Below are 127,246 nucleotides of genomic sequence, written 5' to 3' on the forward strand. Positions count from 1 at the left end.
GCGGTTATGTAGAATTACTATTTTAGCACATGCACTCACTCCCACTTTTTCAACCACTTCATTGAGGACTCTGGCTGTAGTAGAACATAGCCGTACTACATTGTGTAAAGATAGTGCTTCAAAGCGCAAGACATGCTGAGATCGAGAACAATAATGGCAAAATAATATTATACGATTACTTGGATGGCCATGTGGCCCATGTCCAGCAGTAAGAATGGAGTGGAAATACATTAGCAAGAAAACAATCGTAGTGTAGGGTCCGGCGGATTCTGCTCGAAAAGGTGGCAGATTCTGCTCGAAAAGCAGTGAAATTGGCAGAACCATACAAACCTTATGGCGGACAATTCCTCGAATTCTGCTCCATTTCTTTATCCACATACATATACCAAACATGCATGAAACTTACCAGAAAAAGTACCGAATTCTGCCAATTTTTCTGCCGGAAGAATCCACTGGATCCTATCGTAGTGTGAGCATTGGGTTCGGTTTCAGCATTTATACACAAGCATAATTATAATTATGCCCACACACAGGCTACAGCAAATATTGGCATGTAACGTGTTCTGTACAACCATGTGACACAAGTCAGAATGAACGAACAGCCAATACGGAGGATTAGCAAGACGAAATTCGCGTTCGCGTTCGCTCTCCAAGGAAAGTCGAACTCAGCGACGGAATTCGCGTTATGAGAAGGATTAGCAGACAGAATTCGCACATGCATGACGTTGACACGACGTACATTGTGTACAGACAGTACAGCGTGGTAAATTTATGACTGCCCTGACACGAATCCGCGATTCGTGTTCCGACTACTTTTCCGAACGAAAAATGCGAAAGTACGCAATCCAGTTCGCGAACTGAAAAATGTTTGCGAACGCGAACGCGAATTTCGTCTTGCTAATCCTCCGTAATAAAGCAACTATGTTACTTCGCTGCGTAGCAGTGCCACCAGCCACATTCGTGACAGTCACAACGCGCTTAACGTCGTCTTCTGCGATAGTTTCAGCAGGTAAATGCTGACTCGCGTCACTACTACTGACAGTCCCACCATCGTCGTCAGAATCTACTTCGGATTCCATTTGGGGAATATATATTTATTATTTAAAGGATTTCCCAAAGGCAAAGGGAGGTCAAGGTCAAGGTGTGTGTGTGTGTGTGTGTGTGTGTGTGTGTGTGTGTGTGTGTGTGTGTGTGTGTGTGTGTGTGTGTGCGTGCCTGAGTGTCTCTGTGTGATACATTTAGCATTCAATGCTGGTGTACTTTGTCGCGCTCGGCGTAGTTCTTTCCACATTGTGTTCTGTATGGTACATGTATAACGCATACAGTGTAGGTCCACCTTGCCAGTCTCCTCAATCCTCATGATGGCTCCTGGCCCAAAAAATGATTGAACTTGTGCAGGTTTGCAGCGAAGAGACCACTTGCCAACAGTAGTCTGCTTTTCGATGGACACCATGCGTCTCAGAGACGCCTTTTAGGAAGCAAGAGCACTCCACTCCCACTGTTGGCAGTAATATAACTGGCCAGGGGTGTCAGTAACTGAGATCGGATTTCTTTGCGCCGTGTGATGGTCGCTGAATGCCCATTACCGGTATTTTTGACTGTACATCATGACATGATGCATGATTGTATTCTCAAAGTCAAACATCCAGAAGTACCAGTGCATGTCTAGTGTACATGGATAACGTTACTGCAACTTTGTAAGTACATGTACTCGTACAGTGGACTAAGCATCTTCTACAGTTTGTAGGGCTAGAATACGGACACCCTCGGGTACTAAACATGCCATGGGAAAATGAAACGGAATGAGGCAAGGCAACCGGGTCCGAGGGCTACATGTAGTGTATGTTACTATGTAGGTGATTCTTTGCGTAATGTTTAGGTGTATGGCGTACATGTACATGGGCAGGGTGGGGCCGGGCCCAGGCCTACAACAGGCAATGCTCCTGTAGTTTAACCGTTCAACATAATGGTGTGCATACAGAACAACACGGACAATTAAGGCTTGTTTGCTGCTCCTTCAAGTTTCATGCTCTCGCAATCATCAGGCAACATGAGCATGGGGTGTGTGCATACATGTTACGTTGTTATGTTGAGGCAATTCACGTATGCCATGGCCGGCGTTGTAGATGCTAACAGGAACTTGCGATCGGGGGCAGAGCGCAGACTGTAACAGTATCCTGTATCTGCGGAGTGCTGGACGTATACCGGTAGTTGACTGGTTCTATGCCGGCTTGCGACTGTGCTACTCGGTCTTGGGTGCCAGGGACTGCGGAGATTGCCATGGCTTCCTCTGCCGCCGCTGCTGTTCTAGCTTGCCTTGGCGCGACAAAAGACGCTGCTCGTCTGGTTTGAACCAGATTGTAGATTGGTCTTGGCGAAAGGCGTACTTACTTGTACACGGCGCGGAGCGACTCAGTCAGTTGTGGTATTCGAGTGCTGAGCTTCTTGCTGGAAGAGTACTACCGTCAGGTATGGACATGTATTATTATGTGCTGATTGTGGTTGAATTCTGTGTGCAATGTACGTGTGTTTGGCTCGAGGTGCATCCTCCGTGATGTGATTCCGTTGGTACTAGTTGTGCAGCTATAGTCAATGCATTGAAGTTGCTCGCCATGTCTTTTCTTTGGTGAAAGTTGACGTTCACCATGGATCGTTCACTGCATTGTAGTCACGGTCAGATCGTGTTGATTGCCTTTTGCGGCAAGAGCCTGTTGTGCATCCGTGCAGCCATGCCTCCGAGATTCACAGTAGTCATGGTTAGCAATTTACCGTTCACGCTATTATCGACGGACCACGTGTACCGTTTTCTGTGTGTGTAACACACACAGAAAACGGTACAGGCGACGTAGGGCCGAAGTTAGCGTGAACGGTAAAATGTAACCATGTCTAGTTACTACCAGGGAGTACATGTAGTACAATACCTTATATGGTATTGTACTACTCCCTGGTTACTACTACTAGTATCTGCGAGCAACTAATTACTTAACTGTAGCGCGGAATTGCACCTTTCTCACTTGTTGTTGTTGTATAATACATGTATATTGATAGTGATAGCAATAAAGAGAACAAATTCTGCTGTCATCGCCACACTACAACAAAGTCTTTATTGCTATTATAAAATTGTTGTCTCCGCGTCGATTATTTACATATTGATAGTGGGAATCCAAAACACTTTTCAGTGTATCCTTTCACAATGTCTAAAGGCGAGTAAAGCTTCTCTTGCATTGCACTGCATGCGTCCGGATTGATTTGACCATAGTGCCCCAAACTCATGTAGTAATGAGAACCCATGGAGAAGACTGGATCAGAAAGTAAAATCCGGTAGTACTTGTCCTCGATTATGTCTTATAGTTACAGGCCACATGAATTCAATGGAGACTTCCCGTCCTAACCCATTACTGCCCTGCAGTGCACTGGTGTTGTCCTGCTTGCTCCACATGTACTGTGCATGAAGGTGCCATGAAGAAGTATGGTCGAAAAATTCCAGTTTCGCTGAGGGGAAAAACGTCTTGTTCATGGCACTTGCAGTTGATATGTGCTCAGTCTAGTGAGCCGCGATAATCGTATACTGGTTAGACCTATACGATGTATAGTGTTGCCCTGCAACATAAGGCATCCCCCTCTCTTCCCAGGCGCACCACCCTTGCCTCGATTGGAGATCTCTTGTTTGCAATGGCTGGGATTTACTTTGAAAGTCTTTCTCAGACCGCTTACGGGAGGAAGCCTGGGATCAGAGTCTGAGCAGACCTCGATCTCAGGATCTTCGCTGTGATCCGAATTCTCCTCCGAAGACTCGACTGAGCAGCTGACTGAGCAGCTGACGAAGCGCAAGTTCGCTTCGCGAAAAATCCGTGGAGAGTTTGTTGGCTGCCTGCCCGCTTGGGTGGGCGGTGCGCCATTCCCTTCACCGACTTAGCTACACAAGTTCGTCAACTGAACACTAATTTCAAAACTAAAAGTCAACCAAAGTCTAAGAGAACAACTATTCCGTGTTCAGAAGAACTTTCTTACCTGACACTAGAAACTACTTGTCACAGCATGTGCAAACACTTGCGCAACTACCCACGTGCATGCACTAAAAAAAAGAATCGAAATATTTGAGGGGAGGGCGCGCGCCCACCGCGCCCTCCCCTAGATCCGCCTCTGGGCCAGACGGTGCCACAGAGTGCCTGCCTGAAACAAAAACATAGAAGATAGTATGCGGCCATGACTATGGAAGACTAGTTTGTTCGGACGGCGTGTGAAGAAGAGATTGGTGCGGCTTCGGCGATACTTGGGGAATTGGGTGTTACTCCCTTCATGGGAGCTCGGTCCTCAGCGTTTGTTCAGCACCTCAGGTGACCTCCATGACTCGCGGCGACACTGACTCACGCTGCTATCTGGTGTTCACAAGGTGTTTGTCGCGCTGGAAACAGAGCATCTCTGTGAGTTTGTATCCCTGGTGATCATCGGGTTAGGTCTGGAGAGCAATATAACTATAAGCGGTGCTCTTCAGACTCAATCTTCCTCAGCCTACTCAAGCTCAACTCACGAGGGATGAATCTCCCGAAACACTGACTGTGTACTGAGCAGGGAGTGGTGCTTTCTTGCAGGTTTGGCGAGTGGAAGGTTCGATGTACTTCTGGTGCGCTCTGGATGGCAGCCGTGAGTTAGTCAAGAGAGAATTCAAGTCGGGCAGGAAAAGCGCGAGCTCCCATGTAGGGAGCAACACACAATTCTCGAAGTATCGCCGAAGTCGCGCCAACCTCTTCATATCCAGTCAAGTCGGTATTTTCGTGGTCTCCAGGTATCCTTCTGAGTGAATGTCTTCTCTGGAATGTGCAGGTCACAGTAGTTTGATCATCTTGAGTCTGGGTATGATGCTACTGTAGTGTAGAAGCAGGGGTGTCTGTGTGGTGCGTGTTGGTGTTGTGCACGAGGTGTGCGTTGGTGCTGTGAGGTGTGTGTTGGGTGGATGTTAGTGCCATGGCGGCAATCGGAGGATGCAGTGATGTACACGTGCAAGCCAAATAATTGCTGCTGAAATTTAGAAAGTGCATGATCAGGTTTCCTGAACGGCTTATACTTGCCCGTTTCGAGGTTGCATGTTACATCTAGGTAATTAACGACCTTCAGGTTCACCGCTATCGTCACCTTCAGTCCGAAGGACTGAAACACAGCGGTTATGTCCTTCTGCACACGTTCCGCAGATGATCCCGGGGTATTCCTTAGCACGGCGAGTCCACCGTCGCGGTATAGACCCATATTGCTCTTCAACTTCGGTCTTGTCTACGTGCTGAGCTAGTTTAAAGAGGATAAGGATGCCAACCAGTTCATAAACCTCTGCTCCGTCGAAAGAACCCATGATAGTTACGTCGAAGAGGCTGTCGCTGCGTTTCTTGGCCCATGTCCTTTCACCCTGGAATAGGAGAGATTTTCTTGCATATGATATTATTCCTCTGTCCTGGACTGTGACGGCTGTATACTGGCTGGCGAACTTGAGTCAAGCGCTTTCTCGAGGAGCTCTTCGGAGATCGACGGGTAAAACTCCACGACGTCGAACACGACGAAGGTGCATTCATCTTTCCCGTCAATGCCATCAAACCAATCTATGACCGCTGTTGAGCTCCTCCACAAGTTTACGGTTGTAGCGGTGCGGACATCCTTTGTTATACTCTCTAGAATAACCTTGCTGACTTTCCCTACCTCAGACTTTGCCGGATTGATGAGGCGGCACGGGCGGTCGTTCATGCGTCTATCCTTGTGGTCTTTCAATGTGATAACAGCTTCGGCTTGGGCCATGACTTCTGTTCTATCGGCGATACCCAAGTCTCGCGCAATCTTCTTAGGCTTCCAAGTTAACCTCTTCATAGGCTTTATCAGGAGCGGTTTTGTAGTTCCTCGTGACATTATCGTGCATCGCGGCTTGCCATACTGGTCTTTGGTCACTCTGTGTCGGATTCTTCGTCTTGTCCGCCTTCACGATGATGTCGTCGCTGGCTCACATGGTCTGTACGTCTTTTCTCCGCCTTTCTTGAAATTCGTCTGCCACTCTACGGAATTTGATGTTAGTGATTAGGCTGGCCGTTATGTCGTCTTCGAAGTCTCGGCTCCTGATCTAAGCTAAGTATCTGGGGTGGCGCTTTCCTACTTCTAAACCCGAAGTGCTCTCCCTTGGTTTCGTTTCCGTCTAAACTATAGAGAGTGCTAAACTATCAAAGGAGCTGCTCTAAGTCTAAACAAAAGCGGGTAGCGATCCACTGCATACAAGTGCTCAAGTTGTTGTTGCTGAGGCGGCTATCCCCTGTTGAGGTCGATAGCCCTGCTCATTTATATCATGTTCTCATATTTTCTGCTTTTCTTGTCATTCTTGCTTCTTGTGTTTGTTTGTTTTCCTCTAGTTTTCAACTTTTCTTGTGTTTGCAGAGAAGGCGGAGAGCCGGAACGCAGAACCCTTTTTTATATTTTTTTCACGGAGAAGGTGGAGAGCCCGAACGTGCGTGCCTAGCGCCTGCCTTTGTAACTTTTCGGGCCATACGTGGCATGTGTAGCACTCTGCTCTCTGATTGCTTCTGCCTTCGTTCTGCCACAACACGCACAGCTGCCCGTACACGTTCCCAGTCCATAGATTCACTTGCTCTGCCTAAAGCACGCACTCGTTATGGCTTATTCGCTTTGAGCTTTCTGGCTTCTGACCGCTGGAATTCTCTTCCAGCTGACATTCGCTCTTGCTCCTCGCTTTCACTATTCCGCAAATCTATACGTGACCACATAGGGTACCCTGTAAAAAGGCCTTAGGCCTGTGGGGATTGCCCTATTCAAAATTTAAATAATAAATAATAACTTGTTTATCCTCATGACTACCGTCTGAAGCACATCAGATAGATGCATAATAATAATGATAATGACCTTCCGGAATTCCACACCTAAACAATTAATAATATTGGTGCGATTTTGCATGACCGGGATTGAGGACAAAGTGCTCAATTCCAAAAAAAAAAAAAAATTCATGTACAGTGCATGCTGGCAACTGAAATCCGACCCCTGGGCGGATTTCAGTTGCCAGTACTGTATGTACGTGCGTAGATCTGTACGAACTCGTACTACTTTGTAGTACTGTATCTAAAAAATCATCATGCGCCATCGCGGCTTCGGATCGTGTCACTGAGCTGACGCGAATTCGAACAGCTAATTTTGAAAATAATTGATGCGACCGTGGTCACAAGTCACTGGTAGGTCTACGTGGTGGTTGCAGAGGGGCTGGACATTAGATTGGACACTGCTGTTCCGTAGAATACAGCCAGCTTGGTAGCCTTGTCAGCTGGAGAAGTGAAGCCGTTCGGGAATTACTAGCACCCACATCAAGTAAGATACGAACAACTGACTGGAAATTTGACGTGCAAATACTGTAAGTCAACAAAATTAATTATTCGGCGCATGTTTATTTTCGGCCATTTCCGGCCTGGGCATTTTTGGCCTAAAATTTGTTCTCGCCGAAATTTCACTCATAACCTGTCCCTGCGGGAATTATTTGCGGAAAAATTCTCGAGAACTCGCGCAAGAAATTGCGGCATAAAACAAGAAAAAATGCGGCAAAAAGTGCGGAAAGATGCAGAATTTGCCGGGAATTCGCGGAATTAGTTGCAGAAAATTGCAGATTTGGGCCAAATCACGAAATTTGTTGCATCCGTAGAATCGCTATTTGCGCTGTAGATCTACTCGGGAGTACAGGTGGAATCCTGATAATTCTAAAGCTCGGGTGCGCAGGCGATGTGTGCCTCCCAACTCTTGGGGAAGCCCCTGGGTAGAAATTGTGACACCTCAGAATGTGCCGATATAATTATTACGACTTTTCAGATTCCTGGAGATGCTTTCACTTGTATAAAGAACAAGAGTTAATTTAGTCCAAACTCCCCAACATGCACTCTCCAGCCGACCTCATGAACCATACCAGCTAGCAACACGACTCCAAGATGTAGGTAGTGGCATAAACTCCGAATCAGGTCAATTCCGCACCGCTCTCTTACCCCACCTGAAAAATTCACTGACTTACGTTGCTCACTGATCAAATAATTATGCAATCTTTCCTCTGCTGTCTTAAATCCTACTCTATTTTTCTTTTTTTCTTTTAATCTTTTCCTTTAATACATTTGTGTGCCTGTAACTTTAGTCGATCTCATGTAATAAGGCAACACTGCCTGTTTGTTATTCGACGTTAAATAAACCAATCCAATCCTATCCAAATGTGCTGTGCGCTGTGCATGTGTGTACATGTAGATCAAGCAGGGACTGTCTGGTTGGGCTTGGGTGCTCTGGACTAGCGTATTGAGCAGTGAGAATGGCGTTGTGTCACTGTCAACACAATGGAGTACATGCACATCCTGTGCTGTGGACATAGAGGGCCTTGTTTGCAATTTCGCAATTCCGGGAAAAGTTGCACTTGGTACCTTTCTGAGTCGAATTCTGACATTGTCCTGAGCGATCATGATGCGGCATGATCTTGATCCAGAGTGGCCGGGATACTACCGGAAACGACCCAGATGCAGGTTCCACCTGTCAGTGTTTGTGGTAGGGGAAATTTGAACTATCTTTGGGCCGTTTCCTAAGAACTCTCCAACTCCACTGCAGCGTTTCCGTTCCATTTGTAAACATTTCTATTCCCCGAACAGGCTCTCAGCTGCACTAAATGAATGGAAGGATTGCCAATATTTCACCCATTGGGCAGCATCAGGGTATTCATATCTTTGCGCTACCGTATTTCACCGGTTATCGACCTTTTAATGACCTAAAACCGACGTAAACAGGGGAAGTCGACTAACAACCGGCATATAACTGCCCTTTAAACCGGTAAATCGAGGCCCCAGATTTGGAGGTCGACTTACAACCGGTAAAATACGGTATACTATGTTGTTGTTGTTTGCTGCAGCAATAGCATTACTGTGCTGGCAACGACGACGTCATTAGCGGCAGGGTCAGGATGTCGTCGGTGCGAGCCCTGTGTGATGAGTTCTGGTCATGGCGCATGTCCGAATACCCGGAGCTGGGCACGGCCGTTGGCCACCACGACAACGACCACCGGTGGGATGACATGTCGCAAGAGACTGTTGGCAAACGCAAGGTGAGGCTCGTAGGTAGTGCAACGACCAGCAGTCTTGGAGGGTTATCTCGGCATAGCCACTATTCCACTGGCATAGCTTCTGAATTCAAGCAATACTGTGATGAATAAGCGGGTGATTGGAAAACAACAATAACAAGGACTGCATAGCGCAGAACAACACATGCTACCAGCACAGCCTGCTTGCGGACTTTCCAGGATGTTGTCTCTCTGCCGTTTTGGTCCCTCCAGGAATTTTGCCTTGGATTTCTACCGCGGTTGAAGCAGGCAGCAGAATCAGCCCAAACCAAGGTATGGTGGTCAGTTACTGGTGTTTTTCAAGTGAGCGTTTGGCTTATCAATGTAGTGGCTGAAAAGAATTCATATGACGTTAAAAACGATTTCTGGAGAATGAAAATCAAGACTCCACTGCAGCTGTACTTACTGAACTATCGAAACTAGAGCCAACGAACGAACGAATATTCTTAAAAATTCTAGTACTTGTTGAGATGAGCTGCAGTAATGGCGGTTAAAACCGGCCCGGGACTTGAAGCAGCGATTGCAGCATTGATACTGGTGAAAGCAGCAACTAGAGAGAGAGACACACACCATCAGTGCTGTGTCCATATGTTCAGACCACTTCTTCATAACGTTGCACACATATCGACGAAGTGTCCAGTGTAGGTAGCGTAAGAAACGCTCGCGCTTGATGACCGAATATCGGTTGTGATCACGAGTTCATCGGGAGTGTGCAGCACCGCCATCAGTTGCTGGTGAAGCTGCTCGTAAATATACCAATCCAATCCAATCCCATCCATGGACTCTGCAGATAGCTGCCGTGTTGTCTTCAGATGCTACGGCTGGTGCTATCCAGTGTACCCAGTGCCCATGTTACACAGTCCTGTACAGTTGTGCAAGCTGAAATTTGATCCAAATTGCACTCTTGGCGCCCGGTACTTGCGCGGCATTTGACACCCTGAAAGTGATACGAACGCCACTGGATGTATGAGACACCCTGAAAGTTATACGAACGCCACTGGATGTATGAGACACCCTGAAAGTGATACGAACGCCACTGGATGTATGAGACACCCTGAAAGTGATACGAACGCCACTGGATGTATGAGACACCCTGAAAGTGATACGAACGCCACTGGATGTATGAGACACCCTGAAAGTGATACGAACGCCACTGGATGTATGAGACACCCTGAAAGTGATACGAACGCCACTGGATGTATGAGACACCCTGAAAGTGATACGAACGCCACTGGATGTATGAGACACCCTGAAAGTGATACGAACGCCACTGGATGTATGCGTGCATGAGCACAGTCATGTAAAGGTCTACTCTCGTTAGTACAATATCGCTAACCTCATTAGTAGACGACGATCCGAAATTCCCCGGCACCTGAAAGTCGTACATGCAAGTCCGGATAGTAGATAATACTCGTTACAAGACAAGCATTTTGAAGCCCCGAGGTTGTCTACTAACAAGGGTAGACCTGTACTGGGAATTGGTCAAGGGCACTAGCTTGCCACTTTGGGTCAGATGTGCATTCAGCAGTACCGCCAGAAGCAGTTTTTGATTGGTCCGGTAGTATCATGGCCGTTCATACAGTTTGTGTATCGATATGGCGGGTACACATGACCTCCACAGTAGGTAACACGTGTCGGTGGCCGGAAAGTTGGTCCGGTGATAACCTGACCAACCGGACCAGTTCCGACGGGCCTGCGTTGCGTGTGCATTGTAATGACGCTGATTGGGATTTGCAACGTCCTGTCAAATGGCCGTGGCCACCAAACTCTTCTTCTTCTCCTGATTTTCTTTTCTTTGCTGACCAGGCAGAGAAAGACCTTGGCTTGCTTCTTACAAGTGAGATTGAAGTGTTCGTAGCTGGCCTGGTGCATAAAACGTAAGCAGCACCATTCTCGCGGTTCTCAATGATGTAACCAGTGCAATCATGTACAGTCGAATGTCACTTATCCGACCACTTCGGGAATCAGGCATGTTGGATAACCGAATATGTTGGATAACTGATATCATTTTTTGTGTGCATATATGGCTGGATTTCACTGATTTATGTACACAATACCCAAATATATTCATGCATATTCATGAATTGCTCCATGTACACATACATGTACATGTACATGTACATGTTAGCATACTTGACCACATCTACATGTACTTCAAGTAAATGCATATCACACCGTAGAATATACAAACAAACAATTAAAAAAAAAGCTTTACTGTTGAGAGTAATAAAATTACCACTCCCGGGCTTGTCGGATAACCGACGTGCTCGGATAACTGGCGACCGGATAAGTGACATTCGACTGTACTACTAGTACTGTGCATATTGCCTGTGTTATGTTATGTTTCTGTTCAACCGAAACCATTTGAGGTGGGCTCTAGGGCAACGTTAGTGAGGTTCTGGAAAACGAAAAATGTGCAGAAAGTTTCGCGACTACTTCCAGGTGTAGTGAGAGTATTTTGTTAGTTTGTCAACACACTTTCTCATTTGTCTTGTACCCTGGGCGCATATGACTGCTTTGTTCCAATTGTGCAGGTATTTATTCGCCATAAACGGCATGGAAGGCCCGCACATCGACCACGTCCGCACATTCTCCTGGATGAAGTTTGAGACGGCAGCGGACTACGAGAAAGCTCTGTCGCGACTCGACTCGTTGCCAGCTAACCTGCAGCAAGTTGAAGCGCTGCTGACGACCAGCATTGCGGAGAGTCGTCTACCCTCTGTTGTTTCAATGGTAAGTATGGGCAAACTGATCTTTAAAAAGGCGGTTGTGAGCAGGGGCATCGGAAGGTATTCGACATTGGTGCGGCCATGCATGGATGGATGGAGGGTCCGGGGTCCTCCGCCGGGAATGTTTTTAGAGAAATCGGGCCCGAAAAGCCCATATTCCATTGCTTCAAAAATCCCAAGATGAAATTGCTGGTGCGGCTTTGGCCGCACCTGCCGCACCGGTTCCGACGCCCTGATGAGGTGACTACAGTACCTGACCATACCGTATTTCCACAAATAGTAGGCCGGTCTACTATTTTTTCAACCTCGTCCTAACCCGGCCTTATAATCGAGGACGGTCTTGTATTCGAGGACGGTCTTTTATTCTTTCAACCCAGTTTGGCCCCCGGTCTTCTATTTCTCGCCACACAGTTTTACCCCCGTTCTTCCATTTTCTTCTACACAGTTTGAGCACGGTCTTCTATTTTTTCCCACAGTTTGAGCACGGTCTTCTATTTTTAACACAAGAACAAATACCGTAAAAGTCCGTAAATAAGTACGTATTTACTTTCGAATTTAGTGACCACACCCGTACTAACTTTCGGGCGGGTACTGACTTTCGGGCACGAACAAACTTTCGGACCTGACATGTGTGTAGTGGAGAAGTCATTTTCATGTCGATGTACATGCTACGTGCTGCATCTGCGCACCGTACCGGTACTTATTTCGGGCAGTATGTTTATCGGGCTTGACTTGACTTCAACAGACAGAGCCAAAAGAATGAAGGGGGTATTTCTTTCGGGCAGGTACTTATTTACGGACTTTTACGGTACTCATTTAGTAGGCCCGGTCTTCTAATCGGAGACGGTCTTTTATTTTTTCAATCGCCCCCTGCCCCGGCTTTGTATACGAGGAAGGCGTTGTATACGAGGACGGCCTTTTATTTGCGGAAATACGGTATCTCTCGTTAGAACATACTGAACTGTGCTAGGCACAGTCATCCTGCATGCTCTTAGGGATGAAGTATGAATCTGGATGGGGGAGGTGGCTTCTCTGGGGGTTCTGAAATAGTACTGTAAGTACACTGGTGGCAAAAATGAAATCCAACCCACTGAGTTCAGGAGACTCTGATTCACTGCATGGCCCTATTGCTTGCAGTGCTAGGGCTGCGCAGCGCACCCAGCTGTTAGACCAACTGGGTTGGATTTCAGCTGCCACCCGTGTGTAGTTCTGATGTGGACACCGTCACAAGCACAGTTTTGGAGGATACATGGTGTCACCTCTCCAGTCCAGACCTGGCGGTAGATTGTTGTGCTCTTGGACCTCTGTCTCTATGTATGTATGTAGCGCCTTGCAGTCCTCTAGCATTCTCCTGGCTAGGACAGATCACTTGCCTGGGAAGACCTGTTCCACGGCTGCCCCTGCTGTACACGGCTGTTAAACAAGACGCTATTGTCAAATACAGTCTGGCCACTGAAGTCTCTTGCTGGCCGAGATAGATAGGAGATGTACTGGGAGTAGTTTGTGTATGCATTGCCTGCCGGTATGGTTAGCTACCTGCACTGCTCATTTCAAGTACAACACGGCAAATAGATGTTTGTGCGTATTAAACCCCTTGCCTGGTGCTCTGTACTTTGATGTACTAGTACATGTACAATGTCTTGCTTATTGGTGTGTGAATCTGCTGTTTGGACGCTGTTTGTTTTATGCAATGCTGGTTGCTTTCTCTGCAGAAGGGAATAATCGATCAGATTAATGAGCTGACTAGTTCAGTTGACAGCAGTGGGTTTTATAAGCCATTCACAGCAGTTCCATCCTCCATCGAGGAATCAGATAGGTATGTCCAATGAAGTAGTCTGTGTGCTTGGTTGCCATGGTGTGTGTGTGTGTGTGTGTGTGTGTTTGTGTGTGTGTTTGTGTGTGTGTTCGTGTGTGTGTTCGTGTGTGTGTGTGTGTGTTCGTGTGTGCGTGCGTGCGTGCATGCGTGTGTGTGGTGTGTGTGTGGTGTGTGTGTGTGTGTGTGCATGTGTGTGGTGTGTGTGGTGTGTGTGTGTGTGTGTGTGTGTGTGTGTGTGTGTGTGTGTGTGTGTGTGTGTGTGTGTGTGTGTGTGTGTGTGTGTGTGTGTGTGTGTGTGTGTGTGTGTGTGTGTGTGTGTGTGTGTGATTCCCAGTTTGGGGGGGGGGGGGATTTTAGGGGGTGTCACCGTTTTGCCGGTACGATAGCTAATTGAGTCATCTTTGCAAGATTCCTTTTGAATCTCTCTCCCGTCTCCCGAGCAGGCCCATAGCCATGGTCAACGGTGGACAGCGTTGTTGGTGTACTGTGTATACTGACACTTGACGATGCTCGTCGGATAGCATCTACACTGATCATAGCTGGAGACTCGTTCTGGTCTCTAGAATCTTCTTCCAGCTGCACTGCTGTTTGTTGATGCGCCTCCTCGTCAACTACTGGTATGTCCTCAGTGGCACTGGCACTATTGGCGGTGGCATCCACTGAAGTCACTGAGGCTTTCTGCTGCTGTTGCTGAGCAGCCAGAATGGCGGATTGGGACTGACGCTTTACTTTCTCTTCTTCAAATACGACTTGGTCGACAGCTATCTGCGCATCCTTAAAAATGCGCCATGACACATTAAATTCACGCTCCCACTTTTCTTCTTCGTCGTGGGACGTCACATCTTTCTAAGTCGTCCGGGACATCGAAAATCTCATCCTGGATGAGGAGGATTTCCCGTTTCAACAGTACGGCATCGTCAATCTGGGACTGAAGCCTCTTTGGACCAACCCTTACGTCCAAATAGCTTTCTGTTGTTTTTTCTAAAATGTACGCAGTACATGTACATGCCTTGATGCGCTCGTACCTTCGCATTCCCCAACATCGACGCTTCTGGGCGTCCTTGATGGCCTGCAGGCCTTTCTGGAAGTCATCTTCCTGACTTTTGGCTGTAGCACAACCTCTACTAGTGCTACTCGAGTCTTCACTTGACATCCTGGTCACAGCACCATGTCACGAATGGACAAAACGAGGAAAAAGGGTGTCTAACATACTACTGCACTCCAAGGCAGTTGTGGCTGCGATCACAGTACTGTACATCGTCTCCATCGTGAGAACAAATTGATCATAACCTGTACCTATCAAGTGCTATTATCGAAAGACATTAAAAATAACACTGTAACGTAAAGAAGGTCTAACCAGACACAACTTGAAAACTAGAAAAACTAAAAAACCAGGCGAAGAAAAAAAAACGTTCTCTAAAACACGGTAATAGGCCATTTACACGATGTGTAAAGACTTGCACGTGTGTGACCAAGATAACACTGGCAAACCGTGATCCAGTTCACACGATGCTGGGCAAGATTTGCAACCGTCAGTGTATCCATAGTGACCTCATGAAAATGCCGGGAAATGTTAAATTTTGAATTTTCCTTTGTTCAAGCACTGCATTTGCAGTACGCACTTTCAATAATCGACACTTTTGCTGGCGTGCAAAGATAATCGTGAGCAAAAGGGCCTAGTCCAAGATAAAAATCAGTTGCACGCGTGTGTCCAAGTTTATCGTATCCGAGTAAATAAAATATCCTTGGAAACGGTACGATAAAAGTGAGTTTGCATGTCGTGTGAATGGCCTATAAACGGTTATGACGTCAGGCGTCCAAAAGGAGCGAACGTTTGAACTCCCGTACCAACTTCCAACAGATATGGCAGCTGGGGTCAAAGCATGCATACGCGAAATGTGTACAATAATGCACGAAGTGGGAAAAGCGGGTCACATGTAGAGCTAGGAGAGATTCACTACACAGTTCACTCATGCCAAATTAGGGCCTAGAAGAAAACAGCAAAGCACCCTGTTACAAATACAATGCCGGCCGTGTGCCGTAAAACACATATCAAAGCAAATTCAATAGTTCATGACTGTGCAGTCATGACAACGTGACCAGTTTATTGAGGTTATGCGATAACGTCAAATCCACCACATATAGGAGCCAGTTGGGGTGGCAAAATGCCCAACGCGGGTACAGAAACCCCTTATATAGAAAAAATTGGGGTGGCAAACGTACTGTATGACGTGTATCGCATAACCTCTATAGCAGTGGGCAAGTACAAATGGTGTTCGCTTGTATGTGCGCATACGTGTGTGTGTGTGTGTGTGTGTGTGTGTGTGTGTGTGTGTGTGTGTGCGTGCGTGCGTGCGTGTGTGTGTGTGTGTATTTGAAGGCAGTCTCTGCAAGACCGGGCCCGGGCAACCATCGAGACGGGTGTGTTCCCGGCATTCAACCAGTTGGCTAAGTTCCTGGAAGAGGTAAGTGGATTGTAGACTGGGACATGTATGTAGATGGCACTTCTCATTCCTTTTCCGTTCTGTCCAGTTTGCTTCGCTTGTACACATTCATGGATGCTGGTCGTATTGTTGTGTTGAATGGCTGAAGTGTTGTCAACGGAGAATAGAGTCTTATGCCATGTCATATGACATATCACATGATAATCACGATGGTGGAAGCCAATCATGATGCATTGAGCAGGGCACGTATAGCTGGTTCTTTGCCCTGAGAAGCGCTCGACCGGGCAGATATTTGTGATATCTACCCTCCTAGGCAGGCGGGTAGGTATTGACGATACGTGCCCCCCTAGGAGAGCAGATATTGATGATATCTACCCGTTTATTTTATTTTTTAGAGCAAGCTCTTTGCCTCTCTTGGACTGTGCCAAGCATAGCGAGGAAACCTCATTAGTGCAATGAACACCCAGACGGTTGCAGTTTACACGCAGTGTGATTGACTGTCGCCATAGATTGACTCATGTGACCGATTAGAGTGGCGCGGAAGCTGCGAATGTGATTGGTTTTGTCCGCTGGATGCATGTCATCAACGCAATCAAAACATTCGTGCTAGGGCTCGACCAGCGAATACATGCCCTCTGAGCTTCGCTGGTCGGGTTTGTATTCGCTGGTCTTGCCTTCGTTCGTACTCATGATTGATTCCATTCATATCTGCAATGCCCTTGAATAGAGTTTGCTGCACCCTGGGAATGTCCTGGCTACGAACGACCTACTCGAAATCCTAAGTCAGCCCAAGACCACGCACATGTAACGCCAATGTGATAGGTATGCCGTGTACTACGCTCAGTCATGTATTTACTAAGCAATACCGCCGTGTTGCTGGCTAGGGCTTCGTTGCAGTTTGACAGTCTGAGCTGATGACGATTCCTGCCTGTGACATTCCTGCTTGTATTCTCTGTTTCTCTAGGTGTACATACCGGCCTGTCGCAAGGACACGATTGGATGCCATGCGCTTCCTAATGGTGCACAGCTCTATCAAGATGTACGTCGGTACCACTGGCATATACCATTGTAGGCTTTCCGTTTGGCGTGCATGACTTTGTAGACCATACCGTTAGGTGCGTACCGTTAAGTGCGGCTTATACTCTGATGATCAAATTAACGGTGATATATGTAAATAGGATGGATGTCTGTATTTCGTTGGAAAAAATGGGGGGGGGGGGTGCGGCTTATACTCCAGGGCGGCTTATATTCCGGAAAATACGGTAAAAATCCTCTGACTCCCCACCGTGCTTGACATCGCCTTCAGGGCACGTCCTGCAAGGTACGGCGAGGCTCGCAAGCCAACCGCCAGGCGTAAGAACTCGAATACCACCACTGGTTCGGTGGGCGAGGCTCTCCACAGAAACCGGTGGAACTTGCAATCTCCAGGTCGAAGGCGAACTTGCAAGACCATCTTGGAGATACAGTCGTCCCTCTCTAATCCGGCAATCCGGCACCTTTTGCTACGGCGTTTTCTGCTGGATTAACGAGGGTGCTGGATTAAGAAATCCTGCCCTCTGACCCAGCCCTACCCAATTGCATGCATGCATCATACGTCAAAACGCAGGGTTTTTCCGTGTCAACCCAAGTATTTGGTGCACGGCTTTATACTCTCAACTGTTCTCCAGGAATATACACAGTGATAAAGTAAAACAGAGAACATGTTCACATGTACTCTTGCACACACACGCACACACACACACACCTGAAAATTGGCAGCACACTTCTCCTTGCTGTCAGCGAATTGTGAAAATATAGCAGTCAGGTCTGCAGCAGTGATTGTGGCACCGCAACTCCAGTCAACTGAACTGAACTCTGAACTGACTGAAGTGGCCCCGCGCGCGCGTTACTGGTTACTGGCCAGACTGGCCTAGCCTGGCCTGGCAAGGAGTGCACCTGTACGGTACGCGATTTATGACCGCCGGATTATGAAATCAAACTACGTGCAGTTTGAGCGATTCGTTTCAAAAAGTCACTGCCGGAGGCGGAATTCAAGTGCCGGATTAAGATGTAGGAATCGAACGAAAAAAATCGGTTTCGTCAGAAAGTGCGCCGGTTGGCAAGGGTTCCGGATAAACAAGTGCCGGATTAGAGAGGGACGACTGTATCACCAGCAATTGCTACAGGATAGGCACAGAAACGTAGCAGGACTTTTACCAAGTCATTTAGTAGCTTTTGGGCCGGTGCACATCTTTAAAAGACAGTCTGGAGTGGGCCGGAAGCAACCAAATTTGGCCATCTTCATCCTCCCCACTGAATCTTCATCTTTGGCTTTCTTGATGGGCGGATAGTCTTCGTTCACTGAGCGTACATAGAATGGATATTTTGGCGACAATAATGTTTGTGATAGTTGTCCATCAAGCACTCTGTCTGCGTGGTGGCGACATGCACACCGACATTCCCTTTGTCACCTTCCTTATCGGAGCAGCCAGTAGCCAGTAGCTTCTCTCCTGTCGAGCACACTGCTTTCTGTTTTCCATCCATCTCATGTTCGCTTTTTCCGCGCATTCTTCTATCTCTTTCCGTCCACTGTGTGCAGAGCACTACCCCTCACCATGTCTGTGGTTGCTTTCTTTATCAGAGTGGAAGGTGGCTTCGCTTTTTCCGCGCATTCTTCTATCTGTTTTCCGTCCACTGTGTGCTGTGCACTGCCCGTTGCTGTTGTGTCAGAAAGGCTATCGCCTTTGCTCCTTCCGGGCTTACTGTTTTAGTTTCCTGTCCATCACATTCAAATAACTGGCTGTGTCTCATCGGTAGGACCTATGTCGGCAGTGCAAGGTGCTGTGGGTTCCCCTTCTCTTGGCCCGGGTGAGGCGCTACAGTTCGGAAAGGGTTCGGGTGGTTCTGTGCGCGTTTGCCTCTCTGTTTCCTGCGCAAGCCGATACGGTCTCATCCGTGCAGCGTGACGCAGCAACGCAAGATGACACACTCACATCCTTGTTGCGTGGAGCGGCAGCGCAATCTAGGGAACCTGGCTTCAGCCTGGGTTCAGGGAGGGAAAGAGAGAGGGGGAGAGGGAGACACATAACATACACGTCCTGAGCTCTGTTCACAAGCAAGGTCGCTTACTATTCCCAGGTGATGCACTGAACGCTGCGTTTGTGTTGTGAACATGTTGTTGTTGCTGCCACCAGAGCTTGTCTTTCCACACGTCAACGTCGCTGACAGCGCAGGAAGTGCACGATATTGGCCTGGCCGAGGTCAAGCGCATCCGTACTAGCATGGAGCAGGTATGATCATGATTCAAACTGAAATTCCACGGTCACCTTCTAGTACCCTACTGCCTCTGTAGTGTGAAGTGTGCAATGTACGGTTAAAACAAACTGGAATATAGCATTTTTTGTCTTCATTGGGCAGTGGGTATTGTACGCCGGTGTGACGTTGACACCAGAGAACACAGTATACAGTTCAGGGTGGCAGTATCCTTGTTTTGTTTCCTTTCCTTTGTGGGAGTACCAGCAGTGCTGCAATGTTGTATTGTGTTTAGCCTGCGCCTGTTTCACAATGAATCAGGAGGGAGACCGGGAGAAATTCTTGTCCTTTGAATGTCCCGGTGTACACGTATAGTTACTCTTTTGGTTTCGGACTCACTTTCCAGGACTAAGTTCTGTTCAGACAAGCAGTAGCTGTATGCTGGGGTGCGTTTTTCTCCGTAACATGTCGACATTGTGGGTTCATTATGCATTCCTGCTTCTTTGTAGGTACTCCAGGAGGTCAACTTTGCCGGGACATTCCCAGAGTTCCTCAACCACCTGAGGACAAATGACAAGTTCCACTTCAAATCCAAGGTCAGTCTCTTTTTATAATTTATTTTTTGACTTACATGGACTCCTGGCATGGCGAACTATTATTAGTAGGAAAAGTTGCCACAATAGCATCAAGAGTGCATAAACAAGAGTATGCAACTGTGGTTATGGGCCAGTGCGCGGCGCGCTGCCTTCATTACGTAACTTGCCTCCATCACGCTCTGAAAGCATGCACTCAAACCCACAATTTCTCGTACGAGCCCATCCGTTTTTGCTCGATTCATTCCAGTACCTACGCGATCTCTAAATTTTGGCGCGTGAACTCCAGTTCCGTACGAAAATTCATTTCAAACCAGAGGGGAAGCGTAGTGTTTGATTTTCCGCAGTGCGCGGACTGCAGCTGAATGATGTAATGAAGGCAGCGCGCCGCGCATCTGGCCCATAGAAAAGAGATCACAGTTGCATACTCTTGTTTATGGACTCTTGATAGCATGTATCCAGCAGGATGGAGTGGGTAGAACCAACGAGGTATTAAGCTGTGTTCATAACTGGGGCGTGTATGAGTGAAACCATGCGTTTGTGCGCAATTCTGCAGGCGTTTGGGGAACATGCGAATGGAAACGCGCCGGAACGGAAATTCCATGTGTTTTTCTGTGCATGTCAGGCGCATACTGGCGTAAATGACGTGCATGCCAGTCACTTCCACTGGCGGGGTCAAATAATTAGTACTCAAAGGCGTAGCAGGACCTTGAACATGATGTTTTCTGTGAAAGCCTGAACGCTCGTTCGGGCACGCATGAACGGAAAACGTACTGCACACATGAGCCATTCCGGCATTATCGACATTTTTCATAAAACGAAAAAGTTTAGTTTTGACCCTAACCCCACCCACCCACCCCTCTGAGCGAAAATATATTGACTTGACAGCTAGAACGAAACTTATTTCGTTTTGTGTATAAAGGTTGATACTTATGGACGGCCCCGTATGACAGGTTTAGTGTTAAACTTATACATAGCCACATTTCCTAGCGCTCACGAATCTGAGAAAGAACCTAGTTCATGGCACCACAATGCATCTTGTTGTCAGCCCCGTACATCTTCAACCTATTACTTGCCAATTACTGTGAAACAAATGTTCATCATGTGAATCCTAATTTCTCTTGAGTGTGTCTGTACATATCACTACATACACATACATGTACATGTATACTGCAAGCAGTGGTGTTATCGTCCCGAACTCTCTTGCTATGCGTTGTCGTTTGTTGGCTTCAGGAAGAGCTGATTGATTCTTACAAGGCCGCGTGTGCCAAGATTCGTGTCCTGCTGCCCAAGATCTTCAAGACAGTGCCCCAAGTTGATTGCGAGTAAGGGCAGCCGCTGAGCTAACGTTCTCCCAGCATTGCGTCTGTTTAGAGTATGCATGTACTTTCTGATCTACAGAAAAATCTGCCCTAACCGTATGCCCTTGGTGCAGTGGAAACTGTCCTGATGCGGAATTCCGCTTGATCCAGGGACGCACGTTCGATCCACAGCACATCGGTGCATGAAATTCGTCCGGTCATTACAGGATTCCGCTTGGTACAGGGTCCGGCAAACACAGGTTTTACTGTGTTTTGGAAACCGACCGCCCAATCAGTCAGAGCAGAATACTTGGCTAGAACTGGTATTGTGATGCCCATCCACCTAGCTGTATTCTGTATGAGCAGTGGTATTTTTTTTAAGGATTTTTCGTACTTAGAGCACTCTGGCGCTAGAGCAACGCGTCATCTTATTGTCTGTGGTGCCTCCTTTGCACCATGGTCCTTTGCACCATGGCCGGTATTTCGGCTTACTTAAAGCTCGTAGCTGTACTGATGAGGCCTATATGGCAAAAAAACAGCTTGCTGTCTACAGCATTGAGTACTATTTGAGCACCAATATACATCTACATGTATGACCACTAGTTCTAGGTAAGCCAGAACGTTGGTACAGATTGATTTCTGTACATCCAGTCAATGCGAAATCTATTTCACATCCAGGAAAGCGGCAGAACCAAAGTCAAACTGGGTACATTTCTGGAAAATTTCGGCTTTCCTGTGTGTGTGTGTGTGTGTGTGTGTGTGTGTGTGTGTGTGTGTGTGTGTGTGTGTGTGTGTGTGTGTGTGTGTGCGCGCGAGTGTGTGTGTGCGCACGTGCGTGTGTGTGTGTGTGTGTGCTATTTTTTCAGTATTGTGCAAACACCTACAGGAGCTGACCGTGTAGCACCGGCTGCGTACTACCTGGCACCACCTGAGGACGGCAGTCGACCAGGAACGTTCTACCTTAACACGTATAACATTGAGACACGGTCAGTCAACAGCCAGGTTTAGATTCTCGTTAACGTGTGCATTGCTTGTGGCATGTGCCTGTTGCAAATCAGTACAAGTTGACCCACACACACACATTCTCGAACTCCGGGTAATTTGTACGAGGTACATTGTATACCTCTGGCTTGCAGTTGCATTCATTTTACTATTACAGTATCGACTATTTTGCTATTTTATTGACTACCAATATGGCAATATTGTCTTTGTTTTCTGTAATATTGTATGGGAATGTGAGAACTCTAGTTTCAATGCGAACAATCAGGGAATCTAGGTTCTCGGCCCATTGCTCATGACAAGCAAGGTTCCAGGTTCAAGCCCTGGTGTGGTTGGCATTTTTTCTTCGCTTTTCTGGCAGTTCACCTCTGTGTTAACTTATATAATGTTATTTGTTTGTTCATGCAGGGCAAATTATGAAATGATGGCTCTGTGTCTTCATGAATGTGAACCAGGACACCACTTCCAGGTACTCAATGTATAGGGGTGCTGCAATTCTCACCATGTGGTCTCTCACTCACTCTCTCCTCTCCTCTTCTCTCCTCTCCTCTCCTCCAATCCCATCTCTACTTTGCAGTTTGTCTTCAAGTTATTGTACAGGGCTGTGAAGCCTTCTTCTGATAATACACGTGCTCAGTCCAGGAAACAAAATTGCATGAGCACGAGGTGCATAGTGTGCGTACTGTTTCTACATGAGGCTACGTCTTCTCTGAGCTCCACTGTAAATCGCACTGAAGTATCTCCACGAAGTGCTAGCTCAGATTTGGGTTGGGACTGGAGGCCTAAGGAATTTTATGATTTTCCACTGTGTTCTTTTCACAGACTGTATTTGCCATGCAACAAGATGAGATGCCGAGTTTTCGCCGCCACGTTGAAGATTCGCACTACTATCAGGCACCAGGGCGGTTTGCGCTGCACACCGCTTACATGGAGGTATGGCCCGGTTCAATCGAGATCAGTAGCAGGCCCTAAGATGGCAGCACGCCTGTGCCTGCGCGTAAAACACGTGTGTGTGTGTGTGTGTGTGTGTGTGTGTGTGTGTGTGTATGCTCCATTTCCGAACAGCCACTGTGTGTGTGAGGGGGGGGGGGGGAGGGCTTGCAATTTCACTGCCATTACAATGATTGCATCATCGCTGTGTATAGTCTTTAACTTCCTTCTAGCCCAGTCTAGCTAGAATAACATGATTCGAAGCCAACAAAGCACTCCAGTACTAATACTTCTGTTTGCTGTTTTCTCTTGTCCTTCAGGGATGGGGTCTGTACTGTGAGTTCCTTGGACATGAGCTCGGTCTCTATGACGACCCGTACATGAGGTAACTGGCCCAGGCTACACGCTGTGCCTATGGTAACTGCTATATGGAGTCGCACGTTCGGTTCTTTGCACTTGGCAGTTGGATGTGGGTGAAGTGAAATCTGCTGAGGCAGCCTTGCAGCTAATCCCGTGACGTAATTATAATTGTTAGCGTGCAAAAGGCACACCGGAGGTTTAGACTACGTACATAGAACATCCAGTACAAAATCACATAAAACTTAAAAGGCAACATTTTTCCATGCCTGCATTCAGACTACACATTTTACATGCAATCATACAGGCAACCTTTGACCCTACACCTTATACGCTATTGCGCAATGGACCTGGGATGTGTGAAACGAAAGCAGCCGACAGTCGTACCCGGGTTCAAAGTTTGTACAACTACCTAGTGAGAAAGTACGATAAATGCAGGAGAGTTGCCTTCTACAAGGGTTCGCACCCTGCCTGAAAGGATTGGGCAGCTTTTTAGGCTTCCCGCCAGATTCTTGTTGTTGTCTTGGAAACTTCTATGTAAATGTGACTTTATAGGCTGTTTTGTACCTAGTCTGAAGAGGGCCTTACAGAGTTTGTCGCAACTCAGAGTTTCTTGCACAATGCAATCATCAGGCGACTCGTTAGCATGGCTGTGTTACACAGTACTCAGTAGTTGTGGCTTGCTGCTTCCCTATACTGTCACGCATAGCTCTCAGCCAGTATGTGTATTATGCATGTGTGTCTTGTCTTGATTAGATTCGGCCGATACTCGCTGGAGATTCTCCGTGCGTGTCGTCTTGTTGTCGATACTGGTATGCATGTTCTGGGGTAAGAATGCTTTATAGCTGTGTGCTGTCATAAACAACAATGTGTCCATTGTTACTTGCAGCTATGCACATGTGGCGGGGCGGGGGGCATAGCTGGTCCACCAATTAGGGGTGCATGGTCGAAGTACTGTATTCTGGAAGCAGTTAGTACTGACAATAGCAGCAGGTTTGTTATTGGACAGATGTATAGCAATGCAGCTACATCTAGCTTCAAGTACAATAATATTGGACTTTGCACAATGGCACTCGGTTCTGGGTTCACAGCAGACGCTAATTCTAAGGAGTGACTAGCTACTTTATGCTCGAACAATTATTCGGTTCGGTGGAACAAAAACACTTGAAGACAATGAGTGGATGAATGTACACTTTATACGAAAGAAACTGGCACCGCTTGAGTCTCACTCGGCGTCACCATTGCTTAGAGCTCAGTTCACCAGAATTGGCAGGTCGTAAAGTATTTTTTTTGTCTGGAGAAAGTATTAGTTTAATACTGGACTAGTAACTACCGTACAGTCAAACCTCTTTAGGACGAACACCAATGGACCGATGGCATTTATTTGCAACAGCGGGAGTTCTTCTTATCCATATTTTATACCCAGTCACAGTGAGTACACAGTTATTTATGCAATGGAGTTACGAATTCTAGATCACATCTAAAGCGAACATTTGTCTTATCAATGTTCTTCTTAGCAAAGTTTCACTGTACTAACGTTATGTACCGGGTTGCCCTTCACAGCTGGTCACGGCAGCAGGCAATTGATTTCGTGTCGGAGAACTCGGCCCTGTCTCTGCACAACGTCACGACGGAGGTCGATCGCTTCATCACATGGCCAGGCCAGGTCAGTGAATAATGGCGGGTGTGTTGTGTGTCGTGCAGTAGTGGATCAGAATGCTTTTCTGGAATTCACTTCTGATGCTTTGTGCCTGCTATGTGCCAGTGATATATTTGTTTTTAACCAAACGTGAGAACAACCCTCACTGCAATGCTGACTTGTGTGGATCTGCGGCAGTGTGTGTGCGCACGTGCGTGTGTGTGTGTGTGTGTGTGTGTGTGTGTGCATGTGTGTGTGTGTGTGTGTGCATGTGCGTGCGTGCACACGCACATGTGTGCGTAAATGTGTTGCCTGGAGCGCCTTAGTAATTTTGTTAACGTCCGACTGTGGTTTGTATTGTCCCTTAGTCTGATTTGAATGTGATGTGTGCTGTGGATGGCAAGAAGAGTCTCACTTGAATTAAGTCTTTGTCCGGTTTCTCTCACACTCACACTACAGGCCTGTGCGTACAAGATAGGTGAGCTGGAGATACAGAAGCTGCGCCGTGAGGCAGAGGAGAAATTAGGTAAGCCCCTTGACTTCCTTCGTCTACCCTGTCGTGTGGGTGTGGAACAGACTTGTTCACTGGTACAGCATGGTTGTGTGTGTGTGTTGTCACTGTGCCTTGAGATGGTGGGTTGATGCTGTACGACTGCACAGTCGACCAGCTATTTTGTGCAATCATGAATGTACATGTTTTTATCTGACCTGCGTTGTTGATATTCGTTGAGCGTGACGACGTCTTTTGTCTCACTTCATGCTGATCTTGTTCTCATTCTGTGGAGGGAATGGGAGGGGGGGAGGTAGGGGTAAGAGGTGGTGCGCACTGAATCACGTCAGGCCTCATGAGTCTGTGAGCACCCGGCACCGCGCTGCCCTGCCTTGCAAACACTTAGCTTTGTACTGGCGTCGAGCACTGGCTCGTTTACTATAGTGCGTTTCAAAAGTCCAGACCTCTGGTTTCAAAAAACCGTTAGGCCAGCATCTATATCACATAAAATCTGTGATCACTTTGTGCATAAGATTTCCGAAATTGGGCGTCTTTTATCCAATCGCTTTGGCAGGCAGGCACAGTGGGATGGTTGGTCTAAGACCATGATTGAGAAACAGAGGGTACCAGGTTCAAGTCCTGCTCGGAAGCGGAAGGATTATTTCCAATTCGTGGCCTGGCACGAGGGAAGCATGGATGCAGCGAATGGGATTTTCGGTCTTTGACCACTTTGTGGTGGGTCTGATCTACTCACCTCCCACCGCTTTAGGAGCTGCATTTGCGCCTTGATCCGCAGAGGGTGGTGGCGTCCCAGCGGATGTGGAAAATTCAGTCTCCAGCCGAGTCTCACGCAAACGGCGAACCTTTTTTTTTTAAAGGAAGTTATATGAGAAAAATTGCAGGAGCTGTGTGAGCAATATCCTGAAGAAATTTCTCAAAAAGCTCAAACTAAATTTGAATTATACGAAAAGTCTAGAGGTCTATACTTTTGAAACGCACTATAGGCCGGATTTTATCGAGCTTTGGTGTATTTGGGCTCAGGGTGTGTGGTGTTGGATTGCGATCTGCATTGCGTAGCGCCGCAACCTTCCTGTATTTGGTTGCTATTACACAATTATCCCGTAACTCCCTGTGAAAGTGTGCTGATGGTGGTGCTCTCTCTCTCTCTCTCTCTCTCTCTCTCTCTCTCTCTCTCTCTCTCTCTCTCTCTCTCTCTCTCTCTCTCTCTCTCTCTCTCTCTCTCTCTCTCTCACTCTCTCTCACTCTCTCTCTCTTCCTCTCTCTTTCTTTCCCCCACCTTTAGGCTCTAAGTTTGATGTCCGGGATTTTCACGAGGTGGTACTTGCATGCGGCCCCGTCCCTCTGGATTCTCTTCGGTCTGCCGTCGAGGACTACATTGCATCCATGGCAAGCTAGAGCGTGCTTTACCAAGTACACGACTATCACTTTGCAGTTCGACAAACTGAATTCCAACTACTTAAGTACAAATCTTGGGTAATCGGCCAGTTCTGTGTGGCCTCATCGCTACTAGTATCCAGTATCCACCTATACTCTGTCCATGAACCATGATAGTGGTGTTGTGTGACAAACTCACCGGATAATAGCGGATTCCATTTTCTTGCGAGGGCGACACGAAACGTGTGTCCACTGTGGACTTTATGCTCACAAATTCAAGCTACTGTTGTTGCAACATGCTCGATCTTTTACAATAATCGGCGCGCTGGTACAGTTATGATTTTTTAGTATACCGAATACAGGTGGCATGAACACTCATGTGTTTCTATTTTTGAGGCTTGTTTCTAATGAGACTGCACCATGCGTGTAGTCTGGAAGCAGTCCAGTCTGTCTGTGAGTATCATCGTCCAGCCGAATGGCTCACCCATGCATACGGAATCCTACTTGAAGGCTAGGCTAGGAAATCACCGTTAGTCTGGCATGCAATTGAGTTTGGACAAGATTAAGATTGTAATCGCTTGGATGATTCCTGCTGCTTGCTGGCTTCACAGCAGGGATGCGATTTGTAAAACATGTTACTACTCCCTGCTGCTTCACAGTGCTGGCTTCACAGTGTGTTGCCAAAGTGTGCAGTAAGTAAGTGCTGTGTGAAGGGTTCTATGCATGCTGTATCATGCGTTGTACTATGCTAGCCAGCTTTTTAAAACAAGACTATTTTAGTTAATATCCGAGGGATGCATGCAGTGTCGACGTAAACTATTGTTCCCTTGTACAGAATGCTGTTGACATGGGCACTAACTTCATTGCATACAATTTATGCAATTGAGCTAATATAGCGCCATCGCCTGATGCTTTCTTGCTACTTCTGACCATGATCCCCTGTTCAGCCGGGCCCTACGCACCTCACACTGATTCTCCAGGGACCCTCACGGTGGACACCTAAGACATTATCCCACTTGTGGTTGGTCACATCATTACCCCGCTCTGCTTAGTAGCTATTACCACTGCAGTTGCTAGCACACCTCCACATTCCCCATTATGTTCCTAGGCCGTGGCCCTAGTCTGTATCCACTACCGTATGTTGGCTGATGATCAGCTCGTATTGCCATGAAACTCGGAGTAGCAGCAGAGCAAAGTTTCCTGTCCGATTGTGAACTTGTGTTTCATTTCAGTGGTACAATTTTGTAAATCTAGATGCACAACGTACTATTAAATAGGTCTGTGGTAGATCTACACTATTTAGACTACACATGATGGAGGACCCACCTTGACCTGCGATAGAAGTACTTTATTAGTTCAAGATGATCATTGCTTCCACCTATGTCCTTCCAAGCCATGGATGCATGGTTCCCGTCTAGCCAAACCAGTAGATCTACCGGTGTACAACATGCATGTCAGACCCGTAGACCTACGGGCCGGCGGGTAACCCAGGCATAAGGCCATCCAGAATTAATTCGTTGTTTCGGGTCACCCGACCGACCGTCTTTTTTCACCCGACCGCAATTTTTTTTTTTAGTGCATGCAAATGTGCATGACTACAAGGACTTAGGTACCGGTAGACTATGTACACACTCGACCCAAAATATAGCAGTCCAGACATCGACCTCAGAAGCAGCCTTCTATCTCCGATTCGCAATCGCTCCTGAGGCAGCATCAGCTCCGCCACTGCGTCGCTCATTGACAGAAGTTTTCAAGGACTTCGGTGAGAGCTGCTCGTCAGAATCGTTTGCCAGCGAGGCCAAGATCTGGTCCTGGAGCGGACCTGGATCTGATGGGACAATGGCTACGCTGGATCGACTACAGTCAGATTTGATCGACTGGCTTGATGGAGAAAAGCTATTCGATATGCACAATTGTACATGTATGCACCCGGGTACCCCTGCCCGCAACTAAAATAAAAAAATAAAATAAAAAATAAACCCGACCGACCTACCCTGGTACGGATGAGTGAAGTGACCCGAAACAACTAGGTACTAGGTGGCCTAACTATGTACTTGTAGAGGGGACGGTTTCAAATAGGACACCGGTTGCAAACCGGAACGGACTCAATATTCACTTTCTCTCTTGGTATTTTGATTAGAAAACATAATATGTCACAGTGAGACTACTATGTGTTATACTCCGAGCCAAAATTTCATGGCTCTGCGATGACCAGAAGCGCCATATCAAGCAGGCGAGTTTTTGACGTGTTGCTTCGCACTGCGACTTGAGTTTTACGACTTTCGAAAAATCAACTTCTTGTCGCAGGTAAACAGCGGCTCACCTCTCGCCAATAAAGCACCGCATACCAATCAAAACTAATGGAAGCACACACAAGGCTTATTGTTACTCTGTACTGACCGTCGTGGAGCGATAGCAATTACCTAATTTCAGACCCAGAGTGAATTTGACGTGCACTCTAAAACGTGTCCGGTTTGGAGCCACCTCTGATTTGAACTTTTTTGAAGCGAAAAATTGGGCAACTTGGAGGCAATGGGTCAACACAAAGGAGTGGCTCAGTTCGATTGACTCTGGCCCCAGAGCAAACTTCAACATGCCAGTTTCCTTCCACAAACATATTTCGAGTGAAAAATCAACGTTGATAATCGGTTTGGGTCTATACAAATTTGGCTGTCAAAACGTCCCGGTATCGAGCCGTCTCCTCTACCAGGTGTTGTCAAAATATATTCATTGTGCAGCCAAACATGGCTATTTTAGTATTTACGGTCGCTAGCTGCTCCTCCCTTCTCCACTTAGCGAAGGAAAATAATTATTTTGGTTCCCTCCTTGCTGAATGAAGACATTGCGTTCACCCACAGCCGCGAAGTTGAAGGACTGACGAAGATGAGAAGCGTAGGAGGAGTATCGCTTGCCCTAGTAGTTGCTTGTTTGTTGCAGCTGGCAGGATGCGCGGCTCCAGAGCGCCCCTACAATGTTCTGTTCATAGTTGTGGACGACCTGAGGCCGGAGCTCAACGTGACTTACGGCCACGAGTACATGCACACGCCTAATCTGGACGCCTTGGCTGCCCAGTCAATGGTGTTCGACCGCGCCTATTGCCAAGAGGCCGTGTGTGCACCGTCGCGCAATTCATTCATGTCAGGCCGTCGACCTGACACGACCAAAGCCTGGAACTTCATTGACCATTTCCGAGAGCCGGGTGTCGGCGCAGACTGGGTCAGCTTGCCGCAGTATTTCAAGAACCATGGCTATTACACGTGGGGCGGGGGGAAACTGTACCACCCGAACTTGCCCCCGAAAAACGACGAACCTCTGAGTTGGTCGCAGGAGATACCATACTTCCCAGTGACTGACGAGCCTTGTCCGAAGGGGACAAAGACTCCGTTTTGCTCTATCGACGCACCGCTGGACTCCTTCTTTGATCATCGGCTCAGTGAGCACACCATTGGACTGTTGGAAGCGGCCGCACTGAACTACACCGACAAGCCGTTCTTCATCGGCGCCGGATTTCGCCGGCCGCACGTGTCCTGGCGAGCACCGCCGCGCTTCTTCGACCTGTACAATGCGTCCATGATTGCCACGGCAACACACCCGACGGCACCCAGTGGCATGCCGGACATTGCGTTCACCACCGAAGGCGCCGCGGACATTCACCATTGGCCGAGGGCGTACGGCCCGAATGATCCCGAGCCACACGACAGCCAGCAGCTGTTGAGACGGGGCTATTATGCGGCGGTGTCGTTCGTTGACGAGCAGATTGGCGCAGTTTTAAAGGCACTGGACCATTATGGACTGAGCAATAACACAATCGTGTCTCTTAACGGTGACCATGGGTAAGTAGTAAGCATACACTAGACTGACACTGTTAGTGGTGCTCAATGAAGTCCAGTCTCATTGATCATGTATGCACTCTACGCACTCTTTACTATTTCACAGCTCAATGTTTGAAGGTCTGGGGCTGCGCAGAGCACCATACAGCAGTGCACAGCCCAATGTCTGCAGTGTTTGTTGGCCGGGGCTGTACTGTTGGTGGTGGGGGGGGGGGGGGGGGGGCACTACCTGAAGGTGATTGACGTGATCGGTTTTCAATGAGCAGAATTCTATTGCTTCATGCAGAAGTCAAAACAACTTGATTAGTTTATAGTTTGATACACGATTGCAGGTCACGTCTCACCCAAACTGTGCATATTTGGCACCTCTGGCTTACACAGCCCTGGCGTGTTGATGCCCTAAAACTGTGAAAGTGATATGAGTGCTACTGAACATACACATACACCAAATGTATAATGGCAATGCAATGCAAACTGGTCCAGGTCACCAGCTTTGCTTGTCTTTGGGTCGGGCTTCACCTAGCGCTCGTGCTGTGCTACTGCATATGAGGGTGAATTCAAACAATTAGAGGACAGAGAAAGTGTTTTTACTCCGAGTTTCACGCACTAAGCGATCATCAGATGATCTGATGATCGCTTAGTGCGTGAAACTCGGAGTAAAAACACTTTCTCTGTCCTCTAATTGTTTGAACCAGCTCTACCACTCGGTATTGAGCACTCTCTTGGACAGCCTGGAACCTCTCTGTTTTATGAGGGTGAATTAGTTATTATTGTGAACGCATGCCAGCCAGCCAGCACACAGGCAGTGAGTGACTCATGCATTTCACCGGACTACACTGTGTTCGGCTGTGCAGCTCAGAGTCCTGGCCAGTTTACACATGCATGCACTGGTCCAGTGTTATCTACTCGCATGGCGTGCAAATAACTGCAGAACGTTGTGCCTTGATTGTGGTTCCATGCAGATGGCAGCTTGGCGAGCATGGAGAGTGGGCTAAACACACGGTATGCTGCAAACTTTCAGCGCGCGTACTTGTATGCACAATCATCATCCTTTGGTCTTATGCACATGCACACACACACACACACACACACACACACACACACACACACACACACACACACACACACACATACACACGCACACACACACACACACACACACACACACACACATACACACACACACATACACACACATGACAGTAGACTGGCGGTCAAGCTCAGGTGTGTGCATGCATGGCATAGGATACCGGGAAGACCGTTTACCCTCTCTTCCCCTTCTCCATAAGACCTTCATACAAGTGATCGTGAACAAGATTGGAAATATAAGAAGAGTTATCATAAACTTTGCGTTCTCCCCTGCTCCACCCTAGTAGGGTGATCCGCTATGTTCTGCAAAAGCTCACGTCATAAATGCACGGCTTTCCTAGTTTCCATATTCCTTCCTTTTCGTGCTGCACTTGTAGAACTTTGAACTGGCTGCGAGAGTGCCAATGATGGTGCGGGTTCCATCCAAGCCACAAACCGCTGGGAAGAGATCCAGTGTAAGTTCGTCTAATTGTATTTGTGTGTATGTATGCATATGTGTACTTCAAATACGGTATGTGTATGTGTGTGTTCAACATACGCTGGGACTGGGATAATTCCCGTACATCGTGTATGATCTTTGCGGCTACAACATGATTGGTTTCCAGACCAGGATGGGATGTTTAAACATTATTGGTTTCCAGACCAGGATGGAATGTTTAACATCTCTACTATAGTACATTAGCTGTCCAGTCGGTGTAGCAGAACCATAGCGTCATCAGGGCCTTTGGAGCCAGTGTCCATGTGCAAGGCACATGCTGCAGTATTATGACTGTCACGGCATCGGGCATCACAGCCTACATGCCCAAGTACGGTTGTCGACCAAATTACAGGATTTTTAGATGAATTTTCGTTGTGAAAGGACGTTCACTACTGGTTTTTGAAGTGGGTTGAATGATTAAATTTTGCTTCTTCTGTATCTGCATGCATGCGATCTGTGGGGCGTCACATGCAACCTCTCCGATTAGTTGTGCTGGAAGCATGCTGTATGGCCATGGTCACAGCTTCCCTTTCTCCCCGGGCCCTTGGTCAGAGCCCCCCCCCTCCCCTTGGTCAGAGCCTCCCCTTTCTTTCCCTCCCTCGGAGGCAGAATGTCATATTCCAGTTTCTATTTACGAAAAATGCATATCTGGGATATAACCACAGCTGGGCGATTTTGCCCAAATTCATGCATGAAAAGAGTGTGGCCCTGACAATCTATTGCTTGTGCTATTGCTTGCAGGCCATTGTGGAGCTCATAGACATGTACCCGACACTTGCAGAACTGGCTGGCCTGCCGACCCCACCGGATCTCAACGGAACGTCGTTTGCGCCCTACTTTGACAACCACACCATGCCCTCGCTGAAGGATGCCGCATTCTTTCAGTTTCCTCGCTGTCCCAAGAACCTATCACGGATGTGGGATGAAAACATCTGCCTTTCGGTATGGTTGCTGTGTATCCTCAGTAGAAGTTCTGTACTTCCTTGGGGTTGACGTTGGACATGTGTTTCAGGATACACTGGATGGTAAACTTGTGCTTGCGCTTGTGATGTGATGTTCCTTCACATGACCCTGGCTAAGCCCGAACTCAGCTTGCACGTTTGTTTAGTCGTGGATGTATTTGTCCTCATATTTACTTGGACCACATGCTAGTACACATTACTGAGCTTTAACAAAGGTGTATGATAACGCAATGTGACTTATTAGCTGTGCACGTAGCGATAGCAGCTTCAGTGGAAGTACTTTGAAGAAGTTGACTTCACCCAATGCGGAGCTTACACTTCCGACCAAAAAGTTCTTTCTCCATTAGTCGTTTGTCGTACGGCGCGCATGCCGTCTATGTGCGTCATTAGCACGGAAAGGGAAATGGTTAAGTATTACTCTCTTGTAGTCTCTACTCTGATTTGTATTCGCTGTGCACTACTGCTACTGTTGCTGCTGCTTCTGTGTAGGTGCCACGTACAGAGTTCTATTCGATGGGTTACTCTGTGCGCACCACACAGTACCGCTACACCGAGTGGCTCAAGTGGAACGGAACGCGACTGCACGGAGAGTGGAGTGACGTCGTCGGCGTTGAGCTCTACGACCACGCCGGCGACACGGGAACGGATTTCAATGCCTTTGAGAATGAGAATCTGGCAGCTGAGCCCAGTATGCAGGCGGTTGTCAAGGAGATGCATGTCCTGCTGGTGAAGAACTATGGCGAGTAGTCGGACACAGCCAACTACTTTCAAGTAATTATTTGGGAAATGTTATTTAAACTTATTTTGAAATTGAAGATAATGTTATGACATTGTGTGAACTTTTCTCATTCACTAGCACATCTGAAGCTACTGCCCTGTCAGCGATTGCTAACCGGCTGGTCAACAGTGAAGACTGGCCAGTTCAATCCTCGCCACTGCCACTGCTCAGGTGTGAAGAGTGCTGGGATGAACATTTCTGCCGTGTCTGCATGCGAGAATTGCCATGCATGCTGGTATATTCAGCAAAATGGCTGCTGACTGACAATTTTGACCTTTTGATATGCTATGCACCTCGTGTGTTTGAATCTTGTTGGCGTTGCGGCCCTTGGAAGTCAATACATTCAAGTTCCTGTATCTACTATTCATTTGTTATCTACCTCCACTGAGGACCTCTCAATGAGCGAAACAGCTGTCTGGAGGATACGGAACATCTACCCAAGAACGAATTTCCTCGCTATGGAGGATGGTGTTTTGATTGTGGACCAATAGTGCAGTGTGGAGAGGTAGAGTGGTTCAAAATTTCGAATGGCCAAGTTAGTTCGTCGCAGCTTCTACTGCACGTTGGAAAAAGATTCCAATCAGGTTCGAGTGATCAGTGGAATTCTCTGCTAACTTACTGGAATGATCCAATTTCTGCAATGTTAGGCATGGTACGCTTTCCAACGGCCAAAGAGATTTGGAAAGCTCGTGTCTTTGTGGATAACTCGAAACAATTTGCGCTAATAATAATAATAATGACAGTTCGTATATCACTCATTGCATGAGGTCAACGCATCTGTTAACAATTTCGAGCCAAGCAGCTCTATCAGAAGCAGATTGCACAGCATCCAGAAGCGACAGATTAATGCATTGTAAGTCTTTCTTGACAACGTCGATCCATCTCAGACGTGGTCGTCCTCGGGGTCGTCGTATGTCTGTTGTGTTGATTGCCATTAGGAGGGCTTGGAAAGAGTACGATTCTTCGCCTTCCCTCACTACATGGCCGAACCACAGCAGTCTCCGTTGCCTGCAGACTTGGGATAGTGGGGTCTGCTCGGTTCTGGCATACAGCACTGTGTTCGAGATTCGCTAAGACGCTGCAAAATTCGCTCCGATTTTGGATTTCATTCCACAGGATGTGGCACCTACAAGATGCGGTCCAAGCCCCCCATTCCTGTCACTTCGCAGTGGCCTTTCTTCCTTTCAGTTTGTTCCCGCCCTCCCACCCTGGACTGAAGGGTTTTTATAGACAAATGCATGTAGCTGCTTTTGTTTTTGCCTAGGGCAATTACAACTGCGGTGCTTTTCTTTGTTGGGTCTTTTTTAACATTAGGGGTGGTGTGCGCGTCGTGGGCCATTGTATGGTTACATACAGCTTCAAAGGGTAATTGTCAGGGGATGAATTGGCATGAGGCAGAATGCAAGATTGAATTGAGGGGTCGGTGGGATTTTTCAGGGGCCGTCAAGGCATTGTGTTAACTGAAGCTGGATGATGACCTGTGTGGTGTTCCAGTGTGAACATGCTGTGCAAGGGTGTTCTCTTGCGTTTCGGGACGTGTGCGCTTTTACAGTACCCCGGCTATTGTTATGCCATTGTTAGACGTGCTGTTTGCTGTTTAATTATCGGCTTTTCGATTGACTGTTGTATCGATCGTGTACATATTTGTAAACTTACAAATAATTATAGTATAACAAATAAAAGAGGAAATACTTTTAAATAAAAGCCATTGCCGAGTCACTGCGCTCTCAGAAGAGACTTCTGTGTGTGTTGGTGTTGTGAGAGTGTGTGTTGGTGTTGTGAGAGTGTGTGTTGGTGTTGTGAGAGTGTGTGTTGGTGTTGTGAGAGTGTGTGTTGGTGTTGTGAGAGTGTGTGTTGGTGTTGTGAGAGTGTGTGTTGGTGTTGTGAGAGTGTGTGTTGGTGTTGTGAGAGTGTGTTGGTTGGTGTTGTGAGAGTGTGTGTTGGTGTTGTGAGAGTGTGTGTTGGTGTTGTGAGAGTGTGTGTTGGTGTTGTGAGAGTGTGTGTTGGTGTTGTGAGAGTGTGTTGGTTGGTGTTGTGAGAGTGTGTGTTGGTGTTGTGAGAGTGTGTGTTGGTGTTGTGAGAGTGTGTGTTGGTGTTGTGAGAGTGTGTGTTGGTGTTGTGAGAGTGTGTGTTGGTGTTGTGAGAGTGTGTGTTGGTGTTGTGAGAGTGTGTGTTGGTGTTGTGAGAGTGTGTTGGTTGGTGTTGTGAGAGTGTGTGTTGGTGTTGTGAGAGTGTGTGTTGGTGTTGTGAGAGTGTGTGTTGGTGTTGTGAGAGTGTGTGTTGGTGTTGTGAGAGTGTGTTGGTTGGTGTTGTGAGAGTGTGTGTTGGTGTTGTGAGAGTGTGTGTTGGTGTTGTGAGAGTGTGTGTTGGTGTTGTGAGAGTGTGTGTTGGTGTTGTGAGAGTGTGTTGGTTGGTGTTGTGAGAGTGTACCACAAAGACATGGTCCAGTGTATTTTAAAGAGTCTGGTTAGGCGGCGAACAAGTGTACTAAATACAGAAAAAGCAACATCCTACGTGATGATTGGTATGTGTGCATGTTGGATAGTTGGGTATGAAAGAGACACACCAAAAGTGCAGACTTGAAAGATTGTACTGGTAATATTTCCGCAGTGAAATTACAGTAATCGGATCTCAAGCATCAAATATCTTAGGCATTTGTTATACTGGACTGTGCAAGGCAGCATGCACAGTGCTGTGTGGATCATCATCTGCTGTACAAGTAGTTCATGGGCTGCTTACACAAGTGTCCTGGTTCTCAGGTACTCGTGGCCATGCAGACGGTCAGTTTCTTGCGCACTGCTTGCTCGATGTGCGTATCACGCTGAAGCTGCTGCTGACTATCATTGCTGGCAAACAGTTTCTCCATCACCTTGGGCAGCACAGAGCCAAAGATCAACACCAGGGCCTTGGTGACATCTGAATATTCCGCCAGCTCGCTGTTCAATATGACGGTGGCATTGAGAGCTGCTAGGTAAATGCAGGCCCCGAGGAACATGGCGAGGGTCTTCAGAACACCGAAGCGAACTGGGTAGTGTTCACGGAGAATCTGGTCGAACACCTCCGCGGGAACTTTCAACTGTGCCACCCTACGCTTGGACGCCGTGTTTGATCGCAAGTCTGTGGCCACGGCAGAGGCAATTCTCTGCACCAGTTTCTCCTCGTTCATGGCTTTATGGAAATGTGCAATCACGGATGTCTGGATATCATTATAGCCCTCAATCAGGCGATTCCAGAAGTGGAGGAAGTACAGCAGGAAGGAGGCAACCGGAATGAGATAGTCAATGTACTTGTGAATGTTGTAGAATATGCCCACGATGATGAACTTGACGGTGGTGATGATCCACGTGCCCATGAGCAGGGTGAGCAGGATAATGGCTAACAGTGTGACACACCACGCAGCGGAGATTGCAAGTTTCAGGGCACTACGCAGCTTGGGAGTACTAGTGAGCAGTGCAACACTCGCTCCAGCTGCGATGCTCCATCTCATAACCAGATAACCCAGTGGAGTGTTATATATGCACCCCACGAGAATAATGGCGCACAGCAGGGCAAAGTCAACAATTGACAGCAGGGTGCATAGAGCGAGCCAGGGGTAGGAAGTTTTCAATGTCCGCGGCTGAATGCGATCTTGGTAGATGCGGTGTAGCAGTGAGTAACGTTTGAAAACACCCACAACGTGTTGGACAAAGCCTTGTGATTGCTTTTCAGGCAGTATTGGCTCTCCGTCGATGGCATTGCTTGAGGACTGGCTGCTTAACGGAAAACGATATCCGCTGGGAAGGACCGGAAAAAGGGCGGACTTTTGCTCCGCATTCGAGCTGGGTGCTTCTTTCAGCTTCTTGTCGAGCTCCTGCGGGTTAGCCAGTTGACAGAATGCACCGACAACAAAATACGTAACCAGCAGTATATAGTCAGTGCCGGTCAGAAACAGGAACCATGGCGTTGATGCATCCACCTTCACCATGCACTTCAGCTCTCTGTTGGTGCTGGACAAGCGATAGGCAATTGCTCTCAGCGCCACCAGCACCAGTGGAAAGCTCAGTGTGCACAGCCATCGCAGTCGCCTTGGCAGCTGATACTTACTGAACCAGTTGCGCAATGCCATGCAGCCGGGGTTCTCCACGACCAGAGCCGGTTCCTTCAAGAATGGCGAAGTGTTTGTGTTTTGAACAAAGTGCCTGCTCAGCCTGCCATGTAGGGTTGATGACAGAATCTGCCAGGTTGTAAAATTCTTCATCCCAAGAGCCGGACTCAACTCCTGGCCAAAGTCTTCGGAGAAAACGTCGTCTTCAGCCGGCTGAGCTATTAGTGGTGTGCGATCGGAAGTCATGGACGAGTTCAACGCAATACGGTGCTCAGGATCACTGGGCTGCTGGGATGCCGCACTCAGCTCAATGCCTGCCATGCTACCAACGCCTAGCCCCGTTGCTCCATTGTCAGTGGGTGTTGTGTTCTTTGCCGCCGCTGCTGCTTCTCCGCTGGGTTTGGACGCTGGTGCCAGACTAGACATGAGTGGCAATGGTGCAAGCAACATGGCCAGGAACAAACCCCAGAACGTTGCAATCGTGTTGCCGTCGTACCAACGGGAAAACGACATGGACGTCTCACACGACACCACGCCGCCCGGTGCATCGGCATAGCAGCAGGAGAATGCAAAGCCCTCGTTGCTGCTGTTGGCCTCCGTGTTGGTGTTCAGAACGGCAAAGTCTCGCTTGCTGGCGTAGCGTAGCTGACACAGCTGCGCCGTGCCATTCTGGATACCCGGTGCTGCTAAACCAGCATCCTCAGAGAGACTGAGTTCCAGAGTGATTTCCGACTGCTGCGCTTGCGAGAGGTTCCTCCAGCACGCCAGCGAGGAGACGGCGAGGGGAATGTAGACATGTTCTACGTGCAGATGTTTGTTAGACAGAAGTGTTGCCGACAGGGCCACTCTGTCTGGCGGTAGCTTCAGGATAGGGCATGGCTTGCCGCGCCGAGACCAGATCTGCTGCAGTGGGTGGAAGTAGCGGACCGCTATTGTAGCGTTGCCACGCAGCTCAGTTTTACCGGCAGTAAAGTCCCTGGACATTGTGGCATCACATTGTTCCGTGTCAGCCCTGCTCAGGCTGGTGAAGTTCTTGCACTCCTCAAGGCTACCACCCAGTACTCTGTCGACCTCGCATGGATTGCGTGGTTCATACAAGCTAAACTCTATCACAACGCCCGTGATGCTTTCGTCGTCCGTTAGTGTCCGGAATGCCTCGGCGTACTCCCAGCGATCGATTAGTGATGCATTGCACGCCAAGTCAGTTTCATACGGAGGTTCCGACCAGCCAGCACTGTCCCGCAGTGTGTAGCCATAGTCGACAGCCGAAGCGCTTCCCACACTGCTGTGTGTTCCTGGGACCTTACCGGCGCGTTCCGCGTGTGAGCCGAAAGCTCTTCCACTCGATGTGGCACCGGAGAGCCGATCATCCGGGCCAGTAGCACCGATGTCCAGTGGAGCGGCGCGCCGAGAGGCTTCCACCGTGTGGTATGCAGCACATGCCAAGAGAAACAACAGGCCAAACTTGGTGTTAGACGCTTGAGCCCGGGTAGGCGCTGAGCTACTTTGCATTGCTGATTGCAGCCAGATCAGTGCTGCGATGATAACGACATAATAATTATTATGAAGTACTTGTCCACGATGATCGGTAAAGGAGTGCGACTCAAGGAGGTTAGTGGCTTCTAGATCATGAAATTCTTTCGTTTATTCTACACAGACGTCTACATGGTCTACACGAGCCACGATATTCGATAAGTCAGCGACATCGAGTTCTTCAATCCATTCAAACTGTCATTTCTTTAGCCTAGTTTAGGGGCCAGCCTAGTACTACTAGTACTACTAGTAATCATGGTAATATTAGCGCCTGGAGCCCGGAGAATCATTAGTTTGGCTTTTATTTTGCCATGATTTTTCGCAGTGAGACATGTCGGCAGCCTGCCATCGATCACTATCGAATCCATGGTATCAGGTATCATCACACTATCGCTGACTCAGTGACCATGGTGACTGACAGGACGGTAGTCACGATGACGATAGACGGACGCTGCGTCACTCCATGCATGCACTCCGAGTCCGAGTCCGACACTGGCGACAGTCGACACTGGCGAAAGTCATTGACCCATAATAAAGGGCCATATCAGGCATATGCCATGGGCCATGGCGACTGCAAGCTGTAGCATACCGGTAGATCTTGTACACAAAATCATCGAATTATTTGTTTGCATGTATTTTCCATGTACATGTATGATGTGATCATAAAAATAATGATTTACAGTAACTGTTTTCTCTGCGACCATACCCGGCCCAGTACAGACGTTGTATACTAGTACCATAAAGTAGTATATCGGTACCTCGTATTCAGTACTAGTAGTAGTGCACAGTCTGCCTTGTTTGACGACGGCATGCAGCATGCACTGACTACTGTGGGGTGCGGTTGACAGATTGGCGGACCGATGTTGAAGTATCGGTGAATTCAGAATAGCTCTAACTGGTGTTAATGCTTCAGTTCACCTTTTCGAATATCCACGGGACCACGAATGAACAGAAAAACCCTTTGTGACCGGACCAGTGCAGGACGTTGTCGGCGCGACAAGTGGTCGCTGTCATCCCCACACTGATCACAACATAACAGACCGAACAAACTCGAACAATCATACCCAAAAACCCTGAGTATCCATATTCCAGCACATGCATGAAATCCCCAAACTCTGGGTGGACTTGCAAATGATCCTTATAGATGGGCTCACCAAATCTCAGTAAGTGGGTGAGGATAAGTTGCAGAAAACCGGATTGACGGCATCAGGGTGTCCTTCCCTGGATCCAACTGCATTTACCCCTGCGGCCCTGCCCCCAGTGAAGGTACCAAACACACATGTACCAAAGGCGTCGCCGCCTGTTGGGAATCGCCCGTCGCAAGAGAAGCACGCAAATCTGCAAATGCACTGGATGTGCACCCACAGATTTTCTGTTTATAGCAAAGATAGCGGATCTGATTCTGAATGAAACAGATCAAGACAACTGTCTAATCCACACTGGCGAAGCCATGTGAATCGCCCCCCCCCCCCATGCACACCTGGTCTACACCACGCGGAGTCCATCGGAATAACGTTATGAGTGTATATGACGGCCAAGAAAGTTCCCTATGCACACCCTAACCAGTACAGACAGCACGCTGCTTTGATAGAAGCAGACACTAGAAGAGTAGATGCACTGGTAGTAGTACCTTGAAGTGCAATTGGAGTTAGTTTACCAACCAGCCTGGTGCAACTGGGTGCTGGGAACACGAACACACACACACGCACACACACACGCACACACACACGCACACACACACGCACACACACACGCACACACACACGCACACACACGCACACACACACACACACACAGAACATGCACCGCTTCTTTGAATGAAATGGGTTCGACTGGACATTGTACGATCATGTAGAATTATTTCCCCGTAACCATGCGGGCTCCGGGTCCGTATAGCCGATCTGGTGTTCTTTAGTCGTGGTCCTGGCTTCTTCCTGAATTCCTAGTTCGGCTCCCAGATCCTTTAGCCTCAGATCATTGCAGCATAATGTTTTTAAGCGATCCTCACTCTTCGTACGTGGTGTCTGACAGGAGTTGGTTCCCGTCGCAAACCCTGGCGGTCACTCACCCAGAACTGATCTAATTCAGCGGTTCTGTCAAGTGAACGCACATGTTATTCTTCACGCTGTTAGTATGCGTCTTACCATCTGATGCCCGTGGACGTGGTTGTTCGTGTTATAACGTGCTGGCCTGATGCATACATGCTCTTGTGTTGAGGTCGGTCATGGATTCCCCTTCAGCGCTCTTCTTTCCCCTCGCAGCGCGCGAATCCGATCCTGCTGTGCTCAGGAAACAACCGATTGTGACAAAGAGCGTGATCAGGTGCAAAAAAATTCGCCATCAATCATTTCTGACCTGTCAGTTCGTTGACAGGTGGCAAGCGTGCTGGCCCTCTTGCCAACTGTCTCACGAGATCTTGACAACTGTCCTGGCGATAATCTGATACCGGCGTCTATTAGTATTAGTATCCTAGAGCATTAGGCCTCCTTTCACGAACTGCTACTGGAAAGGAGTGACTTGCAGCGAGTGTGTTTTGGCAAAGCGGAGAGGCAACAGAGGGCCTCAGAGGATTTGTCTACTATTCGGATCCACATCGAGTTTCAGAGGATTTCCGTCTACAGCTGCCGTCTTCTTCCCGCTCAGCAAACCTTGACGACACCCACGTAACACACGTCTGGCATGGTATCCAATTTGTACTTCTCGTGAATTTGTTTGTCCATTGGACATTTGGATCACTGTGGTTAATGATCTCCTGATTCTGTACACCTCCGTCTTCCTCAACTGAACAATGTGTCGCCATTCAATGACTTGTTTGGTTTATCGCAGACTTGTTTGCGTCGAAGTTGCCCCATGGCAAGACCCCACCCGATGATTGCTCCGGTTACAGCTCTAATGACACGAAGATGGGGCCTTCAATCTTCATTGATTGACAACAGACTAAATGCCCGACCATGCTCACTGCGATGCAACAGTACCCTAGGTAATCATTGTTCTGCTTGACACTGATGAGTTTGGGGCAGGAGTGTACTTGCGAGTAGTATTACAGGTCGTGTGAAAATCGTCGAGCCGAGACCTACATATCTCACTGATGAACCATTATTCAACACATTGCTGTCAAATTCTACAGAATGGAAAAGAGATGATAGTTTGGACGGGGCATCACTGAGCTTGTTCATATTTCTGACCACATCAATATTTACATGCACCATGACCTTGGTAAGGTGTGAGTCCTGTGCTGTGAGCGACCCCGAAGAAAGGCAGGGTGTTGAACTTCAGATGGCGCTGGACATTGCAATCATCGTAGAACGCTCAGCGCTTTCATCCGTTATAATTATGTGTAGCCGGAGGCCAACGTGAGAACACATCAGTGAAGTCTCCGTCCCAAACACGGTGAGCCAAGACGATTATCGTAATGCAGATCGTGGCTACTTCACAGGTTTTCTAGTGGCAGCAAGCAGGGGTTGCTGGGGACGGCTCATCGAGTACATGAGTCCCCAAGGCTTCTCCAGCTAGGGTCTGCAAAAGGTAGGCCGGATTACTGCTTGCTGATGGGCACTGCTTTGGCGCTTGGCATCCTCTGGCCGGCAGTGAGCGGGTGATGGCGCCTATGGTGGCATCCTGCGCGTGATCCTTGGATGATGGTACGTGGTGGAGAGAGTTCCACTGGCTGGCAAGCAAAGGCGGAAAACCGTAGCGCCTGGGTGCAATGGTGCTGTCTCATGACCAACCAGTCTGTAGCTGTGTGGGCCGCCGCTGACAAGCTAGCCAGAGTCCTCTGAACTCATTCTCGAAACAAGATCATTTCGCTGATTGGTGAGGCTCTGTGGTCACGCTGTGAGAACACAAGTGTTGTGACCACGTGAGGCCGACAGTATAAACACTTTGCCGTTCGCCAGGGAACGTACTGGACCGAAGAATATCCACAATTTAACTTTATGATATGCAGCACGAGTCCAGCGTTCCCTGTCATCGGGCCCCCACTCGATTCCACCCCTAGCACCTTCTAGTTCTAGGAGAATGTATATGTTTTCAACTACTCCTGTCGGCCTCCTACTGGCAAAGCGAAAGAGTAAGCCTTGCTGTGACTGGAATACATCAAGCAGGCACCCTCCTCGTGCGCGCACAACCGCAGCAGCGAAACGGCCCATTCGCCACTGCCCAGTGTGTGTTGCAGCAGCAGCAGCAGCAGCAGCAGCAGCTCAACCTCTAGTATAGGCCTATCTATGCTGTACGAAGGGAGAGCTCGCCCGCTACGCAGCTCTGCTCACAGCCGACACAGGCACGGAGTCCTGGACCGGTCCCAAATTGCCAGACTGTATCTGATACAGTCTAAAGCTAGAAGCAGCACAGCGACTCAGCCGGAGGAACCATGCTACATGTGCGGGCCACAGGGCACAGGGCACGACCAGAGCCGAGCGCTCGGAAAGAGAACCGAAACCAATGCCTTGGCCGTTGGTCAGACCATACCAGGCCTCTTGGCGACCACCGGACCAAGCGCAATAAAACCACTGGCGCTCAGTGCTCTTCCACACACCGTCGCCTTCATCTCAACTGGTAACGTTCTGTAAATACTGTCCTCGAAAGAAAACAAAGAACAGAAGAACAAGAAAGATGGGTTCGGTAAGCGACGCAGAGAAGCAAGCGATTGATGAGAGTCCTACCTCGAGGTGCCGTTCTCAGCCTTCGTGTCAAGCAAGATTCACGTTGGTGATTAGCATCTTGGCCCTCATAATCTCACTGGCAACTCTTACTACTGTACTCGTCTCCCGATACCACGACTACGACGACCATCATCACCTTCGTCCCCAGTGGCAAGGCTACAATCGCACGACCGGCGACCAACTCGCACGACAGCCACAGGAGGAAGTCCCCAGACAACTACAAGCGGTGAGTGAAATTTGATAATGCTTGTGCTGTTCGCTGTGCATGTCTGGTTTTATAACCCCGGTGCGAGAGCTTTGTTCGTGTGTCGGCTGGCCGCAGCGAGGGGAGAACAGGTGGTCGAAGGTGCAACAATGATTCGATTGAGCCTCTTGAACATTTTGTGTCGTCCGGCGAAGCTAGGGGCTTGCCCCCGGAGTTGCACCCCGTTTCCCTTCTGTCAACACGTCCTCAGCGCGTTTTTGCAACAACTGACGAGCTGTTTGCAGTGCCTAGCGTCTGGCCTTTGTTGCATGCTAAGCGTTCACTCGTTCTCCATCTCTAAGGCAACAGTCGACACGACAGACAGCACAGTTCACATCACGCCTCGACCTCCTACTACTACTACTACTCCTAGTCCTCCATCCAGTACAACCCAGTAGCATGTGATGATCACATGACAGATTTCTCCGGGTGCACACGCGCACGGCCCACGGAGGCGTCGGCGGCGCCAAACAGCCTACTTTGGTTGCAGTTCTCGCTGCAAAGTCCAGTGTCTAGTTCAGTCATTGACATCTACTCTAGGTGGCACGACTAGCGCTAGGCCGCCCAGTGGCTAATTAGCACAAGTATGGGTTAGATATGGTAGTAGGCACGTGCTTCCAGCGTGAATTACAATTCTGTGTCATGCACACCAGCCATGTTATGTTGGCGCCAGGCCAGAACTCAGACTAATTAATTAGCTGTAGACAGCTGTACCTTTCCTTCTGCCTTAAGCGGACCTTGCTGGCTACTCAGGGCCTGGCACAGGCAGTTTAGCAGTCCAGAGCTGCTCAGGGCCTGGCACAGGCAGTTTAGCAGTCCAGAGCTGCTCAGGGCCTGGCATAGGCAGTTTAGCAGTCCAGAGCTGCTGTCAGAAAGTGTCACGTTGCAGGTTGTTGTACATGATGGCACTGGTGAGGTGTTTACAACTTTGCCTACACTGAGCTAGTGTCACCGGGTCTGGCAGCTGTCTCTCCAGCAGACATCACATGCTCCTCCTTCCCAGGGCAGTAGCAGTAGCACTGGTTGTATTGTCATACAGGCCCATTGGATAGCTCCCTGCCCTGTCCAACACCACAATGGTTCTGTGCTGCTGTCCTATAGTATAGGCTAGAGTCTGCCATGCAGACTACTCATGCAATGACTATGATTGTACTGCGAGCACATGGACAGTGAGCATCAGGGAGTCGTAAACCAACGGTATTTTACGACTCCCTGGTCAGCATAATATGTACATGTATATCAGGGAGTAGAGAGATGTCATGTATTTTGTTGGAACGTTCTCCATTTGTTAGTGTTTGTCTTCGTTTAACATGTATATTACTCAGTATGTCGTAATTGGACACTGCTCGATTATTCTTACCTTGTGCGATTCACTATTTGTAACGTGGCTCCTCTGCTTCAGTTTTCGTTCTATCTCTCTGGCAGGGGCAACCACCACCCGTCTGGTGGGTGCCAGCATCCTCCGGCAGTTGCGCTGGGACTCTACGATACATTCTTGTTCTTCGATAATTAGAAATCTGCCTTTCTAGTTCTTCGCTGTTTGAATTATTATTTATTTGTGTTGTTTCTTGCGGCACTCGCTTTTGTGTAGATTTGACCTTTTTGCATGTCGGCCGCGTGAGTACAGATGACATCATGCATTATTTTCTGTCACGTGTTTTGCTTTGAGCGTGTCGTTCAAGATGTTTGAACTGCGCCCGCTGGCCGATTTTCTTTGCTTGCTGTTTTCTTTGCCAGTCAAGCGTGGGGACGCTACGGTGTCGTCCTTCTTGGCTGTGTGTCCGGTACGGGGCCGGGTACGTGCGTCCCCAGCTCTCCGTTCTTTGTTCTTTTTTGGGTTAGATTCTTCAATGGTGTTTTTGAGAACATGTTTGGTAATACAGTCTTCTAAATAGTTCGATGCTTCCAATGGTTGTGTCTGATGCAAGTGTGGATTTGCGAGGGAACCGGTGAAACATATTTACTACTCTCTGACAACAAAAGTTCACTACGACGGGGAAACTTACTTCGGTTGTACACAACCCGTCGAACATTCAGCAGTATGACATGAGTTCCCTTCTACCAGAGTAGGGCCCGGATACGGCTTGATATTCTGTTTAGGCTGTCTTTTCCTCTCTTGCCGTCTTGGTCTTGCTCTCATCTACTTATCTCTCATTTGTGATTATTCCTGCGGCTTCCATGCAATACCTGGGTCTCCATGCATAGCCTGTGTCTCCATGCAATACCTGGGTCTCCATGCAATACCTGGGTCTCCTTGCAAAGCGATGCAATACCTGGGTCTCCATGCATAGCCTGGGTCTCCATGCTATACCTGGGTCTCCATCCAAAGCCTGGGCAAAGCCTTTGTCCGCAGGAAACGCTCATTTTCAACTGACACTATCAATAATGGTATCATTATGCTGTAGTTTGAGGGGGTGCAAAGGAAAACTTGTGACTTTCAAAGAAAATTTGACAATACCCGTACCAAGTTGTTGCATACTGGGGGATGAGATCGACGGCAACACAACACATCTCAAGATACATGACATTGTATTAACCTAGCTGGCCTGTAGTGTGTACGGTTGTAACTTAGAGTTTACACGTGGCGTTCAAAAACTGATTCAGCTTGCCTTTGTGGATTTTTCTCTTGTAATATACACAGCGTGTGCTCACTAAACGGTCGCAGGCAGCGCCACAGCAGAGTACATGTAATATGAGTCGCTGGAGGGAGGTTTGCCACCGCGCACCAAGACACCACCATCACACGATCGCCACCAAGGTCACCCTAGTGCACAAACGACCCTACGTAAACGGCTTGCGTGAGTACATACATATAGACTTATGCGCAGTCATCGCTGTACGATTGTATGTTTTACAGGGGATGGGGGAGGATAGGTCTTTGAAGCAGTGTTCGGAGTATGCGTCTAAAAGCATGCGTGTATATAGAGCCGTCCATGACGAGGGAAAGACCTACACTTGAAAGTACACGCGTATAGTGTACACTAGACGCATACAGTTGTGGATAACAGAGTGCCACCAGGCCTCTGACCCCTTCCCCAAAGGTCGGATCACCCTGTCTCCTCACAGAGGAAGAAATACACATAGAAATAATGAAATGTACATGTACATATAATGACATTATAATTGTACTGTAGCTATCATGATAAACAATTCGCTGTTCGCTTGAGACTCAGTTGGACTGTGTTTCACTTTTCAGCATCCATAGGAACCCCGCTCCCATCCATATGCATAATGTATTCGTACGTAAATGTATGAACTGTCCACCATGCCTTCTGTGTTATGATGCAAGACATGTTCTTGGCTTACAGAATTTTTGTGCTGTCCATCTCTGCAGAAAATCTCATGTGGAGTTATGACCAGCAGGACTGTGTGGCCACCTGTATGGGGATAAGCCGCGACGACAGCAGCAGTGTCGTCATTCCGAAAGATGGCGTATACATGATCCGAGTCGACCTGCGAGCGAACGAACCCTTCGCCAATGAAATGATAGTAGATGTCCGAGTGGACAATTCCAGGAGCCTGGGTATTGTGCGGTTTCCAAACACTGCTCTATCCAATGCTTCTGGTAACATTGAACATGCCAAGATGACGATGAAGGAACCGCCGGCACATGGCCGAAACAACAACATTGAGCCGCCAAGAGCCGCTGGTCTCTCCGAGCATCAAACACGCTCCCTGTACGTACCTCTCTACTATGAGAAGCTTGAGTACTTGAAGGCTGGCAATCGCATTTCGGTGCGAGCGCGGTGGTTTCAGGTGCTGTACAATCGGCACGAGGTACGACCAATCCATCTGGACCAGACGACAGGGAACACTAGGAGCAACACACTGCAGATATTCCGCGTCTAGATCCCAGTTGGAAATGTGGTCGACGAGCAGACCCACTCACATGCCCTACACCTTGCCAGTTTAGTGTCAGCAGTGCCAGTGGTAGTGAGCTCAGATGCCAGCCAACAATCATATCCGACCTCTGACTAAAACAAATTCCATTTACGATGCATCGAGGATTCGAGATAGATGACGACCGCATTGAACATGAACTTGGGAACCCTTTGCTTGCCAGCTACAATTACTGGCCTTATTTGAGCTCACGGAACCGCACTTTTCTATTTTGTTTTTGTACTATCTTACTTAGATTTGTCCGCTTTCCTTGTCAAACACAAAATATGTCTCCATGCTGCGATTGTTCAGTAATCAAACACGTTCAAGTAAAGTGAATATCAGGTGGTCTGGCTAGGAAGCATTCTATTTTTAAAGTAGGTGAATGCATTTTGGAATGCAGTCTTGAGAGTGACATTCCAGCTGGCTTGAGCAACCCCTAACCATACGACATGCATGTACATGTACCTGGCGTTGATTAACCTTGATCAGCTGATGATATCTGTTATTCACTAGTTTTGGCTGCATCGCAGAAGTCCTTGACATTTCTCTCTACATAAACTTGCGTCTTCTCGTCATGCGCCTGCTGTATTTATGATGAGGATTTTATTTTAAACTCGGTTGGTGAACCACTATAGTTAGGATAAAGAAAGGTAAAGGACAACAATGTTACGAATGAATGTCTCAGTACTCCTTGTCAGTTTTGTGCCATTTTGTCGCACTTGCTGACTGTATAAGATCTAGTTCGCTCCTGCTCTTGTAGCAGTTGAGCACTCTTGCGTGGGGTAGTGCCTTTGCTGTTTGCGTTATGCAGAGCTCACTGACTTGTCAGTTTGAGCACTCTGGCAAGGTACGTTCGGGCCTGATTGGAAATTTTTATTTCCATTGCTATCAGGTTCGGCCTCATTTCCTCTGTGCTGCGCTGATGAGTTCAAAAAGAACGAAACAGTATGCTGTCCGCAGATTGAGTATTTCGCTCCTGCTCTTGTAGCAGTTGAGCACTCTTGCGTGGGGTAGTGCCTTTGCTGTTTGCGTTATGCAGAGCTCACTGACTTGTCAGTTTGAGCACTCTGGCAAGGTACGTTCGGGCCTGATTGGAAATTTTTATTTCCATTGCTATCAGGTTCGGCCTCATTTCCTCTGTGCTGCGCTGATGAGTTCAAAAAGAACGAAACAGTATGCTGTCCGCAGATTGAGTAAGATCTAGTTACGTTGGTGGACAGTTTATCATAACTCGTAACATTTTTGTCCTTTACCTTTCTTTATTTTATTTTAACCACATACTTTAATAGTGGCAGTTGTGCTATTGACCGTCATCTGTGCATTTGTATCTGCACAACTCCGCAGCTTTGTCAATACTGCTCTTGGCCAGCGGCTGACTGGTTGCATGCGCTGCAGCAGTGCAATCCCTTTTTACCATGCCCTGATGTTCGCCGTCAGGCAAGAGAGTGTAGTGAAGTTTTCTTGCGGGTGAAATGTAGTGATTCAGTATCGGGAGAGTGTTTTGCAACATGAGGCCATGAGGTGGGGGGTCAGATTAACCCAAATGTACACTTCGTGAACATGTGGGGTCATGAAAACCATCTGAAAAATGCCGTTTTCCTAGGAAACTTACGCCCGCTTCAATATGAATAAATTATTTGTCTAGTTTGGGCATATTATTGTATTCTACAGTGTACCCGATGCTGTACATGTGTATGTGAATCGTTTTTAAAGATACACGGCGTTAAAATGCTGATGTGTACTGAATCTACAGATAGCTATTAAACTCCTTATATTATTGGGTTTGCGTCGTTCTTGCATTTTGTCGGTATTTCCTCTGATGGATTCTTTCTTTTTCGCTGTTTCTGTGAACCCTTGCGCGTTTGGCCAATTGATAGAATAGAAACTCTTATTGTGGCGGACGCACTGTGTTTGGGAACCGTGCTCCTTACTAAAATCTCCATTGTTGGTAGAACCCTTGTCCGGGCCCAACATTTTTCAACAAATAGTTGCTTTGTCGACTGAACTGTGCTCATTTCTGCTGGAAGTTCGTTGTGAAGGGATCAGAAAATTATCTTCCGCAGAACAGCTGGTAAGTTCAGCACCTGACTCCAAATCCTCTTGTCTCAGTATTCAGCATTGCGATTAATTTTCCTTCCTTGCTCTTCAACTGCTTGTTCTTCAACTGCAAAAATGAGACAGCCCGATGTACAACGGATCCAGTGATACGAGAGCCGTATGATTCAAATGGTCGCAAGACAAGGGTTCTACCAACAATGGAGATTTTAGTGAGGAGCACGGTTCCCAAACACAGTACGTCCGCCACAATGTAAATCTGTACGTTCTCCTAGGAGTTGGCTGAGGCCAGGGCTGGCAGGGTATAACAAGGTTTAACTTCGCCAGTTGACATCGGAGGTAAGAAGTAACCACAGCTTGTTAAACTTTAAGGTCAAAAGTATTACACCGGAGGATGTACCCAGTCAAAAGTATTATACAGACATAGCTAGGAACCATGTGTGATGAAATTGAGGCAAAAATTATAGAATTGAAGATTAAAAAGCAGTAGAATATCAAGAGTTTGTTGAAAACTACTAGATTATGGCATAATCTAGTACTTTTCAACAAACTCTTGATCTTTTGTTTCGTTATTGTTGATGTTATTGCTGTTGTTACATTGTAACAACAAAACAAATTCTCAGCTGTACTATTAAAAACTACAGCCAACGTCTAGCAGGGGTGTTCCGACGTGGTGATGGCCTACCCATGGCCGCGCCGGGACATCACCAACCTCGTCTACAGAGAGCACGTTCTCACGACAGTGTCATGGTGGTGACAGTAACTGTTGTCAGTTGACGAGCTGAGAGATGGACACCATAGGCAGAAGTTGGAAAAAGAAAGATAAAGAGTATAATACTCATAAAAAGGACACACTTCAGAATAAAAGAGTATAAAAGAGAATAGTAAAGTCGGCGGAATAGCGCGAGCTCCGGTGTGGGGAGCAAACCTTTCTTACAAATCATCGCCGAAGTCGCAACCACTACTTCGTACTGTTGTGCCCAGCGCGGGCTTGCGACTAGTTGGTTTGGAGGTGACAGCGTTGCGAATGACCGAGGGTCCTCGACGTCTGTCTCACCGTCCAGGAGCGACACTGACTCACGCTGCTATCTGGTGTTCACGAGGTGTTTATCGCGCTGGAAGCGGAGCGTCTCTGTAAGTTTGTATCCCTGGTGATGTTTGTGCCTGGAGAGCACTATATAAGTGGTGCTCTTCAGGCACAATCTTCCTCAGCCTACTCAAGCTCAACTGATGAGGGGTGAATTCCCCGAAACACTGTGTATTGAGCAGGGAGTGGTGCTTTCTTGCAGGTTTGCCGAGTCGAAGGTTCGATGGACTTCTCGTGTGCTCTGGATGGCAGTCGTGAGTCAGTCAAGTGTCAAGTAAAGTCGGCGGAATAGCGCGAGCTCCGGTGTGGGGAGCAAACCTTTCTTACAAATCATCGCCGAAGTCGCAACCACTACTTCGTACTGTTGTGCCCAGCGCGGGCTTGCGACTAGTTGGTTTGGAGGTGACAGCGTTGCGAATGACCGAGGGTCCTCGACGTCTGTCTCACCGTCCAGGAGCGACACTGACTCACGCTGCTATCTGGTGTTCACGAGGTGTTTATCGCGCTGGAAGCGGAGCGTCTCTGTAAGTTTGTATCCCTGGTGATGTTTGTGCCTGGAGAGCACTATATAAGTGGTGCTCTTCAGGCACAATCTTCCTCAGCCTACTCAAGCTCAACTGATGAGGGGTGAATTCCCCGAAACACTGTGTATTGAGCAGGGAGTGGTGCTTTCTTGCAGGTTTGCCGAGTCGAAGGTTCGATGGACTTCTCGTGTGCTCTGGATGGCAGTCGTGAGTCAGTCAAGTGTCAAGTAAAGTCGGCGGAATAGCGCGAGCTCCGGTGTGGGGAGCAAACCTTTCTTACAAATCATCGCCGAAGTCGCAACCACTACTTCGTACTGTTGTGCCCAGCGCGGGCTTGCGACTAGTTGGTTTGGAGGTGACAGCGTTGCGAATGACCGAGGGTCCTCGACGTCTGTCTCACCGTCCAGGAGCGACACTGACTCACGCTGCTATCTGGTGTTCACGAGGTGTTTATCGCGCTGGAAGCGGAGCGTCTCTGTAAGTTTGTATCCCTGGTGATGTTTGTGCCTGGAGAGCACTATATAAGTGGTGCTCTTCAGGCACAATCTTCCTCAGCCTACTCAAGCTCAACTGATGAGGGGTGAATTCCCCGAAACACTGTGTATTGAGCAGGGAGTGGTGCTTTCTTGCAGGTTTGCCGAGTCGAAGGTTCGATGGACTTCTCGTGTGCTCTGGATGGCAGTCGTGAGTCAGTCAAGTGTCAAGTAAAGTCGGCGGAATAGCGCGAGCTCCGGTGTGGGGAGCAAACCTTTCTTACAAATCATCGCCGAAGTCGCAACCACTACTTCGTATAAAAGAGAATAAAAAGAAAAATTCAGAACAAAAGCTATTACTGCAAGTGTACGAGGACTGAGAATCAAGAAGACATCCAGGAGTGAACAAAGAATACACGACTGACGGTGCAACAACAAGAAGTCTTAGGCAACTCCCCTAGAATACAGAGGGTCAGAACCGGGTCCAACGTTTTAAATACCTTTCCAGATCCTGCCATCGCTGCTACATCCGCAACCTCCGCGCCACGATATCTCCCACAAACCCTCGCCTCCCATCCCTCCCTGTGCTCATTCGTCAACAACGAAACCCTATAGCAGCGCCCGGGTCATACCTTCGAAGATAATGGGCCCCACTGGTCGGACAAGCACCTCTCCGGCATCTATTGGTAACGTCTTGAACCACCACTTCGGCAGTGCAGGCGTACAGGTTGACCCTGATGCTCCCATTCCCACTATTTCCCCCCTACCTCCACCAGCAACTACATTGCACTCCCTGATCATTACCTCATCGACTGTTTACAAGTATATCGCAAGGCTGCCTCTGAACAAATTCCCCGAAGCTGATAGGATCACCAATGAGATTATCAGAAAACTGAGGTACTCAAATGCCCGCCCACTCTCTATTCTTTTTAACCTATCCCTCTCCTCTGCCACATTCCCGTCACGATGGAAGTCAGCCACTGTCATTCCAGTGTACAAAAATAAAGGCGACAAGAACAACCGACCAATCTCCCTCCTGTCCTGTGTCTCTAAACTGCTAGAGAGAATAGTGTACGACCACTTGTAACGTTATGACCATATCTCCCCTCTTCTTCACCTCTGACAATCTGGCTTTCGTCGTAAGGACAACACATCCCTGCAATTGTCCCGCGTAATTCAAGACCTCGGCTCTCTAAAAGACCAGCGACAGGTCTCCTGCATCTGTTTCTTTGACCTACCCAAGGCCTTTGACACTAGGGGTGTGCGGATAATGCTCGAAAAGGTGGCAGATTCTGCTCGAAAAGCAGTGAAATTGGCAGAACCATAAAAACCTTATGGCGGGCAATTCCTCGAATTCTGCTCCATTTCTTTATCTACATTAGTACATACCAAACATGCATGAAACTTATCAGAAAAAGTACCGAATTCTGCCAATTTTTCTGCCGGCAGTATCCACATATGCCTATTTGACACCGTGTGGCACAAGGGCCTCATCGCCAAACTTCGTGCTCACGGTGCTTACGGTGCTCCCCACTGGCCTGGATAACTAGTTACCTCTTCCACCGAAATCAGCGCGCCACAGTGAATCGAACTTTATCTTACTTCGAATCTGTGACGTCCGGAGTGCCCCAGCCGCCCAGGGCTCCGTTTTAGGTCCCCTGCTCTTCCTCACATACATGTACATGTCCGTTAAATGACCTTTCCTTATGCAATTCCCAATATTTAATATTGGGAATTGCATAAGGAAAGGTCATTTTCTTTGTTTGCAGATGATACCACTGTCCTTGCGTCCTCCCCATCTCGCACCACACTGTACCCCAAAGTTCAGACCCGCATCAACAACATTGTCCACTGGATGAGCACTTGGTAACTCAAGCCAAATGTGACAAAAACCGAGCTCCTCCTTTTCCCCATCCCACAGATCCAGTGCCCATCTTCCACTTTCCCGACGATCCCGGTCACGCTATTTCTGTAGCGCCCCATCATAAACACCTTGGCATTGTCATAGATTCCGCCCTCTCCTGGTCTTACAATACTGACCATGTGTCCTCCCGAGTATGCCGATCTGTCGGTATAATGGCAAGTCACTTCTCCCATTTGCCTCACAATTGCCGGATTAATTTTTATAAATCATACATTGATAAGAGAAAAGGACCAAAGAGCTACAAGTTACGCTATAAGTATCCACTAACACCACCAGTTACTTTACAATCAGCTCATGCGATAACATTGCACGACACTGACCAACGGTACTGACGTTCTTCATCTGACTGGCAATCAGCTCTAGCACATCTAGGATGCGCACTCCAGCAGCCTTCCAGCTTGGAAGGTTCTAAGTTATAGAAATAACATAAGGAGGTCCCCTCTAATCGATCTTCGTATCTCTATAGCCACACAGGTTGTGTGGTATGTTGCCATGCGTCCTTGAATCGTGGTTTGACCGTTTTGTCTGATGGTCTTGCCAGGATCCTCCTCGATATACATGTACATGTACATCCGCCAGCGTCCTTCACAGCTGAGGCTTTCAGCTCGTGATTTTCTTGGTTGCGCTCACCTTCCCCTCCTGATGTTATTTCTATACCTTAGAACCTTCCAAGCTGGAAGGCTATTGGAGTGCGCATCCAAGATGTGCTAGAGCTGTTAGCCAGTTAGGTGTAGAACGTCAGTACCGTTGGTCAGTGTCGTCACGGCAATGTTATCGCATGAGCTGATTGTAAAGTAACTGCAGTGGTGTTAGTGGATAATAATTATAGCGTAACTTGTAGCTCTTTGGTCCTTTTCTCTTCTTATAAATTTTTCCTTGGCTCTCCACCTGAGTCTAACTATGGGCGCGTTCGAATTGTCACTCTTTGACTTTTCGAGGAGCTTCGTTTTTCTGAAGAGGTGGCCTTATTGGCCTCTTCAGAAAAACGAAGCTCCTCGAAACTCATCCGATGGGAAGGTGGATTAGTTTCGAAGAGTTTGGAATAGCTACGTCACGTAGTCCGTGGAGATGGTCGATCTGATCGGACGTCATCATCGCCATGACAATTCCACTGAAAAACTCTAAAATAATAGAAACCGTTCTAATGGGACACTTCAACTAATCTCTTTATAAAATTTGTTAGAACAGTTGATGAAGACAATTCGAACGCGCCCTAAATCATACATTCTTCCCCTCTTCACGCACGGCTTCCCTGCTTGGTCCACCATTAACAAAACCCAAATTGCGAAATTAGAAGTTTTTCATCGCCGTATACTGCTCATAATATTTCGTTCTGGTCGTTACACATCTCAAATCCAGACTTGTGTGCTGCTGCATCCACTACCACTTTGCAACGCTACCTTGATGCTTCCAAGAGCATCCGGGGTCATTCCATTCTTTTTGACCAGCACCCTGCTCATTTGCAGTCACTTTTGTATTTTTTTGTTGTATTTATATCATTATCTCATGGCACATCATGATGACGGCCAGTAAAACTGAGACAAGGGTGAAAGCCAACCACAGCAGTAAAACAGATAAAAGAATACAAATAAAAGGCAAAGAAGGCAAAGGAGGAGACAAACCAGCAGGATATACATGAAACCTATATTTGAGCAGAGATTTTAGCAACAAAATTAACCATCGACGTGCTGGTCTTGGCCTGCGTTGGTAATGTTGCCCAAAACACATAGCCAGCAAAGATCGGGGATCTAGTGAATAGGGTGGAGGCAGCGCGTGGGAGACTGAATGAGTTCCGGGTATTCCGTGTTTCGGAGAACCAATTATAAGCCTGCATATGCAAGGGTATTTTATTTAGTAATATTTTATGTATGAGAACACAGAGGTGGTACTTATGTCGAGTGGAAAGGGGACTGATCTTGGCAATTTCGCAAAGACTAGCGGAGGGAAAGCGGCGATCTTTGCTAAATATGATTTTAAGGAGCATGCGGTTATTGGTTTCTAGCTTGTTCAATACAGTAGTAGTTATGCCAGACCAAGCAGTATCACAGTAGTCAAGTAAGGGCAATATTATAGCAGCGATAAAACAAGCGTTTGCAAGAAAGAGGAAGATGTCTACAGTGGGCTTGAAGAGCCCCAAGGATGGAGCTTGTGCGCTTGCAGACATACTGCACATGGGGTGACCACGACAATTTAGAGTCAATGACAACGCCAATATGCTTATGCTCTTCAACACTACGAATAGCAACACTTGAAGAAGGAAAACAAAGTGGCAGGGAAGGGGGAGAAGGGGAAATGTACATAGCTGCCGTTTTATCAACGTTTGGCTGCAACTTCCAATCATGCATCCAGGTTATAACCTTGCCAATGCTATCTTGCATGGCTTCGTGCAGTCGTATAGGGCAAGCATTGGAGCAAAGCAGAGCTGTGTCGTCAGCGAAAAGGCTGACACCAGGGGCAATATCGGGGAGGTCATTAATATACAGGAGAAATAGCAGTGGCCCAAGGATTGAACCCTGGGGGACTCCAGAAGTACCGGGTAAAGGCTCCGATAACACAGTTGAGAGGCGTACAAGCTGATGTCGGTGAAAGAGATACGATGAGAGCCAGTCGATAGCCTTGCCATCAATGCGATATACTGTTCGCAGCTTAGCTAAGAGAACCCTGTGCCAAACAGTGTCGAAGGCCTTTGCAAGATCGAAGAAAACTAAACCAACATGGTTATGGGCGTTCCGGGCGGTGTGGATGTCTTGCACGAGGCGGGTAACCTGGTACCTGGTGGAGTCACCCCGACAAAAGCCCGACTGTGCTGGCGAAAGTGAAATGCGAACATGATCATAAACGATGTCATATACAACACGTTCGCACACTTTTGATAAAGTAGAGCAATGAGATAGGGCGATAGTTGCTGGGGGTGGTGCGTGGTCCTCTATTTTCGTAGGTGGCCACGACTACCGCAGTTTTCCACATGGCTGGGAATTTCCCTTCGCGAAATGACATATTCAAGATAATTGACACAGGATAGGCAACAGACGGAGCAAGAGCTCTCCAAACTTCGTTGGTAATGCCGTCTTGACCAGGGGACATGCCAGTTTTCAGATTACGGAGATATTTCCTCACTTGGGCTGTACCAGTCGACAATGATAGGAGGGACGCAGGTATTGAGGGTGAAGGGGTGAGTGGTGGTATAGGCCACGTAGGGTCGTCAGGAAGTCCAAACGACGTAAACTGCGTGTTCAATATGTCTGCTATGTCTGCGGGATCTGTTGCTACCTTGCCGTCTGAAGCTGTCATTGATCGGATCGGCTCCCGACTACAGTTCTTACGGAGATGGCGGAGAAATTGATGGAGACTAGGGCGATCATGGGAAGACAGGGTGGCATGAACCGACTGTACATACTGACGATGGAGGGTACGTGACAAACATTTCACTTCGTTACGCTTGCGCTTAAAGGCAATGAAGTTTTCACTGGTTGGATACTTCCTATAAATCCTATACAAATCTCGCTTCAGTTTCACAGCACACTTGAGGTCTGGAGTGATCCAGGGTCGGGATGCATCCCGCATAGTAGGATGAGGCCTAATGTAGTCTCCTGTGCGCGGAATAACTTTGTAAGGCAATAGATGACGATGGAATGCTGACTGTAGTAAAACATCAAACAGGACAATGGCATCATCAACATCAGAATGCCGATGAAGTAATGACCAGTCCAACCTAGACAAGTCTTCATTCACAACCTGCCAGACACGGGTAGGCACTTGTTTATACATGTACTGAGCCTGGGGATGGAGGGACGATTTAGCAGTCGCTTGTGGTGTCGAGTACGATGCATAGTTGAGCGTACAAACAACCAGCAGATGATCAGATGTGCCAGGAGGTCGACTGAGAGGACATGTCGGTGTTTGTTTGTTACCAACAAGTCAAGACACGAGTTGGCACCCGCTGATGAAGTGTATGTTGGGAAACTCACTAGTTGTTGGAGCCCAAGCATTGAAAAACTGTCTGTAGGTTGGTACCGGCTGTAGAGGTGGAGTCAGAAGAGCACCAATCATTATGTTTGGCATTAACATCCCCCGTCAGGAAGAAGTCACACTCGTCATAGCAAGAGGACCGTATAGCATCGACCAGCATATCCGAGAAGAAGGACAATTGTTCCACCGTTTGGGAAGGGGGTCGATACATGCAACATACAAGAATAGGGTTAGGGGTGCATTTAGACTTAACTTCCACCCAGGCAGATTTACAGCCCTGACGCTGCAGATCGGGTCTGTGGAGAATATGTTGAAAAGCATCAGTCCGGACAAGCACGGCGACACCACCATATCCTCGGCTTCGTGCTCTCCAGAACAATCGAAAGTTCAGCTATTTTATTGACGAGAGACCGACAATTCATGGTTATCAGCGTTAGGTCGGATTCTGATCTGGGGTAGAATGGGGTAGCATGCAAGTTGAGGGAAGACATAGACAACATGATTATGACGAGGAACTATCACCACCACGTTCAGTCACGTTGGTACCGTCGGCAATTTAATTGGCTTCAGTCAGGTGGCATCACCCGAAGCTGCGTTCGTCTGCGTTCGTCTGCGTTCGTCTGCGTTCGTCTGCGTTCGTCTGCGTTCGTCTGCGTTCGTCTGCGTTCGTCTGCGTTCGTCTGCGTTCGTCTGCGTTCGTCTGCGTTCGTCTGCGTTCGTCTGCGTTCGTCTGCGTTCGTCTGCGTTCGTCTGCGTTCGTCTGCGTTCGTCTGCGTTCGTCTGCGTTCGTCTCCCCCTAACTACAGGACATGTAGCTCTACCCTATTCGTAAATTCCCCTTCCCCTCTTTTCCTCCCCTCCCTGTCTTTTCCTCCCCTCCCTTTCTTTCTTCCTACTCCCTTTCTTTTCTTCCTACTCCCTTTCTTTTCCTCCCCTCCCTTTCTTTTCCTCCCCTCCCTTTCTTTTCCTCCCCTCCCTTTTCCTCCCCTCCCTTTCTTTTCCTCCTACTCCCTTTCTTTTCCTCCTACTCCACGTGGCTCCTACTGCCTCCCAGTGTTAGGCAAGCTCCAGATATGCCCAAATTCCGTACCCTCGTCAGACAGCACTTCAGTATTCATGTATTCCAGTAAACAAAATCACAGTTACCACTTCCGCTGCATAGCTCGCTGGGCATCCCATTGCTTTGTAACTTGCTCATCCCTCCCCCTTTTGTGTACTTCAAGTACAGTCAAACCTCTTTAGGACGAACACCAAGGGACTGACGGGATTTGTTCGCAATAACGGGTATTCTTCTTATCCATAATACCGAGTGAATACACAGTGATTTATCCAATAGAGGTAAACATACCAGTTTTTCTTAAGCGAAAGTTTGTTTTATCAGTGTTCTTCTTAATGAGGTTTCACTGTACGTGCTTTTCATTTTCTTTTTTCTCTTCTTCCGTGGTTGGTCTCACCCTCTCCTCAATTCAATTGGCTGTCTCGACATGCTAGGAGGTGCAGAAATAAAAAAAAATTAATAAATTTAATACAATAACACCCATAGGGTTGTTGTTGTTGTTGTTTATTTTACTTCGCAGATTCTAACGGGCAAGTTGCCCAATAACAAGAAGGTTCAGATGGTCGCAAGACCGGGGCTCTACCAACCGTGGATGGCTGTATACAGTCAACTTCGCTAATAACGACTGCGAATATAACGACAATTCGCGAATAACGACAATATTTCCATGCCCAGAGCAAAGTCCTTTCCAACTGTAATACATATAATGAGACTTCGGGTATAATGACACTTCGCGAATAAGGACACCTTTTTGACGCCCCGCCGAGTGTCGTTATAAGCGAAGTTCACTGTAAAGGTCACTGTTTCCGAACACGGTGGTCCTCCACCTTGTTACGTGCTGTCAACCAACAACATGTTTTAACGAAACAAGGTTTATCTGGATGGCAGTCGTTAGTCAGTCAAGTGAGAATTCAAGTCGGCAGGAATAGCTCAAGCTCCCACGCAGGGAGCAACACACAATTACCCAAATATCGCCGAAGTCGCACCAACCTCTTCTTCACATTGTTGTCTCCGGAGCGGGCTTGCGAATTACATGTAGATGGTTTGGAGGCAACAACTTTGTGAATGGCCAACCAACGGTCCTCAGCGTTCGTTCAGCATCTCCACGAGCGACACTGACTCACGTGCTATCAATTTCTAGTGTTCACGAGGTGTTTGTCGCGCTGGGAACGGAGCGCCTCTGTAAGTTTGTATCCCTGGTGATGTTTATGCCTGGAGACTCAGTGGAGAGCATTATAAGTGGTGTGCCTCAGGCACAATCTTCCTCAGACTACTCAAGCTCAACTGATGAGGGGTGAATTCCCCGAAACACTGTGTATTGAGCAGGGAGTGGTGCTTTCTTGCAGGTTCGCTGAATGGATTGTTCGATGGACTTCTCGTGTGCTCTGGATGGCAGTCGTGAGTCAGTCCAGTGAGAATTCAAGTCGGCAGGAATAGCGCAAGATCCCAAGTAGGGAGCAACACACAATTCCCAAAGTTTTATCTAATCAGGTTCCTCTGAGACAAAAATGCGATAATACTCATAAAAAGGACACAAACACAAACCTGACGAGAAGGCTTGAAAGTATACTTGTGAAGACAAAAACTTTCAAGATGTTTGTAATGTAGCCATTGGCGGACTATGCTCGACCAATCGTCAAATTATGCTTTTGATTATGCCACAATTATGCCAACAAATATGCTGAATTGTGCTGAATTATGCTCGGTTCCACTATGTATTCACGCTGTACATAGAGGATTGAGAAACCACGCATACACACACGGCCATGCCCTAAGCATAATTTTTGTCTAAACCGAAAGATTATGCCAACCTTACACGTTGGAATCCGTATATTATGCCGGAGCATAATTTTTTGACGAAATCTCAAGATTATGCCAAATATTATGCCGGCATAATCCGCCAAGGGCTATTGTAATGAGCCTGCAGTGTGTCCTTTTTATGAGTTTTATATTATAATTAAATACCATTTACAGTACCAGGATCCACCTTTAATACTTCGGCTTTTCTTATTCGTTTTAATCATCTTTGTGTCTTTCTACACAGTTTAGTACCGGAGTCCAGTAGCACTGCTGGAGTGTTTTTCTAACGGGTACATGTACATGTACATGTACTGGGGTACTACATGTACATGTACATGTACCTGTATTAGATAAACTTTGTTTCGTTAAAACATGTTGTTGGTTGACAGCATGTTTACAAGGTGGAGGACCACCGTGTTCGGAGACAGTACCCCTGGCCTTACTACAAGTAGTCCAACCATCCTTGCCTGGACCACGGTTGGCAGAGCCCCGGTCTTGCGACCATTTGAACCGTATGGGTGCTAGCCCTGGTTCTGACCCTCATCCCTCATTAGGGAGTTGTTTGAGTCGTCTTGTTTTTTTTTGTTTTGTTATTGTACTGCCAGTGTCGTGTATTCTTCGCTCGTTCTTGGATGTCTTCTTGAGTCATCTTGACACTCAGTCCTTTGAAACTTTGTAGCGTTTGTTCTGAATTGTTATTCTTTCTTTCTTTTTACACTTTTTGCTTTATTTCTCTAACTTCTGCCCATGGCATCCTTCTCTCACTCTCAGTCTAAGCTCGTCAGCTGACAACAGTAGCTGTTACCATGGTTACTGTCACCACGATGACACTGACGTGAGAAGGTGCTCTCTGTAGTCTGTAGACGAGGTTGGTGATGTCCCGACGCGACCATGGCCATGAGTAGGCCTTCACCACGTCGGAGCACCCAGGCTGCGCATTGGCAGTCCTTTACTACTAGGCTAGTACTACTACTACTACCACAACGTGTAGTACAACTGTTACGGTTATACATGTAGATAGTGAGGCCCTAACTACCTAGCCTAAGTTTCCGAACACGGTGGTCCTCCGACTTGTAACATGCTGTCAACCAACAACAATTTACATGATTTTTACTGTATATTCTATAGGGTTTACAGATCATGAGTGGTATTATGACACATGGAAGACGATCAGCTTGCCAGATCAGAATCAATGAAAGACTTACATGTACATGATTGTACATAATAATACAGACTTGTCAGTTTGAGCACTCTGGCAAGGTACGTTCGGGCCTGATTGGAAATTTTTATTTTCATTGCTATCAGGTTCGGCCTCATTTTCTCTGTGCTGCGCTGATGAGTTCAAAAAGAACGAAACAGCATGCTGTCCGCAGATTGAGTAATAATACAGACATGTACATGTATTTCGAAGTAGTTTCCAGTACTAAAACTTTTTAAAGTTTTAGTACTGGAAAAGTCTTACTACATCCATGTACAATAGTCATGTACATGACTGTACAGCACTAGTATCTCCTTTACTCACGTCATCCACGCCATATACGGTCAGGACTTAGCACAGACGAGAGCAATGCATGTACAGTATGTGGTAAGTGTAGGAGGATTTACGCAGTTGTCACCCCCACCGCGTACCGCGGCTCGTTCCACTTGCGTGTGTGTGTGTGTGTGTGTGTGTGTGTGTGTGTGTCTATGCGCACGCATGCGTATGCGCCTGTGACTTTGTTTGGCGGTTGGTTGTCAATGGCAAATATCGACGATCTCGTCACGCCTAACAACAGTGGTATGACATCGCCCGTAGTGAAGTAGTTATCGCTATCACTATCACTACTAGTGTCAGTTTCGCAGCTCGATTTCATGGGATACGGGCGTCAATCAGCACGTGGTGAATGGACTTGTAATAGCTACACCAGTGTGGTGGACAGGCTGCACTTGTCAGTGGCCTTTTTTCTTTTCTTTTTTAATTAAATTATTTATTTGCAGTGTGTGCGTTTTGCAATGCAGTATGCTTATGTATTAGTGTTTTAAAATTCAACCCCTGAGCATCCCACTGAAGTGTGTGCAGTGCTAGTGGGATGCACATGGGCTGTTGTTATGGCAATTGCCGTCAAGGAGTAACGGAGCTAGAGGCATGGGTCTTCTGTAAACATAAGGCGCTGCGGTGCAGGTGCGAATGTCGCCGAAATATGCCACAACCAGGGGAAATCCACCAATAAACAACATGATTGCAATGCTAGTGATTGCCATCAGATAAGAAGATGATAGAATTCCTGTACCCTCCTGAGACTCAGTATAATAATAATTATGTGTTGCATTGTCGCTTGGTTGATGAAGTGCTTCAGTGTCCAGCACACGGCCAGCAGACAGCAAACCATGCCTTGGTAAGCTCACATTGAAGCACACCTTCGTAGGACAAGAATACTGTTCACAGCATGATGATGATGATGTTTGTTTGGGTTTTGGTCATTTTCTCTATGAGGTCTTCTCCCATTGGTGGCCCCATGCTCACTGAGTTCCAGTGCACTTTGCGTTCCTTTTTATATTGAGTTCCAGTGCACTTTGTGTTCATTTCCCTCTCTTTTTTCATTCTAATTGAATTTTGATGTATTGCGTTTTTACTTGCCCATACAAGAGGCTGTTCATATGATGATGATGCCATTCTCTGCCAATACGGTAACTCCTCTGTTCCTTCTTTTAGCAGTTTTACCTACCGGTAAATATTGTCCTTTTTGTGTTCCGATTGATCTGCTGGGACTTGCATTGATGTTTGTAGAGTTGGGTGAACTACTGCGTACGTGAGTTTGCTTGATGATATGCACAGTCATTTTGGCCGTACAAGCGGCTATTTGCAGAATGACACATGCAATCCAGGCACTGGAATTCCGTCTTTAGTCTATTTAGCGGAGGCATGTGGAACACTGGTACATGTAGCACTCAATGCTGTTTGTCAGTTTAGAAACCATCCTGCGAGTCAGCAACAAACAACAACACAACAACATTCACGATAATGTAAGATATCCCCTTGTTTACAGAAGGTCCACTGGCGACTGTTCACTCATGCACCTGCTGTAGTTGCATGACCAATGTATTCCAGGCTGGCCACGCTACCGCTGCTCTGGGAGGACTCAGGCATTATGGAGATCGGTCTCCACAAGCACACACACTCTTATCTGACTACGGTGGAACTCACTTTAAATAGTCCGTACTCTAATAAGACATACTCTTGCTTAGTTCGGACATTGTCCGGAGCACAATAAATACAATACAGGTGTATTGGTCCGTACTGGACTACAATGTACACAATGTATATGTACGTTGGGATAAGAAGTGCCTCGAATACTGAGTACACTTTCCTATTGTCCATGGGTGTACGTTCTATCAGGATTCTACTAGTCTGTAGGCTCTAGTCTGAGGTACTGTCTGTGATCATGGTGATTGATATGTAAATAGAGAGTCTGGAGAGTGGTAGCCAATAATTTTCTCGATCTCGTGAAAATGGCCAATCAACACCGGTGTTGTTTATTGAGCAGTGGTGAAATGCCTCATCTATGCCAAGATCACATATTTCCTTGACACCGTGCAGTCATCTTTCTGATGTGTTCTTTCTGGAAGAGTGCACGTAGCATTTTCACACTGTGGCAATAGCACTGGCAGTAGTCCCTTACACCATGTACTATTGATGTACGATGCTATTATAATAAGGCCTACACTACAGGCTAAAATCAATAACAAACTACAAACTACAGTAGTTACTAAGTACTTGCACACTCTTGAAAAGTAAAACTGTACCAGGACAGACACATCAGGTGACGGTCTCAAGGGATTGCGAATGACGACTTGTTGACAAAGCAAGGAAATCGCAAATGCTCCAGGATTAGTACACAAGGGCATCCTCTCGAACAATTGCTTAGGGAAACAGTTCCTGTACTGCCCTTCTCCTGTTCTATCAATATCAGTCTGCAGGTTTCGTGTGGCTGCACCAGAGATATCGACGGACAGGGTAATACTGACTTTGTTTGGATTGGAGGGTTTTGACCACAGAAATCGACCGTGGGCGTGACTGTACCTTGCAGTGCTGAAGATACAGTAGTTACACCTGTAGGTCAACTGGCTACTGAGTCTGCGTGGGTGTGTGATTTAGCCTTTTAGGACGACCAGAGACTGAGTTTACTGATAACATGTCTGCTGTGCGTTACATGACCACAGATCCCCATCTAGCCAATCACCAGTGGACTGTGTTAGTTTACCAGTAGTACTCAGCTTGGAAGAGATTCGCCTTTCTTGAGTTTTTTTGTGCTTTTCCGACAAAGCGGTCGCACATGAATCCGGGTGGTGCATGTGCAATGTAGATCTACATCATGTGACATGTATGATGTACTACCAACACTACACGGACTGCCGGGACTGGTACATGACTGCATGTACAGTGTGTACTTCACAGTGTAACGTGTTACTCGTGCAGACTGACAAGTCGTTTTGTGCGTGAACGTCCGCAGTTTCGTATGCGCTGCTTGTGAGTTGTGGTGATCAAGGCGATGACCAAAAAAAGAGTTACAGGTATGAATGATCGTGTAACAGGCCAGCCGGCCGGATCGTCTGGCCTGCGTGGTTTCGAAACCGCAGCACACATTGCTACACAAGAATGCGTTGCGTTTTACTGTGAAAGCGCAGTCTGTCCAAGACGTCCCGTGCCATGCATGAAACTACATTGTAACTATAACTGTTACTTTGAAAAGTGTATCGATATCACTGGAGCACTAGCTAGGTTACGCACTGTCCTGTAGTCTGTAGACTAGACGTGGATAGTTGACGTCTTTTCTCTTGCTCCCCGCCTAACGCTTAGATCTAGCATTGATTCACTGACAGTCGCTGCAAGTCATGCAAGATATCTCCGGGTTCAGCAGTACAGAACAGGCAGTACTGCATGGAACTGGCATGATTGCGTCTCATCCGTCTTGACTACGCACACTCATATTCTGTAGACTACTCTAAGTCTCTATGCTCCGCATCTACTATGTCTGTGATCTAGCTGACTGCCCGTTGACTCTTGTTGGTCTATTACTAGAGCGATGACAGTTTCGGAGCACGGACTGACATTGTGTTCGGTCAGCCTCAGACCAACCTTCCCACATCATCTTGAATGGCAGAGATGGGCGAAGTGACAGCCTGTCTGACACGCACACATGCCGTACATAGTCGCGCTAGTCCCATTCGCCTCATGACTAAGTCACTTGGTCAGTTTCGCCGACTGCCAACATGAATCACGCATCTTCACAACACAATGGCACGCTCTCGCACCGAACGCCAACCTCCTTTTCTTTAGGTATGCTCTCTCCAGGTGATTCCTTCAGGCACCAGCTGGCCGTGCGTGCGTGAAACGAGACCCCAAGCCGCGAATACAAAACTCCCTCGGCCCTCGATCTGTGTGTGGCTGCAACAAAGACTGAAAGGTCGGCTGTTGCCTGTGTAGATTTTCTTCCACACTACCACAGTTGGCAAGCAGAAGTGAGTGCAAAGGAGCAGATGCGTATCGGAAGCTCCAGGTGATAAGGCAAAACTACTGCGTGCCTGATTAGATGTAACACGTTTGCAGCACTGGTGTTGTTTCCTTCGAACACTTTTCACCGTTTACAGGTGAGAACTAGCAGAAGCCAGGCCAGTTTGCACCCGTGACCAGACCTCGCGGTTTCGAGTACACGCATCGACCGTGTACTCCCGAGCTGACCGCGGGAGCAGCTCATGCTCACCCAGCTAGATTATCGCCGGTTTGTGCGCTGTCCGACTGGTCTCCGGATGAAATTATCATCCTGGGCAGTCTCTCACACCGGACTGTAGTGTAGTAATTGCTCGGCCTGTGGACTCCCTGGAATCAGGCGCTTCAGGCGTTAGTTGGAGGTGAGAGTTTTGCTGGAAGTAGCTTGCTGGATCTGTGCTGTAGGAGCTGTCTGCACGGGTCGTTTGGGAGCCAGGTCGGCAGCAGTTGTGCCTGTAGTACCGGACGATGGAGAGTCCTCCGTCACGCTGAACCCACCGGTAAGCCGAGCGGAACGGCCAAGTAGCAGTTGTTACGGAGTCTAGTGTGACTGTGAGTGAAGGAGCCGCTCTGGAACTGTGCTGAGTTACGATGGATGTGTGTTGGAGGATCTTGCTGGCGACGCTTGTGGCTGTTTTCTGCAGCTATGTTTGCCGAGGTAAGGCAGGCACACGATCATTGTGTGTATTTCCGCGCCGCATCGAACGGTATGCATTATTGTCATACCGATACGATTACTCGGATTAGTAGTAACGTGTCGTGAGTTGTGATTTAGTGTCACTTCTCTGAATAAACGACTCCGCGCTTGGTGGAATATGTACACAATTACTTCGTTAGTATAGGAGTAAAAGAGAATAGCCAAAGTGTCACTGTGTGTCTCCACGTAACAATTACATGTACGTAGTTTAGAGAAAGGAAAGGAGTTGTTAGTACTGCGGCTGTAAGCATGGTAAGTGGTCGTCAATGTTGCGGTGTCTCTACATGCTCGATGCGACAAGCTTTTCTGATTCTGTGCTTGTGAAGTGGTTTGAGCATGTAGCAGAATGGCAGGGCTTGCATTGGCTCCTGAATGGTGTTGACTTTGTCGAGAGCTGGGTACAGTTATGTGGTTTCGTGTTGTAAATTGCTATCGCGATAAAGTTTGGGAAATTTCCGCACCCGTAGTTGTTTGAGTTCGACAACAGACGTGGATATGCATGTTCTTCGCATAACAAGCCAAGATAATACATACGGTACTTCTGGATCCGGACTCCTTCCCCTGACGTCGGCCTTTGTTGCATGAGGGTCGTTTGTGCTGTTCTTCTGGGCCGTTTCCTGATGTTTCGGGCAGGCTTGGTGGACACCTGTGACGTGTTATTGCGTGGATTGGGTCGCGCCTAAGACATAGCTAGTGTCGTGATCTGAACCTGGCTGGGTCATCACTCATTCTCTCGTCTTTGCAAAGCTGGCGACCAGGCACATGTTTTACTCCACAATGGCATAAATTTGTTGGCACACATGCGATACAACTGGGCCCTACATTCTGGAACTGAATGGAATCGTGCAAGCCTGATGCTGCAAACATGACCCTATAATTACTATAATGGGGTGCTGAAGGGAGGTGGATAAAGTGGGAACGCCCTGTCCATGTGGCCAACACATCTCCAGGGTGTAAAATAATAAAATTGTGCCAGACACCAATACCATGCTTGGAAGGGAGATAATTTGCGCTGCAATATCATCAAGGTGTTGGTGTCCATCCCTGCGATGTGTGCTTGAGGCAATCGTGTTGGCAAGAGGTCAGGTCAGGTTCATCCAGCACCCCCCCCCCCCCACACACACATACGAGTAAGCTGCCTCACCATTTGAAACGTGAATACTGAGCTGTGGTTCGGCTATCAATCTCAACAGAATCTTGACCTGTGTGTGTGTGTGGGGGGGGGGGGGGTACGTAGGAATGACATCAGTGGGCTAAGCTGTGCCTTCAGAGCCTCCATAATTATGTTGTGGAGCATAGCCCAGGAAAAACCGTGACAGAAAGAGATAAAATTGGTGACACTTGAAGAGCAAACAAAGACGTCGGGAGCGGACGAAGTGCTTTGAACATGGATTACTTCCCATACACAGACTAAGAGAGATCATGGAGAGATCATGGAGAGATCATGGAGAGATCATGGAGAGCTATCGTGTGGGCACTATTAGAGGGCGACTTAGAAACCTTTAAAATCTACTCAGTTGTAGTGAGGTATATTCTAACTGCGCTAATAGCCTATGACGTGTAGTGACATTCTGTAGACACGTAAGTTACCTGTGCAAGGGATATTGGCATAACATCTACATAACTGTATCTCTAGTTGGTCACGGGAGTTGAGTCGAAAACGCACTCACCCCATCTTGATTCGCCAAGTCTTGATTGTCTTCTACCGTGGACATAATTGCTGTGTTGAAGCAAAGGCAATTCATGTATGTGAATGTGGCGATTGGTGCTTGGTGGTGGACACTTGTGTGAATTGCATGCTCATTGCGTCTTTCTACTGGCGACCTGGCACTGCATCTGCTTGTGAATGTGCATGCGCTAGTGAGTGCTTGGGCCATAGTAAGGGGGGGGGGGGTGGAAGGATCGATATGCGCAATGTGATTTATTCGGCTATGCTACGAGTGTACTTTTACATGCCCATGGGCGACGGGTATGACATACTGCCTCTGGGCACCTGACATGTGTATGGACAATGTGGTGTCTACTGTGTGTGGTACGGAAACACACACACACGTTTAGGTTGGCAGTGATCAGGTGATCGGTGCCAGTACAGCACGGCATCTCCGTGGTATGTATGTACATAATTGTGTAACGCAGATTGAGTATTTCGCTCCTGCTCTTGTAGCAGTTGAGCACTCTCATGTGGGGTGGTGCCTTTGCTGTTTGCGTTATGCAGAGCTCACTGACTTTTCAGTTTGAGTACTCTGGCAAGGTACGTTCGGGCCTGGTTTAAATCTGGCTTTGGAAAATATATTGTTCATTGCCATCAGGTTCGGCCTTATTTTCTCCGTGCTGCGCTGATGAGTCCGCAAAGGACGAAACAGTTCTGTCCGCAGATTGAGCATGTATGTATGTATGTATGTATGTATGTATGTATGTATGTATGTGTGTATGTATGTATGTATGTATCACCCATAACAATATTGGTCGTAGGGGCATTGAATTGTCATTGGCAATAGAAGAAGCTACGTACACTCATAAACAAGCTGTCTATATTCGACGCGCTCAGCAGCAGCGAGAGGCAGAGAGAGAGAGAGAGAGAGAGAGAGAGAGAGAGAGAGAGAGAGAGAGAGAGAGAGAGAGAGAGAGACAGAGAGAGAGACAGAGAGAGAGACAGAGAGAGAGACAGAGAGAGAGAGAGAGAGAGAGAGAGAGCGAGACAGAGAGAGACAGAGAGAGAGAGAGAGAGAGGGAGAGAGAGAGAGAGAGAGAGAGAGAGAGAGACAGAGAAAGAAAGAGAGAGAGATAGATAGATAGATAGATAGATAGATAGAGAGAGAGAGAGAGAGAGAGAGAGAGAGAGAGAGAGAGAACTGCATGACATATTGGACCATTCCTTTTTATTTTATATTTTATACTGAAGTACACAGTCCAGCAGAGAACGGAATGGGAAGACAGAACCAAAGAGGAGACATAACAATACAGCGGGTAGCGGGAGGAGCGTGCTGGTGAATTCGGCCTACCTCCCCTGACCATGGGTCTCGGGATCCTTTAAATTCGTAAACCAGTGGCAATGCACATAAATAAAAGGAATACGCACACTATTAAACAGTAAAATGCTTTAAGCACATGTGCTGGATTATGCAGGCACTGGGTAGCGTCAGTGTTTCCGCTGCATGCCAGGCATTGATTTCCGGCACAGGTCTCGACTCTTTGAGCCTAGTCAAGTGATCTCTGACATGTCTATGTGCCCCCCCCCCCCCCCTGTACCTGTTTCTCTCAGCACAACCAGGAATCTGTAAAAACTGTTCTCCTGGGAGTGTGATCCACATCGGCAGCCTCGCACTCTGTCAGTAAGTATGGTGCGATATTCAGCTGTGGAGTTTAAAACGAATGTATGGGTACCTACATAATTCTAATAGTTCTCCCGGCACGATTTAGACAGAGTTGTGTTATGTACTCCTGGTGTTGATCTCAAAATCCTTTGCCAGTTGGAGAGCTTAATCCAGACCTACGTTATGCCATCGGTTGTGGGACACATACCCTCATCCAGGGGCGTAGCTGGTCCCCCTTTTAGGGGGGGGGGGGGGGGGGGGGGTGCACGGCCGCTTATGTGTAGTATGGCTGGTGCATGTCATTCATGGTCATTATGTGCATGCTGAACCTAGGTCGAAATTTTTAGGCCCAGTGGGGGGGGGGGGGGGTGCATGTGCGCCCCTTGCGGGCTACGCACCTGCTCATCCCTACCTTTAGGCACCGCATCTATTGCTGGGTCATTCCGGGTGTTAGCGACCGTCGTGAGTTCCGTTGGGAACGGAGACGAAGATTAATCTTCTTCCCCGTGGGTTCGGTATCAGACCTTACGCCATCTATTGGAGAAAAATAAAATGACTGCATCATTGTGATCATTTTGTATGCATAGATGATGATGGAATTGTAACTGGCATTGTAACTGTCAATTCTGGGACTGGCATAGTGCATACTGTTATTGGATTGGATTGTCCGTCTTCTACCCTGTTATCTTTTACAGGTGCCCAGCTGGGATTAGCGGAGAGTGCTGCAAGGAACTGCTCGCCAACTGCTCCGATCAGCCGTGCGACAACTATGGGCTCTGTAACCAGACCAGCACAGATCTTGTGGAATGCCACTGCCTGGCAGGTAATGTGTGCCAGCACTCCAGGCCTTTACCTCTGGATTTACTTCTGTATCAGTTCTTTCACTTCCAGCATGTACTAGGAGAGTTTGGATGGATTTCCAGCAATTTTGGATGGCCCACCTTGGTGAAGTACAATGTTGCATCTTCGCTTACAACTGATTGGTTGCCCGTGCATGCATGGGCTCCCCAGCAAGTTGGGCGCTCACCTGTGGATCAATTGTGTCTTGGGCTCAATGGGCAAAGCAAAGTGCTTCATGCCACTCTTCTGCTGATTTTCAGCGATTCCTGCTTTAGTAGCACCTCTCATCCACCCCGCACCGCCCCCACACATAATGTGAACATAGTAAAAAAAACAAAAGCAAAAAACACACTTCCACCAATTTTCGAATGTTGGCTAGGTACTAATCTAGGCTACGAAATTGGCCAGATCAGTTGTGAAGAGGGTGCTAGGTCGTGCCTACTTCGAAGTACAACTCAGTATGGTCTGTAGACCAGTGGACACTCTGGAAAGTTGAGTGGAAACCCATTGTTCAATGTACTCCAAAGGCTAGGTTGAGTATCAGGTTACCCATGTCACAGAAAGACGCACGACATCACAGCATACCTGCCAGTAGCTTTCGCTCCTTCCAGATCTGCTCCTGGCGAATATCAGGCCTCTGAAAGGAACACTGCCAACGCAATGCTGCTACAATCACTATACTCACCTGTGGGCAAGGGCTCATCTCTGATGTTGAATGCTTCTCTGTGCGGTTCCTACGCTCTGTGCAGGAACTAGTGGTGTGAGCTGCAGCATCAATGCGGACGACTGCGCAAGTAATCCGTGTCCAGGGAATGCCACGTGCAGAGACGGTATCAACAACTACACCTGCCAATGTAATCCGGGAATGACTGGTGAGTGTACCATTATGACCGAATGCAAGCGACGTTGCTGAAAAATATTCAAAAAAAATCACGGTCCGCGCTAGACTCGGCTGGAAGCCGACTTTTCCGCATCCGTAGGGACGCCACCCACCTCTGTGGATAATAGGTTGCTCAGCCCTTGCAAAAGTGCTCAATGCCACGAGGGCAGAACCTAAAACACAAGTTAGCACTGGAATTAGGCTGCATTAAGCTTTAACTCAACGTCTCATGGCTGTCCACCAATCCAACCTCAGACAACATGCTAACTTTCGGCATTCGGACAATAGGTACTTCAGGAACTACTAGTAAGCACTTTCTTCTTCAGTGTATTGTATCGGCAAAGCTTAGGGTAATGCAACGAAAGCCTTGTTCTTGTCCCTGCTGGTATTTTAAACTCATTGTTTTAAAACATTTCCACGGCGAGAGCCTTGTTGACCCAGATGTTATCATCAGTATAAGATCATGTGTACATGGTTTGTTCTCTCTGTTCCCTGCGACCCGTATGCAGGTATTCACTGCACTGAAATCGACCACTGCCATGGATTTGTGTGCCACAACAATGGCGTGTGCGTGGTCAACGGGACAATGCCGTATTGCCAATGCCTGCAAGAGTAAGCCATAGACTGTGTAGTAAACTAGTATCGCTGAGCTCACTATACCATTCACTCTACTGAGTATGCCTGAAATTTAACCGCGGCCAAAAGTGAACCACGAAAGCAGGCTATGGTCTAGTGTATGTTTTACATGAGCGAGTTTATGCATAGATTTTTCTTGATTTAATGGCTGCTTTATTGTTTGAGTATTGCATGAGTCGTGTTACTCTAAGCTACTAGTACTTGCGAATTAGTGTGCGTGTGTGTGTGTGTGTGTGTGTGTATGTAAATAGTGGCGGTCATTTAATGAGCCCTGCAAGCTGTTGAATGGTGTAATCCCAGCACACATTGCTATGTCTAACATGGCTGTTCGCTGTCATCGCTTCCGAGATGGGCATGCCGTTGTCTGAGTCTGAGTGTGTGTCTGATTATGCTGTGCTTCCGCAGTGTGTACTACGACGATATATGTCTGAATACAGACCCGTGCATGTCCACGCCGTGTCACCTTGATGCGACGTGCACGCCGGTGCATTCACGAATTGAACCGTACTACCTGTGCACGTGTCGGGCAGGTCTGACTGGCAGTACTTGCAATCAGGTAACTACTTAGCTCAGTAGCACTGCTATTCATGCAAACTTGACGCCCTCTTTCAAGCTCAGGTTTAGATGTATCCATAATGTAGAACGTGTGGTTAGTTTATTAGTATGAAACAAATGAAACAAATGAAACAAATGTAAAAGGACACTTGGATATGGCTCATTGGTATGAGGGAAAGATGCGAACGGGAAAAGTCCGAAGAAAAAACTGACTGTCACCACCACTGGATTTGAGTTATTAGTTATTCATTAAATGTACATGTATTTGTATCTTATGTAGGATCTGAATGAGTGCTTGAATGAGGAGCTGTGCCGCAACAATGGCACCTGCGTCAACAATCATGGTAGCTATAGCTGCTCCTGCAAGCCTGGCTTCACTGGCAGCCAGTGCGGAACTAACGTGGATAGATGTGCTTCGCAGCCGTGTGTACACGGTACTTGTCAGGATCAGACTGCTGCCTTCTCCTGTTCTTGTGCTGCCGGTTATACTGGTGAGTGATTTATGATCTCATCTACCTATCTCAAACTCTCTCACTTTCTCTCTCTATCCCCCCCCCCCCCCCTCTCTCTCTCCCTCTCTCTCTGCGCGTGTGACTACGGTTGATATCATAATAGCTATGTGATAAGTGATGCAGTGAAGAGTTTAGCTGTACTGTGTGCTTCCAAAGGAGTAAATTTGCTGCACGTTTTGATGCATTTCTCAAGTGCACTGTAGTGTGTACAGTGGTCCGAACTAGCAGTTGTGTTTCACTTATTCTAGCTCCATGGACCTGCAAGGTTTGGTGAAACGGCCAGCTTGCCTCTAATACTCACGCCTTCCACCCCTTCACCGCACCATGGTGCCCCTGAAGGTGGTAGCTGTGTTGAATTATTGTGCAGCTCCTGTAGGTCGTAGCGCTACATTCACCAGGAGGTGTGACTAAGGTGAAAGGTTATCATCTTGCTGCTGCCCTGCTAGATGCAGCCATTAGCTGTTGTTGACACTTTCGACGGGCGCAGCTGCTACATATGGCTTGTGTTGGCCGGTCTATGGGTCAGTTGTGTAATGTTACTGTGCACACTATGTGTAGTGTGTGTCTTCCTTTAGTCCCTGACCGTTGGTGACGTTTCAGTTTCCTGCTGTCGCTCCGCCGCTCTTCCTCCCTCGTGCTTCGTCAGTTCATCCGTGAACCGTCTTCTTCGTTGCTGCAAGTGAGCCAGCAAGCAAGGTCGCTCAGTGTTAGCCTGCTTCATGATGGTTTCCGTGTCCACCATTGTTTGTCCTCGCTCCGGGCAGAGGCAGCAGCCGCAGCAAATACCAGGCGCCACTGCCAGCAATGCCGTTCAGGCCGAGAAGCTTCGCTGGCAGGCCCGCCGTGCCTACATGGCCAGTGATTGGCACCGCCTGCGCGAGTGTGTGCTCAGCATTGTCCGGCTTCAACCGGGCCTGAACGTCGAGGAACGTTTCTACTTGGCTGTCAGCCAGGATAGCATCTGCCAGTCGTTGCTGGATTCGTACACCGATCTGTGTGCATTCGACAAGCGAAATGCTGATGGCGGTGCAGTGTTTCTGGAGAAGGACCTGAATCATGCGTATCGTGTGGAGGTTGCCAATGAGCTGAAAAAGATGTGCCAGGATTTGCTTGGCTTACTGCTGACTACTCTCTTGCCCTACTCCCTGGACATGGAGGCTAGAGTAGACTTTCTAAGGATTAAAGCCTCCCAGCACGTCTTCCTTGGATTGGTTAGCAAGGCAGATGAAGAGTTTGAGTGGGCTCGGCTATCCTTCACGTCGGCATGGCGCAAGGCTCAGGCACTTTCGGCGACCAGCGTGAGCCGTCTCACCACTGCTCGTAGCCTCTCTGAATTTCTCCTGACGCATCGCAAGCGGCCCGACCTGGCTTTGAGTGTAACGCTTGAAGCGCTGCGTTCCTACGACAACTCCTTGAAGATTCTGAATATCTACTTGCCCGAGCCGCTTCATCCGGTTTCCACGCATCTGGTTATGTGTATGCGTCATGATGCGGAACGCTGGGCCACGGCACGGGACCAGCGCCGTTTGTCACTCTCCTCCTTACGTTCAGTGGTGCGTTCCTTGAGTCGGCGGCGGGCAAAAAGGGCATCAGCGAGTTGATCTTTACCCTGGCCACATGGCATGACATCAGCGTGTTGATTGTTTCCCCGACTAGAAGTAGTTCAGTTCACGTCCTGACCTGCTCAGTTCCATACTCTTCATGTCCAGCTTAGTCAGTCCATGTGTTGTAAGAAGGTGAGGCAACACATGGAGTACACATGTTTCCTGCGCTGTATTGCCTTTTCGTTGCACTACACGTTTGCAGGGAATGTACACTGTAGCATGTACCCTTGTCACCCTCCCCCCCCTCCCCCCCCCCCATTCCTTCTTGGCTTCGACCCGTCCCATACCTGCCATACCTGCAACCTTGGTTCGAGCCTGACCCCACATGATCCCCCCTCTCCCTTTCCTTTGACCCACCTCGTACATGCACGCCTCTTCCAGCCCAACCCCACATTATTTTGTGTATTGCCAAGCACCGATGGCTGTATCCTTTCAAGAACTCGAATAGTACTTGCCTCAAGTCAGCGCAGCATTGTTGTCACAGTCCAGGCCTATTGTTCATGGTTGAATTCTACTATCCTGAAGTATGCTCTTTTCTGTTATGCATATCTAGTAGGAATGGGGCAAAGTCTTCAAATTTCAATCATACATTTTTCTGTAGACTGTATGTTTACAAACAGTCCATGGTAAAACTTGTGCTCATTTTCTGCAGTGGTGATTATGTGCATTATTTGGTACATTACAAGCTCTTTGCACTGAAACAATTGCTGTGTCTTGGATCAGTGTGCATATTCACTGTGAGCATACTGTACAAGTGACAAGCTGCCTGCGTCTGCCTCCACACCGCGTTAATATGTGCATAATAATTCTATGCTGTACAAACCCGCTATCAACTGTTTGTGTGTGCGCTGTGAGTGGTTTAGAAGAGTCTTACACCTCTTCAGGAGATATGACTCATATGAGCCACATCTGCCGGCTCATTCAGTGGATGAATGTCGTCAGCTATTCAGTTGAAAAACAAGAGAGTGTGTGTGTGTGTGTGTGTTTGTTTGTGTACTCAATATGTACCTAGGTGTGCACTGTGAGACATCCGTGAACGACTGTATCGAGAAGGGTTGTTACAACGGAGGAACGTGTGTGGACGTGCACAATAACTACACGTAAGGTTTTGAGTCTGCGCTGTCTTGCACTAGGCTAGAACACAACCCTCTGGCAGCTTAATTCGTTATTTCAGGCTCAGGAGCCCACCATTATGCGCAAGGGAATTCACCTATAGGTAGTCCTGCACCAACAAGAAAAGGATGAAAATCGTGTTGTAAATCCGTAATGGGCTTAGTCTGTATGCTGGTTTAGATGAGTTGTGAGCCACAGCAGTGCACTACATAGCGCGATTTAAAATAGTTCAACAAGCGATAAGCATAGTAGCTGGTTGTCTGCCACTTGATCAGGTGATGCCTGTTGAAGGTTCAAAGTTGGAAGGTCGTACTTGGTTTCGTGACGGCACTTTCAGACAAGTTCACTCCTTTTGTTGACGGATACTGTGTACGACTTGGATGAATGCGCGATCACCAATTTTCCTGCGAGGCGTAAATTGCACTTAACCAAAGGTGCAGTTTATGCCTTGCAACTTCGAGCCTTCAACAGGTATCACCTGATCGAGTGGCAGACAACCAGCTACTATGCTTATCATGTGTTGAACTATTCTTCACGCTATGTTGTGCACTGCTGTGGACCACACCTTTACTTTGTGGGTATGTAAACCAGCAACCATATTTCTCTCGTTACTGTTGTCTAATGATCGCCTCGTGCATGAAACTCTGAGTTACGACTCAATATCCATCTTTTCTTGTTGTAAGTAGCTCTGCCCTTTGGCATCAAGCACTCAATTTTTGACCTACCTGGAACCTTTCTCTTTTGTTGTTGTGTAGTTGTGCATCTACTTACACATCGTAAGTCAGTGGCTGAAGATCTGCTGTTGTTGTTGCTTTAGATTGTTGATGCTCGGATAGCCAGCATGCTTTTTTTTTGTGTAATTGTCTTAGCAAAGACATGTACTGGTATGTATGTGGAACATGGCCCTCTCACGCTGTTTCTCTCTCTCTCTCTCTCTCTCTCTCTCTCTCTCTCTCAGGTGTATCTGTGCGCTGGGATACACCGGGCCATTCTGCGCTGATGATGTCGATGAGTGTCTAGCAGCGCCCTGCCAGCGGAATGGCACGTGCGACAACTACCCGGGAGTCTACCGCTGCAAGTGTGTCAGTGGCTTCACTGGCAAGCATTGTTCTCGTGACGTGGACGAGTGCAGCACAACGTGAGTGTGCATTTGTCAAGAAATCCCGTATGCATGATCCATATTGGCTGCCATGACGTATATGTATTCAAGGAACCAAGGTGTGGTAGTTTCACATGAAGCAATCATTCAGGCTTAGTTGTCTATTGTTCGATTGTGGGTGTCATATGCCAGTTACTGGTAGTTAGACAGACTATTAACATCAGTCATCAATAATTTGGTGCTTTCATGTTCATTTCAAAATTGTACTTGTATTTTGTACTCCTGCAGTTTTCCTGTACCATTCACATGCAGGCACTGATTTCCCATCTCTAAACTTAGGTTGCAATGGTGAATGTCTTCGCATGGGTATATTTCATGTCCTGTATTGCTGTGTGTTGTCTATCATTTTATGTCTTGTATTCCTGTGTGTTGTCTGGCATCATGTCCTGTGGTAGTCCTTGCAAGCACAGCGGCGTGTGCAGTAACACGGTCGGATCCTACACGTGTGCTTGTCTGGCTGGTACCACCGGTGATGACTGTGCTGTGGACGTGAACGAATGCTCTTCATCACCGTGTCTCAACGGAGGCACGTGTCAGCAAAGAAACTGGACCGTGTCGATTACCAGTACATACCACTGTCTGTGTCCACCGCAATACACAGGTAGGGCGACTGGTTCAATCTGGACTAGTGCTGCATGGCTTCTCTCCAGGCGTGTCTCTGAGTACATGAATGCAGCTCTCACTGGGGATGTTTTTCTTTTTGCCTTTCCTCTCCACTCTCCCTTGCCCCCAATATCCTTCTTTACTTTGCCCCTTGCCCCTTGCCCTTTCTCCATTAACCTGTCCCCTGGAAAATCGTAACAGTATGTATACCCAGGTCTAGTGGGTATGTCAATTCAATGACGTCATGAGGAGACGATGCACATCCAGAGTCTAACACAGTGGACTTCGTCTCATAGTAGGTGTGATGTACCTTTTTGCCTCCACAGACTAGTAGGTGAACTGTATTCAGAGGGGCAGTTCTGCAGTGTTCATTCACTTATAACAACACCAGCATGTCACAGACAGTCCAACAAGATGATCCTATAGTAGCTACAAATTATATCTGTGTGATGTGCTTTAGAGTTGGAACAGGAACGTGGTGTGTGTGTGTGTGTGTGTGTGTGTGTGTGTGTGTGTGTGTGTGTGTGTGTGTGTGTGTGTGTGTGACCAGCACTGCACGCTTCTTCCGACGCCTTTTCAATACCGTACATTTCACTTAATTCGGTGGTACTGTGCCGGCCATGTGCAGGTACGCGTTGTGAAACTCTCTGGGATGACTGCTACGTTGATGCTACGCACACACATTGCCTGAATGGTGGCACGTGTCATGATCAGGTTGGGACATTCCGGTGTTCATGTCCTGCTGGCTACACTGGCGTTCATTGTGAGACGGATGTCGACGAATGTCTTCCGTCACCGTGTCTCAGCGGTGCGACATGCCACGACATGGTAAGACCTCGGTGGATCCACACTGCATCCGCGTGTGTGTGTGTATATGTGTGTGTGTGTGTGTGTGTGTGTGTGTATATGTGTGTGTGTATATGTGTGTGTGTGTGTCTCAGTTTAGGTCTGTCCAGAACTACACGTGTCTTTCTGCCTCCGTGAGCAACTTTGGCCTTGGGATTAGACACAGATATAATAGGCTGCATAGATGTCCATGTGGATTTGTTGTACAGTAACACTATACTTTAAACGTACTCCCCAGAGTGTTCAGGGAGACTGGACGCACGATGTAGAGCAGTTTTATGTGGCACTCATCTAGATTAGCTTCCACTGCATGTAGTCTGATGTTTTCAAGTGGCTTTCCTCCAAGTAGCTAGTTATCAAGAGCCTGCTTCAATGGTACACTATAGAATAATCACCGATAACGTGATGTTGGAAATTGCTGTTCGATTATGCTGTTGTTCTTGTCCTTTCCTGGTCCAGGTCAACGCATTCCAGTGCACATGCCCTGCTGGGTTCACCGGGTCGCAGTGCCAGAGCAGTGTCATAGACCATTGCCGTACAGCACCCTGTCCACACCATTCCAGCTGTACAGACACACCGAGTGGCTACACTTGCCAGTGTGCCAGCGGTTACACCGGCGTACAATGCCAGATTGACATCAACGAGTGTGCGTCACAGCCTTGCCGTAACGGTGGTCAGTGCAGCGACTTGCCTGGAGGTTTCAGTTGCTCCTGCACCGGAACACGTTACGCGGGCGATCGGTGCGAGATAAGCCTCTGCGACCGGCACTGCACCGCGGACAACACAAACAAGTGCATAGCGGACACGGCAATTCCAAATGGTGTCCGCTGCCAGTGCCTGTCGGGCTACACGGGGTCGTCATGTGACAAGGAAACGGACGAATGCAAGCCCGACCCGTGTCACAATGGCGCTGTCTGTGAGGACAAGGCCAATGACTTTAAGTGCAAGTGTGCACCGGGATTCATGGGAAAGATGTAAGTAGTCATGTAGTGCACCGGTCAGCTGCTTGCTACTATCTCCTCTGTGTGAGCAAAAGTCTGGCCATCAGGGTTTTGTGTATTGGAATGATTTTGAGATACATGTGCAGAGGGATTTGATATACCTGTATTGAAGCTGCTACTATCTCTTCTGTGGGCATCTGATAGTCATAAGGGTTTAGTGTTTTGGAATGATTTTGAGATACACCTGTACGGAAGAGTTAGATAGACCTGTATGGAAATGTACTTGTGAACACCTCCATTCCCTGTTATATACAAGTATACGATATCTTGTATATAGCTATCCGTCACTGCAGCAACGGCATCCCGGTACATGTCAGGATTAGTGCGCATGCGCAAGGAGTCAGGTTGGTTCTTGTTCATGGAGTAAGAGTTTGGAAATGTACCTTGATTGAGATTCCCTTGTTGTGTCTTTGGAAAGACATAAAATTCCCCGAACAGGCTCTGAGCTGCACGAAAGCCTGTTCCGGGAATGGAGGTGTTAACAAGCGGAAAGAAAGCGTTACAGTGGAGTCGGAGAGTATTAAGGAATTGTATTGAAATGATTGTGATATACCGGCTGTTAGTAATAATAGTAGTACTGAGTGCAATGCATTTGCTAGCCTGTATCAAGCTGATACCAGTGTTACACGCACTTGGATGTTGTGTCGGTGTTTCAGGTGTGATGTCGACGAGGACGAGTGTGCACTGCTGCGTCCCGCGTGCGTTGTCGGCTCCTGCAACAACCACCACGGTTCCTACAGCTGCATGTGCCCGGACGGATTCAGCGGCTCACGCTGTGAGAACAATCTGGACAACTGTGCTGCGGCGGTGGCAGCAGTGACAACGTCCGTACTGTGTCAAAACGGCGGAAGCTGTATTGACGGCGCTGACCATCATACCTGCATCTGCTCGGCTGGCTTCATCGGTGACGAGTGTGAGAAGCGAAACGAGACGGTTTCCGGTAAGCCCACTTCGCCATGGTTAACGCATGTCCCTGTTCAGGTGTGTCGCACATTTGCTGTCTGGATATTAGCAACAAGCATCATAATGGATGCATGCTTGGAATAGTCATTCGATTTTTGTGGGATACTGCTCAGCTCAGTGTCAAGTCAGTCGGCAGGAAGCGCGAACTCCGACGTTTGGAGCAGACACTTTCTTCACTACTCAGCTCATTCAAGCAAAACATCTCTTACCCCTTGCCCTCCAATGGTCAGACTTGACTGTATCTTTCAGATCTTTATCCTTTATTTCAAGTCTTGGAAGGTCCTTTAGTTAGGCGTAGCATTTACCTAGTGAGGGATCACCAATTCAGCGTTTTACTGAAACAATGTTGAGTTACGAAGAAAGCTGCATAATTATGTAATGGTTCGCTGTGTTGTCTGATGTATGCGTGCTTGGTATTACAGCTAACAGTATCTGCCCAAGCAGCTGCAAGTCATACTCGGATAACTATTGCGACGTAAGTCTTCCCATTGCACTGTGTGTGTGTGTGTGTGTGTGTGTGTGTGTGTGTGTGTGTGTGTGTGTGTGTGTGTGTGTGTGTGTGTGTGTGTGTGTGTGTGTGTGCATGTGCGTGCGTGTGTGTATGTATGTATGTGTGTGTGTGTTTGTTTGTGTGAGTATGCGTGCGTGCTTCCAAGTATATGTATATCACAGTACCATTAACACAGTACCATGGCCACCGGTCTCCTGCATGGTACTGTTTACACACCATTCTGCAGATCATGTGTGCGGCAAGTAGGCCACACATCCCGTACTCTGCACTGCGCTTTTGGAAATGGTCCCTTCATGCTATAGTGTGAGTCAACCAACAATTCATTGAACTGTTTTGAAACAGTTGCGTCGGGATAGGTTTGATATTTCTTCCCTCACATGGAGATGTGTAGACAGCACTGGTGATGTGTTTTCTGACTCTGTTTGCTTGTTATAATAGCACTATGACAGTTTTCTAAGGAGTCTTGTAGCACTTTGTGTGTGCGGTTTCACTTCTATTTCTGGCTCATTGATGATCCTTTGCTTGTCTCTGCTACATGCAGCAAGCATGCAACAGGGCAGCTTGCTCGTGGGACCGTATGGATTGCTCCCTGCACTTCAATCCCTGGCTGCAGTGCGCCCATGTAGCAACCTCTGATGGCAAGAAGTGCTGGGAAGTGTTCGAAGACGGAGTATGCAATCAAGAGTGTAACTGCGATGTGTGCAATTTCGACGGAAGAGACTGTGAAGCCATGGAGCGGACATGCAAGTAAGAATATGATTCCTAAGTGTCTTTAGTCGTTATGTCAAAGGCAAGGATGCATACAGGCACCAGCTTTGCCTCACTTTTCTGTAGACAAACATTTCTCCAGCGTTCCGCTTTGATTTTTGGGAAATGCATGATTCTTCATGTCACTGCTCTCTACGTTCCTTGCATGCCACATTCATTCACTTTGATGATGATTTTGATATGCTTTCTGCAGTGATTTATCCACATGCGAGAATGACTTCAACAATGAGAAGTGCAACGAAAACTGCAATTCTCTGGCCTGTGGCTGGGATGGTGGCGATTGTGTCGATGCAACAATACTGGTAAGATGCTGCTGTAATCGCCGATGTTGGTTTGATTTCCGGTGTGTGTGTGTGTGTGTGTGTGCGCGTGCGCGCGTGCGTGTGTTGTAGCACTTTGTGTGTGAGGTTTCACCGTCATTCCCTGCTGCCAGTTTGCCTGTTTTCCGTGTACTAACGTTAGAATGTGTGGACGAGCCTGTTTGAGCAGCACTAACTTGCTTGAAGGAAGACTTATAGTTCACCTGTGTGTGGCATCTGTGTTTCATGCAGTTGGAAGGAGAGCTTTGGATGATAGTGGATGTTGATGTCAAGCACTTCACCCGAGAGTTTGCCCAGTCGCTGCGCTACAACTTCAGCAAGTTGCTGCGTGGTATCGTTGTCATCGAGGCAAACGTATCTGTCGACGGCAAGGCTGTAGAGGAGATGGTGAATGAGGTGAGACCGGCGCTTCGGGATCTCACAGGATTCCACAGAAAGTCATAGCATGCAGTATTAGGTCATTTCCAGGTGTATAATAGTGACTTCAGCCTTGGCTTTGGGTTCTTTTGAAAGGCAAGGAACAGTGCAACCCTAGGACCTCAACTACTGGACTGTGAACTGGCTCAGAGCACTGGACTGGGAACGGGATGGTGTTGTGTTGCGGAGCACTAGCATGTTCATAATTCCGGATGCCATTGGACACCGAATCATCGGAATCATCATGCACACACATGCCTAACTCAGAGTGATAGCTGCAAGTAGAGTGAGACTGTTTGCTCCCTGCTCATGATGATCGTCAATTGTACTCACTGTAGTAAAGCTTTGTGGCTATACGTACGTACATATTTCGCTCCTGCTCTTGTAGCAGTTGAGCACTCTTGCGTGGGGTAGTGCCTTTGCTGATTGCGTTATGCAGAGCTCACTGACTTGTCAGTTTGAGCACTCTGGCAAGGTACGTTCGGGCCTGATCGGAAATTTTTATTTCCATTGCTTTCAGGTTCGGCCTCATTTTCTCTGTGCTGCGCTGATGAGTTCAAAAAGAACGAAACAGCATGCTGTCCGCAGATTGAGTATTTCGCTCCTGCTCTTGTAGCAGTTGAGCACTCTTGCGTGGGGTAGTGCCTTTGCTGATTGCGTTATGCAGAGCTCACTGACTTGTCAGTTTGAGCACTCTGGCAAGGTACGTTCGGGCCTGATCGGAAATTTTTATTTCCATTGCTTTCAGGTTCGGCCTCATTTTCTCTGTGCTGCGCTGATGAGTTCAAAAAGAACGAAACAGCATGCTGTCCGCAGATTGAGTATTTCGCTCCTGCTCTTGTAGCAGTTGAGCACTCTTGCGTGGGGTAGTGCCTTTGCTGATTGCGTTATGCAGAGCTCACTGACTTGTCAGTTTGAGCACTCTGGCAAGGTACGTTCGGGCCTGATCGGAAATTTTTATTTCCATTGCTTTCAGGTTCGGCCTCATTTTCTCTGTGCTGCGCTGATGAGTTCAAAAAGAACGAAACAGCATGCTGTCCGCAGATTGAGTACATACATGTATGTGTGTATGTGTGTTTCTGTTTTCCGCGCTGTGTTGGTGCCTAGCTAATGTCCTCGGCTGTAGAATCTGGATCACGCTCAAAACGAAGCAAACAACAGACCAATCTGCTGGCGCGTTACTCTGGAAGGAACTTGTAAGTGTTTGTGTTTGCTGGTTACGCCCTCTTGATGTGTTCTCGGAGATGAGTAAGCACATCTTTGCGTGTGCTTATAATATTACCGACGCGCGCGCACGCGCGCTTGTGTGTGTCTATTCATGTGTGCGTTTGTCTATGTGTGTGTAAGTGCATAATTATGTGTGTGTGTGCCCATTCATGTGTGTGTATACTTGATTTGGTGCATGGATGTGCAAGCATGCGGGTCAATAGCACTTGTGTGGCTTGGCAGATTATCCAGCCATTTGAACCACCAGGGCACTGGTTTAGTCTGATGCATGCATCTGTTTTGTTCTATTATTCTTTGTGTGTGTCCACAGTACCAATGTCAGCATGACACTCAACGTTGCCCCGTGCAAGGCTGACCCGTCCACCAAGGACACGTGTTTCATTGATGTCCGGGAGGTAAGGACTAAGCCGCAGCTGCGATACTAGTGGGCACTTCATTCATCCAGCTTGTCACATGACCAAATCTGCGTAGAATCTGTGCTTGGCACATGGACTGCTGATGCATATGATTATGGTCTGGATCATGACTGTGTCCTTTGGATTCAGGGATTAAACTGTGCTTGGAACATGGCTATCCCATCTAATATATGTGAAGCATCTCTGTTAGATTGAAACAAGGAAAACCGTGGGGCACAAGTTATGCGTTAGAGTCCACCAACTAAACCAAGTTTTGAACAGCCAGACATGCACAAGATAGCACCAGACTGACAAGGAGTACTGAGACATTCCACGGCAAGGAAGTGAGCTTGAGGACTGCTCGATAGCGCTAACCAACGGCCTTCCAACTTGCATGGAAGGTTCATGGATATTAGTGATTAATTCCAATCTTAGTAATTACATCTCTGTTAGGTTATAATTTGGCTGGAAGGTTAGGATCCAGACTACAGAGGAAGTGCAATGTCAGTGTACCTGACCACCAGTATAGCTGATGTACAAGTAGCACATGTACTCATGTATGTTTGTGTGCATGCATATAACATGTGTGCGTGTGTATGTGTGCGTGTGTGTGCGCGCACGTGCGTGCGTATGTATGTCGGTGTATGCTGTACAGGTGGCTAGTTTTGTCTCTGCAACAGCTCAAGTATCTAAACTGGGCAGTGATGAACACATCATCTCCGTTGGAGGTAAGTCATGTGACAACACTGCTCTTGAGTCATGTGACAACACTGCTCTTGAGTCATGTGACCACACTGCTCTTGATGTGCATGGTAGGCTGACAAGTCTTGTGTGCACTGCATTGGACAACCTGTTGTTCTATGTTCATGTACATGCAGTGTGGCATGTGTGAGTTTTTGTACTGTACAGAGACAACCTCTTGAATAAAGTAGCGCCGCATTGCTATTTGCTATTTGCTATTTTATTCATGAGGTTGCATTTCTTTGACCAGTACTGTAAACTCCGCTGATAATTTGCTTCATGGGATTGATTTCCTTCAGCTGCAACCAGCAAGACCAACACACCAGAGAAGGAACCAGGATGGATGGAGCACTTATACAAGTACGGTTTACCAGGAATTGGCACCGTGCTACTGGTGGGGGTGGCTGCGACCGTCGTGTTTAAGCGCAAGAAGCGGCTCCGAGCCCGCACCGTCAAGATCTTCCCGGAGCCAAGCCGTAAGCGGGCCTCTTCGGGTCGCAAGTCTCCAGCCGGTGCTAGTGCCTGTGGCCAGGATTCAAGCATGGAGATGAAGTGAGTAAAATGTAGATATCCAGTTGTACCCAGCACCGTTATGCAATCCTTGACTATATGAAAACAGTATCTGGACCATGATTATCCAACCCTGCCTTTCCACCTACCGGTTATCCACACACACGACTATTGGAATACAGTATGCAGTAGAGGTACTACATGTACCACAAAGGAGAACACAAAAGTCTGTCCCCGGGGAAAATTGCGATTCCGCGGCCGCGTTTTTTTCCGCGTTTTTTGCGATTTTTTAAAAGACCGCGTTTTCCGCGATTTTCCCGCGTTTTTTGAACTTTTTTGTTGCACCACACGTACACACAGTGCACTGTTCGGTCAGCAACGTCTCATCGTGGCGGCTTTTTACTCAAATATGACCAGTGCTTACACCAGAGACTTGTAACTGATTGATTTCACTACATACTCACTGAAAATTGCCGCACATCAATATTATTCACCGCATATTTACCGCATATTTACCGCAAATTCACCGCAAATTATGCCATATTATGCCGCGTTTTCCCCCGCGTTTTTTTGCGATTTTTTCCGCAATTTTCCCCGGGGACAGAAAAGTGTACTCGGGATCAGGAGTACTTCTTATCCAAACCGTGATTCATGGTCTACACAATCTTGGGCAATGCACCGACGCCCCGGACAATGTGCACCTAGAGTATTGCACCTGAACTGGCAAGCAGCCATCGACGCCCTATGAAACGGTTTAGACCAGTGCCTCACTAGCAGTCGTCCCTCCCCCTTTACCACAATGTGATGTTATCTTTCACTCTGCTTCTTTCACGACCATCTACCCATTGTCGTCACTATTATTCATTTCCCCTCCTCCTCCCCTCCTCACGCTTTTACTGCATTATGCATATTCGGGAATATAGTAAAAAAATAAAAAAATAAAAAAATCTGAATGCTGTCGCAATGTTAGAATAGTGTTTTTTTTGCTTTCCATCTTGTTCTTACCCTACTTTGTTGAGAGGTGTAACCTTTACTCACCAGATAAAGCTTTCTACCCAAATTGTCACTGGGACTCTTGCATTTACAATCCTTCTTGATTCAACCACTCACAAGTATACAAGAGATCCACAACTTCCAAATTTTGCCATAGGGAAGTTCCCTGCAATGATAGTAACAGCAATTGTAAACTGCAACATGCTAAGCCAGCGACAGAAATTAATTGTGGACTAAATTACTTGCCCTGCCCTTGCTTGATCTTTGACCACAAACCCTTTAGTTGCTCTATTTCAAAATTTGTGTGAAAACATGCTGCTCATAGCAAAAGAATCATAATTATGATAATCAGAGATGGATCCACGCTATCTTGAAACAAGCCAAGAAATGTGCTGTGAAATATCAATTAAAATCAGGATACCGACCGACCACCTTACCTGAAAAGTTACTTATATAGCCTATCCTGGCTCTGAACTTCACACCTGAAATGATTGGTCAACTGCCTTTGCCCAATGAGAGTTCAGTGAGTGTTTGAGTGATGTGTTTGCAAGCCGAGAATAAGCAGAGAATATTCTAAAAGCGCGTGTGTGCGTTCATTTGCTGCATGTGTGCTTTACAGGGATCCGAAGTCTCCCAAACCCATCAAGGAAGGTGCGTGGATGACGGAGAGCAACACGGAGCCCATCAGCATGCACCCTGGTCTCGTTCACTACCGTATCAACAAGCCGAGCGGCGCTGGCGGTCGACGCGTGTCTCCAGTCGGTATGAGTGGCGATGGCGCTGACACTGCTATTAGCAGTTCCCAGCACTCACTCAGACACACTGGTGGTCAGACAAGCTCAGGTGGCAACACTATGGGGGATCCTATGACGATAATCGGCAAGCCGCCGACAACGTCACTAGCCAATTGGAGTACGCTACACAAGCAAGCGGCCAGTGGCGGCGGTGTAGGTGGCCACTTGTCAGGACCCATACTCACACCGCCCAGCGACACCAGCAGCGAGGATCTGGACCGCGTGCTGTCCAACGTCAACTCGCGCGGCCCGGACGGCATCACGCCTCTGATGCTGGCTGCTTGCAATCCAAGCCAGTACGCCGACATGAAGCCGCACCACGCCCATCGCATGATGCCACCTCAGTCCCATCTGCCCCCGGGCATGGGAAACCCGTTGGACCCGCATGGCATCATGTTTGCCAACCCGATGGCGATGACAGCAATGACGACGGCACACTCCGAACTCTTCTACGGCATGGGCCCGGCGGCACCAGAAAGCTTCCTGCAGAGACTGCTGACCATGGGTGCCGACTGCAACGCCAGGACGTACTCGATGCAAGAGACGGCTCTTCACCTGGCGGCCCGCTGCGGTGTGGCAGATAATGTCAACGTGCTTCTCCACTACGGCGCTGATCCAAACGCAGTAGATAAATACGGTGCCAGCCCACTGCACGCTGCTGTGTCGGCCGGGGCTACGGCTGTTGTTCAGGTTAGCTACAATGGAAAATAGAACACAAACCAGAATACAGAAATACTGCCTCGACATGATTCCAACGAAAAAGAACTCTAATAATGCACGTGTTCTGTATCAAGAACATCCCCGGGATATGAGAACATTCTACATTCTGAACTTAATTGTCCTATGGAACTTGTGACGGTCTTGACAAAGGAACCTCTCAAAAGGCGGAAGAGACCAAAGTAGATTGGTTTCAGGTCCTTATCATGATTATTAACTGAATGCACGTGGACAGTATTCATTGTATGAACAGTGGACAGGTGGCATTATGTGATCCATAGGCGCAGTGGTCAACTGGTCTGGAACCAACATGACTGCATTGTTATGTGGTCGATGTGCAGCAGCTCTACATGAGGTGCATCAATCAAACACTATTTTTCATGTTTGCGTGTTGCACCCATGCTCCTTTCCCTTACGTCCAGGTACTCCTGGGTCATGAAGCCACCAACATGGATATCCAAGCAGAAGACGGCACCACTGCCCTTATGGTGGCTGCGCGCAGTGCCGACGAAGTTGAACTGAATGCGATCACGGATCTCCTTCTCAGGCATACCAAGCCACCTCATCAATCTATCAACGCCATTGACAATGAAGGTAAGCTATCAATTCCCCTTAGTCGAAACTCAGATTTTGAAATGCACACCCAGTTGCAGCAACACAAAACATACATACTTGCCCATATGTATCATGAATAACAGGGCATGTTGCACCCAGTACAAGACTGAGCCCATTTTTTAGTGAGGAATTATTTTCAGAGTAGAGGTATGGTGGCTCTTACATTTTTTACTTCCGCTCTGTTCTCTCGTTTCGGTGGCCAGGTCGTACTGCCCTTCACTGGGCAGCAGCAGTTGACAACGAGAGTGCAACAAGACTTCTGCTCAAGTATGGAGCACAGAAGGATGCACAGAACCACAAGGTATGTCTATCGCGGCATATCATGGACTGCAATCATAGATTTGATAAGTGAATCAGTGCAAAAAAATAATACAACTTGCACATGCATATACATGCTTTCCTCCTGTCGGAAAACATAAACACATTCCTAACATCCTAACTCATCTCACTGCTGGGATTCATTGTGTGTGTGTGTGTGTGTGTGTGTGTCAGCTAGTTCGGTTGGTGGGTACACTTATGCCTGATTGTGTTGGGTCTGTTGCCAACGGGCTCGGCTACTTGAAGGTGTAATGTTGTACCTGCCACCTTTGTTGGTTCCAGGGTTCATATACTTTCTATTTGAAGTATACATACCTGTTAACCATGGACTGCTTCTGGCTAGATTAACTCTTGTGTAATCAATGGTGCTAGTGAAGCTAATATCAGATCCACTCTGATTTAGCCACCCACACTAGTAGCACGTATTACCTTCACTGGGGGCAGGGGTAACTGCAGTTGGATCCCAGGACGGATACCCTGATGCCGTCAATCCTTTTTCTGCACCTTGTCCTCACCCACTTACTGAGGTGTGGTAAGCCCATAAGTGGGATCATTTTCAAGTCCACCCAGAGTTTTGGGGATTTCAGGGGGTGTCGGCCGTTGGGCGGTTCAATAGCCAATTGAGTCATCTTTCCAAGATTCCTTTTGAGTCTCTCTCCCCTCTCCCGGGGAGACCCACGTGACCAGTTTTGGCAGTGTGCAACAAGTACAACAAGTACAAGTGTGTGTGTGTGTGTGCGCGTGCGTGTGTGTGCATGTGTTCCTGTCTACCTCACACAGGGTGAAACACCATTATACATGGCAGCGCAAGACGGCTCACCTGCAACGGCCAGAGTCCTGCTTGAGAACTTTGCTAGTCGCAACATCCTGGACAACATGGAACAGTCTCCGCTGGATATTGCACGCAAGTTGCATGCCCGTCAGGACATCATCCAATTGCTGGAGAACATGTCAATCGGGACGGTTGCTATGGCACATGCAAATGCCGCCGTCACCGCCGCTGCTATGCCCACGTCGGTTGCTGCAGCTGCGGAGTATGCCGCTCGCTTTGCACCGACCAGCAACTTCAGCATGATGATGGCGGCCAACGCGGCTGCGTCCGCTGCACAGGAAGCTGTCTCCTCCTGCCAGTCTCCATCGGAGCAGTTCTCCAAGCCAACACCACCGATACCGATGCAGCAACGGCCAGAGTTCAAACGTTCACTCTCGACTTCCGGCCAGGCAATGTCCGGAGGAATGGCGTTCCACTCGGCTAACATAGGCCATGCGTCAAGAGGCCAGCAGTCGGCCAAGGCCTTCCAGCCTCACCCTCCACCTCGTCAACACTCCCTGCTGCAGAAGCAGATACGCAATTCACCGCCACCCAATAGTATTGGTGCGAGTGCACCTGCATCGTCGCAGCTCAGGAGAAACGTGACGTCGTCTGCTGCGGCTGCCCATCTCACGGACTTGCAGCACCAAAAGCAGCAGCAGCAGCAGCACCAAAAGCAGCAGGTACTGTCACACTCGCACACCGCCGGTAGTAACACTCTGCACTACCTGCAAGCGAATAAGATATCCTGCCGGCGGTCACCTGACAGTCAGGACAGTAGCAAGAGCAGTCACGGTAGCAACATGCAGCAAAACTTGAGCCCCGCGCCCGGCAGTGAAGCTTCCCATGGCAAGCTGCTGCATCCACGGCATGCATCCGTGTCTGGGTCGTCCGGTACAGAATCTTTGTCGCCACCAGCCCAGCACTCACCACAGAGTTCCATCACAAGCCCGAGAAGCGCTGGCTCTGGGTCTGTGAGTCCTAAGTCGCACTCGGATGCGTCCAGTCAACAGCAGAGGAACCTTCAGGACCTTGCTCATCTCCGCCATGTGCAGCAGCAACGCCTGCAACAGAAACAGAAACAACAAGTTATGTTGGAATGCAGGCGACAGCAGCAGGAAGGCCTGATGGCCATGTGGCATCAACAGCAGCAGCAGCAACAGCAGCAACAACAGCAGCAGCAGCAACAACAACAACAGCAGCAGCAGCAGCAACAACACCACCAGCAGCAAGTTGCCTCCCTAGCTAACCGCTCTGGCATGCACGGTGACAAAATTGACCCATCCTTGCCGTTGTGCAGCGAGTCGAATGACCCCATGCGACTGGACAGTCAGTTGTATCAGCAACTTAGTACTGCGGCTGCTGGACTGCCTGCACTTGATGGCAACGTGGATGCTGGGCTTTTGCAGGAGTTGGAGAATAGTGACATGATGGCTAACTTTCTACCTGCGTACCCACAGGTCGGCATGGCCGCCGCGCAAGACCTGATGAAGATGGAGCAGCAGCTTCTGCTGCCCCTGCCCGAGGAAAGTGCATCTATTCCCGGTGCAACTGTTGCAGCAAGTTCACAGCCGTTTGCAGCTCCGTTCAGTGTCGCTGATTCGTATAATGTGGCAGCAGGTATGAATAGCATGATCATGCAGCAGCAACAACAGCAGCAGCAAACACACCACTCTGCGTCCGACTCCGGCACTAGCACCGACCACGGGCACCTGCTATCTAGCGATAGCTCGCATCACTCTCCCGCTGCATCTTCCTCGTCACCATGGCGATCCCTGTCGCCGCAGACAGCCTTCTCGGACAGTGGCGGGAGCAGCTCCACAAGCCCACCGCAGTCCGATGACAGCCTGAAAACGCACTGGACGCAGCCGGACTCCGCGCTCGGTCCCTCCGCTCGCCATAGAGCACCTGCAATTGGAGCAGAGGCATCTAAGCTGACTCACAACCAGCAAATGCAGCATGCAGCAGCACCACAGGTGCCCTTGCACAAGAATCATTAGTGAAATGAGAGAGACATAGAAATGTAGATGCTCTGACTGGCCCAATGTTGGCCTATATCTTACCTTGAAGATTTTGGTATGAATGAGAACTTCAACTGGTGCATGCAAACCCAAACCCGAGCCAACACACATCGGCCAAAAACAATCGGTACGACATTGTAGTGTTTTCCACTTTTCCCACTATTACGGATTCTTGACCGCAATGAACTCATTCTAAGTGTTTTGATGTAACAAACATGTCTTCATGTCATTGTTTTCACCATACAGTAGCTTCTTTTTCTGATCTATTCTGGCCTTAGAACACTCATATCAATTATTAACTGCTTCAGTACACACAGCTATCTCACCCATCATTTCTCACCCATCATTGTCAATATCTATGCTTAGTTTGTTTGCCCGTTGATTGGAAATGGCTATATTCCGCGCATGCTCCGCTCAGTGAAAGATTCCTTGTTCCTCATCGTTCAGCTACGCATATGACCGCGTCACTTTACGAGCGTACATTGTCCTCACCATGCACTGGTATACAGTGTTGCACTGCTTGCGCAATCAGTGTGTACCATGCTTGCGCAATCAGTGTACCATGCTTGATCCATCACATATTGCTCGATCGCTGAACTCCGCACAAAAATCGACACGAAGATGGGTCTGGTGAAAACTGGATAAGCAGTCCCTCGCGGTGGTCGGCTACTACTTTTTTTATGACACTATTGGCGATGCCGAAAAGTGCATATCGACTTAGAAATTTTCGACAGCAGCAGGGGCACGGAACGCGAAAAAATCTAAGTAATAGCCGACCACCGCAAGGGACTGCAAGCCCATACGATTAGGGTTAGGGTTATGGAGTAGGCGCAAGGCAGATCGTTGTATGGCTGCATGACGGTGAATATGTTGTACTACTATACTGTATTGTATAGTCCATGTCCCGACCGGTTTCGCTGTATATAGCTCATCAGGAGACGCTTTAGAAAGAGCCGTGGACTAAAAATGTATAATGTGGGCATATAGTGGGATTAGATTGGTTTTGGTTAAGCTGAGATGTAGGATATAGTAAGGACTTATACTTGGGCTGGCAATAGTGTGTAAGTATGGACTTACGCCAAAGCTGCCAATGTGATACACAGACTTAGACCTAAAGTTGACGAAAAAATCAAATCGTTATACAGAAATCGATACAGTCATAATTATACTGTCCTATTGAGCATTGAGAATGAGTGAGAATCGTTACCTTTGGTGCACGTAAACTAGTCAATTTTGGGAAATCGTTATATATGCGCCTCGTTAGAATAATGGCTTTTACAGTAGATAGTGTCTCCCGTGCTCCATGCTGCTGTTGAAAATTTCTAAGTCGATATGCACTTTTCGGCATCGCCAATTAGTGTCATATTTTGGCTGTTACTTAGGGGCCGTCCGTAAATATCGAACTTTTTTCACCAAACGAATTATTTTAGTTTAGACCCAACCCCTCCCACCCTCCCCCTCAGAACGTAAAGATTGTTGACATATACATGCATATACAACAAAGTCGCAAGTGTGTCACTGCTCCTATGGCCATGTACATGTATCGAACTTTTCTGAAATGAAATAGACCGATCCCCTTATTATACTGGGTTCGAGCACGGGGGCAACCTCTCTCGCGATCGAGCTAGTTTTTGAACGTGACAGCATCTTCGACAGTGTGTTTCAGGTTTGTTTTGGAATGTCTTCTGCTTAGTTCAAGTGGTTTGCGATGGCTTCGAGCGGTGCTGAACCTCCTGCTGGTAGGAGCAGAGTCTCCGAGAGAGACATGGACTCTGATGCAGCTGCAGGATTTTTTCAAGGCGCGGGAGGGAACGATCTCGGGCTACAAACAGGAGTTACTCCAGAGGTGAGTGTTTTTGTTGTTGAAATATTCGAATCGCGAATCGTGTTGTGAGATTTATTTTGTGCCTAGGCTACAGCAGACCGTATTTCTTTCTCCTTGAGATCGGTGCTGAAGATAATAGTAACCTTTTTCTGGTCTGCCTTTTCCTCTCCAGGGCCATCTTCTATGAAGGTAACCGTGGTGCTGCCTAGTCACCAAGTCGCGATCGCGATCAGCAGCCCTGAAGTGGAGAAATAGATTTTTCAACGATCTGGTTGGACATCAGCCACTAAAGTACTTCTGATTTGCTTGTAGTGACAACAGCAGCCATCCTTGGACACCTTGCAAAAACAGGAAAAGCCACTGGTGGAAGCGACTGCTATGAGGTGACGATAGCAGTGGTGATCGCTGTTTTGTCAAGTCGAAGAGCTAGCCAACCCAGAGGAAGCATTAAAAAAAACGATGAGCAGTGCGTGGTATTTGTTGAGCGTGAAGAGCTAGAGGAGGACAGTGCAAACACATGGAAGGAGTGGATGGTGTTTGAAGAACAGTGTGCTGTGTGCCGGCTGGTGGTGATGGTGGTTTTTGTCATGTATTCGTGCTGCTTCTTGTGCTGGAACACTTCTCGCCCAGGAAGGCAGATTGCGTGCTCCCTGGCCCTCCGTCGGCAGTGGGGCATTTGTTCCAGGAACATTACCCCAGCCCAGAGCCAGTGATGAGTCGTACCTTTGAAAAGTCGAAGCTTGCTGTTAATCGCAAGCGTAGCGCAGTGGATTGCTCCCTATTCGAAGCACGAGGGCCAAAGCTTGCCGCTGTCTGCAGCAAAGTGTGTGTGCGGTTCTTTCGAACCTATGAATATACCCCCCCCCCCCCCCTCTCTCTCTCTTAGGGAGACTGCATGTTCAGAGTGAACTATTTTCTAGTATATTTAATGTAAGACGAGCTTGTTTACGCCCAAGATGAAGATACAGTTTTTTTCTGTTTCTATACCTTCCTAATAAAATACATTGTGACAGAGCTTTCGGTCATACTCCGCTGTACTACATCCTCAACCCGCCACCACCATGCGCTCTTGGCCGAACTAATGCACGAAGCATAAACGCACCAGCACAGCAAGGACACTTCCGTTGACAGATATTGTTTACGCCTCTAGACAGCTGTTTAGTTTCTTCGAGCTCATCGTTAGAGGAGGATAGTAGCAGGATACTAATGATGATATAATATAAGATGATAGACGGTTTATGGTCCAATATTGATGATTGGAGATCTAAGAAAGCAATGACAGTGATTGCGAAATGGATAATATCATGATTATACTTCGAAGTAGTATGCCAGTCTGGTAATGCGTTGTACTGGTGGACAGTATTGGAATCATCACTGCATTCGATGCAAATATTGGTATACCTTTGGTTTCAGTATTGGAAAAAAAAGAGTAAGAGAACCTGGTTGATTTGGTTGCATCTGCGACTGGCTACCGGGTGTTGTGATCAGCAATCTTACCATGAGAGAAAATAAGAGCGCGAGGATCTGTTGGGTCTTGTGCACCCTAAGTGCATGGCAAAATGGAACTGTTTCATCCACAATGCAGAATGTCTTGCGGTACATGGCATTGATGACTGAACATCTCGCCAGCTCGCCCAAATGGGGATCATGCCCAAACGGAGGAACAAGACATCTTCCAGCTCAGCTGGCTATATACCGTGAAACGGATGATTAACTTGTGCCACGCATGCCAGCTTCTGTTCCATTCGGCCCAGGCTTAGACACATCAATGCCAATAGCAGCTGATCCTCCATTACATGCTCATTGGCGATTTACGGCCACCTCCAACTGTATCCGCCGTCCCTCAGCTTCCGTCTTCGCAGATCTGGCGCGGCGCAGTACACATTTTCTCGGCTAGGCTCAAAGAAGTCCCACAGAGCGGTCCAAACACCTGAAGGCAAACCAGTCAGAAACTGGAGCGGCTCAGAGTCTTTCTTTATGTTATTGTACGTAAGCTGTTTTTCGGCTTTCTTCACCCCAGTCCTCACATCGTCCAACTGCTCCACGAGACTCTGTACACGAGCTCTACTTGCTGCCAGCTCCTGATGCAGATGCTGCACTTCCATTACAGGACCAAACTGCACTAAGCCAGGTTCCTTTCCAACTCAAAGTACCGTTGCCTCCTAGCAAAATACTGGTTTGGGAGCATGGGGAGCTCGTGATGCAGACGCTGCACTTCCATGACCGAACTGCACTAGGCTCAGCAAATACTGTTTTGCGAGCATGGGGAGCAGGGCGTCCAGACTCCACTCTCTTGCGAAAAGCAAACCTGGTACCGTAGGACAGCTGTTTGGGTTCCTGGACTCATCCTGCCCTTGTAGAGCTGGGCAAAACGATTTCGATTTCGGGATCGAAATGATCGCTGCAACTCAAATATTCAAAGTGACCCTAAAACTACGTCCTTCCTCACGGGGCATAGCCTGGATCCGCTTGCTCCAGGCCGCTGTGGCTCCACACGAGGAAAGGAGTGAAATGACTTGTTTGCTTCGTCCTCCTGTTCTGACAGTGAGGAACGCAGCAATGATCCTGAGAAGGCATCCTGAAGTCGTAAAAAGGAAGACGTCTAAACAAAAACAAAACAGCTCAAATCAAAAGTCCTTGTGACATTTTTTGTAGACAGGCTTGCACTGCATGTAGATTTCGCGTGCTCTGCACTTCGCAAGCGAGAAGTCACGCACAGCCGAGGTGAGGTTGGTCGCGTGTGTGCAGCAGGATCCCACGCGACTGCGGAGTTGCCCCCTTGCTCGAACCCAGACAATAATAAGGGGATCGGTCTATTGGTCAACCCCCTCCCACCCCATAACGAAATTATTTCGTTTCGTGAAAAAAGTTCGATAATTATGGACGACCCCTTATCTTTCGGAATCTTCGGTAAGCCTGGCTACTGAATTATCATTCACTTATAATTTTTTCACAAAGATACTTTCGGCAACTTAGGTCCAAATCCGTGTACTAGTATCACATTGGCAGCTTTGGCGTAAGCCCATACTCACACACTATCGCCAGCCCAAGTATAAGTCCTTACTATATCCTACATCTCAGCCTAACCCAAACCAATCTAATCCCACTATATGCCCACATTATACATTTTTAGTCCACGGCTCTTTCTAAAGCGTCTCCTGATGAGCTATATACAGCGAAACCGGTCGGGACATGGACTATACAATACAGTATAGTAGTACAACATATTCACCGTCATGCAGCCATACAACGATCGGCTTTGTGCCTCCTCTATAACCCTAACCCTAATCGTAGGGGCTTGCAATCCCTTGCGGTGGCCGGCTACTACCTAGATTGTTGTCGCGTTTCGTGCCCCCTGCTGCTGTCGAAAATTTCTAAGTCGATATGCACTTTTCGGCATCGCCAATTAGTGTCATAATATCTTGGCTGTTACGTATCTTTCAGCATTTTCGGTAAGCCTGGCTACTAAATTATCTTATAAAAAAGGACCAAGGAACTACAAGTTACACTATAAATATAAGTTTCCGTGCATGGCACGGTAAGTGAAGTTAGCAACCCACCAACAATAACATTCCTAACATAATTTGCACGTACTTGCCATAGCGCATCACGTGCCCGTGCAGAACACGCACTCCGAACTCCCGCGCCCCGGCACGGGACCACGCGGAGCATGCGCATTACTCCGGCTCTCGATGCTGCTTCTTCTTCATCCTTGCTGCGCCAACAGTCAGATCGCTTGACAACCTTGGCCAGTTTTTGAGCTTGCTCTTCGCTTTGCTGTGCTGACGGTCAAATTGTTTGACTATCGCGGCCAGTTTCTGATCAATATCCGATCAACCAGGTCTCTGTCAGTGAGCGATGTCCAGCCAAAACGCTCCGTTTGCTTTGCTGCGCTGACGCAGTGACGGTCAAATTGTTTGACAATCGCGGCCAGTTTCTGATCAATATCCGATCAACCATGTCTCTGTCAGTGAGCGATGTCCAGCCATAACGCTCTTTGCTTTGCTGCCTTGACGGTCAAATTGTTTGACAATCGCGGCCAGTTTCTGATCAATATCCGATCAACCATGGCTCTGTCAGTGAGCGATGTCCAGCCAAAATGCGCTCTGCTGACGAAACGCACTGGCATCCCGCAATTATTTAGACCCGACAGGAACAACCTACTCCGCGGACTCGCCTGCTCGAGTTGAAGTTGGCTCCAGACTACTGTACGCGAGGACTTGGCCGCTCCGGCAGCGGAGCAGAACCTAGCCGAGGCAACTGCAGCCCCATCCCTGGCCTGGGAGACTTTAGTCGGGAGGAGGTTCGCGACGCTTGGAGCACGTATTGTGCGACTGACGCAGCAGCACACCCCTCCAGGGCCCCCGGAGCTGTTTTCGCACCAGCCCATAATCTTGAAGATGGCTCGGAAATTTAGGTCCCTGATGCTGAGCTCTCCTCTCTAAAGCTGACACGAAGTATGCCTGGCGGCTTTGGTCTGTTTCCCCTCATGTCTGGCCCCGGCTTGGCATTTTTTGGAAGGTTCGTACCATGTAGATAAGGCACCACCATTTGGCCTTAGATCCTCCCCCTTCCGTTCAACAGACCGGCTGATGTGGACTCTCAGCCCAACGGCGACTCTGCAATGATCCTGCTAAGTCTCTTACTCGTCTTCGAGTACAGCGCTTCCGGACTCTCAGCCCATCTACCGACGCAGTGCTGACACACCCTGCACAGTCCACCCTCCAGCAGTTGACGACGCAACCATGGACCTCATCCGCCAGGGCCTGGCGGCCAGTTCCAGCATAACATGCGCTTCGCTGCCGCGCTCCAAACACTTGTCGCCCTGCGCCAGGGCAAGCCACACTCAGGGACTGATCAGCGCCGGCAGCATTGTTCCAGATCCTGTACTTTGAGTGCATTGCCCACTGCGCTAATGGCTAGCCGCATTGGACGGCACTCACATCAAATGCAGTGTAATAGTAATGCAGATAAATCCTGTTTGGGTCAGGTTGTCAGCGCTGCCGGACTCGCATCCCAACTGCCGAAGTGGTGCCGACACAACCAGCGCAGTCCACCCTCCAGCAGTTGACGACGCAACCATGGACCTCATTCGCCAGGGCCTGGCGGACAGCTCCAGCATGGCATGCGCTTCGCCGCAGCACTCCGAACGCTTGTCGCCCTGCGCCAGGGCAAGCCAACCTCAGGGACTGATCAGTGCCGGCAGCATTGTTCCAGATCCTGTACTTCGAGCACATCGCCCACTATGCTAATGGGCAGCCGCATTGGACGGCACTCACATAAATTGCAGTGTAATAGTAATGCAGATAAATCCTGTCTGGGTCCGGTTGTCAGCGCGTCTGGACTTGCAGCCCAACTGCCGAAGCGGTGCCGGCACAACCAGCGCAGTCCACCCTTCAGCAGTTGATGACGCAACCATGGACCTCATCCGCCAGGGCCTGGCGGGCAGCTCCAGCACAACATACGCTTCGCTGCAGCGCTCCGAACGCTTGTTACCCCGCACTAGGGCAAGCCATACCCAGTGACTGATCAGTGCCAGCAGCATTGTTCCATATCCGGTACGTTGAGCGCATTGCCCACTATGCTAATGGGCAGCCGCATTGGACGGCACTCACATCAATTGTAGTGTAATAGTAATGTAGATAAATCCTGTTTGGGTCAGGTTGTCGACGCTTCTGGACTCGCTGCCGACGCAGTGCCGACACAACCAGCGCAGTCCACCCTTCAGCAGTTGACGACGCGGGCCGCAACTTTGGACGATCTGGCTGGCGTACAGCACTACCTGCAGTCCACCGTGCCTAGCCCGCACAACCACGCCATGCTCTGGAGCGCCGTGACTCTGGCCTTCCACGGGCTGCTCAGAGTCAACGAGTACACCTTCATGGCACGGGGCGCCAGCCTTGAGTACAGCGATGCGACCATGTACCCAGACCGCGTGGAGCTGCGCCTGCGTGTGACAAAGACGAGCCAATACGGCAGTGGCCAGGACATTAGCGTCAGGAGGACAGGCTCGCCGACATGCCCGCACACGGCAGCCACCAGCTACCTAGCAGCCCGTGGCTCGGCACCTGGCCCGCTCTATCGCTATGATGACGGCACGCCCCTGAAGCCGCATAACATCAACAGGCTACTACAAACAGCCTTGCCTAACAAAGACGTGCGCAGCCACAGCCTCAGACGAGGCGCTGCAACGTTGGCAGGCAAAGCTGGCGTGCCTGAGTACGTGCTGAAGACCGCCGGCAGGTGGCAAAGCTCTGCCTACCTCCGCTATGTCCGCACCCCTGTCGCAGACAGAGCATTGCCAGCGGCATTGTTCTAGTCTCTGCCCGTTATGCTAATGGGTAGCCGCATTGGACGGCCCTAGCAACAGCTGTAGTGTACATATGATATACCTATTATACTATAACTATAGTAACGCTACTATAACTATAGTAATGCCGATAATTCCTGTTTGGGTCATGTTGTATTTTGGGAGAACGGTAGGGATCGTGGGTCAGGCCGGCATTGAGCCAAGTGCGCCTACATGTGCTCACAAGTGCATCCCTACCGTATGCGTGTATTGACATGCCGGGCAATTGTTGCCCCCATTAGCCCTGGCATTGGCCAGTCTAACGCACATTGGTGCTTGCGATACTACGGCATTGGTCCATAGTATTGCATACTGCATGCGGCAATTGTTGCCTGTGATACTACGGCATTGGTCCATAGTATTGCATACTGCATGCGGCAATTGTTGCCTGCGATACTACGGCATTGGTCCATAGTATTGCATACTGCATGCGGCAATTGTTGCCTATGCCCTGATAATACAACGCGTAATAGCTCCCAAACAGGTCGGCTTGTGTGGTTGTTAAATATAAGTTTCCGTGCATGGCACGGTAAGTGAAGTTAGCAACCCACCAACAATTACATTCCTAACATAATTTGCACGTACTTGCCATAGCGCATCACGTGCCCGTGCAGAACACGCACTCCGAACTCCCGCGCCCCGGCACGGGACCACGCGGAGCATGCGCATTACTCCGGCTCTCGATGCTGCTTCTTCTTCATCCTTGCTGCGCCAACAGTCAGATCGCTTGACAACCTTGGCCAGTTTTTGAGCACCACCACCCACCCCATCATCTCTAACCATCATTCTATTCTAAGCCATCCCGGAAGGGAGAACGGTAGGGATCGTGGGTCAGGCCGGCATTGAGCCAAGTGCGCCTACATGTGCTCACAAGTGCATCCCTACCGTATGCGTGTATTGACACGCCGGGCAATTGTTGCCCCCATTAGCCCTGGCATTGGCCAGTCTAACGCACATTGGTGCTTGCGATACTACGGCATTGGTCCATAGTATTGCATACTGCATGCGGCAATTGTTGCCTGTGATACTACGGCATTGGTCCATAGTATTGCATACTGCATGCGGCAATTGTTGCCTGCGATACTACGGCATTGGTCCATAGTATTGCATACTGCATGCGGCAATTGTTGCCTGCGATACTACGGCATTGGTCCATAGTATTGCATACTGCATGCGGCAATTGTTGCCTATGCCCTGATAATACAACGCGTAATAGCTCCCAAACAGGTCGGCTTGTGTGGTTGTTAACGTCCACTATAACACACCACCAGTTACTAAACAATCGGCTCATGCGATAGCATTGCACGACACTGACCGACGGTACTGACGTTCTACAGCTAACTGGCTAGTAACTGGTTAGTGGACATTATAGTGTAACTTGTAGTTCCTTGGTACGTTTTACTTTTTATAAATCCTTGGCTCTCCATCCGAGTCCATTCTTACTAAATTACCATACACTTACAAGTAAATTTTTTACACAAAGATGCTGGAGGAGGTTTTCAAGAAATGGAAGATACCGGATAACAGTGACTTTATTGAAGCATAAGAGTGGGCAGCAAGAATTTATAGTGGTAGCGATTGTAAACGCTGGAAAGCACTGGAAACGCTGGAAAGCACTGGTATTGTTGGAAAGCACTGGTATTGTTGGAAAGCACTGGTATTGTTGGAAAGCACTGGTATTGTTGGAAAGCACTGGTATTGCTGGAAAGCACTGGTATTGTTGGAAAGCACTGGTATTGTTGGAAAGCACTGGTATTGTTGGAAAGCACTGGTATTGTTGGAAAGCACTGGTATTGCTGGAAAGCACTGGTATTGTTGGAAAGCACTGGTATTGTTGGAAAGCACTGGTATTGTTGGAAAGCACTGGTATTGTTGGAAAGCACTGGTATCTGTAGGTTCATGTGATAAGAGCAGGCTACAGTCCGTGGAGCAACCAACGTCCCTATTCAAGTGGGCACGTATCCCTCCTCTTGATGCCGGTATTTAGCTGCACTGGGCCACAGGCTGCCGTTCGTGACTGATGGAGAGAACTCTGGGGCTCAGTTGTGGGAGTTGTGTACCAGTTGTTAGGCGTTTGGACTTGAGATAGCCTTCAGGGTGCAGAAGACGTTGTTCATTTCGACATCCTAGACTTCATCTTTGCTGAACTCTTGTTGCACCCAAAAATCCAGTTGAATTCCGTTCCCTTCAGCCTCCTTTCTTCTTGTTCACGTTCAGTGCTTGCCTCATCCATATTTGCACGTGCCACCGACACCATAGACTCAGCCCCAGCATTGCCGATGACAGATGTAGGTGGCAGTTCTGGGGGAGGCAACGGCAACGACGGCGATGGGGGCATCACCTCATCGCAGCGTCCACTTCGGTCTTGAGTTGAATGTTGTTGTGGGTGTTATCTTGTGTTGTTATGGTGCATTGTGTTGTGGTGACAATACGCACATTATCCGTCTCCAAGGCTCTCAATACGGGTAATGGAGGCACTATTGCCGATGACGGCAATTGTGCTAACGATGGCTGTGGCCGAGGGTTCTTAGGTGACCTGCCGCGTTTGGGCCGCAGTGCCAGTGCCGAGCCAGTCAGCATATGCAGTGGGACGTGCTGCTTGATACGTGCGTTCAGATGTTGAAGAGTCCTACCAACGAACCGACTACCGCATTGTCGGCACTCAAATTGGTATACCAATTTAGATGTGAGTTGGGTTGGTAGGACATCCTTCCTCACCGTGAACGCACGTACAGTTGTGAAAACGGGTACAAAATGTACAGCGTAGTAAGTTTGTTGTGCAATTTTCCATACCACGCAACTCATGGATAATGAGAGGTTACCTTTCCAAGGGAGAGAAAGATAAGTGGGACATTTGTCCCGGCCAAAACGTATTTCCTGTTTATGCAGCCTTTCCCTCATGAGTTCCTTCGAGAGATCGCCGGGATACCCGTTCTTTAGAAAAAATGACTTTAGGAATTCCAGTTCCTCAGCTAGTTTGGAAGAGGAGCAAATACGCTTTGCTCGATTCACCAAGTTACGCACCAAATTCACCTTGTATTGGTACGAACAATACGAGTCAAGCATTATGTACTGGCCGGTGAATGTAGGCTTTCTGTACACAGATGTTACGGTACCCTGACTAGACTTTTCCACAGGGACGTCTAGAAAGGGAAGTTTGTTCGCTTGGTCGTGTTCACAAGTAAAACGTATGGAAGGATAATCAAACCAGATGAAGGAATCATCAACAAAACTAACATACAATGCTGGCCACAACTGTTCTGCAATCAGTGACTCGCAGTAACCAACGAACACATTCGCTAATACTGGACCTAGTGGAGAGCCCATGGCTACCCCATCAACCTGCCTATACATAATGTCACTGAGGGAAAACTCCACACCAGTCGTCCAGGCAACATCATCTCCCGGAATGCCGTCTCCGATATCCATGGCATGTCAACTTCATCATTTCGGTACAACACATCTAGGCAAATATTGATAGTCTCTACTAACGGGACGTTCGTGAACAGACTCACAACATCAAACGAGCACATATGCACGGAGGCCGGAACTGGGTGGGAGCGTAAAACGTCATTGAATTCGAAGGTGTCTTTAACTGTATGTTTGCAATAGAACTTTTGCACGATGTCAAGCCAACCACACAGCCATTTAGAGATATTATAATGCGGTGATGCGACCATGGATAATATGGGGCACAACGGACAGTTCGGTTTATGTATTTTTGGTAGCCCATAGAGACGTGGCCGAACGGAACCAATCGGCCGCATTTTGAAGAAATCTTCCTCCGATATCTGTTTACTTTCTTTAAGTCTCTTGAGAAAACTATTCAACTTTTTCTCTACTCGAAATGTGTTGTCATGAGTAGATACCGGACCGAGTTGAACAAACTTACTCGTGTCCTCAAGGATGACCGCCATTTTGTATTGTACTCTTGTGTGCTGATAATAACTGTAGCTCGACCCTTGTCTGGTCTTGTGATTCTAATATCGTTGTTGTTCGTCAGATGACGTCGAGCCTTAAGGTGTTCTCTGGATAATGAAAATGTGCTTCGGTCTGGAGGTTTTCGGCGTGTTCTTCGGCGATGGCTCGAAGATTAGCCGTACAGATAGCGCGCTGATTTTCAGACACTGGTGTAAAATTCTACATGAGTTTTTTGTGGAACATTTCAAATTGCGTAAGTACTATTTCCTTCCTGTTAGAAGGAGGAATACCAAACTCCGTACCCCGGCACAGTAATTCCTTTTGCACAGGGGATAGGAGGTTCTGCTAGGCAGAGCGGCAGTAGGGCGGCACAACGCAGAAAAAAGGATGAAGAATGCAAAGCAGTGTGGAAAAAAGGTGCGGTGAATGGAAAAGGCACACAAAGCAATGCAAGAGAAGGAATGAACGCAATGGTGGAGATGGATAAAAAGTGAATTGTGAAGGAAGGAGAGACTGTCCAAAGGAAGGAATGGTTAGAAGCTTATTTCGGTACTATCGAAGGAGTACCTCATCAGACCAATGGAGTCCAGAGTGGTGGTACAGTCTCTTATCGGAATTTTTGTTTGTAGATGAAACAACTGAGGGTGTTAGAAGAGGCTGCCAGGTAGGTGTGAATCTCAGACGTGCTTGTGTTTGAGGTAGCTAACGAGGCATTAATTTTAGTTTTCTTCCAGGCGATGAAAGGTGGTTGGCCCAGGATGGTGTCAAGCTTGTGTTTAGTCCACAAGTTTGTTAACACTTTATTTAGGTCAGTTAGACCTGGATGGTACGGTAGTATGAGTGGTGGTGTAGTGTTATTTTTCTGGCGAGTGTATTAATTTTCTTGTGATGCGTAGAGGATAGAGCGGCATTAATTGATGTAGAGTAGCCTCGTTCAATGAGCCAGGCTGCCAGGAAGGAGCGGGTTCCTAGTGAGGTAGCTTCACTTATTGGTCGTACCTGCTCTAATCATCTCCCCCAGTGCCACGGCTTTCCAAGTGTGGTTGGGGTGGGAGGATCTAGGGGAGACGTATTGAAATTTGTTTGTTTGAAATTAATTTTAGATTCTAATTTATTGTCTTGGATGCTGAACTTAAGGTCGAGCATAATGATTTCGGTTTTACTTGTCTCGTATGTAAATTTAACCGGGCAGTTATTACGGATAGGTTCATCGACAATCTGCTTAATCTGTTTATCTATTGTGATTGCGAATAAATCATCGATATAATCTTTTCGCCAATAGTGAGGAAGGAAAAAAGTCGTTTATAATAGATGGAATTTTTCTATCCGGAACATGAATATGTTTGCATAAGCCACAGCTGCCGGGCTAGCCATGGCTGTGCCCTGGAGCTGGGGATAGGTAGAACCATGGAATGTGAAGTAGTTATTCGTGAGGATTAGACGTATGATTTTGATAAAGAGCTACTCGACATGGGCCTGGCATGTCCTGTTGGCAGAGGTGCCAGGCGAGAGCTTGAAGCTCTTCATGTTCCGGATAGAAAAAATCCATCTAACGACTTTTTTGCTTCGTCACTATTGGCGAAAAGATTATATCGATGATTTATTCGCAATCACAATAGATAAACAGATTAAGCAGATTGTCGATGAACCTATCCGTAATAACTGCCCGGTTAAATTTACATATGAGACAAGTAAAACCGAAATCATTAAAATAGAATCTAAAATTAATGTCACAAACAAACAAAGAATTTCAATACATCTCACCTAGATCCTCTCACGCCAACCACACTTGGAAAGCCGTGGCACTGGGGGAGATGGTTAGAGCAGGTAGAGGATCAATAAGTGAAGCTACCTCACTAGGAACCCGCTCCTTCCTGGCAGCCTGGCTCATTGAACGAGGCTACTCTACATCAATTAATGCCGCTCTATCCTCTACGCATCACAAGAAAATTAATACACTCGCCAGAAAAATAACACTACACCACCACTCATACTACCGTACCATCCAGGTCTAACTGACCTAAATAAAGTGTTAACAAACTTGTGGACTAAACACAAGCTTGACACCATCCTGGGCCAGCCACCTTTCATCGCCCGGAAGAAGACTAAAATTAATGCCTCGCTAGCTACCTCAAACACAAGCACGTCTGAGATTCACACCTACCTTTCAGCCTCTTCTAACACCCTCAGTTGTTTCACCTACAAACAAAAATTTCGATAAGAGACTGTACTACCACTCTGGACTCCATTGGTCTGATGAGGTACTCCTTCGATAGTGCCGAAATAAGCTTGTAACCATACCTTCCTTTGGACAGTCTCTCCTTCCTTCACAATTCACTTTTTATCCATCTCCACCATTGCGTTCATTCCTTCTCTTGCATTGCTTTGTGTGCCTTTTCCATTCACCGCACCTTTTTTCCACACTGCTTTGCATTCTTCATCCTTTTTTCTGCGTTGTGCCGCCCTACTGCCGCTCTGCCTAGCAGAACCTCCTATCCCCTGTGCAAAAGGAATTACTGTGCCGGGGTACGGAGTTTGGTATTCCTCCTTCTAACAACAGAAAGGAAATAGTACGTACGCAATTTGAAATGTTCCACAAAAAACTCATGAAGAATTTTACACAAGTGTCTGAAAATCCGCGTGCTATCTGTACGGCTAATCTTCGAGCCATCGCCGAAGAACACGCCGAAAAAACCCCAGACCGAAGCACATTTTCATTATCCAGAGAACACCTTAAGGCTCGACGTCATCTAACGAACAACAACGATATTAGAATCACAAGACCAGACAAGGGTCGAGCTACAGTTATTATCAGTACACAAGAGTACAATACAAAAATGGCGGTCATCCTTGAGGACACGAGTAAGTTTGTCCAACTCGGTCCGGTATCTACTCATGACAACACAGTTCGAGTAGAGAAAAAGTTGAATAGTTTTCTCAAGTGACTTGAAGAAAGTAAACAGATATCGGAGGAAGAGTTCTTCAAAATGTGGCCGATTGGTTCCGTCCGGCCACGTCTCTATTGGCTACCAAAAATACATAAACCGAACTGCCTGTTGCGCCCCATATTATCCATGGTCGCATCACCGCAATACAATATCTCTAAATGGCTGTGTGGTTGGCTTGACATCGTGCAAAAGTTCTATTGCAAACATACAGTTAAAGACACCTTCGAATTCATTGACGTCCTTCGCTCCCACCCAGTTCCGGCCTCCGCGCATATGTGCTCGTTTGATGTTGTGAGTCTGTTCACGAACATCCCGTTAGAAGAGACTATCAATATTTGCCTAGATGTGTTGTACCGAAATGATGAAGTTGACACGCCATGGATATCGGAGACGGCATTCCGGGAACTGATGTTGCTCGTGACGACTGGTGTGGAGTTTTCCCTCAGTGACATTATGTATAGGGAGGTTGATGGGGTAGCCATGGGCTCTCCATTAGGTCCAGTATTAGCGAATGTGTTTGTTGGTTACTGCGAGTCACTGATTGCAGAAAATTTGTGGCCAGCATTGTACGTTTGTTTTGTTGATGATTCCTTCATCTGGTTTGATCCTCTTGAAGATAGCCACATCTTTCTTGGTATTCTAAATGACCTACATCCTTCCATACGTTTTACTTGTGAACACGACCAAGTGAACAAACTTCCCTTTCTAGACGTCCCTGTGGAAAAGTCTAGTCAGGGTACCGTAACATCTGGGTACAGAAAGCCTACATTCACCGGCCAGTACATAATGCTTGACTCGTATTGTTCGTACCAATACAAGGTGAATTTGGTGCGTAACTTGGTGAATCGAGCAAAGCATATTTGCTCCTCTTCCAAACTAGCTGAGGAACTGGAATTCCTAAAGTCATTTTTTCTAAAGAACGGGTATCCCGGCGATCTCTCGAAGGAACTCATGAGGGAAAGGCTGCATAAACAGGAAATACGTTTTGGCCGGGACAAATGTCCCACGTATCTTTCTCTCCCTTGGAAAGGTAACCTCTCATTATCCACAAGTCGCGTGGTACGGAAAATTGTACGTATGATTTACTGCACGAGTACAAGGGCAATACCGGCTGACACATGACCGAACGGCGTCAGCCGTGAGGTCATGAATCAAGCCGGTATTGCCCGCGTACGAGTGAGTATGAGGCGCAGTAAATCATTTATTGCATGCTTGACTCAAACATTCCAGAAAATGGAGAGAAACCTTTCCGACTTTCTCAGTGACAGTCTCCCGACACACTTGTTCAGTGGTAAACGTCGTTTGTGGTTTTGAAATTCTCTATTTCTTTACAATATCGATGGTGTTGTTGTTCGTGATTGAGCACTGTGTGTAGGAACAGGGACTGAAACTGGGATGGCCTCCACGACTTCGTCTCGAACGCATTCAGTCCGTCAAGTAGTTCGTCGGCTGCTCAACGCATCGATATCGATGTCAAGGTTGCATTCACCTGCTGAGGCGGCTGGTTCAGGTGGCTGGAACAAGTAAGTTATTGTCCGCTCAGTTACATGCGCGCGTGTGTGGTCTGTCATTCTCGTGCTTTGTAGTTTGTAGTCAGATCAAGTTGCTGTTTTGTGTTTCAAATTTGAAACTCCGAACAGTACTAACTTGATCTGATCATGAACCACAAAGTACAAGAATGACAGTCCGCATGCACGTACATGTAACTGAGCGGGCAATACCGAGAAATACAGACCGCTGAGCAAGAGCGCTCATTGCCTGTAGTACAGGCAAACGTCACGTGACATGCAATAAAACAAACTTACTACGCGGTACATTTTGTACCCGTTTTCACAACTCTACGTGCGTTCACGGTGAAGAAGGATGTCCTACCAAGGACGAGGTTGCGGTTGTTGGAGACGAGGAATCGGATGGTGATTGTGATCGTAATGTCTGCCGTTTTTATTCATTTGTTGTCTCACCCTAAGTGTCTGCAGGTGTATGATTATTTTAGTTTTTCTGTTCTTTGTCGTGCACGGTATGCTAGTCAGTTGAAAGGACTTGAGACTGTTTGTATTCGTTTGCATAAGCCTGATCTTTGTAAGCAGAAGAAACATGTAGTTCTGTTAAGATTGTTTTCGTAGGTGCACAGCATGATTGTTTGTCTCACTACACAATTCTAGCGTTACAATTAGTTTCTCACCCGCCGTTGCACTTAGCTCTCACTTCACTTCTGTTGTCTCACCTTCCCTCCTTCTATTTTAGCACTTTATTTTGTTCTCGTAACACATTATTGAATGTATATTTAATCATTGTTCAGCATGGTTACTCTTCAGTCACGACTTTCCACTGAGGAATGTGACAAGAAAATTAATTTTGGTAAACTTTCATGACTTCGTTGTAGTGTGGCGATGACAGCAGAATTTGTTCTCTTTATTGCTATTATAGAGTTACAAAGGCCCGCTATTCATTTATTGCTTTCCGATGAGAACATTGTATTTGCGATGATCCACTACTTAAAGCTGTGAGTGCGAGAAACCAATAGTTTTGAATGAGGTCGGCCGGAGAGCGCATGTGGTGGAGGTGGAGCATGAACAGGCCAAACGTTGCTGCTTACCCTCGTTTTATCAAGTCGATAAAACCTGTAACTAAAGACCACTGTGACTAGCGACCAGCCTGGTGTTACAGACCACTTTGCCAGGCACGGACCGTCTCACATTCATATTATGGTTGTGCAGTGCAAACCTCTAACTAAGGACCACCTGCCGCTAAAGACCGATTTCTCTGGCCCCAACGGGTTGGTCGTCAGTTACAGGTTTTACTGTACAATGTATGCTGTGCGCCGTTCAAGCAGCAGCAGCAGCCCAGGGAGCTTGAGGAAGAGGAGAGAGAACGGTGAAGAGCAACGACGACTCGCAGCGGCTAAAACACTACCAGGTGGATATCCAATGACCATGCGCCGGCCGGAGTGAATCCCCCAGTGGGCCTCTCCAATAGCGAGCTGCATGTAAAATAGCTGTCCTGTTTAGAAACAGGCGCTGCATGCCCCTCCCATGCCGCATCACGTACCTGAAGTCCATGATCCTTCCTGACTTCCTGTATGCTAGCAACTGTTTCTCTGCTGGCCTCACCTCACATCAGCTCGAGCGCCTAGAGCGTCTACTCAAGCGCGCAGTCCGCTGTATTTACAACGCTACATTTGCATCCCATCTGCTCCGCTGTATTGCCAATTGCGCTTGCACTCGCTAGAAGTTATGTACTGCCACAAGCTCCTTGGCTACACTTGGCGCTGCCTTCAGGGTAAATGCAGCACAATGCTTACCGATATGTTCAGTCCTCTTAATGCCGGCCGTGCTACACGTAGTCAGGGAAATCGAGCACTTAAATTTCTAGTCACTAAGACATCCGCTGGCACACATTCTGCCTCGTTCCAATATGTATCACTGTGGAACAGGCTCCAGCCCGACATCAGGAAAATCCCACAGTACCACCGATTCATGCGATCCCTCCCAGCACATGCTGCTTTTCAGTAATGCCACTGCCCGCTGTATGACCATTTCCTTTACTGGCCTAACTGGCTTTTAATACTTTATTACCCACTCTACTCAGTATCATTACCCACTCTACTCAGTATCATTACCCACTCTACTCAGTATCATTACCCACTCTACTCAGTATCATTACCCACCGTCAGGCGAAATAGCACGTCATCGTACATTTGAGATCAGCGGGAAGAAGATGACGATGTCCACTAATTTTGTATCTGTGCACACGAATCTGCTGTGTGTGTGACTCTGTGTGTCAGCTATGATATCATCTTCTGTGGTTCCATGCCTAGCATGTACGTCTGAACCATCCTGCAAAGTTTGAATGACGTAGGTTGAGCGATCGCTCCGCGAAATATACTTTTTGAAATTCTCTTCATAGTATATCTTCCACCATTGAAATTTCGAATTTCTTCAAAAAAAGTGCTGAGAGGGGTGGCTTGCAACCTCGATATGGCTTGTTCCAGGCATGCTTTGGAGCCATCTTCTGTTGAAGTAGTGGCGGGGATCTGCCCTGCAACTGCTACAACAAAAAATGATTCGATCTGAGAAAGGGTGAGACCGCGAATCTCGGTTGAATATTGAGTATTTCAAGCCTTTTCACGACGAAGATGGAGTTCTTTTTGGAGATGGACGTCGCGGCAAAGGACATGGTGTCCGACGTCTGGCGTCTGGTGAAGCCAGGGATCATTTGTCCAGTCAGGTCGGCAGCCTAACCGTCGGTAAGCTTGTGTTTGGATCCCGTTCTGCTCGATGTGGTAGATCACAAACAATTTGATATCGCACAAATTGATCTCAGCATCGTGCGTACGGTATTTTATATTCAGAAAATCCCAAAGTGTCTCTGTGTGGCCGTCCTATGCCACGAGGAACTCCAATCAGGCTCCTATGTCCTCTGCCTTTATGATTGAATGTCCACTTCGTTTGAACAACGAACACAACAATCGAGGACGGCTTTGCAATGAAAATACAGCTATACTCGAGCTGAAAAAAAGAAGAAAAAAAACGTGCTCAGGATGAGACTCGAGTACACGCATACTCTCCCAGCAGGTGAAACGCAAATTTTTGTGAAAAATGCGTGACGCCGACTGACCAGTAATTTCGCCTGACGTCTACTCAGTATCATTACCCACTCTACTCAGTATCATTACCCACTCTACTCAGTATCATTACCCACACTACTCAGTATCATTACCCACTCTACTCAGTATCATTACCCACTCTACTCAGTATCATTACCCACTCTACTCAGTATCATTACCCACTCTACTCAGTATCATTACCCACTCTACTCAGTATCATTACCCACTCTACTCAGTATCATTACCCACTCTACTCAGTATCATTACCCACTCTACTCAGTATCATTACCCACTCTACTCAGTATCATTACCCACTCTACTCAGTATCATTACCCACTCTACTCAGTATCATTACCCACTCTACTCAGTATCATTACCCACTCTACTCAGTATCATTACCCACTCTACTCAGTATCATTACCCACTCTATTCAGTATCATTACCCACTCTACTCAGTATCATTACCCACTCTACTCAGTATCATTACCCACTCTACTCAGTATCATTACCCACTCTACTCAGTATCATTACCCACTCTACTCAGTATCATTACCTTTATTACCCACTCTACTCAGTATCATTACCCACTCTACTCAGTATCATTACCCACTCTACTCAGTATCATTACCCACTCTACTCAGTATCATTACCCACTCTACTCAGTATCATTACCCACTCTACTCAGTATCATTACCCACTCTACTCAGTATCATTACCTTCATTGGCCTTTTATACTTTATTCTCCTTTTAGTCGATATCATGTAATTAGGCAAATTTGCCTGTTTGTTCTTCGACTCTAAATAAACAAACAACAACAACAATACGGAGCATCAGGAAATCGAATTTTCGATTTGATTATTCGAATGGCAAAAAGAAAATCAGCCCGAAAGTTCGAATGAAAAAGAGGTTCAGCATGTAGCGCAGTCCAGTATTTTCGAATCGAGTTTTTTTAGCCTGAGTACTCGTACTGGGATTTTGAGATGTGCAATGGCTGCGTTTGTTGCAGAGCAAGTCGATTTGTTGGATTCGCTTCTCTTCCTTGAGCTCGCTGAAGGTCACCTGGACCGAACGGAATTTCTGCTGTTTCTCATTGCCGTTGAGGATGACGCGAAGCGGCGGATGCTTCATCCGATTCAGGCTATTGGCGATAGGATCTCTCTTGGAGACCCCTTGAAAAGGCGGATCTCGGCCGAGCTCCTCTGCTATCCCTTGCATATCAGGAGACCCGCGGACGAATAGCTGAGGGTGGGCCCAACACTGCCTCAGCAGAATGAGATCTATGGTGAGGTCGAACCTCAAATATTTGGCACATTTGAGTTGCCCTCTCCTTGCGGGGAACTCACCATAGACGCAGATGTCGAGGCAACGTCAGCAGGGCTACTGGGAGCAGGAGGCATACATGTATACCGGGACTGGTAGTTGGTGAAAAAAGCCATGATTCCAGGATCTTGAAAGGAAACTAAAAGCACACTTGACAAAACTTTTCACAGTTCGAGAGAGAGGAAAGCGTCAAGTCCGGTTCGACTGTGCCTTGTGCACTGACATCTACGACTAGTACTTTAGTAAGAACTAGTACAGTGTAGCTACATGCGCAAGTACGAGTACTCGTAGTGCACCGTGTACTAGAGCACCCGCGGAGCATTCGAACAGTATTTTCTGTTTGCGGGCATTTTTCAGTCGAACAAAGCCCTAGTTTCGACTGACTGAGTGCTTTTCGTGACGATTCTCGAATTTCACTCGAAAATTCGATTTGCTGATGCTCCGTAATGTCTGCAAGCGTGACTGTAACTGGGCTGTGTGAGTGTTTTTCAACCCTGAGAACTGGACGCTCAAGGCACCCTTCCCATACTTGCCAACCCAGCCAAAGCAAATCCCTTAGTCACACACCCAGTTTCCTTTAATTTTCTCTCATTTCCCTTATTTTCCTGGTTTTCGCCAAATTTCTCTTTTTTTTTGGCATTTTTCGATTATTTTTGCGTATTTTCCGCAATTTTGGGGCAATTGTTTCCTTTCTTTTTATTCATTTATAACCCATTGCTCATTGGGGGACCAAAATCTGAGTTTTGTTATTGTCAGATCGCTCCTACATGTGTGATTCTGTGAAATGCAGGGCCGCATGTGCCCTTGTCACACCACAAGACAACCGTTTTATGAACACTCGTGGTTCAGTGCCAATACCGGTAGTTTTTCGATCGAAGTCAAAAATCCCCGGCATGCTGGTAGTGACCGTAGTTTCCCGGTATAATACCGGGAAAACCGGTATGGTTGGCAAGTATGCCCTCCTGCGCAGAATGGGCACTTTCCATCGGCATGTGTTCGCACGATCCCGAGTACTATTCGAGACCAGCAATGGCATGAACATCTATCAAATGCAGACTTGGCAAAGCACAGAGGCATGCCAGCTTTGCTGGAGAGGAGTCCATCCGTGTGAATCATCTGCGTTGGCTTGGCCACCTTGCAAGGATGGACGACTCCAGGCTTCCAAAACAGATCCTGACTTGGGGCTCCCCGCGTGCTAGTTAGCACGTGAAGTGTGAGGGTTACAGCGAGGGCTGCATCTCACTCGCCTGTCGGGATTCACAGGAATGTGAGCTACAAAATATGAAGAACATTTTGAACGGTCTCCGCTGGGATGACAGGTACACCATAGCTCAGTGGTTAGAGCATGGCTGGCCTCAAGCGAATCTCCCTGATTCGAGTCAATGGTGGTGACAGTTATCTTTTTTTTCAGAATTTTCCCGTTTGCATCTTTCCCTCAAACCTGTGACCAAGCCCCAAAGACGAGATTTTTGAACAATACGAGTTGCTAACATTAATTTTCATTTGGGTTTCAGACACATGTGACTAAACCAGTTACCTCTCTAACTCTAACCCTCATTTCAAACAACTCGGCATGTACCTTGCGTTGATGTGATTTTAGTTTTCTGAGTGTCCTGCCTGCTCGGTGCTCTTCACTTGATAAAAGCCCGTCGTACCTGTAAGACAGGAGCAAAAACGATGGAAGCCACGCAAGAAAGCCAGAAACAAGAACAGGTAATCATCTAGTTTAGGGTCCCAAATTATTTCGCACTTTCCCAGTGTTCTGTGTACTTTCTGTGTACGTGAGAGCGTGTCAACCCCAGAAATTTGAAAATCGAGATCAAAAACACAGTAGCTGTTGATATGGATTTTTTTCATCAGAACCGATCAGACAGGGTACTGCTGATGAATGCTGCGGAGCAATGAGCCGAAGGTGTTTCGTTCCTCTCGAACTCTTTGCCTCCACACGAACTCGCAGAGGTAGGTTGGAAACAACTCGCGCGATGTGCCGAAGTTGCGTTGAGCTGGCGCTTTGCACGCATCCACATATTCCCGACATTGTTGGTATGGATGCTCTTGACATAGTGGCAAGGTCTGCATCTCCAGCGAAACCCATCGCGGCTTTCCTGCCTCCTAGTGAGGCCACATCGCGCACCACATGTGTCGCAGAGCATTTCGTTCCTGATAAAGCGCCGAGCGGCAAGGAACTCGAGTTGGCCAAGTTGGGTCCTGGAAAAGATCGGCACAAGGGTGAACACGGTCCACTGCTCCATCAAAATTGCATCATTATGTCTCCCTGAGGGACGGCATTCCGTATCGGCGCATCGGGACGCCCAGCCATTACCACAAAGTGAAAGGAAACAACTCAGTACATGTAAGGACACAAAACTTCGAAACACACTCAAGCACGCTCTCACGTACACAGAAAGTACAGAGAACACTGGGAAAGTGCGAAATAATTTGGGACCCTAAACTAGATGATTACCCAAGAACACTCACGACTGTCGAAAGAAAGTGATTTCGGGCATTACACAATGGCTTCCAGGACTACCACATCGACGGCAAAAATAATTGGCTAGCTACAAAAGCAAGCACATTTCAATGTCAAAACTGCGACGGGTAAAACGAAGCGGCTATAACTGCTTGAAGTCATGTTTTGCTGAAGACAAGAAGACTGGCAAGAAGACGAGAGTACTGTACTAGAAGAGCACGAAAACAGAAAACATACCAAGTCACAGTGCCATCGTTTCTCGGTAAAGCAAAAATTATTGCCGCGTCTTCTTCTTTCTTCGCTCGCTCTCCTCTCTGTCGATGAAAGCATCGCTCGGCAGTTCGAAGAGTACACGACCCACGTAGCGTGTCGCGGACAAGAAACGAGACTGGCTTGCTAGGCATTTAATTGGCTTGCTAGGCGTCCGAAGGCATAACTAACTAATACTTCTTCGATGGGCAGCAAGAACAAGGTAAAGAAGAGAAGTAGCCCCATGTGTACCCCGAAATAAATTTTGAGTTAGTTACCGAATGGAACATGCAGCACAGACTATGAAGACTGAAGACTGAACTGAAGAGTGAAGTCAGAACCAGTTACCTAGTGCGACGTAGAGTGCTGGGTTTCCGTCGCGCACTTCCTGATTCGCGCCAGAAAGTGCGAACCAGGGAGTCGTATAATACGGTATAGGTCTATGACTCCCTGGCCATGGTGCGCACTAACGTTACTTTGTTTTCACACAAGGACAGGTCTGCTCTATGCTGACACGCGCTGCTTTTGCAGGGAGAGGACCTTTTCGTTGGTTGGCCGTTGACCGTCTCTGTGGTATTTGGCGATTCAACTGACTACTTGCCACTTGGAGGTGTTGTCTTTCTCAACTTGACCAGACAAATCCGACATCGTTATCACATAAGCATGCGCAAGAAAATAAAACACACTATTTGGTCCCCAACTTCTTTCTTGTCCGGTTGGCCAAAGTAGCCGTCGTCAAGAGCCCGAAGTAACCCCTCTACAAGACTAAATTGGTGACCCCCGACGCTTCGCTCTTCGGAGTTTTGAGCATGTCATCCCCGAGCTCGGCCCGCCGCAGTTTCCTGTTCGCCTCAACTCTCGAGATCCCATCAATCGCCGGCTGTTGACGTAAAACTTGAGCCTCACCACTCGACACTGGATCCGCCTCGGAGCTGTTGTGGCCCGTCAGGCGAAATAGCACGTCATAGTACATTTGAGATCAGCGGGAAGAAGATGACGACGTCCACTAATTTAGTATCTGTGCACACGAATCTGCTGTGTGTGTGACTCTGTATGTCAGCTATGATTATCATCTTCTGTGGTTCCATGCCTAGCATGTACGTCTGAACCATCCTGCAAAGTTTGAATGACGTAGGTTGAGCGATCGCTCCGCGAAACATACTTTTTGAAATTCTCTTCATAGTAATACTATGAAGAGAATTTCAAAAAGTATGTTTCGGTGGCCCAATATCTGAGAAAATCGACCTTCGGGGCTGTTTTGGTGAAATTGATTTTTTTGTTGCAAATTGATGTCTAGCCTTTGTTGAGTATTGTCACTTCGTTTCACGGCCATCAGACCAATATTGACCATGTAGAAATCCATTTTACAGTCAGGAGTCATGTTAATGAATTGTTCTTTTTTTTACAATTTTGAAAGATCAGTGTGTTTGGAGCCACCAAAAATTGTTTCCGTGTGATATCAATAGCCAACTAATATAGTAAAGTGTTTTGACTGTTCAGGTACTTCATTTCCAGCATTCCGTGACTTTATTGAGGTTGTGTAGTTTCAACAGCAGCAATAGCAGCATTAGAAGGAGAGGTGATTTATCTGTTCTCCTGGTGATGGACATGCTTGACAGGATAGTCTGCAATAGATTTTGACGGAACACCATGATACATGTAACAGCATTCACATACTTATTGTGAAGGAGTCAAACAGAGCAAATGCGTCCAGATTCGCTTTGTCACACTTTGTGGAGACTGACCATTTCCAAACATCAGTAACACAGCCTGACGTATGGAATCAAGCAAGAGTACGAGTGTGAGATCGCCTAATCACAGCCCGCCGCGCGAAGCGCGAAGGGCTGTGATGTAGGCTGATCGAACATGAGTACGAGTGTTTTGATTGCATTTCTGACATGCACCCGCGCTTGAAACTCATATCGGACTTGTAAATACTTCGCGAAGGGCTGTGATTGGCTGATAGAACGTGAACACGACTGTTTTGATTGGATTTCTGACCAGAACACGCACTTCGATCTTCCTATCGCGCTTGAAAGCACGACTGTCAACCTTCTCGAGCCGGAGTCAAGTAAAAAAAAAGCGAGCTTGATCAGTGAATCAAAGCCCTAGTGGAGCGGGCTTTGATCGTAAAATCAAAGCCCGCCTGGGCGGGCTTTGATGGGAAAATCAAAGCCCGCTCCACTAAATATGGAGTTCTACTTCTTGTAGCATGCTTTGATGGCCTCATCTAGGCCCTGCTAGGTGCAATGCGATTGGTCATCTCCGTGCCTACAGTCTTGTGACATGTCAGAAAAGCGTTTCACACCACCAACTCAAAAGTAACAGAATGTTACTAGTTTAGTAGTCTAGATACAGTGCAACGAGTGTTAGTTTCCAAGATCTTTACAAGACTGGCGAACACTAAATGTCATGAAGAAAGTGAAGAGAAAGGAGGTTTATATAGGAAAGAGATTGTGATAGAAGACTGTGCAATGAAGTTTGTTGTTTTGTTAGATATCTGACGTGTGCTGTTTGGAAGAAGTGTTTGGATGCAAACAGAACTTACAAGAGATGAGTAAAGACTACTTTTCTACAATAGCGTTGTAGGCGAGGAGTGCGTAACATCAAAAGATGTCGTAATGTGTATTGGAACTATGCTAGCCAAACATTACGTAATTATTATGGTAGCGAAGTACGTGTAGTAGGTATTACAATGTGTGCGAGAGTATGGTGAATCAGTGTTTGTGATGATGAGGAAAATATGACGTGTACATGCAAACAAATGATGATGTCATGATGCGAGAACGTCAGAGACGCTACAGAGCTCCCCTCCTAGTGAATGAGTAATGAGCGATAACTAGCGCGATAAAGTGAGAGCAAGCAAATGGGATAAGCGAGAGAGTGTCAGAAATAGGCGGGAAATCTGACTTGACGACCAGCTCGTGTTTGGCGTGGCGGAGGCACGTCGAATGCGAGCGATGGCGTCGGCTTGGTCGGATGGCAATGGTCGACAGACTGGTTGTCATGGAATGCGGGTTTGAGTCGGTCGATGGATACTGTGTCGGAGCGGCCGTTGAGGTCGAGGCGGAAGTACTTATCATGACGTTCCAGGACTCGGTGTGGACCAGTGTAAGGACGTTGGAGGGGCGTTCGTGTTGCATCTGTGCGAATGAAGACATGAGAGCATGTCGAGAGGTCAGCTGGAATGAACGGATGCTGGGTGGGTGGCTTGCGGGGTTGTGTAGGGCGGAGCTCGGACATGGCTTGTTTGAGGCGGCTGACATAGGACGTCGGATCCGGAAATGGCTCAGGCTCGTCAGTGAGGAAATCACTTGGCAGGCGGAGGTGGCAACCGTAGACCATTTCTGCAACTGAGCAGTTGAGGTCAGCCTTCAGGGAGGAGCGAATGCCGAGCAGGACTAGTGGCAGATGTTCCGTCCAGCGCTGTGGATTGTCGGAAGCTCGGAGTGCAGCTTTCAGTTGTCTGTGAAAGCGCTCTACCATGCCGTTGGCAGCCGGGTGGTAAGCCGTTGTGCGAATGCGAGATGTGCCAAGTAGTGACATGAGCGATGACCACAGGGATGACTCAAATTGGGCACCTCGGTCGGTTGTGAGCACAGTGGGAACACCAAATCGGGCGACCCAGGTGGCAACAAACTGGCGAGCGACGGTTTCGGCTGTAATGTCGGGAATAGGTACTGCTTCGGGCCAGCGAGTAAAGCGATCTACCATCGTCAAGAGGTAGCGAGACTCACTAGAAGATGGAAGCGGGCCTACGATGTCGACATGGACATGGGAGAAACGGGCATCAGGTTGCTTGCATGCACTTACGGGAGATGTGGTGTGGCGCTGAACTTTAGACTGCTGACAAGCGTGGCAGGAACGACACCACTCACTAATATCCTTGTTCATCGCGGGCCAGACGTAGCGAGCTGTAATCAGGTGCCTGGTAGCGCGGGTACCAGGGTGGGAGAGGCCGTGAAGCGAATTGAAAACAGCACGGCGCAGCTTGGCAGGTACATACGGGCGGGCAGACGCAGTAGAGGTGTCACAGATGAGCGAGTGATCAGTCATGGGCAGAGCTATAGATTGCCAGCATAGCGAAGTGGATGGATCCTTACCAGGACTGGGCAAGTCTGGATCATCTTGTTGAGCGGCGGCAAAGGAAGCTGTGTCAATGGCAGTGATGGCAGAGACGGGCTCATCGGGTAGGTGGCATCGTGACAGTGCATCAGCGGCAGCATTCTGAGAACCCTTGACATGACGAATATCTGTCGTGAACTCAGCAATGTACGACAAATGGCGCTGTTGACGCGGGCTGTGGGTCTGTGAACGGCTGTGGATGGCATGTGTCAGAGGCTTGTGATCGGTGCACACATGGAAGACACGCCCTTCCAGGAAGTGTCGGAAATGCTTAATGGCTAGGTAAATAGCGAGGAGCTCTCGACAGAAGGTGCTGTAGCGTGTCTCAGCAGGCTTTAACTTGCGTGAAAAGAAGGCAACAGGATAACACTCACCATCTAGCTCTTGTTGGAGGACGGCACCAACAGCAATGTCTGAAGCGTCGACCATCAAGCTGTAGGCGGCATCCGGGCGAGGATGGTGAAGTGTGATGGCATCAGTGAACGCAGCTTTGACATCATTGAAAGCAGCGAGGGCCGAGTCGGACCAGACGAGCGCGCCTTTGGTGCGGTGGCGTTTCTCAAGCATAGCGTGCAGAGGTGCGAGCTTAGCAGCAAGATGTGGCTGAAATCGGTGATAGAACGTGACGAAGCCGATGAACTCACGGAGCTTACGAACACTAGCTGGCTGTGGGAATTCACGAATGGCGGTCATGCGAGCGTCGAGAGGTCGGATACCTGAGGCAGTCACGTGATGTCCCAGGAAGTCAAGCTCATCCTGGCCGAACTGCGACTTCCGGACGTTGATCAAGATGCCATGTGAAGCAAGGCGGGAGAATATGCAGCGAAGGTGGGCCATATGTTCAGCGGGTGAGGCGCTAGCAATGAGCAAGTCATCCAGATATGCAAAGCAGAAGGGAAGGTCTGAAACTACCTGGTCAATGAAGCGTTGGAATGTCTGGGCTGCGTTGCGAAGGCCAAAGGGCATGCGGACAAACTCAAACAGTCCAAAGGGGGTGGTGATGGCAGTTTTCGGGATGTCGTCAGGGTGCACAGGAATGTGGTGGTATGCACGGACGAGGTCAATCTTAGAGAATATGATCTTGTCATGCAGGTGGGACGTAAAGTCTTGAATATGCGGGATGGGATAGCGGTCGGGGATCGTGCAGTCATTCAAGGCTCGGTAATCACCACAGGGTCGCCAGTCACCGGATTTCTTTGGCACCATATGCAGAGGGGATGACCATGCACTAGAGGAGGGACGAATAATGCCTAAATCTAACATGTGTTGGAACTCACACTTAGCGACAGCAAGGCGGTCGGGTGCCAGACGGCGAGGCTTAGCGTGGACGGGGTGGCCATCTGTGACTATGCGGTGTGTCACATTGTGCTTGACAGGCGAGTCACCAGTGGTCGGTCGGACAAGGTCAGGAAACTCACTCAGCAGGGCAGAATACTCACTAGGGCTATCAGTGTCCAGCAGGTTGGTAGCGGAGGTGCTGACATCCGAGGCGGATCCGACAACGGCAAGTTGAGTAGTGGAGTCCCGGAGACATCTGGCGGCCAGGTCGACAGTGAGTTGGAAGTGGCCAAGGAAATCCGCACCCAGGATCGGATAGCTGACGTCAGCAACGACGAAGACCCATTTGAAAGTGCGTCGGAGACCTAAGTCTAAATCTAGCAGCTGCTGACCGTACGTGGCGATGCTGCTCTGATTCGCTGCACGGAGACGAGGACTATTGCGATGAACACGACGAGACAGAGTTACGAATGACGGAGGAAGAACACTGACGGCGGCGCCGGTGTCGACAAGGAACTCGACGGACTGGGAGCGATCCTTGACGAATAGTAGGCGACCGGTAGCGGTATTCGAGGGGCCAACCACACTAGCGGTCGCGACTAGTGGCTGGCCTTCCCGTTTCCCGACAGGAATCGGCAGGGGTCTCGGCATTTGTTCGCCTTCGCACCGAACGCACGGTGATACCAGCAAAGGTCGTCGTGATTGTCACGGCCGGGAGACCTGGAGGCACTTGGGTGGCGTGACGGTGGCCCGGGACTACGCTCTCGTTGGCGGCCACGCTGGGAAGGGGCACCGGTGTCACGGGTCATCACATTCACAGCGGACGTCAGCTTGGCGAGTTCAGCTCGGAGCTGGGCCATCTCAGCCCTGTCAGCGGTGCAGGCCTGTTCCGCATCTGTGGACGCTGTAGATCTACATGATAAGGCCGTATACGTACTAGACCGAGCAGGGCTAGGGGCTTCACTCAGAGCGTGAACACTTGTACCGGTGAGTGGGGTTGAGCACGTGCTTTCAACCACCTTGTCAGCAAGCGCTGCAAGTTCGTCCAGGCTGAGGCTTGCAGGTGTTGCAGCCAGAATCAGGCGGACCGTCACGGGCAAACGCTGTACAAATAGCTCGCGCAGGATAGTTGGGTCTAGCGACTTACTGCCTAAAAGCTGTTGCATGCGTCGGAGGACGCGACTTGGTCGGCTGTCCCCGATGTCGGCTGTTGAGAGTAGCTCACGCAACCGTGCCTGATCGGACTTTTGTGTGCGTGCGGTGAGCGCCTCTTTCAGGACTTGGTACGGCTCCTCGGCTGGCGGCGCTAGGAGCAAGTCCCGAATCTCAGCGGCGTATTCAGGAGCCAGCGAACTCACGACGACATTATACTTGGCCCGCGGGTTGGTGATGCGATGGTTGGCAAAATGCGCTTCTGCCTGTGCAAACCAAAGCTGCGGATCGCCGGGCCAGTACTGCGGCAGTCGGAAGGTGATGGCAGACACCGGACGGTCCGGTGCGTCGTGTTGGTCGTTGCGGGCGAGTGGTTGGTTTTGGGCCGGGGCGGAGGAGCTAGCGGCAGCTGAAGCTCCAGAGGCGGAAGCGGAAGAACCATCGTCGCTGGACATATTGCACTTTACTCACGTCGGGGGTCACCAATTTAGTAGTCTAGATACAGTGCAACGAGTGTTAGTTTCCAAGATCTTTACAAGACTGGCGAACACTAAATGTCATGAAGAAAGTGAAGAGAAAGGAGGTTTATATAGGAAAGAGATTGTGATAGAAGACTGTGCAATGAAGTTTGTTGTTTTGTTAGATATCTGACGTGTGCTGTTTGGAAGAAGTGTTTGGATGCAAACAGAACTTACAAGAGATGAGTAAAGACTACTTTTCTACAATAGCGTTGTAGGCGAGGAGTGCGTAACATCAAAAGATGTCGTAATGTGTATTGGAACTATGCTAGCCAAACATTACGTAATTATTATGGTAGCGAAGTACGTGTAGTAGGTATTACAATGTGTGCGAGAGTATGGTGAATCAGTGTTTGTGATGATGAGGAAAATATGACGTGTACATGCAAACAAATGATGATGTCATGATGCGAGAACGTCAGAGACGCTACACTACATGTAGTACTCGCGATTGCCCAGCCTCACGTGCTCCGTGATGGTCTGATTCGCCATTATTGGCTCGAGTATCGAGCTTGCCATCCAAAACATTTTAGGATCATCGTCGCAAAGAAAACTCGCATCATTTCGTGCTGTTTTAGCAGGTCTGGCATGACACTCAGGAAACAGTTCTGCCACCCGCGCAAGGGCGGCCAGCGACCTTGCAAGCGGCGTACCCTCAGGAATTCACTTGGTTGTCCTTGCCTGGAGCTGTAGCAGCTATCGCTGAGGCAGACTGTGGTTGGCCTTGATCATACTCATCCAGGCCAAGTCCTCATCATCGTCGCCCCCGACAGGTAAGTACCGCGTGTCACTTGCGATCGATTCGACTGACATGCGCTCTCAGAACTAGAAGCGCTGTCGCCGCTTGACAGGATATCCACAAAGAACGATGCATCACCGTCCATGGGATCGCGGCTGCTGTGCTCCGTGAGCCCAATAACCAACTGACACAAGAATCGCCTTCCATTTCCTTCCGCCATTGTCGTCTCTGCACTTTGCTTCGACAGATTCGATTTTTTTGCGAACAAATTTGTTTTTAGTGTTTTCTCAAAAAAAACCGCGTAGCCCCGAAGGTCGAAAGTCTCAGATATCGGGCCGTATATCTTCCACCACTGAAATTTCGAATTTCTTCGAAAAAAGTGCTGAGAGGGGTGGCTTGCAACCTCGATATGGCATGTTCCAGGCATGCTTTGGAGCCATCTTCTGTTGAAGTAGTGGCAGGGATCTGCCCTGCAACTGCTACAACAAAAAATGATTCGATCTGAGAAAGGGTGAGACCGCGAATCTCGGTTGAATATTGAGTATTTCAAGCCTTTTCACGACGAAGATGGAGTTCTTTTTGGAGATGGACGTCGCGGCAAAGGACATGGTGTCCGACTTCTGGCGTCTGGTGAAGCCAGGGATCATTTGTCCAGTCAGGTCGGCAGCCCAACCGTCGGTAAGCTTGTGTTTGGATCCCGTTCTGCTCGATGTGGCAGATCACAAACAATTTTATATCGCACAAATTGATCTCAGCATCGTGCGTACGGTATTTTATATTCAGAAAATCCCAAAGTGTCTCTGTGTGGCCGTCCTATGCCACGAGAAACTCCAATCAGGCTCCTATGTCCTCTGCCTTCATGATTGAATGTCCACTTCGTTTGAACAACGAACACATCAATCGAGGAGGGCTTTGCAACGAAAAATACAGCTATACTGGAGCTGAAAAAAGAAAGAAAAAACGTGCTCAGGATGAGACTCGAGTACACGCATACTCTCCCAGCAGGTGAAACGCAAATTTTTGTGAAAAATGCGTGACGCCGACTGACCAGTAATTTCGCCTGACGCTGTTGTGGCCCCTGCCACCCTGCCCCTGCCACCCTCCCGGCACCTGGATACCCCGCTATCCTGCCACGGCACATCGTCCAGTCGTCTTCGTCTTCGTCCTGGCCTTAAAGGGGAAGTTAAGGCAAAAATTAAAATTTCACCAGTTGTAGTCTTCGGGGTGCTGAGTCGAATGGTCTTGGCCCGAGAAAGCTGAGACGCTCCCTTCCTACTTGAATCCCAATCGAACTCGCGCACTTCCACCGAAACTGGGTGACTGCGCCCTACTAGATGGGGATTTGTATGCAAAATGTCACTAAAAGCGCCATTTCGTTCTTATAAAAGCACGGATGACCGCGATTGGCCCATATGTTGTAGTCTTTTGGACGCTGAGTCGACTGGTTTTGGTCCGAAAAGGCTGCGATGCAGCGTTCCTCCTTTATTCCCAATCGAACATGGTTGAACAAGTGGTCACGTGCTCCTGGGTGCCCAAATCACCTGGTCACCACGCCAGCAGGCGACAACTTTCACACCAAGGTTCAACTCGAGTGACAGGACTGCACCCAAAAAAGGTCAAACAGGCTAGTAAGTTGTACCCTGCAGGCACGGTGACCAGGTGACTGGCGTACGCAGGAGCACGTGACCGCTTGTTCAACCATGTTCGATTGGGAATAAAGAAGGAACGCTGCATCGCAGCCTTTTCGGACCAAAACCAGTCGACTCAGCGTCCAAAAGACTACTCCCAACAACCTGCACGTGCACCCGCTGGACCCTCCAGCTCAAGCCCGCCGGTACACATCCTGTACGGTACACACGCACATGCTGGCAGTGCCAGCCAGCCCAGTGCACACACTGCACAGCAACCTAGCACTGAAGTCCCGCTACACAAACGTTTGTGTAGCGGGACTTCTCCTCGCGCCAAGCTCAACTTCTGCGATGGCCTGCGATGGCCCAGTTGCGGCAGTTGCGTGGGGTGCGACATGGCTGCGATTTGGGGTTTTCCCGGTTTCGCGTCTGTCGCATCGCGTGTCGCATCGCAAAAAACCTTCTGTGAATCCCGCTTTATGGCCGAAAATGTGCCCTGCAAGGAAAGATTTTTTTGTTGCACGCTGTCATTTGTTGGCAGCACTGTATTTGAATGTGAGCAGACCGTGCGGGTTCGAATCCCAGGTTATAAAAACAAAAAGTAGAAATTTATAAGAATTTAAGAACATCCCTATGCTTTTTTTGTCTAGGTCATCAAGTCAAAAAAGCATAGCGTAGGCCGCCGTAGGGCCCTGAGCTTCCAAGCTCTCTCGTTTGAACACTCGTCGAGGAGATAGAAAACGTAAAATGGGGATGAATAAAACAAATTATGCAGTACATGACTGTAAGTACTACTTCATGTACATGTACGATGGTGAGCCAAGGAAAAAGATTTTTTTCATTATAGTCAAGTAAGCCAATTTGGTTACCGAGCGTTTTCCTTCCCTTCTCATCATGGGTAAGTAAAATGGACAATGGAAAAATGTCAAAGTACAGCAATTTATAGAGCTACAGCAAACGCATAGATCGAGAACCTCACGCTATACGTGTGGAAAAAAATAAAATTCAGCAGAACAGGTCAAACACAGGGTGAAGGTGAAGAAATCACTAAAACATAATGAAAACATCAGTGAGGAGAAGCATTCCCGACACTTTCACGAGGATTTCCCCGTAAATTGTCCCCTGAACTATGTGTTCAGAAGGAAAATGTTTTGTCACTTCAGTTGTTTGGCGCTAATCCTCTTGAAAGAGTCGGGATTCTCGGGAATGCTTCTCCTCACTGATGTTTTCATTATGTTTTAGTC

At 48.0% G+C, this 127,246-nt stretch overlaps 4 protein-coding genes and 1 long non-coding RNA gene across 7 annotated transcripts; all 5 read left to right on the top strand.

Annotated features, from left to right (window-relative positions):
• The first annotated feature begins 2,400 nt into the window (after positions 1 to 2,400).
• Positions 2,401 to 27,692, top strand: LOC135822453 (uncharacterized). Of its 3 annotated transcripts, none has more exons than XM_065335224.1 (19): positions 2,401 to 2,469; positions 8,906 to 9,097; positions 9,326 to 9,385; positions 10,919 to 10,989; positions 11,647 to 11,845; positions 13,554 to 13,657; positions 16,038 to 16,122; positions 17,066 to 17,140; positions 19,275 to 19,370; positions 19,842 to 19,928; positions 21,159 to 21,250; positions 22,093 to 22,212; positions 22,634 to 22,694; positions 23,048 to 23,158; positions 23,476 to 23,540; positions 24,269 to 24,340; positions 25,076 to 25,178; positions 25,611 to 25,677; positions 26,945 to 27,692. In XM_065335224.1, exons 2-19 carry the CDS (start codon positions 8,957 to 8,959, stop codon positions 27,055 to 27,057), a joined length of 1,722 nt encoding a protein of 573 aa, XP_065191296.1. In that variant the 5' UTR covers positions 2,401 to 2,469; positions 8,906 to 8,956; the 3' UTR covers positions 27,058 to 27,692. The 3 variants fall into 3 exon arrangements, with proteins under 3 accessions (XP_065191296.1, XP_065191294.1, XP_065191295.1); XM_065335222.1 differs by lacking the exon at positions 2,401 to 2,469 and adding an exon at positions 7,179 to 7,387; XM_065335223.1 differs by lacking the exon at positions 2,401 to 2,469 and adding an exon at positions 7,179 to 7,344.
• Positions 27,693 to 29,772: 2,080 nt separating this feature from the next.
• LOC135822454 (iduronate 2-sulfatase-like) lies at positions 29,773 to 34,621 on the top strand. The gene is made up of 5 exons (XM_065335225.1): positions 29,773 to 30,869; positions 31,829 to 31,868; positions 32,333 to 32,410; positions 33,175 to 33,375; positions 33,885 to 34,621. The coding sequence occupies exons 1-5, from the start codon at positions 29,920 to 29,922 to the stop codon at positions 34,140 to 34,142; spliced, it is 1,527 nt and encodes a 508-aa protein (XP_065191297.1). The 5' UTR covers positions 29,773 to 29,919; the 3' UTR covers positions 34,143 to 34,621.
• Positions 34,622 to 43,747: 9,126 nt separating this feature from the next.
• Positions 43,748 to 48,691, top strand: LOC135822455 (uncharacterized). Its single transcript, XM_065335226.1, has 3 exons — positions 43,748 to 44,677; positions 47,337 to 47,493; positions 48,030 to 48,691. The coding sequence occupies exons 1-3, from the start codon at positions 44,402 to 44,404 to the stop codon at positions 48,542 to 48,544; spliced, it is 948 nt and encodes a 315-aa protein (XP_065191298.1). The 5' UTR covers positions 43,748 to 44,401; the 3' UTR covers positions 48,545 to 48,691.
• An 18,121-nt stretch (positions 48,692 to 66,812) lies between these two features.
• Positions 66,813 to 93,328, top strand: LOC135822456 (neurogenic locus Notch protein-like). Its single transcript, XM_065335227.1, has 25 exons — positions 66,813 to 67,651; positions 70,953 to 71,022; positions 71,700 to 71,827; positions 72,594 to 72,716; positions 73,234 to 73,336; positions 73,766 to 73,916; positions 74,196 to 74,406; positions 77,044 to 77,131; positions 78,103 to 78,282; positions 78,699 to 78,904; positions 79,535 to 79,734; positions 80,212 to 80,726; positions 81,410 to 81,693; positions 82,139 to 82,191; positions 82,769 to 82,974; positions 83,189 to 83,297; positions 83,547 to 83,711; positions 84,840 to 84,928; positions 85,270 to 85,354; positions 86,010 to 86,082; positions 86,395 to 86,647; positions 88,218 to 89,082; positions 89,532 to 89,703; positions 89,928 to 90,025; positions 90,823 to 93,328. Exons 1-25 carry the CDS (start codon positions 67,585 to 67,587, stop codon positions 92,851 to 92,853), a joined length of 6,525 nt encoding a protein of 2,174 aa, XP_065191299.1. The 5' UTR covers positions 66,813 to 67,584; the 3' UTR covers positions 92,854 to 93,328.
• A 1,239-nt stretch (positions 93,329 to 94,567) lies between these two features.
• Positions 94,568 to 95,929, top strand: LOC135823359 (uncharacterized). The gene is made up of 2 exons (XR_010554681.1): positions 94,568 to 94,720; positions 94,872 to 95,929. It is a non-coding gene; the product is annotated as an uncharacterized LOC135823359 (long non-coding RNA).
• Positions 95,930 to 127,246: the final 31,317 nt, after the last annotated feature.

This window comes from Sycon ciliatum, chromosome 8 (assembly GCF_964019385.1).
Source record: "Sycon ciliatum chromosome 8, ocSycCili1.1, whole genome shotgun sequence".
In the NCBI taxonomy this organism is placed as follows: Eukaryota; Metazoa; Porifera; class Calcarea; order Leucosolenida; family Sycettidae; genus Sycon; species Sycon ciliatum.

Coding starts and splice junctions, on each gene's coding strand:
- LOC135822456 (XM_065335227.1), top strand. CDS start 67,585: ATGGATGTGTGTTGGAGGATCTTGCTGGCGACGCTTGTGGCTGTTTTC. Junction 80,727..81,409: donor CCGGGATTCATGGGAAAGAT/GTAAGTAGTCAT, acceptor TCGGTGTTTCAG/GTGTGATGTCGACGAGGACG. Junction 89,704..89,927: donor CAACGCCATTGACAATGAAG/GTAAGCTATCAA, acceptor TTCGGTGGCCAG/GTCGTACTGCCCTTCACTGG.
- LOC135822453 (XM_065335224.1), top strand. CDS start 8,957: ATGTCGTCGGTGCGAGCCCTGTGTGATGAGTTCTGGTCATGGCGCATG. Junction 9,386..10,918: donor CAGAATCAGCCCAAACCAAG/GTATGGTGGTCA, acceptor TTTGCTGACCAG/GCAGAGAAAGACCTTGGCTT. Junction 11,846..13,553: donor TACCCTCTGTTGTTTCAATG/GTAAGTATGGGC, acceptor CTTTCTCTGCAG/AAGGGAATAATCGATCAGAT.
- LOC135822454 (XM_065335225.1), top strand. CDS start 29,920: ATGAGAAGCGTAGGAGGAGTATCGCTTGCCCTAGTAGTTGCTTGTTTG. Junction 30,870..31,828: donor TCTCTTAACGGTGACCATGG/GTAAGTAGTAAG, acceptor GGTTCCATGCAG/ATGGCAGCTTGGCGAGCATG. Junction 31,869..32,332: donor GAGAGTGGGCTAAACACACG/GTATGCTGCAAA, acceptor CTGCACTTGTAG/AACTTTGAACTGGCTGCGAG.
- LOC135822455 (XM_065335226.1), top strand. CDS start 44,402: ATGGGTTCGGTAAGCGACGCAGAGAAGCAAGCGATTGATGAGAGTCCT. Junction 44,678..47,336: donor TCCCCAGACAACTACAAGCG/GTGAGTGAAATT, acceptor TAATATACACAG/CGTGTGCTCACTAAACGGTC. Junction 47,494..48,029: donor ACCCTACGTAAACGGCTTGC/GTGAGTACATAC, acceptor CCATCTCTGCAG/AAAATCTCATGTGGAGTTAT.